Source organism: Schistocerca cancellata, chromosome 5 (assembly GCF_023864275.1).
Source record: "Schistocerca cancellata isolate TAMUIC-IGC-003103 chromosome 5, iqSchCanc2.1, whole genome shotgun sequence".
Lineage (NCBI taxonomy): Eukaryota > Metazoa > Arthropoda > Insecta > Orthoptera > Acrididae > Schistocerca > Schistocerca cancellata.
Genome location: NC_064630.1, coordinates 602838665 through 602982843, shown reverse-complemented (window position 1 = coordinate 602982843; position 144179 = coordinate 602838665).

The following is a 144179-nucleotide window of genomic DNA, read 5'->3' as shown; positions in this document are numbered from 1 at the left end:
GCGACGATCCAAGCAGCAAGCCAATCATATTTCAGTCTGAGTCACCTTTTAAAATCACGAAGTCTCCCAAGGGACTTCAAACTTCATGTGTACAAAACACTGACCCAAACAGTTGGGCTGTGTTGTTGCGGCGCATGGAGTGTCCAGAAAAAATAGTTAAATAATCTTATTGTTTTCGAGCGAAAAGTGGCAAGTAAGATCTACAGTCCGGTACAAGATAAGATCACAGGAAGGGAGGATCCTGCATAATTGTTAGCTACATGAAATCTTCAGCAGACTAAACATTGAAGGCCTGATGGATAAACTCAGAAGGCCTATGAAATTCATGCACTGAACTCCCAACGGAAGATGACCACTATGAGGACTAAAGGAGAATGGATGCCATGAGGACTTGCAGCAATCGGGATAGAGAGTGGCTGCCGATAGGTAGCAGGAAACAGAATACAGTGGAAGAGGAGCCTCACAACTGAGCGCGTTCCTCTGGGTCTGATCGTGTAAAATAAAATAAGTACATCGCAACTCAATTCTCACCAGGATAACTAGATGTAGGATCAACTGGCCACCAAAAATAGCTATGGCAGCACGGTTGGAAAGCATTACCTGCTACCCATTGTATGCTGCTTTCGATCCTTCTCATGACAATATCCGTTAATTACAGAAATTTTTTTTCTGTGGGTGCATTTCAGAAAATATTATGCATATAATTAAGAAGTCAATCGCTACATTCTCAGGAAACTGTCCGTTTATCCACACCCACGTTATCGTCAGCTAAAACAAGGGGCAGGCCTTCATTTAATTTACTTCAGCTACCTCATCCAAGTATAAAGTGTACTCAGCTATAGTAAAGCGCACAGCGATATGTAAGCCGCACACATCACAGATAGGAGGGTCTTCTCACCGGATGCTGAAGTCACATGCTACTCCAATGTATCTTATTCGGTTGCCGCTCAGAGCGGCATCATTGCCTCAGATGATCGAATGAGGTAAGGCGCTGCAAGATCGTGTTTCACCGACCACGGCTTATTCTCCCTCATGGCCAGCCACACCTCCTGGAACAGTTACATAACTCAGAAATCAGATACTAGCCTGCAGGGGAATGGCACAACGTGTCAAGTGATGTTCTCTGCAGGGTTTCTTGGCTGCTTGCCCATTTACCCAGATACCCACTAGCTCTGGCACCCGGCAGTAAGATACATGCTTCTGAGTAAGGAGCGCTATGTCAAGTAACTTGTATACTAGTTTTTCGGATTTTTTTCGTGGTGCCTCATCTGTTCCAGCACTTTCAGGATCGTATGTGGTTCTCCTCTAAGTACGGCACCATCAGAGACGTGGCCGAAAGATTGGCGTAGGAGACAGAAAGAAATTAGCCATCTGCTTCTCAGAAGAAATAATCCTGCCATTAGGCAATTTATGGGCAATGGAAAACAGAGAACCAATTACTCGGATTAAAGAGGGTGTAGCCGGGCGCAGTGACCGAGCGGTTCTAGGGGCTTCAGTCTGGAACCACGCAACCGCTACTGCCGCAGGTTCCAATCCTCCCTCGGGCATGTATGTGTGCGGTATCCTTAGGTTAGTTAGATTTAAGTAGTTCTAAGTTCTAGGGGACTGATGACCTCAGTCAAGTCCCATAGTGCTCAGAGCCATTTGAACCATTTTGAACCAAAGAGGGTGTAACACAGGAGTCTTTCTCCCATGTTGTTCACTCGGTACATCGGAGAAGAAATGGAAAAGAAAGTTATTTTTAGGAAAGGCGCTAAATTCAGGAGGAGTAACTGTCTGCGTTAGGATACTCTAATGACAGTGCTGCCGTCAATGACATTGAGAGGAGGAGTGAAGTCTGCTGAGCACAGAACATGGATTAAGTATCAACCGATAAAAGACGGAATTGTTGTGGAGTAGCAGAAATGATATTAATGATGACGCCAAAATGTGAACCACGACGTAGACGAAATGAGTGAATTCTGCCACTTTGGGAGTAAATAACTTCTAACGGACGAGGCACGAAGGACATTCAAAACAGATTGGCAGAACAAATAGAGCCTACCTGGTCATAACAAGCATCAAACATCGGCCTTAATTTGAGGAAGGAGTTTATGATTATGTTCATTGGGAGCACAGCGTTGCACAGAAGTTGTAACATAAATACGAGAGCGTGGTGGAAAATAGTGCTCCAAATTCTTTGTGTGAAAATTCATAAAGACTTTTAAGTAAAACAGACTTTATTAACATTCTATATCTTTTTGTTTACGTCTACATACGAGAAACCAGTGTGTTGATACCGTTACGGAAGAATGTTTGACTTGGTTGACGGAGCAATAAGCTCACCTCTGCTTGCACCGCCTCATCACTATCAAAGTGAAGCCCTCGAAGGTGTTCTTTAATATCTGAAACCACTGAAGCTCATTCACAGACCTAGAGCTTAGCACCACCGTTTCTTTTGCACCGCCTCATCACTATCAAAGTGAAGCCCTCGAAGGTGTTCTTCAATATCTGAAACCACTGAAGCTCATTCATAGACCTAGAGCTTAGCACCACCGTTTCTTTGATTGCGGACACGAACAACAAAAAAATGGTTCAAATGGCTCTGAGCACTATGGGACTTAACTTCTGAGGTCATCAGTCCCCTAGAACTTAGAACTACTTAAACCTAACTAACTAAGGACATCACACACATCCATGCCCGAGGCAGGATTCGATCCTGCGACCGTAGCGGTCACGCGGTTCCAGACTGAAGCGCCTAGAACCGCACGGCCACACCAGCCGACCCACGAACAACACAACACCGCACATTGCTGATGTCTATACAACCATCATCGTACACGAATTTCATTTTACTATGGCTTTCGGTTGTAGGTACGTTTTTTGCGGTTAGAAACTCGATTACAGCACGTTGTATCTCACGCACCGACACAGTTGCGTTACACACCGCCATGTTATACGCTGCAATTCGGAGCCCTCTAGCGGTAGAGGTTTGCAACATGCTCCAGCGAGACGGGAAAGTCAACCGAGTAATGTGCACCACACGTAATACTTCGATCGACACTAGGAGCAGAATGAAAGAAATTCGGAAACATTGCTTTTTAGCAAGTCCTCGTATATAAACTTCTACACACATCATACACAACAGAGTAAAGGTTTCATTTTACCTTGTTGGTAATAAAATTATTACCAAAATTTTTAATACTTGTGTAAACTGTTGGATATTGTAAAACATTACTTTGAAACATGCAATTGTGAATGTATTATTGCCACGAAACTTGAATTATGTAATTAATATAGGACAGACAGAGAAGACATGATGGGGTAGCACGTACCTCGGGGGAAGTAGACAAGGTGGGGCGAGCGCGGCGGATAACGGTGAACCAGTCGGAAGGCAGCACTTGGAACTAAACAGAAGTGAATGGCGCTCGTAAGCGCGCCCAAGTTTGTACGATGAAACTCACGGAATGTCTCATATTTAAACTTCAAAGATGAGTGTGGGTTGGAAGGATGTTGCCACTATAAAGTATAGTACATGTCGCCAGAAGTATCTGCTTGTGAGCGGGTGACAAATGCCACAAAAACACCACGGCGTCAGAGAAAAACTTACAACTACCTGTCGCACATCACTGCAGTCAAGCCGGCTGTTGTGACCGATCGGTTCTAGGCGCTTCAGTAGGGAACCGCGCTGTTGTTACGGTCGCAGTTTCGAATCCTGCCTCGGGCATGGATGTGTGTGATGTCCTTAGGTTAGTCAGCTTTTAAGTAGCTCTAAGTCTAGGGGACTGATAACCTCAGATGTCAAGTCCCTTAGTGCTTGGAGCCATTTGAACCGTTTTGAACTGCAGTCAACGGTGCTGTGAGTTGTTGTGTAAAATAACAGGACCAGTAAATCTTATTCTGTGCTAATATAATAATTAAATGAACATCTGTATTTTATTTTTGTAGCAGTAATCAAGGTTTGTTACCAGCATCTTGAAAGAACTGATGGTATGTTGGTGTTTCCTATGAAAGATACTTATTTCAAACTATTTAATAACAGTAATAGATGTTAAGGTGCAATACGGCCTTCGAGTTCAGGCAATGGACAAAAGCATGGAAACACCAAAAGCGCAATATATTACCAAACCTAAAACAGTGAAGAAATACGGTTGGCATTCAAAACAGCTTCCATTTGTCTCAGAAAGGATAAATACAGGCCCTGTATGGTTTGAACGGAATCTTACACTATTCCACTTGCGAAATAGTTGCATGTTTAGGCAACGGTGGATACCGATTACGCACTCTTCTCTCCAAAGTAGTCCAGAAAGGCTCAAGTATTGAGATCTGGTGACTTCATTGGCTGGTGAAATAAGACAATCCATCCTCGAGCTCACAAAACAAGTCCCGAACGCTTCGAGCTGTAGAAACAGGGCCGTTGTCGTCTGAGAACACAGCATCATCATGGGAACAAAAATTGTATCACGGGATACATTTTATCAGCCAAAATGGCCACTTAATCCCCGGCAATAATGCGACCTGTGGCCCAGGGAATACCACGATATATTTGCTTAAAATCAACACCGAACCCGCGCCATGCTTCACTGTTGGCACATAAACTTGGCAAGAAGTTCGGAAACGGTGTGCAACAAGACTCATGCGAGCAAATGGTTTTCTCCCATTGCTCAATAGTCCAAGTTTTACGACTTCAGAAACACATTTTTCCGTTAAGAGTATTCTCAGCACTGATAAGTGATTGAGGAATTCCAGCTCGCCCTGCAGGTATTTTGCTTATGGAGCCTCCTTCGCGGTATTTTATTGCTGAAGTTTTCTCGAGCCGGACATTCGATTCTGCAGTCACTTTTGCAGTTGTCATTCTGTTATTTTTCGTCACAATCCTCTTCAATGACCATCCTTCAGGATCACTCAACACACACTTCCGTCCGCGTACTGTCTCAACGGATGGTGTTTCTTCGCTTTCCTTGAATCCATACATACTACATACCTGTATACTCGTAGTTCAGGAGATACGACGTCATAAACACTGAGATCTGTGAAAAACTGCCGCACTATGAGTGACGTTTAAATTTATTACTTCTAAAAAATATGTAGAGCAGACAGGGAGATCGTTTTTTACGCGTTTTTGTGAGCACATGAGGGCCCACAATAAATCCGCTTTGGGTGACCATCTGCGGGATTCGAACTATAAAATTACCGATATGCAGCAAGGTATGAAAATCTTGCATAAAGCACCGAAAGGAAGCAATCTCAACGTTTTGTAAAACATCGAAATTTACAAAAAGAGAAAGAGGTTCCCGAGAAAATTGTTGAACGACCAGTTAGAAGCGGCTGATCATAATTTCTTTGACATATTTGATGCGGTGCTCTAGAGACCCTGTGCGACCTATTCACACATTGTGATGGATGATGTGTATCTATTATGCTCCTTAAAGCCACCTTTAGAATACTGCTAATGTTATTTATATGTTTTTATGAGGGCCTACCTTGGTAAAGTAAATACTTGTTATAAGGCATGAAGTGTAGTTGGCCAGCTTCGCCAGTAAAACTTTACTCGATGATTACCATTGCCCGCCAAGCGTGTCTTCGTTACGTTCTTATTTTGTTTATTTTTATATTTTACAGATATATTTGTGTATGAAGCTAGAACGCTTGTGGTTTTTGTATCATAGTAATGTAGTTCGTCATTATTCCCCATTCGGTGAGGCCCATGGACGAAACGAGTGCCATGCCGATGGGAGCGTACGTGGAGTCACGGTGCATCCTGGTCCGCATGTCATTTCCCCCCTGTTCTTGTGCCCTTCGGTTTGCTTCTGACTTGGCATTCCTTAATTGCATGTGCCTATGCAGGTTATCGTAGTTGATTCGTACCTTGCTCATAACGAATGTATAGATGGTGAGAGAATTTATAGCAAGTGAATATGTTCTTTTTTAGCGCTTACAATACCTAAGCCCATAGTGCCTAGACAGCCCAACATACAGGTTTTTATGGCTCGTCACATTTTACCTAAGTCGCGTTATGAACAGCTTTCTGTGTGCATATTCCTGACGTCCTTATATGAATAAAGGTAAATTATAATACACTCCTGGAAATGGAAAAAAGAACACATTGACACCGGTGTGTCAGACCCACCATACTTGCTCCGGACACTGCGAGAGGGCTGTACAAGCAATGATCACACGCACGGCACAGCGGACACACCAGGAACCGCGGTGTTGGCCGTCGAATGGCGCTAGCTGCGCAGCATTTGTGCACCGCCGCCGTCAGTGTCAGCCAGTTTGCCGTGGCATACGGAGCTCCATCGCAGTCTTTAAAGCTGATAGCATGCTGCGACAGCGTGGACGTGAACCGTATGTGCAGTTGACGGACTTTGAGCGAGGGCGTATAGTGGGCATGCGGGAGGCCGGGTGGACGTACCGCCGAATTGCTCAACACGTGGGGCGTGAGGTCCCCACAGTACATCGATGTTGTCGCCAGTGGTCGGCGGAAGGTGCACGTGCCCGTCGACCTGGGACCGGACCGCAGCGACGCACGGATGCACGCCAAGACCGTAGGATCCTACGCAGTGCCGTAGGGGACCGCACCGCCACTTCCCAGCAAATTAGGGACACTGTTGCTCCTGGGGTATCGGCGAGGACCATTCGCAACCGTCTCCATGAAGCTGGGTTACGGTCCCGCACACCGTTAGGCCGTCTTCCGCTCACGCCCCAACATCGTGCAGCCCGCCTCCAGTGGTGTCGCGACAGGCGTGAATGGAGGGACGAATGGAGACGTGTCGTCTTCAGCGATGAGAGTCGCTTCTGCCTTGGTGCCAATGATGGTCGTATGCGTGTTTGGCGCCGTGCAGGTGAGCGCCACAATCAGGACTGCATACGACCGAGGCACACAGGGCCAACACCCGGCATCATGGTGTGGGGAGCGATCTCCTACACTGGCCGTACACCACTGGTGATCGTCGAGGGGACACTGAATAGTGCACGGTACATCCAAACCGTCATCGAACCCATCGTTCTACCATTCCTAGACCGGCAAGGGAACTTGCTGTTCCAACAGGACAATGCACGTCCGCAAGTATCCCGTGCCACCCAACGTGCTCTAGAAGGTGTAAGTCAACTACCCTGGCCAGCAAGATCTCTGGATCTGTCCCCCATTGAGCATGTTCGGGACTGGATGAAGCGTCGTCTCACGCGGTCTGCACGTCCAGCACGAACGCTTGTCCATCTGAGGCGCCAGGTGGAAATGGCATGGCAAGCCGTTCCACAGGACTACATCCAGCATCTCTACGATCGTCTCCATGGGAGAATAGCAGCCTGCATTGCTGCGAAAGGTGGATATACACTGTACTAGTGCCGACATTGTGCATGCTCTGTTGCCTGTGTCTATGTGCCTGTGGTTCTGTCAGTGTGATCATGTGATGTATCTGACCCCAGGAATGTGTCAATAAAGTTTCCCCTTCCTGGGACAATGAATTCACGGTGTTCTTATTTCAATTTCCAGGAGTGTAGTTGCATGTTTAGGCAACGGTGGATACCGATTACGCACTCTTCTCTCCAAAGTAGTCCAGAAAGGCTCAAGTATTGAGATCTGGTGACTTCATTGGCTGGTGAAATAAGACAATCCATCCTTGAGCTCACAAAACAAGTCCCGAACACTTCGAGCTGTAGGAACAGGGCCGTTGTCGTCTGAGAACACAGCATCATCATGGGAACAAAAATTGTATCACGGGATGCATTTTATCAGCCAAAATGGCCACTTAATCCCTGGCAATAATGCGACCTGTGGCCCAGGGAATACCACGATATATTTGCCCAAAATCAACACCGAACCCGCGCCATGCTTCACTGTTGGCACATAAACTTGGCAAGAAGTTCGGAAACGGTGTGCAACAAGACTCATGCGAGCAAATGGTTTTCTCCCATTTCTCAATAGTCCAAGTTTTACGACTTCAGAAACACATTTTTCCGTTAAAAGTATTCTCAGCACTGATGAGTGAATGCGGAATTCCAGCTCGCCCTGCAGGTTTTTTGCTTATGGAGCCTCCTTCGCGGTATTTTAGTGCTGAAGTTTTCTCGAGCCGGACATTCGATTCTGCAGTCACTTTTGCAGTTGTGATTCTGCTATTTTTCGTCACAATCCTCTTCAATGACCGTCCTTCAGGATCACTCAACAAACACTTCCGTCCGCGTACTGTCTTAACGGATGGTGTTTCTTCGCTTTCCTTGAATCCATACATACTACATACCTGTATACTCGTAGTTCAGGAGATACGACGTCATAAACACTGAGATCTGTGAAAAACTGCCGCACTGTGCGTGACGTTTAAATTTATTACTTCTAAAAATATGTGGAGCAGAAAGGGAGATCGTTTTTTACGCGTTTTTGTGAGCACACGAGTGCCCACAATAAATCCGCTTTGGGTGACCATCTGCGGGATTCGAACTATAAAATTACTGATATGCAGCAAGGTATGAAAATCTTGCATAAAGCACCGAAAGGAAGCAATCTCAACGTTTTGTAAAACATCGAAATTTACAAAAAGAGAAAGAGGTTTCCGAGAAAATTGTTGAACGACCAGTTAGAATCGGCTGATCATAATTTCTTTGACATATTTGATGCGGTGCTCTAGAGACCCTGTGCGACCTATTCACACATTGTGATGGATGCTCCCTAAAGCCAACATTAGAATACTGCTAATGTTATTTATATGTTTTTTATGAGGGCCTACCTTGGTAAAGTAAATACTTGTTATAAGGCTTGAAGTGTAGTTGGCCAGCTTCGCCAGTAAAACGTTACTCGATGATTACCATTGCCCGCCAAGCGTGTCTTCGTTACGTTCTTATTTTGTTTATTTTTATATTTTACAGATATATTTGAGTATGAAGCTAGAACACTTGTGGTTTTTGTATCATAGTAATGTAGTTTGTCATTATTCCCCATTCAGTGAGGCCCATGGACAAAACGAGTGCCATGCCGATGGGAGCGTACGTGGAGTCACGGTGCATCTTGGTCCGCATGTCATTTCCCCCTGTTCTTGTGCCCTTCGGTTTGCTTCTGACCTGGCATTCCTTAATTGCATGTGCCTATGCAGGTTTTCGTAGTTGATTCGTACCTTGCTCATAACGAATGTATAGATGGTGAGAGAATTTATAGCAAGTGAATATGTTCTTTTTTAGCGCTTACAATACCTAAGCCCATAGTGCCTAGACAGCCCAACATACAGGTTTTTATGGCTCGTCACATTTTACCTAAGTCGCGTTATGAACAGCTTTCTGTGTGCATATTCCTGACGTCCTTATATGAATAAAGGTAAATTATAATACACTCCTGGAAATGGAAAAAAGAACACATTGACACCGGTGTGTCAGACCCACCATACTTGCTCCGGACACTGCGAGAGGGCTGTACAAGCAATGATCACACGCACGGCACAGCGGACACACCAGGAACCGCGGTGTTGGCCGTCGAATGGCGCTAGCTGCGCAGCATTTGTGCACCGCCGCCGTCAGTATCAGCCAGTTTGCCGTGGCATACGGAGCTCCATCGCAGTCTTTAACACTGGTAGCATGCCGCGACAGCGTGGACGTGAACCGTATGTGCAGTTGACGGACTTTGAGCGAGGGCGTATAGTGGGCATGCGGGAGGCCGGGTGGACGTACCGCCGAATTGCTCAACACGTGGGGCGTGAGGTCTCCACAGTACATCGATGTTGTCGCCAGTGGTCGGCGGAAGGTGCACGTGCCCGTCGACCTGGGACCGGACCGCAGGGACGCACGGATGCACGCCAAGACCGTAGGATCCTACGCAGTGCCGTAGGGGACCGCACCGCCACTTCCCAGCAAATTAGGGACACTGTTGCTCCTGGGATATCGGCGAGGACCATTCGCAACCGTCTCCATGAAGCTGGGCTACGGTCCCGCACACCGTTAGGCCGTCTTCCGCTCACGCCCCAACATCGTGCAGCCCGCCTCCAGTGGTGTCGCGACAGGCGTGAATGGAGGGACGAATGGAGACGTGTCGTCTTCAGCGATGAGAGTCGCTTCTGCCTTGGTGCCAATGATGGTCGTATGCGTGTTTGGGGCCGTGCAGGTGAGTGCCACAATCAGGACTGCATACGACCGAGGCACACAGGGCCAACATCCGGCATCATGGTGTGGGGAGCGATCTCCTACACTGGCCGTACACCACTGGTGATCGTCGAGGGGACACTGAATAGTGCACGGTACATCCAAACCGTCATCGAATCCAACGTTCTATCATTCCTAGACCGGCAAGGGAACTTGCTGTTCCAACAGGACAATGCACGTCCGCATGTATCCCGTGCCACCCAACGTGCTCTAGAAGGTGTAAGTCAACTACCCTGGCCAGCAAGATCTCCGGATCTGTCCCCCATTGAGCATGTTTGGGACTGGATGAAGCGTCGTCTTACGCGGTCTGCACGTCCAGCACGAACGCTGGTCCAACTGAGGCGCCAGGTGGAAATGGCATGGCAAGCCGTTCCACAGGACTACATCCAGCATCTCTACGATCGTCTCCATGGGAGAATAGCAGCCTGCATTGCTGCGAAAGGTGGATATACACTGTACTAGTGCCGACATTGTGCATGCTCTGTTGCCTGTGTCTATGTGCCTGTGGTTCTGTCAGTGTGATCATGTGATGTATCTGACCCCAGGAATGTGTCAATAAAGTTTCCCCTTCCTGGGATAATGAATTCACGGTGTTCTTATTTCAATTTCCAGGAGTGTATGTAGTTATGTAAGGTGCTAATGGATAATGTTTGTGCCTCAGATGCGTTTACTTTGTAATGACGTACTTTATAGTGATTGTAGTATGTACAGGAAATGTGTGCGCAAATGTGGGCTTTGCATGGGTATGTGACAAGCAGTTATAGTAAAGTTGTGTTTCAGTAGTAATGAGTGGTTATACCGTGGGACTGTGTACGCGCTGCTTCGACAGCGCTATCTGGTTGCCGGTTGTGACCGCTAGAATCACAGCAGGTAAGCCTGCGCGGAATAGGGCAGTGATAATGCCGACCGGTGTTAGGCGAGCAGTGGCAGGTTTATCTGGTGACTTCAGTTTTATATTTTATGGAAAGAACGACCATGAGAGCAGTTTTTTATTATTTTTTATCGGTTGTGACAATGATTTTATCAGATGGTCTGCCTCATATGCCATGATGTCTATATGGTTTTATAAATGTTAATCCACGTTTCAGGTATGTGGTTCTGTAATAATTGAAGTGTATATAGTTAACTCATGTAAGCCATCCCTCAAACCTGTTATGTTATACCTTCACAGATCTGATGATGGCACCTTCAGAGTGCTGAAACCGGTCATCTAATAAACGATTGAACCGATCGTGATTTTCAATTATTTTCAAAACAGAGTGATCGCCCCACGATACACAATGTTTTCACTGCAAATTTTATTACTTCTCTTCTACTATCTCTATTTGCAACACATTTATCATACAGTATCCACGTGTGATACTGAATGTTCTTACAAAACAATATCTTAACATGACACAGATCAGGTGATATGACGTCATAAACTCTGAGCTGTATGAAACGCTGGCGCATCATGCATGACGCTTCAATTTAGTACTTATTTGCGTTGACAGTATCCACATAAGCCACTGAATATAACTAAACAAATACATGGTGAACGTTAATAAAACCGACAAACTGCAGAGACGGATCTCTCACTGGAACTGGAGAAAAGAAGGTCCTATGAACATGTGTCTGGAAATGGACAGTGTTCGTGTAACGACAACAAATCGCCCCGGAACATAGTACAGGGCTGCTTCGCGTCTGTGACACAACTTGTAAAACTGTTATCAATATTGCCTCTAACGGCCTTATCTAACTTCTTGGCCTGATTTTACTTAATGTGATTTCTGTATAACTACACTCTTTGATGTAACATCGATGTTATTTTTTATTCGGGCATGGGTGTGTGTGTGTGTGTGTCGTCCTTAACATAAGTTAGTTTAAGTTAGATTAAGTAGTGTGTAAGCCTAGGGACCGATGATCTCAGCAGTTTGGTCCCATAGAAACGTACCACAAATTTCCAATTCATACTGTATTCATTATTTATGATAATTTATGTAATTTTAATTAATCTATGAATGTAATTTCAAAAGAAATGTGCTGTAAAAGAATTAAAATGCTATATTTTACTCGTTTAAGTATAGCGAAAGTAGGTTTGCAATCACGTAAAACGTGGAGGGAAGTCACTCCGCAAAGGAACTGGCTAGGCGGGAATAGAAAAGGTAGATCTGGCGGTAGAACTGCAAGGCTTCCATGTGGCATGAGTCAGACGGCGGCTAGCAGCCACATGGTGAGCATCTTGTGAACTGACAGAGGCGAGAAGAACTGCAAGATTATATAATACAGCCTCAGATGCGGCAGTAATTCAGCTTATGATACGTAGCATACTTGGGTTAGTTCTGTAGTATGAAAATCTTAGGTTAAGAAGAGAATTCTCAGAACTTGTTGCACAGAAAGAGCCATGGATACCTTTGCGGCCTTTCCTTCAACAGGACAGGAGATCGACACTGCCACCACCTTCATTTAAAATTATCAGCTTAGCACTATATGAATGCCTGAAGCAGTTATGTCGTTTCGTTTGCAGTAATAAGTCTGTGTTCTGTGTCCTTTGTCATTTACCTAGACAGTATCATACCCACGTCCTACGATGAATCCGAGTATCCTATTGTACTGAACTGAAAAGGAATTACCTTCTTTGAATAAAATAATAAACTTTGAGAAGTTGTGAAGTCCATAATTATTTAGTGAGCATAAGTTCTGAAACACTGTATGTAGTATTTATACACGTACAATTAAAATTTCATCAATGTACAGTTACTAAGAGAAGATTTAAAGTATTTAGTTCAAAGAATTTTTGTTATTGAAACAATAGCGTTTACAATTTCATGTTTTATGTAGTTAACAGTACTTCCCATATTGTGTTATGACTAAAGTGTTCAGCCTCGATCTGAGCCTATAGATAGATTAGTTTCTGGGTCCCCATGCTAGTAGTTGAGCCAGATTTAAATGTCACAATACAGTAACATCAATCAAGAATAAGCAACTGGCTGCAAATATTCAAACTAGTTAGATTCAGGAATACAAGGAACTGGAGGTTTCTTGAGAATGCAAGAAATAATGAGTGCAAAAGATAAAATTATTTCATAACTATTTCAATAACAATAATTTCCTATAATAAACTGATAAAAGAATCTCTTCTCCAACTCAGTAGTGCTCCACGTTAGTATTCATTCACCTATGCTGACGAATGTGTTCCAGCTGTAATGTACCCATTGTAAGTGTTATTGAAGCCTGGTGTTGCCTAAACGTATTAATACGCCTCCTGTGTAATTCAGATCACTGGTACGTTACTTGCTAAATTGTGCTATTGTCTTATATCTTACCATCTAAACGGAAGATCAGTGTGAAGTAAGTCAATTCCAGTAGTTAACTTTCTTTTTGACCCATGACAGTACTGGGTACAACATTGCCTAATTAGTGTGGTGACAGTTCTGTCGCCTAATTACAGTTTACTAGATTACTAATAGAACCTTTCTTCGATTCCCGTTAATCTTGCTACTGTTTTCTTTAAACAGAAAGCTTTATGGAAACAAAATTAGTGCTATACCTTACCACCGTCACGGTCACAAAATTAAAATCCTTTCGCAGGGGTAACATTATCTGGATATTCCTCTTTTAATAGTAACCGGTATTGTTATAAATAGATGTTCAAAGTGGCCTCCATGGGATGCAGTGGCAGTTGTGCAAAAGGTTGCTTCGTCGGTAAGAAGGGCTGATGAAAGAAATCCCATGGTCTGGTGCAGAAACCACTGACAAAATCCTTCTGGTGGAGGGAAATCCGTGGCTGCAAATCCTTGCACTCGTTGTAGGTGATAGGGATATTAGCGGTTGTCATAATCCTACTTTGGTTTACATCATGTTGACTGACCATTTTCCTGGAGCTTGTACTAGGGTTCGTCTCAATATCCTGCAGAGTCCGGTCCTCCAGATCTGATGTACGCACAGACCGCCGCCGCCCTGCACGTTGGTCTGTCTGAATGAACCCATGATCACACAAATGCCGAAAAAGAGATTCGAATGTTGTGTGATGTGGCTGGTGCCTGTGAGTGTATTTTTTTTGTTATAGCCGTACACCTCTTGACTGTTTCCAACAGCTTGACAGTACACAGACACCATCCCGGCTTGTTCCCGACATTAACACCGAACCATTCTGCTGCTTGCAGTACGCTGCGTCAGTCACATAACTTGCAACACAAAGAAACACACAGCACGTGGTCAGAGGAGCTGATTACTTTTTCCACTACATTTTTAGTCAGGAATCCGTCCCTGGAGGTTGTCGATTTTATTAATGTTTACTTTGTATATTATTGTGGGACACGTAACTTCAAGAGATACGACATCATAAACACTGAGAAAAGTGGGGAAAATGGCGCATGTGCACTGAGTTTTAATACATTTATTCTTTGCTACTAAGACACTCCTTCAGTCGAGTCAGCTTAAGAAAATCCGTGACTCGTGGCAGCGCTTATAACAGCTGTCAACTGCGAAGTGCAAACGGTTGTAGGTGCTAACGACGGCCATCTATAGAAATATAAACAGGCGTTGCCATAGAGACGTTTACAAAACCGCGTTGTAGACACGAGAAGCAGCTGCACCCAGCACATAGAAACTGACCGGTATGATGTTTCTTAATTTGGATACTGTACTCATACGTTGGTACATTAAGTATATTTCTTTGTAGGACTGTTGCATAATTTCGAATGAATTTTCAAGAACACTCGAAAATAAAATTTTTTAGATAGTTCATGACAAACGCATTTCATTTTTGTCTTCATTTCTAATAAAAAATTGGAATAACGAATACCCGAGCTAGGGTGATATAGATCTTTAATATGTTGTTTCTTGAAACACCAAACACTTCGTCACCCTTGGTTACTGAAGTACCCACCATATGTGTTGCAATAATTTTGCCAAGTTTCAATTCACTTAGCTCCGACATAATGCTCTGACAAGCACACAGATCGCTGTTGCGACGACTACAGACACCTGCAACATATTGAGGACACTGCACAGGTGCCGTTTCTGGTGAAATATAACAGCGCAACATGCAGGCGTAGCCACCATCTGCATTGCGTTCAAGCATACATTGCTCACGAAGTTTCCACACTTTTGACCAGCCCCAGTGAATATTTACACTCATGCTCATAAATTAAGGATAACTGCAGAACGTGGTGCCACACAACGTGGTACTACACAAAACTGGCGCTAATAGCATAGGCACAAAGGGAATACACACGACACAGATCTGTAAGTCCACGGTATTGGTGATAAGTTGAGAAAACCGCCCCGAAACACATGTGCTACAAAATGCCACTGTTTCTTGCACGTGTACACCTACAGCAATATGGGATACGATCACCGTGCACACACAACGGGTTGGCATACTCTGGATCAGGTGGTCGAGCAACTGTTGGGTATAGCCTCCCATTCTTCCGCCAGTGCCTGTCGGAGCTCCTGAAGTGTCGTAGGGATTTGAAGATGTGCAGCGTTACGTCGGCCGAGAGATTACCAGACGTGCTCGATGGGCTTTAGGTCAGGAGAACAGGCGGGCCATTCGCCTGATATCTTCTGTTTCAAGGTACTCCTCCACGATGGCGGCTCTGTGGGGGCGTGCGTTATCATCCATCAGGAGGAAGGTGAGACCCACTGCACCCTTGAAAAGGCGGACATACTGGTGCAAAATGGCGTCCCGATACAACTGACCTGTTACAGTTCTTCTGTCAAAGACATGTACGGGCACCAATCGTAATCCAACCCCACAGCATCAAACCACGACCTCCATACAGGTCCCTTTCAAGGACATTAAGGGGTTGGTATTTGGTTCCTGGTTCACGCCAGATGAAAACCCGGCGAGAATCACTGTTCAGACTATACCAGGACTCGTCCGTGAACATAACCACTGACCACTGTTCCAATGACCATGTACTGTGTTCTTGACACCAGGCTTTACGGGCTCTCCTGTGACCAGGGGTCAGTGGAATGCACCTTGCACCGTACTCTGACAAGCACCAACACTCCTCTGCGCATGTGGACTGCTGCCAGCGCCACCATGCGACGACCGCAGGTCAAATGCACCGCATGGTCATACCCTGAGGTGATTTAAACCCGCAAACCGCCCACCAGAGAGTTGTTTCACCATATGTCAGCATTATCCTTAATTTATGAGCATATATAAGAATTTTGGCCAGGCATTGTATCGGTGCTGTTTGTTCTTGACGTCATTAGTACAAGCTTCTCGCCAGGCCGTGAGGGCCCAAGGGATATCTACCAGCCGGCGTATTATTCTCTGCCTTGCAGCACCACACGGATGCGGTATGAAGGGGCATGTGGTAAACACACTGCTCCCCCGTTCGTTTTGCAGACTTTCAGACAGTACAACTGGTACTAGTCGGTTAGTTAACTCTTCGATTTGCATCTCGATGCTGAGTGCGTCCCCTACCAGCCCTCCCACGAAGGAGAAATACTAGGTTGTACCAGGAATCGAAACAGGGTCCTCCAATGCTGACCATTCAGCTATGGACGCGGATTCGAACGCCATTACTACCGAATGAAAATAGCTGTAGCTCAATGTGGTTCATGAAGAACAGTGGACAGGTTATCACCAAACAGTAGAGATTACTATGAGGTCTCACTGAACTGATAAGCACTTCCAGTTTAATAATAAAGTTTCAGTCATAAAATTATGCACGTGTTCCAAAGTGAGGAAAAAATATTAGGTTTCCATAAGAATTTCATTGTTTTTATGTCAGTAACGCAATACCATTGTTGGATGACGTGTCTTCACGTACATCAGAGATGGCTTTATAATATCCTATGCTTACTGCATAGCGACATAATATTTATTTAAGAATAATTATGAAATGACATAGTCAAACAGTCCATTACTTTTCACTGGATACCGATTATTCTTACGATGAGTGCGAGTGAAAGTATGTCTTAAAGTTTGTATGTTGCTTATGAGTGATTGCTGCGCTCGATCTTTATAATGGTCTGTAGCTCTGATATAGCTTAATCTTTAGATAAAATCACGGTTGAATATCAACATGTTCAGTTTACTCAAACAGTAATGTGCGGTAGAAAGTGAATTATGGCCTAAAGGGAACCGTAAATCAAGGTAATCAGAAGATGCGCCAACTGCAAGAATCACGTCAAATTTAATAAAACATTTGCAGCAGAGACCGTTTTCCATTTCTTGAATAAAAGAAGAGAATCAAAGCGGTTGAGATCCGTATATTTATATAAAAGTTAGTCGAAAATAAGGTTAACTGATAGGAAATAACTATGAAACTGCCTTACTGTTTGAGGTGCGTCCTGGACCAGAACTACGCACTAGTGTTCGAGTCACGCTCCGGCAGACTGTTTTAAACATCAGGCAGTTTAAAAATCAGTGCACACTCCACTGCAGAGTGAAAACCCTTTTTTGCAATAAATGAGCATGTTCTCCGCGTAAATGTCGAGGATAGGAAAAGCGGAAAACATTAACAGGAAGAAGGGACTGGATGATAGGACTGTGCTAACACGTAACTTCTATCACACTTGGAGGAGCAGCAGAAGGTAAAAACTTTAGGGGAATACAGAGATTCAAAAATATCCAGCCAACACTCGAGAACGTTGAGTGTAAATGCTTCTCTGAGATTGGAAGGGGGGATGTGAACCAATGGATTAACTGAAGAGGGTAACAGTCAATGCTCGCAAATACGTGTTTGTGTCGAAACCAGTGGAGCCAACATACAACCGAGTATTCATTGTTAATATGCGTGGTCATATTAAGTGTGCTCACTCACTGCTGTATGGCACGGGTAGGCAACCGGCAGTCCGCGTGCCGGATCCGGCCAGCGATTGGTACCAATTCGGCCCGCGGAAGAAATGCGTCGGAGACAGATCGAGGCGCTCGGGTTGTACTTCTCCCGGCATCATTTCCGGATAGTTCCGCCGGCGCTCAACTCGCCTTGTGTTTACATCTCATGACACAGACCAAGTTCAGCTTACTCTGCTCATTCGCAACGCCATTTCACAGCCGCTCGATTAGAACAACATAGAAAAATACGTTTCCAGTTCAAGCGCGAAGTTAAGGCCCATGAACTCATGTGTTTGCCGAGAGTTGGGGAAACAGCTCGTTGCGCTTAAGGAGTACGGGGAGAAGTATATTCACCTCTGCATCAGTGCTGACAGAACTCATTAACAAGTTATTTACATATTGCTTACAGTGCATGTCTATCCTACACACTAATAGTCAAAACCTTTGGCAGTAGGATACAATGGCCCGAAAATAACCGCCTCCCCACCCCCCACCCCTCAACACACACACACACACACATACACACACACACACACACACACACACACACACACACACACACACACATTAAAGTCATGTATGGTATAGTGTTGACTTCATGCACCAAGAGCTTGTCACGTTAATGCACCTACCTGTAGAGGTATCTGCATTCAGCAGAAGCGCACAAACGCTGCTCCACTTATGTGACAGAATTTTTTGCCCAACTAACTGAAAATTCAAAAACTTGCTTCATAGTTTTTCATGAGTTTATGTGATCGCTCTAAGCCTGTTGATACCAGTGCCTACCAATTTTAATTGTATATTACAGCACTGAGGATGGTCACTAAGTGACCGAAAATCGATTTTGCGGATAATAAAACAAAAAAAATACGACCAATGCTGTTTCTGCTTCCAATTATATCCATTATCTGGTCGTGGTGCACAGAACACTCCATGGAGTCGCCAATCAATTAAATATTTCTAACAGGTAAAGGGAACAAACGGCGGCCGCCCGTGGAGCGGACAGCGTCTGCCCGAGTGAAAGGGGGAACGACCCTGTGCTCGGCTTAAAAGCAAATTCCGCTACATTGTGTGGGAGCGGCCAGCCTATGCATTCTTTACACATAGCACGCAGTTTCTGAGATTTTCACAGGGTGACAGCAAACGCCAAACGCCGATGCTACAGATTTCCGGATTGGTCGTCTTAAACGAAACGTCATTCTCTTTTAAGAAGAGCAATGCTGATTGGCAGACGATATTTCTGACGCCTTGAGCTGAAGGAGTAATGGAAGAAACCGAAAGATATGCCCCATCTGGTGTGGAGAGGGGCCGTTCCGTTGTCGCTCTTGGAGCGAGAACACGTAATGAGAGCGTGTGCGCTCGTACGTGTACTCAAAGAGCGAGGAACAAGTCTCTCCTCAGTACTCCACTGGGAGAGCACCTCTGCCGAGAGCGAATCGGTGAACAACTCTATAGTGAGTCCTTGCGATTAGGCGTTGTTCACTGTGTTGGCCGCCACACTTATTGTGCACTGTGAACGGACAGAGTTATAGTTAAACGCCTGCAAGCGAATTTTTGAGTGGCATTGCGGTGGACTGGTTATCTGACTGGTGTACCACGCCAATAGTTAGACTAGGGGCGAACAGGAGTCCTGAACTTCATCAAGGTGGAGGGAGAGTTTGATTGGCGAAGGTCAGTCCAGATAGAACGAGAGTTATCTTATTTGTCAGCAGCGAGCAGCACAGACAGCAGTCATCGCAGCTTACAGTATTGTGCGCTACAGCTCTTGCGAGCCCCGTATTTCCTCCACAACAGTACACTTCACTGCATTTCACACGCGGCAGCCTCGACCGTACCTAGCAACATTCTAGCGGATAATTATTCAAGTTGAGTAGGCGCGGCTCTTAGCCATTCTGCCAAGTCAATAACAATCTTAAACTTTGTATAGAAATTTCATTAGCGAATCCTGTCCTTGAGAGGTAACTTCACATTCCGAAAAGAACCAGGAAATAACGTGTTCAGTTCATAACTAAAAGTGCCATCGTGATTTCTCAGAATTTTTGCAAAATAAATAATAATTTTCGTTAGTTTCATGTTTTTCTTACACTAACTAGCACTACTCCAGTACGCAAGTATCCCACTAGTTACGTAAGAAATTTTGTGAATTTTTATGTCATTTCCTTACAGCGGACGACTCCAGAAGATATTTATTGCTGAAAGTTTTTCAGGCATTTCTCTTTAGAATGTTAGGAGCGTCTGTCTGACTTGTATAGTAGTATGGGGGTGGAAATTGCATCTTGCAGGAGCCACAGGGTAAAGGGTTCATCTCAGATTTATCTGTTGCGCAGAATTACAGAATAGCACCCACACCCCCACAATAGGTCACTCTGTGAATGAAGAACGCCCTACATCGTACTACCGCTTCCTCTGTGATGGCTGTACAAGCGTCAATAGTGCATTGCTGCCTGTCCTCTGGTGTTGTTAAAAAATTTTGGTAGACAGCGTCTTTGACTGCTCCCCACAGCAAAGAATCCAGTGGTGTAAGCTCTTGAGAGCGGGCAGGCCAACTAACTAGCCCAGAACGTCCAGTTCACCTACGGGGATGTTTACAGTCCACAACTGGTCGTGCTCGTAAGCTGTTATGTGCAGGGCATCCATCATGCCGACACCATTGACCATCCTCTCATTCAGAGATACGGCGTACAAAAGCACAGGAAGAGTTTGTGTCTTAAAAATGGGGCATATTGTCTGCCGTTTTGGTTGCCATTTACATAGAAAGATCCGATAATGGTATCTCCAATAATTCCACACCAAACATTAACATTCCACGGACGTGGTGCTCTATCTGTCGGAGCCATCGTGGATTGTTGCTGGACCAATAATGCATATTTCTCATATTGACAGTTCCTTTGTCGGAGAATCACGTCTCGACGGTAAAAATAACGGCTGAGAAGAAATTAGGATTAGTCAGAAGTTGTTGCTGGTACCATGGACAAAATTGAACCTTATTGTTGAACTAATTTCCGTGAAGTTCTCGGTGTAAATGAACGTGCCAAGGATGGAATTTATGACGCTGCATAATGCTATGTACACTTGTTTTAGAGACGTTAGCTTCACGTTGAATTCGTTGTTTGCTGATTTGAAGATTCACGTCAACGGCAGCGAGCACAGCGGCCTCAGCGGCTTCGTCTGTTCATGTTCTACGATGATTTCGAGGTCTTGCCTACAAACTTCCCGTTTCACATCGACGAGAAATGAGGCGCTCAAAAATCCAGCAAGAAGACGATGCCTTGTCAGGGAATCGTCTGCTCTACAGTGGTCGTGCCAGAACAGAATGTCGCCCGCCGACATCAAATTGCAGTACAGGTATGTACAGTAGAGTACAATACAGACATAATAATATAATAATAATGTTTTCTAACACTACTGAACTTAAAAATGCAGGTTGCTAAAATATTACCTGTCACCGAACTTTCTCCTACACCAACAGTATTTGTATCTCATGGTCGTACGTGTACGTCATACACCTTTACTCAACAAAAACTGTATTTACAATGTATACTACCGATATACAGCTACTAAGTTACTCTGATACACAACTACACTGATATGCAGTGTACTGTACCCTTAAGCAACATTGAATGAGGTGCACATGGGGGGGGGGGGGGAGGAGGAGGAGGGAAGAGTACCTGTGTTTACATGACTCGAAAATAATAAACCAAACCAACACCTCTAACCAACACCTCTACTACAGCACTACACTCGGTACGCAAGGTGTAAAATCGAGGCAGTAAGAAGCTAGGTTTCTTCAGAACCTGTTCACTCTTTATCGTTTGCACAGCTACGTTTTGCTGGCAAAAATGTATACAGTGTGATACATGTTTGAATAGTTCATGGAGAGGGTAAGTGTATTTTCTTGAATAAAATGTGCATGGTTCCATTTAAAATATTTAACCTCTTCCCCATATCTCATACATCTGTGGAGCTACATAAAATATACACCCTAAGCAAGAACTATCCACTGATGTTAAAAAACGTTAGTTGAAACAATTTTTCATTTAGCGCATCAGAAAAAAGTTATTTTTGGTGAGCAAGATAAATGTGACACCACATATATACACTGGAGCACCAAAGAAAGTGGTATAGTCACGCGTATTCGAACACAGAGAAACACTGCGTGATCAAATGTATCCGGACGCCTCGCTGATAATTACTGACAAGTTCGTGGCCTCCTCCATCGGTAATGCTGGAATTCAATGCGGTGTTGGCCCAAAATTAGCCTTGATGACAGCTTCCACTCTTTCAAGCATACGTTCAATCAGGTGGTGGAAGGATTCTCGGGGAATGGCAGCCCATTCTTCACTGAGTGCTGAACTGAGAATAGGTATCGGTGTCGGGCGGTGGGGCCTGGCACGAAGACGGCGTTTTAAAACATCCCAAAGATGTTCTATACGATTCAGGTCAGGACTATGTGCAGGCCAGTCCATTAAAGGGATTTTATTGTCTTGCAACCACTCCGCCACAGCGGTGCATTATGAAGAGGTGCTCGATCGTATTGCGCCGATCGGTGTTGCCGAGCGGTTCTAGGCGCTTCAGTCTGGAACCACATGACCGTTACAGTCGAATTTTCGAAACCTGCCTCGGGCATGGATGTGTATGAGGTTAGATAGGTTTAAGTAGTTCTAAGTTCTAGGGGACTGATGACCTCAGATGTTAAGTCCCAAAGTGCTCAGAGCCATTTGAACCATTCGATCGTATTGCAAGATGCAATCGCTATCCCCGAACTGATGTGATTTCCCTAAATCGCTTCAGGCAAATGCCGGGATGGTTCCTTTGAAAGGGCACGGCCGATTTCCTTCCCCATCCTTCCCTCACCCGAGCTTGCGCTCCGTCTCTAATGACCTCGTTGTCGACGGGACGTTAAACACTAATCTCCTCCTCCTCCTGAACTGATCTTCAACAGTGGGAAGCAAGAAGTTGCTTATAACATCAATGTAGGCCTGTACTGTGCAAGTCCCCTGCATGAAAAACTCGACCACACGATATCACCACTGCCTTCGAATTCTACTGTTGGTACTACACACGCTGGCAGATGGCGTTCACCAGGCAGTCACCATACCCACACCCCGCCTTACTTTTGGGATTACCCTCGTAGTTATAAGTTCTAGGGGACAGATGACCTCTGAGCCATTTGAATCGTATGAACAGGTGCGTGAACGTGTTGAAAGATGCGATCACTATCCCCAAATTCCTCTTCAACAGTGGGAAGCAAGAAGGTGCTTTAAAAATCAACTTAGGCCTGTGTTGTATAGTGCCACGCAGAACAACAAGGGGTGAAAGCCCCCTCCATGAAAACACGACCACACTATAACACCACCGCCTCCGAATTTTACTGTTGGCGCAACTCACTATGGCAGATGACGTTCAGCGTGCATACGCCATACCCTTACCCCTGTCATCGGATCGCCACACTGTGTACCGTGATTCGTCACTCCACACAACATTTTTCTACTGTTCAGTCGTCCAATGTTTACGCTCCTTACTCGGAGCGTGGCGTCATTTGGCATTTACCGGCGTGATCTGTAGCTTATGAGAAACCGCTCTACCATGAAATTGAGGTTTTCTCACCTCCCACCTAACTGTCATAGTACTTGCACTGGATCCTGATGCCGTTTGGAACTCCTGTGTGATGGTCTGGATAAATATCTGCCTATTACACATTACGACCATTTTCAACTGTCGACCGTGTCTGTAAGTCAACAGACGAGGTCTGCCTGTACGCTTTTGTGCTGTACGTGTCTCTTCACGTTTCCACTTTACTACCACATTGGAAACAGTGGACCTACGGATTTTTAAGAGTGTGGAAATATCCCATGCTGACATATGACACGTGTGACACCCAATCACCTGACCACGTTTGAAGTACGTGAGTTCCGAGGAGCGTCCCATCCTGCTTTCTCACGATGTGTACTGACTACTGAGATCGCTGATATGGAGTACCGGGCAGTAGGTGGCAGCACAATGCACCTAATATGAAAAACGTATGTTTTTGGAGGTGTCCGGTTACTTTCCATTACATAGTGGATGTAAAAAGGCAGATTACGGCGCTGCGGTCGCCAACGTCTATATAAGAGAAAAAGTGTGTGGTGCCGTTGCTAGATCGGTTGCTGCTGCTACAATGGCAGGTTATCATCATTAAAATGAGTTTGAACGTGGTGTTATAGTCGGCGTACGAACGATGGGACACAGCATCTCCGAGGCAGCGATGAAGTGGGGATTTTCCCGTACGATCATTTCACGAGTGTACCGTGAATATCAGGAATCCGGTAAAACATTATAAATGTGGTTCAAATGGCTCTGAGCACTATGGGACGTAACATCTGAGGTCATCAGTCCCCTAGATATTAGAACTTCATAAACCTAACCATCCTAAGGACATCACAACACCCATGCCTGAGGCAGGATTCGAACCTGCGACCGTAGCAGTCAAAGGGTTCCGGGCTGAAGTGCCTAGAACCGCTCTACCACAGCTGCCGGCGTAAAACATCATATCTGCGGCCGGGAAATGCCAACGACGACTGTAGAGAATCGTTTAACGTGACAGAAATGTAACCCTTTCGAAAACTGCTGCAGATTGCAGTGCACATCAAGTGTCAGTGTGCGAAGCATTCAACGAAAGATCATCCGTATGGTCGTTCGGAGCCGAAGTCCAACTCATCTACCCTTGATGACTACACGACACACCGAGCGAGGTGGCGCAGTGGTTAGACACTGGACTCGCATTCGGGAGGTTCAAAAATGGTTCAAATGGCTCTGAGCACTATGGGACTCAACATCTTAGGTCATAAGTCCCCTAGAACTGAGAACTACTTAAACCTAACTAACCTAAGGACATCACACACACCCATGCCCGAGGCAGGATTCGAACCTGCGACCGTAGCAGTCCCGCGGTTCCGGACTGCAGCGCCAGAACCGCTAGACCACCGCGGCCGACCATTCGGGAGGACGACGGTTGAATCCCGCGTCCGGCCATCCTGATTTAGGTTTTCCGTGATTTCCCTAAATCACCCCAGGCAAATGCCGGAATGGTTCCTTTTAAAGGGCACGGCCGACTTCCTTCCCCGTCCTTGCCTAATCCGATGAGACCGATGACCTCGCTGTGTGGTCTCCTTCCCCGAAACAACCAACCAACTACACGACACAAAGCTTTATGCCTCGCCTGGGCCCGTCACCACCGTTACTGGACTGTTGACGTCTGGAAACATGTTGCCTGGTCACAGTTGTCTCGTTTCAAATTGTATCGAGCGGATGGACGTGAACGGGTATGGAGACAACCTCTTAAATCCATGGATCCTGCTTGTCAGTGGGGGACTGTTCAAGCTGGTGGAGGCTCTGTAATTGTGTGGGGCATGGACAGTTGGAATTATATTTGGAGCCATGATACGTCTGGATACGACTCTGACACGTGACACGTAAGTATGCATCCTCTCTGATCACCGGCGTCCATTCATTTCCAATGTGCATTCCAACGGACTTGGGCAATTCCAGCAGGACAATGTGATACCCCATACGTCCAAGATTTGCTACAGAGAGCCTCTCGGAACACTCTTCTGAGTTTGACTGGCTCTGAGCACTATGGAACGTAACATCTGAGGTCATCAGTCCCCTAGAACGTAGAACTACTGAAACCTAACTAACCTAAGGACATCACACACATCCATGCCCGAGGCAGGATTCGAACCTGCGACCGTAGTGGTGGCGCGGTTCGATACTGAAGAAACTTGAACCGCTCGGCCACTCCGGCCTGCACTCTCCTGAGTTTAACCGCTTGCTCTGGCCACAAAACATCGCAGACACGATTCTTATTGAGCATTGTCAATGAAATTCTTAGCCGGCCGGGATAGACAAGCTGTTGTAAGCGCTTCCGTCTGGAACCGCGCGACCGCTACGGTCGCAGGTTCGAATCCTGCCTCGGGCAGGGATGTGTGTGATGTCCTTAGGTTAGTTAGGCTTAAGTACTTCTAAGGTCTATGGGACTGATGACCTCAGATGTTAAGTCCCAAAGTATTGAGAGCCATTTGAATAAAATTCTTCTGCGTCTGGGACCGCTTTGTCAACAATAAAATTCCGACGTTTCGGCTACTATTGTAAGACGCCTTCCTCAGCGTGTATCGCTAAGTGCTGAATGGACGCTAATTTAATTTCTTATATACTATGGAGGAGTGCTGTCATTGGATATGCGGGTGAGGAGGAATGGTATGCTGGCGAGACTGGGCGTTCAATAAGCACAAGATTATCTGATCACAAGAGATATATCTATCTCAAACAATACAATAAATCAACGATGGCAGAACACGAGGAACGGTGCAGGAAGAAGATCGAGTTTCGATCCGTTTAGCCTGATGAAGAAGATCAGTCACGTTATGAAATAGCCAAGCGACCCGACTACATGAATAGAGACGACGGGTACTGACTCCCAGCGTCTAGGCTGCCAGCAGTGACAGCTTTGCGGAAGGACAGCCCTCGCAAAGCAACAAGCGCGCGGTAGGCCACAGCGGCGGAGGGTACACAGAGTGCTGTCGCGCCCCAGTCGATACTAGGCAGTTTGTAAACAGCGCTACGCTGCAGTCGTCATTCAGTTTCCTATTCGCCGATTTCCACCAATGACCAATAAAGGAAACTCCAATGGAAAACGCCTATTTGCGCCAATGACAACACGCAGTGCAAGGACCAATAAAAGTACACTTAATATCCTGCCTCCTCAGCCCCATATCCAATGACAGCACTCCTCAATACTATATAAGTTACCATATTAGTGCCATTCCCAGTTAGCAATACATCCTGAGGAAGGCTTCTTGCAATAGTCGCCGAAACGTCGGAATTTTACAGTTGACAATGCGGTCCCAAACCCAGAAGAATTTTATTGACAGTGACAACCGCCGCGGAAGCATATCATATTGAGCGTATCTGGGATGCCTTACAACTTGCTGTTAAGAAGAGATCTGCACACCCTCGTACTCTTACTGATTTATGGACTGCCCTTAAGTATTCGTGGTGTCAGTCACCTCCAGCACTACTTCGGACATCAGTCTTGTCATGACACGTCATGTTGCGGCACTTCTGCTTGCTCGCTTGGGCCCTACAGGATATTAGGCAGGTGTACCAGTTTCTTTGGCACTGCAGTATATGTATATGCCTTAACTTATATATTAGGAGTGTGGATAAGGTAGGATGGTGTGGGGAAATCCAACTTTGTCACGTGACGAGCAGGCCCGCGAGCTTAATTATTTTAATCTGGTCCGCCTGTCGCCAAAAGTTGACCATACATGCTCTATGCCAACAGTATGGCCGGTGAAACTTCCTGGCAGATTAACAGAGACTCGAACTCGGGACCTTTGCCTTTCGCGGGCAAGTGCTCTACTGCTGAGAAGACGGGGCGTGAGTCGTGCTTGTGTAGCTCAGTTGGTAGAGCAGTTACCCGCGAAAGGCAGAGGTCCCGAGTTAGAGTCTCGGTCTGGCACACAGTTTTAATCTGCCAGGAAGTTTCATATCAGCGCACACTACGCTGCAGAGTGAAAATCTCATTCTGGAAGTATGGCAGATGGTAACAGTGTATTAGGCGGTGCACCAGCTCGCCCCGTACGCGACTCCGGCCATTAGCGCCTGGAAGCACCTAACGGCGTGTAGGAACAGTAGCCGGACATGGCGGTGCGGCGGCGACCTATTTCCGCCGCGTCGCGACGACTGACGGACGCCAGCCAGTGCAGGGGGCGTCTTGCCGTGCGGACAGCCGCGTCGGGCGCCGCCGCCACCAACGTAAACATCGCGCGGCGCTCCGCGTCTGGGAAAACACGCCGCTGGATGTGAATGATGCGCGATGTGTGTGCTCAGCGCCGTCCCGAGCCAACAAATATTTTGGTACAGTGCCATCGTCCCTCCTTCCGTGCCACCAGTGTTTTCCGTAAATAAATATGAATCCTTCGCGCCATTCTGTTTGTGTTGGGAAGCTCCGCTCCGCCGCCTGCATTACCGAAGGCGAAAACAATAGGCGCTTAAGTCGACACCTGTTCGTCGGCACTCATTTCTGACAGTGCTCCTGCAGGCTCCGGCCATTGTTTGAGCAGTCCACTGACATTTGTCTGTGGAGGCAGACAAGCTGCGTACAAGGGAACTGACGAGCCATCTGGAGTGTCCCTAGGTATGTTGTCGTGGTGTAAGGTATGTTTGCGTTACGAGCCAGTGACGAAGTAATCACAACATGGGTGTATGGTATGAGATTTCTGTCTGTCACGTACTGCAGTCGGTGTTAGCATATTAGAGGCCGTAAGCGGTAAGCGTAGGACGACGGTGCTCTTTCAGCTGCATGAGAAGTGGTACTCCCGAGGCGTTGGTTTTTAATTTTTTTAATTTTTTACCTCTTCATTTATGTTAGCACTCCGAAAAGAAGAATAACACTGAAAAGACTTATACGTAGAATTCCAAGCGTCAGTTTTCTCGGCTGCAGTAGTAGTTCTACCTGTTTGTCGTCGGAGCACTCCGTAACGCTTCACTTACTTGCTGATCCACACATTTCACGACGACTTTCACCCAGAAGTAGATTAATACTCGTTAGCTGCTATGTTGGAGATAGGCTAGTGCTGTCACATTGTCGACTGTGTTATTTTGCGCACATTTTTGGTTGTCGTCCGCAGCTCGTGGTCGTGCGGTAGCGTTCTCGCTTCCCGCGCCCGGGTTCTCGGGCTCGATTCCCGGCGGGGTCAGGGATTTTCTCTGCCTTGTGATGTCTGGGTGTTGTGTGATGTCCTTAGGTTAGTTAGGTTTAAGTAGTTCTAAGTTCTAGGGCACTTATGAGCATAGATGTTAAGTCCCATAGTGCTCAGAGCCATTTGAACCATTTTTTTTAGTTGTCTTCTTGTTTTTAAGAATTCCTTATGTTAGGTTATTTCTCAAAATTTGAATTGTTTTATATTTTTTGCTGCTGAGTAAAGCGTTTATTTATTTATTCAACCTGATATGATTAGGGTCATCGTGCCCTATATTACTTCGGACCAGAGTTTCACACATATAGTACCTTTGTTACATCATAGTTACCTAAGAAACAACAATTTTAATGCAGAATAACGAGTAGTATTAAAATGATTTGAGTGGCTATAGTGACAGTGTTATTAAATAATACTACAAATTAAGAAAGTTAGTCCTGGCAGTACATTTACTACTACACTGGAAACATTTGCAGAACTAATCGTCTGCTTAAAGAGTAATTTTCTAAAATCTAACATCTATGTAAAAAAAATTCGTTTTGCATGCATTTTAATGCAAAATTACCGAGCTTTTCGGTGTTTATAAGTTGAGACCTAATACGTTCCATGACACCGTTTAAGTAAATGACCTAGATACCACATTTTGTTTGCCACCAAGATCAACTCCTTCCAGAACTGTCCATTGGAGAAATATTTCACTCGTAACAGATAGGGTTATATAGTTGTACAGTAATGGAGATAAGTGAAGAAAAACAAAATACTTACCATTACACATTGCCCTAAACACAAATTTCAGGTGGCCAATCAAATTGCTTCTGCTGTAAGACATTTTTAATAAATTTGGAGACAAAGTATCAATAAGTGAATAATCGGAGACTGAATTAAGACATTTCTTCTGACGCATTCTGTTCATAAAAAGAATTTCAGTCATGATGACTATCCTCCTTCGATTTTGTGAAACATAAAAAATTTACACGAAAATCCAGCATTATTCTTCAGTCACGAGACCAAAAAAAAAAGAAAAAAGGACAATGCTCCATCATTGAGATTAGAAAGTAAAGTCAGTGCTAAGAGAAGAATAAAGTAAAAAAACTATTGAAGTATTTTGACAACATTTAGCAGTTTTATATAGAAGTTTTTCACGCTTGCAATAACAGTGCCACTGATAACAACGAAGTCGAATATGATAAACCATTTTATACCGGGTGATCAGAAGGTCAGTATTAATTTGAAAACTTAATAAACCACGGAATAATGTAGATAGAAAGGTAAAAATTGACGCACATGCTTGGAATGACATGGGGTTTTATTAGGATAAAAACAAAGTTCACAAAATGTCCGACAGATGGCGCTTGACAGCAAAACGTCAGTGACTGCGTATAACAATCGTGTACAAAAGGAGCTGTAATGAGACAGAGAATCAGATGCGCCAGCAGTCGCAGCATTTTGACGTTACCTGAAAAGGCGCTTTTAGTGAAGCTGTGTTATCAGAATGGGGAATGTGCTAGTTCAGCGTTACGATCCTATCGCCATAGGAAGGGGATTCGAACGGTTAAAGGTCCATTGACAAATACAGCTGTGGCGAGAATGATTTCGAAGTTCGAAGCCACGGGTTGTTTAGACGATAGACCCCGTAGTGGCCTACCGAGCACAAGGCGTAATGCTGCTGAGACAGTTCAGGAAGAAAAGGAGACTGTAGCGGGTTCGTCTATGCACGGAGAAGTCAGCGCTCGTGAAGTCGCACGTCGCATCGGCATTTCATACACTACTGTTTGGTTGGCACTTAGGCGTTCTCTCCGATGCAATCCGTACAAAATCCATCGGCATCATGAACTGTTACCTGGCGATTTAGTACAGCGGAGGACATTTGCTGAGTGGGCGTTTCAAAAGATGGCAAAAGATGACGATTGGTTGAGTAACGTGTTGTGTACCGATGAAGCTCATTTCACGCTCCGAGGATCTGTCAACGCCCACAACTGCAGAATTTGGTCTACCGAAAATCCTAGAACTGTCGTGGAAACTCCATTGCACGACGAGAAAGTCACGGTATGGGTTGGATTTACCACATCTACCGTTATCGGGCCTTTTTTCTTCGAGGATAAGCGTGATTCTGGTTTTGTAACTGCTACCGTGACGGGTGAGACGTACGCCGATATGTTACAGAATCGCATTATCCCCAAACTGTCTGATAAACACCTGCTGGAACGTACGATGTTTATGCATGATGGCGCTCCACCCCATATTGTTAGACGCGTGAAAGATCTCTTGCGCGCGTCGTTTGGTGATGATCGTGTGCTCAGCCGCCACTTTCGTCATGCTTCGCCTTCCAGGTCCCCAGACCTCAGTCCGTGCGATTATTGGCTTTGGGGTTACCTGAGGTCGCAAGTGTATCGTGATCGACCGACATCTCCAGGGACGCTGAAAGACAACATCCGACGCCAGTGCCTCACCATAACTCCGGACATGCTTTACAGTGGTGTTTACAACATTATTCCTCGACTACAGCTATTTTTGAGGAATGATGGTTGACATATTGAGCATTTCCTGTAAATAGCACCATCTTTGCTTTGTCTTACTTTGTTATGCTAATTATTGCTATTCTGATCAGATGAAGCGCCATCTGTCGGACATTTTTCTAACTTCTCTATTTTTTTGGTTGTAATAAAACCCCATATCATTCCAAGCATGTGTGTCAATTTGTACCTCTCTACCTACATTATTCCGTGATTTATACAGTTTTCAAATTTATATCGACATTTTGACCACCCAATACTTAAATTAAGCTGAATGTATTCACAAATAATAGGCTACCGGTGATTTTAAAGATACTTTAGTTGTTGTGTTCCGCAAAAATTCCTATCTTTCAATCTATACTTACTTTCAACATTTACATGGAAACTGATTTGGATGTGTCAGGTTCCTTTCTTTTTTTTTCATCCCTGTAACGGGAAAAAATCAAATGTATTTTGAAGTTTCTGTTTCATGTATTTCTAAAGTTATTCAATAAAAAGTAAAAAGTGTTTCTAGTAATTTTGCTTTTTTCTGATGTTCAGCACTTCAGCAGGGTGAGGATTCACAGAAAAGTCATTGACACTATGACACGCCGCAAAACTGTTCGGGAAGTCACCGCCGAACAGTATTGTGATCAAGAATCAAGAGTGACTTCATCCCGTTCACTTGCAAGCCAAATTCAGATTTCGAAACAGCAGCACCCAATCCTGTCGAACAACTGTTCGTTAGAGGACTTTGGCTTACGTGGGATGCCAAACTGATCAAATCTTCGACAGCAACGAAGATGGCGATGCAATGAATTCACCTGCCGAAGCGTACAGGTCAACGACTGCGCGGGAGATGTTTGTCGGAACGGCATCTGAAGATTTTGTCTTTTTCCTTTAGCGAAAAAAAAAGACAGAGGATCGCTGCTCTTTTCTGACCAGCACGTCACTATCAGGTGCGTAAAATCGGCGAATAACAGCCGCTGTCAGCTGTCGTTAATTACCCCGCCTAGAGCGGCGGGCAACCAACAGGACACTCCGTAATGAGCGCGCTTGGAGTGACCATTGGTACTGCTGCGGGGCGAGGGTGCGACGAAACGCTGACTTTTACGGCGGGCGGCCGCCTGGTTAAGGGCGTCGTGGCGACCAGCGTCTTTAATAAAGAGGCGGCCACACGACGCGCGGCTCCACTGTGGACGTCCGCAGTAAACTCGAGCCGAAGGTCGGCCGTAAAAGTCTCTATCGCGTCGCATTCGTCAGCCGACCTAAGCAATTGCTGTTGTCGTTCAGCCGAGCCTGTATGTGTGTTAAGAGTGCAATTTACACACTATCACTGTTTCTTATAGCACCGGTGTATTTCAGCATGTTAACAGGCGTGTTATTTGTACCAGGCTGGTGAGGCTGGCGTTGTAATACGTGGGAGGATCTAATTCTCTGTACCTGATCTGCTTGTGTAAGCATAAAGTAATACCAGAAGAAATTATAGGTAAGAGAAATAGCTTTGTGATCAAAGGGAACACGATTAGACACAAAAGGCACCTATGCATCTAGGAACTAACAAGGCAAGTACACTATATGAGGACCGTTCAGCAAGTAATGTGCCACACACATATACACACTGAAGAGCCAAAGAAACTGGTACACGTGCCTAATGTCGTATAGGGCCCCCGCGAGCACCCTGCAGTGCCGAAACACGACATATCATGACTCGACTAATGTCTGAAGTAATGCGGGAAGGAAATGACACCATGAATGATGTAGGGCAGTCCATAAATCCGTAAGAGTACGAGCGATTGTAGATCTCTTCTGAACAGCACTTTGCAAGGCATCCTAGATATGCTCAATAATGTTCGTGTCTGGGGAGTTTGGTGGCCAGCGGAAGTATTTAAGTTCAGAAGGAGGGTTCCTGGAGCCACTCTGTAGCAAATCTGGACGTGTGGCATGTCGCATTGTCCTGCTGGAATTGCCCAAGTTGGCCGGAATGCACAGTGGACATGAAAGGATGCAGGTGATTAGACAGTATGCTTACGTACGTGTCACCTGTCACCTGCCAGACTCATGTCTAGACGTATCAAGGGTCCCAAATCACTCCAACTACACACGCCCCACATCATTATATAGCTCCATCAACTTGAACACTCCCCTGCTGACATGCAGGGTCCATGGTTCAAATGGCTTTGAGCACTATGGGACTAAACATCTATGGTCATCAGTCCCCTAGAACTTAGAACTACTTAAACCTAACTAACCTAAGGACATCACACAACACCCAGCCATCACGAGGCAGAGAAAATCCCTGACCCCGCCGGGAATCGAACCCGGTAACCCGGGCGTGGGAAGCGAGAACGCTACCGCACGACCACAAGATGCGGGCGCAGGGTCCATGGATTCACGAGATTGTCTCCATACCTCTTTAAGTCCATCCGCTCAATACAATTCGAAACGAGACTCCTCTGATCAGGCGACATGTTTCCAGTCATCAACAGTCAAATGTCGGTGTTGACAGACCCAAACGACGCGTAAAGCTTTGTGTCATGTAGTCATCAAGGGTATAGGAGAGGACCTTCGGCTCCGAAAGCCCATATCGATGATGTTTCGTTGAATGCTTTACACGCTGACACTTGTCGATGGTCCGCCTTTGAAATCTGCAGCCACTTGCGGAAAGGTAGCACTTCTATCACGATGAACAATCCTCTTCAGCCGTCGTTGGTCCTGCTCTTGCAGGTCTTATTCCGGTACAATCGTGAAGTGGTCGTACGGGAAAACCTCACTTCATCGCTACCTCGGAGATGTCGTGTCCCATTCCTCGTGCGCCGACTATACCACCACGTTCAAGCTGACTTAAATCTTGATAATCTACCACTGTAGTAGCTGTAACCGATATAATAACTGATATGACAACTGCGCCAGCCACATTTTGCCTTAAATAGGCGTTGCCGACCGCAGCGCAGTCTTCTGCCCGTTTATATATATACTCCTGGAAATGGAAAAAAGAAGGCACTGTACCTAGAAATTGTGTCTCCACAAACCACGTGTTATCAGGAATCGTGTACATGCCTCACATCCTTATCTTAGGAATAAATGATTTTATCTACAATTTTCTCTTGTGCTCCGAGATTACGTTTTTGCACCTAAGCCACTCACCTCGTAGCTTTCCCGTTAGCACATCCAATGCGTTTCCTTATGCACAGGTCCAGTGATTAGTCTCCCCTTGTATTTTATAACAAATACACTCCTGGAAATGGAAAAAAGAACACATTGACACCGGTGTGTCAGACCCACCATACTTGCTCCTGACACTGCGAGAGGGCTGTACAAGCAATGATCACACGCACGGCACAGCGGACACACCAGGATCCGCGGTGTTGGCCGTCGAATGGCGCTAGCTGCGCAGCATTTGTGCACCGCCGCCGTCAGTGTCAGCCAGTTTGCCGTGGCATACGGAGCTCCATCGCAGTCTTTAACACTGGTAGCATGCCGCGACAGCGTGGACGTGAACCGTATGTGCAGTTGACGGACTTTGAGCGAGGGCGTATAGTGGGCATGCGGGAGGCCGGGTGGACGTACCGCCGAATTGCTCAACACGTGGGGCGTGAGGTCTGCACAGTACATCGATGTTGTCGCCAGTGGTCGGCGGAAGGTGCACGTGCCCGTCGACCTGGGACCGGACCGCAGCGACGCACGGATGCACGCCAAGACCGTAGGATCCTACGCAGTGCCGTAGGGGACCGCACCGCCACTTCCCAGCAAATTAGGGACACTGTTGCTCCTGGGGTATCGGCGAGGACCATTCGCAACCGTCTCCATGAAGCTGGGCTACGGTCCCGCACACCGTTAGGCCGTCTTCCGCTCACGCCCCAACATCGTACAGCCCGCCTCCAGTGGTGTCGCGACAGGCGTGAATGGAGGGACGAATGGAGACGTGTCGTCTTCAGCGATGAGAGTCGCTTCTGCCTTGGTGCCAATGATGGTCGTATGCGTGTTTGGCGCCGTGCAAGTGAGCGCCACAATCAGGACTGCATACGACCGAGGCACACAGGGCCAACACCCGGCATCATGGTGTGGGGAGCGATCTCCTACACTGGCCGTACACCACTGGTGATCGTCGAGGGGACACTGAATAGTGCACGGTACATCCAAAGCGTCATCGAACCCATCGTTCTACCATTCCTAGACCGGCAAGGGAACTTGCTGTTCCAACAGGACAATGGACGTCCGCATGTATCCCGTGCCACCCAACGTGCTCTAGAAGGTGTAAGTCAACTACCCTGGCCTGCAAGATCTCCGGATCTGTCCCCCATTGAGCATGTTTGGGATTGGATGTATCTGACCCGAGGAATGTGTCAATAAAGTTTCCCCTTCCTGGGACAATGAATTCACGGTGTTCTTATTTCAATTTCCAGGATTGTATATATATATATATATATATATATATATATATATATATATATATATATATATATATATATATATATATATATATATCTGTATTTGAATACGCATTTCTATACCAGTATTGCCCATTCATTTAGTTACAAAATCCTATTTTTCAACACAATCTTCGTTCACTGCGACGGCCTGAAGCCACTTTACTGGGAGGGCGTGTATGCTCGCATTGTACCACTCTAGTGGTCGGCGCCGGAGCCGACGCCTTGCTGCATCAGTAACCTCCGCACCATCCAAGTACTGTTTCCCGCGAACTGCATCCCTCACTGAGCCATACAGATGGAAGGTGCGAGATCCGGGCTGTAGTGTGTACGAGGAAGAACAATCCAGTAAAGTTCTGTGAGCTCCTTTACGGAGCGCAGACTTACGTGTGGGCTTGTGTTGTCATGGAGAAGAAGACGTTCGTTTGAATTTTTGAGGCGATGAACAAAGTCGTTTCTTCAATTTCCATTAAACTTCAGATCTGATCGTTGCACAATGAAGACTGACATCAAACAGACTTCAGAGCTCCAGTACCCCGCCGCCAAGAATTTACCACTTCAGAGTGCGACTATGAACTTCTTACAAAATTGTTAAGGCTTTCGTGGCCACTTGTTGACAAACTGCCTATTGGCTTCTGTCTCGGGTTCTTCGGCCGACGTTCATCTAATGATTTTTCTGACGTTTCGCCAGCACGAGTGGCTGGCATTGTCAAAGCTTCATCCTCCATTGCCGATGGTGAACTGGAGGCGAGCTCGCGGCCGCAGGCTATATGTACCTGGCGCGCCAACGTCCGAGGGCTTCTCCGCGGTCATTTCCGGTGCGTTTCTTCTCTTGCTACCTGCGACGGTCGTTCGCTGCAGTACGGGAAGCCAGGATCCGTTTACCTTAAGGCTTTCCTCTTTCTTGTTGAAACTGTTCGCGTGTTTTTTGGATTTCTACAGCTTCTCTGAACAAGCGCGTGTGATAGTGCTTCTCTACAGACAGAACTTCCGTGTCGGCGAATTTTATTACGTGGTCGGTCTCATTCAGTGCGTGCTCTGCCACGGCCGATTTCTCCACCTGCCCCAACCTGCAATGTCGCTTATGCTCTTTGATCCTGGTGTTAATGGATCGTCCAGTCATTCCGACATAAACTTTTCCGCATGTGCAAGGTATACGGTATATTCCCGACGTTGCAAGTGGGTCTCTTTCCTCCTTCGCCGATCTAAGACACTCTTTGATCTTTCTTGTCGGTTTGAAAATCGTCTTTACGCCGTGTTTGCACAATATACGGCCGATTCTGTCCGTCACTCTGGGAATGTATGGCAGAAAGGCCGTACCCGACATTTCTTTTTCTGGTTCCTTACTTCGCCGAGTGATTGGCTCTGTTACACTTCTAATGTAATTTGTGGAGTACCCATTGCTCCTCAGAACAGTTTCCAGGTGTTGCATTTCTCGTTTGAGGTGTTGAGGCTCACATATTCGTCCTGCTCTCGTTACGAGCGTACTAATCATGCCTCTTTTCTGGCTCGGGTGGTGGTTTGACAGTTTGTGCAGGTATCGTTCCGTGTGTGTCGGTTTTCGATACACGCTGTGTCCCAGGTTTTCGATCTCCCTTGTGACCAGCACATCTAGAAATGGCAGTTTCTTGTCCTTTTCTACTTCCATGGTAAATGTTATGTTGGCATGGAGACTGTTCAAGTGTCTCAGGAATTCACCGAGCTGTTCTTCACCATGGCCCCACACCACGAAAGTATCATCGACGTACCTGTACCACACCTTAGGTTTGCAAGTCGCCGAGTCCAGTGCCTGTGCTTCGAATTGTTCCATGAAGAAGTTGGCCACCACTGGGCTGAGAGGACTACCCATGGCGACGCCTTCCAGCTGTTCGTAGAAATCGCCATTCCACGTGAAATAGCTCGTGGTGAGACATGCATGGAAGAGCTTTTTGATGTCTTGCGGGAACATGGAACCGATGTGCTCCAGAGCGTCGCTGAGTGGCGCTTTCGTAAATAACGAAACAGCATCAAAACTGACCAGGATGTCGTTTGGCGCAAGTTTCAGTTTCTTCAGCTTCTCAATGTAATGTCCTGAGTCCTTAATGTATGTGTCGGTCTTTCCCACGTGTGGCTGGAGCAGAGTGCCCAAGTGTTTCGCCAGTTTGTATGTTGGTGAGCCAGGAGCGCTAACGATCGGTCTCAGTGGAACGTTGTTCTTATGGATCTTGGGTAATCCATACAGCCGAGGTAGGGCTTCTGTGTTGCGCAGGTTTCTCTATATGTCCGCCGGCAGAGAAGATGCCTTGTTTAATCGATTCGTATTCCGAGTGATACGCTGCGTCGGATCTGCGCTTAGTTTTCGGTACGTCGTCGGATCTAATAGGTCTCGGATCTTTTGCTCCTAATCTTCGGTCTTCATTACGACGGTCGCATTCCCCTTATCGGCAGGCAGTACCAATATACTCTTGTCGGCGTTGAGAATCTTAATGGCTTGTACCTCTTCTTTCTTCAGGTTGCAAGCTGGTGGTTTTGCTCGGCGCAGTATCCTGGCTGTTTCAGTGCGTATTTCCTCTGCCCTTTCACAAGGAAGGGTCCGAATGGCTGCTTCGGTGTTGGCAATGATATCGGGTACGGCCTTTCTGCCATACATTCCCAGAGTGACGGACAGAATCGGCCGTATATTGTGCAAACACGGCGTAAAGACGATTTTCAAACCGACAAGGAAGATCAAAGAGTGTCTTAGATCGGCGAAGGAGAAAAGAGACCCACTTGCAATGTCGGGAATATACCGTATACCTTGCACATGCGGAAAAGTTTATGTCGGAGTTACTGGACGATCCATTAACACCAAGATCAAAGAGCATAAGCGACATTGCAGGTTGGGGCAGGTGGAGAAATCGGCCGTGGCAGAGCACGCACTGAATGAGACCGACCACGTAATAAAATTCGCCGACACGGAAGTTCTGTCTGTAGAGAAGCACTATCACACGCGCTTGTTCAGAGAAGCTGTAGAAATCCAAAAACACGCGAACAGTTTCAACAAGAAAGAGGAAAGCCTTAAGGTAAACGGACCTGGCTTCCCGTACTGCAGCGAACGACCGTCGCAGGTAGCAAGAGGAGAAACGCACCGGAAATGACCGCGGAGAAGCCCTCGGACGTTGGCGCGCCAGATACATATAGCCTGCGGCCGCGAGCTCGCCTCCAGTTCACCACCGGCAGTGGAGGGTGAAGCTTTGACAATGCCAGCCACTCGTGCTGGCGAAACGTCAGAAAAATCATTAGATGAACGTCGGCCGAAGAACCCGAGACAGAAGCCAATAGACAGTTTATGAACTTCTTCTTCAGAGGAGATACGGTGTGGCGCCACCGCCGCTGCAGATATATTGGGGCATCTAGGATTGCCCAGTCTGAAAATAGAAGTTCAAGCCATGAGGCTACGCCTTCAATAATAAAAATTGACATTAAAATAATAGCTTTTTGGTTGTCATTTTTTCTGCTTTTAAATGATTTAAAAGTACATTGGCTGTATGATTTTTTTTATTTTATATTATTTTTTTTCCTCCCATTCGCTCACACATTCACACGATATATACATTGTACACACTCGTACATATTACAGTTAACACATTCTCACACTCACTCATTCATCTTTGTATATATATATATATATATATATATATATATATATATATATATATATATATATATATATATATATATAATAAAATAAGAATTAAATTATAGTTAAATTAAGTTAAAATTAAAATTAAAATAAAATCAAAAAATTAAAATTATATAAAAATATATGCACAAGACGTGTAGGCTTGTTATTCGCGTAGATCATCGGGCAATCTGGTCGAGGCCAGGTAGTGCACCCTGTGTCCAAGTTCTCGTACAAGTTCCTCATCTGACAGTTGTGTGTTTTCGTAAAAGGTTTTGGCAGTGTTTCTGAATCGGTCCCTCAAATAGGGTACCCCTGCGAGTTGGTGAAGTTCATTCGTTGGGGACCGGTATGGCAGATGGAGTGCCCTTTTCAGAGTACTATTCTGAATTCTTTGTAGCCGTTGTATGTGGGTTGGAGCAGCATTGCCCCACACAACTGCGGCGTAGTCTAAGATTGGTCGCACCAGTGTAAGGTACAATATGACCCCCAGTCTTGATGGTAGTGATGACGCTGGATTTAATAATGGGTAGAGCTGTACCATTCTTCTCCTGGCTTTCTCGCGAATATTTTCTACATGAGGTTGCCATGTCAATCGCAACACCCAAGTATTTTGCTGGCGCCAGTCCATGGACTGCCGTTTTGTTCCCTGCTCGAAGTGATGAACCCATGCTTCACCGCCTGCAACGATCTTCAGAAAAAAAGTCACTCTCAGCCTCGTAAAGCACAAGCAATTCCGCACATACGGTTTTCTGTTACGCGGAGAGGTGCCCAGAGGGCACACAGCTTCGAGTACCGCAACTAGAGCACAAGTGTGCCTACTCTACTAACAGAGACACCCAGCTGGGAGGCGAGGTGTTTGACTGTGATCCGTCGATCACCTCAGAAGAGCGTGTCCGCACTGTCCAACACTGTGGGGGTCACAGCTGTGTGCGGCCGGCCGGCACGCTGGAGGTCGAACATGTTTGCGCAACATTCTTCTGTCGATGACAGACGCCTCACCCTAAGACTCACCGTGCTTTTGTTCACTGGCAGGTCTCCGTACACATTCTGTAAGCGCCTATGGATATCCACGATGCTGTGTTTTTCCGCCAAAAGAAACTCAGTGACAGCTCTATGCTTGGAACGCACCTCCGATGCGGACGCCATTTGAAAGGCTACGTGTAGGGGCGCCACATACCGAAACTTCATGCAGTTATAGCTGCTGAAGCGGGAATATTCCACGATCTCCCACAACAAAATATACATTTTTTCAAGTGAAATTGACCGAGAAAAAAGTGTTACATTAATCTCTGAGCGTCTCCCACATATCGAAAGTACATCAAATGCACTATCACAGCACTTATCGTCCGTCAAAATCTCTCTGTTTCTCTCTCTGCAACATGACACCCTGTTTCCAAAATAACAATGTGATGCCATCATCCTCCACCTCTCCTTTTCGATACAGTTACCATAGTTAGGACCCCAAATGTCTTCGATATTCTGCTTACGTATTCCAGTCACTGTCTGATCCTCTGGCTGATGTCTTTCGGTTACCAAGTCAACTATTGCTCGACTATTTAGCATTTGTCCACTCGCGAATCAACAGAATGCCTAGAATGCTTTCTGTTCTTTGTAATGGCCACGAGTACTGCTCTCGTTTCAAAGACCTGAACAACCTGGGCGACCGGGAGAAGTTCTTACATAGAATCTGTAGCTACTGGTTCTACACGAAACGAGACGAGCACAGTACAAGTTCCTGGCAGCGAGTCAGAAAAGGACAGTGTTGTGTATAGAGCACGAAAATTGACATAACGAAATTCATAGAGGAACCATGCAGTGCCGTCTAAATACGGCCTTTTGATCGAAACCATGGGAAATAAATCTTTTATTCCACGAAATTCTGCTTCATAGACGTGTTTCATTAGTGGTTGTTATTGTAAAGAGTCACACAGTTACGATTATTGCATGTATCGAAAGAGATGTCACATATTTCTGGAACTGTACTATTGAACGTTGCGGTACAGAAATACGTTAGCATACCATTATAATGCTTTGTTTGTAACGTAATTCTTCACTATGGAAGTTGTCCTGCTTGAGGGAGGCCGGGACAACAACGTACGATCAGAGACTCCATATAGCTACTCTAATGGAGTATGGAATGAGACAAGTGGACATCGCAGCGAATGTGTGCTATGACACAAAGTGATGTCTCTAGATCCTAGAACAAGTTTCTAGCGGCGGGATCACTTGATAATTGTTACAGTAGTGGCCACAGAAGAAAAACAATAGGTGTGCACGACAGATACCTGCTTATAACAGGAAGGGGAAACCGTTAACACAATGCTACACATTTACAGCAGCAATTCCAAGCAGCTACAGGAGTGCAGGTGTCAACACAAACGAAACGACATAGGGTCCATGAGCAGGGATTGTAAGGTAGAAGCCGTCTCAAGACTCCTATTATAAATTGTGTTCGGAGAGGGACTATGTGGACATGAGACTACTCTTCCTGAACCAGTCAGCAGTGGAACAGAACGCTTTTTTCTGATGAGACCTGTATCAGTCTCAGCCCTGAAAATACTGATATTCGTGCGCAGAGGCAATGAGGACAACACTTACACCCTACCCTTATCATAGGCCGGCACCCTTATCAAGGCGGCTCATTTATATTCTGGGATAGAATCATATATTGCCGCAAGATCCATTGTGCCTGTACGTGGGAGAATGACTTGTGTAAAGTATCGTGACAACATGCTTGCACGCACTGTATCACCATTTGGTGAACATATTTGACTCACGCTAATGGATGACAAAGCACGCCCCCATCGTTACTTTCATGTGAAAACCTGCCTAGTGGAGAATAGGATCACTTGGATAGAATGGCCTTCATGTTCTCCAGATATCAGCTTCGCTGAAAACGCCATACTAAAACGAGCGGTTTGCATCTTCCTGTCCAACCAGAGCCCTGACAGAGCACCGCAGAGGTCGCTGTGGAAGGGGGGATTATCTGGAAAATTTGATAAAGAATATGCCTAAGCCCTTTCTAAAGTGTCTCCAGTTACTTGGAAGGCTAAACGGTTCTTCAAAAGTGTGATAAGCAACATGATACTGAAGAGAAACTGTAGTGCTTGCAGCGGAACTTTTGTAAGGTTTGTTTCTGTTTCCTTATTTGCGTTTTCCAAATGTGAATGTGTTTATGTTCTGTGTTTTTGTTTTCTTGTAATGCACTAGGCAGAAAAATATCACTTTTGTTTCCTATAGCGCTCAGTACTGACAATAAATCAGTATGCAAAATTGATTTTCACCACTGCATAATTCAGTTCAAGTGCTGGTTCGGCTCCACCAATAACGGTTTATTCATAAACGAACACAAGGGACCAGTGCTCTTGCTTCCTCTGTAATACGTAAGTTATGAATGCCCTCTTCACATCGACAAAATAAAATCTCCGATGCTTTCAATGTACCTTGTTGTGGCCCGTTATGAAACCCCATACATCACGTTACCAGTCACCTCCACGCCCAGAGAACATCAATCTGACTTCAGTGGGTGAGGTATTTCCGACACTGTCAAAGGCCGTGCTGATTCCCGTCCGATAACCGAAGATAAGTATCTTCGAGCGCGGCCAGTATTTTGACGGTTGACCGTCCAGGTACGGCGCATGCTGTTAACAATTATTCGTTTGCTTTTACGGCGGAGTGACAGAAAGGGCTGTGGCGTAAAGTCCCTAATAACCAGTCTGTGCGTCAATGTCCTACATCGACCTCCAAAACTTTTCGCATTTTCTCGTTAAGTCACGGCATGCGAAACTGTTGATTCGTTCTTCAGATGTGGAGATTAAGCTCGGCGATCAGTGCCGGTACCGGGTTTGACCCTTTCCCTGACCATCACCAACATGAACACGACACGACACTACACGACACTACACTACACTACACGACACTACACTACACTACACCACACACATACACACACACACACACACACACACACACACACACACCAATACAGTCAGCTACGCTTACACACTCAACTCTCATACTTCGCCGGCCTGTGTGGCCGAGCGGCTCTAGGCGCTTCAGTCTGGAACCGCGCGACCGCTACGGTCGCAGGTTCGAATCCTGCCTCGGGCACGGATGTGTGTGATGTCCTTAGGTTAGTTAGGTTTAAGTAGTTCTAAGTTCTAGGGGACTGATGACCTCAGCTGTTAAGTCCCATAGTGCTCAGAGCCATCAGCGATCTCATACTTCGCGAAAGGAAGTTGCTTGCGTGCGCGCAGTTTAGGAAAGAACCTTATCCAATTAGGCGGCTGAAACTTTATTTCTGCTACTTGAAACAGTTGATGTAAGCGCTTCTGCTGTTGATAACAGTGAATTAGAGAAAGAAACCCTTGGAAGGTTTGTTCTCGATCCCGCATATCGAGTGTAACAGGTGAGGGCTTCTCACAAGATCTTGTAGTTGGTACTGATTGACAAACGATAGGCAATGCTTAAATATTTATCCCAAACGCCGATGAAAATGTTGTAGAATGTTAAGATTTCAGTTAGTGATTAGACATACGGAGTTATTTTAATGAAGTAGTACAAGGCACGAGTCTCCCAAAAGCTCATGCTTGTAATATGGAACCTCAGACTGTCGAGAGTATTCTGAGTGTCTTTAGGAAGAATTCTAGCGGCAGATCCTTCCACCACCAGGACCAAAATGAAGTTATCTCAGCCCGAACACCTAAAATCATAATTAAATTAGTTTTAATGAAGAAAGGTTACTCGTTTGCATCGGTCTGTTGCTACATCCCTCCCTTCCCCAATTATCTAATCACCTGCGGCAGGAATTTTTTCTGGTAGTGGCTGTGTTCCACTTTCTTCCTCTGCTGCTCCCTCGCTACATGTTTATCACACCAACATAACGCAATGTATTACATGCTTGGTGTTGTAAATTACTTTCTCATCTCTGGACCAGTATAAAATGGAGTAAACATCGTTTGCTGAAGACAAGTTATTTATTTACATTTACATTTTTATTCGGCGCGAATCTATCTTCAATTTCTCTCGTTTCTGCTGTTGCAGTCCAGATTCCTAAAACACAAACGCCTCGTTCATTCTGTTTCTTCCTCATTTCTAATATTCAATATTTTTGTTATTCATTTGTTTATTTTAACAGTAGTTGTATGGTATGCATCCTTTGCGTTGCGCGGAACAAACCTTCCAAGGGTTTCTTGATTTCATCTATGAATCTCAGCAATGATAATAATTCCCCATGGCTGAATTAAGCTCTGAATTTCTGTATGGCGTATAAATTTATATTTACTGACAATATGGGCGCACACGCACGTCTAAACGATTTATCAGAATGATTATACAAAGTAAGACCGTGACGAATGAATTAAAAGCTCGGTTTGAAGAAAATCGTCGCTTGTCCATCTAATTGGCAGTTCCAATAAAGCAGAAAAACATACTGTGTTTGAACCTAAACGATGCTACTATCCTCGGGAGCAAGTATGGATGGAATCGCACTTCTGTACATCTACATGCGCGGAAGTACTCACACGTAACTAGTTTTAAACTTGCGGTCGAACTCTTTCGGATGCGAGATCGCACATTCATGAAAACACGATAGAATTTAGCAGATGAAACGAGGCTATTTAACTGTTTAACAAGGTTAAGGAAGCCTGCAGTCATTAAAGAACAAAGGGTGTTTTGTCTAAGATACAGTGCGATAACTCACATTTAAAATGTGTCTCCGGCTAGATCACTCATGCCAACTGACTTGATTTTCGTTTCCAGGTCGAACACAACGGTTTGGCGCCATTTTTTTTTTGGTGAAGTCTCCTTCACAAGCGAAACTTAGTTACATGGCAAGGTTCTTCTTTTTTTTTAAGTGACTAAGTAAATAATTCCAACAAGTGTAGCCGAGTAAATAGTCTTTCCTGAGTGGAAACATATTTTCTGTTGTAAATTGTCCTTCCTCGATATTCTATTTTTCCTTCTCCACACGAAAGTACAATACATATTTTCAGCTAACTGCAGAATACTTATAATGGTTTCAGTTACTTCACGACTACACTGTCGAAGATCTCTTTTACACTTTGAGGATCACAACGCTTTTTTTCCCTCGTAATATCTTTCCTGAAATTGTCCGCCTGCTTGCTACCGTCGTTAACAATGATTACATATTGATAACTTTGTAAATTTATAATTGGTTCATGAGATCGATAAATGTTGCTGAACTTCTACGTTATATGGTTTCGCTGCTCAATTTGAAATTTTTACGCCAAGCACTAACAGATAAATCAATGTGACAATAGTTGATACCATGTATCGAACTAAATTAGTCGCAACGAGGCGTAGATATCTTCGTTCCCTGAATTTAGTGGCGCAGTGAACTGTGTTGTCCACAAATGATAGCCGCGCGGGGTAGCCATGCGGTCTATTGGGCCCTGCCACGGTTCGCGCGATTACCCGTCGGAGGTTCGAGTCCTCCCTCGGGCATGTGTGTGTATGTTGTCCTTAGCGTAAGTTAGTTTAAGTTAGTGTGTAAGCCTAGGGACCGATGACCTTAGCAGTTTGGTCCCATAGGAACTTACCACAAATTTCCAATTTCCAAAATTGATAGAGAAAAGGCCCGAACGAGGCAATCCTCTGAGAAAAGTCTTTCGTGTGCCATTATTTGTATGCTGTCATGTAAACACCAACAACGGTACTGTAATACATGTTTAATCTTTTGTGAACAATCGCACTAAATACGACTTAGATATATATTTAATAATGTCCTAGTTATTGCCATTCTCCGGTGACCAGGTCTGTCGTACTGAAAAGAGGCTAAGTTTCAAACATCTTCGCATAAAAAAGACTCATTACAATGATTTGTTGGTGTTTAAAATGCGGCGCTCCTGAATTCGATACTGAGCTACAAAGGACCTCCTCGGGAACATAGCAGAAAGCTTCAAAGCTACCTTACACACTCACAAGGGAACCTCCCCATCGCACCCCCTCAGATTTAGTTTTAAGTTGGCACAGTGGACAGGCCTTGAAAAACTGAACACAGATCAATCGAGAAAACAGGAAGACGTTTCGTGGAACTATGAAAAAAATAAGCAAAATATACAAACTGAGTAGTCCATGCACATGATAGGCAACATCAAGGAGAACGTGAGCTCAGGAGCGCCGTGGTCCCGTGTTTAGCGTGAGTAGCTGCGGAACGAGAGGTCCTTGGTTCAAGTCTTACCTCGACTGAATATTTATTTTCGCTAAGTTATGATCTGTCCCGTCCGCAGCTCGTGGTCGTGCGGTAGCGTTCTCGCTTCCCGCACCCGGGTTCCCGGGTTCGATTCCCGGCGGGGTCAGGGATTTTCTCTGCCTCGTGATGACTGGGTGTTGTGTGATGTCCTTAGGTTAGTTAGGTTTAAGTAGTTCTAAGTTCTAGGGGACTGATGACCATAGATGTTAAGTCGCATAGTGCTCAGAGCCATTTGAACCATCTGATCTGTCCGTTCGTTCAATGACGTCCCTGTTCACTTAATAAGTTTTGTGTCTGTGTTTTGCGACCGCACCGCAAAACCGTGCGATTAGTAGACGAAAGGACGTGCCTCTCCAATGGGAACCGAAAACATTTGATCGCAAGGTCATAGGTCAACCGATTCCTCCACAGGAAAACACGTCTGATATATTCTATACGACACTGGTGACGGCGTGTGCGTCATATGACAGGAATATGTTGTCGACCCACCTAACTTGTACACTTAGCGAATAGGTAAAAAGATTCTTCTACCTTGCCCGATTTAGGTTTTCTTGTGGATGTGATAATCGCTCCCAAAAAAGTGATGAAAACATAAGAGTTTGTCACATAAACTGAAAATAAAAAATAAAATTTTTCACTCGAGGGAAGACTTGAACATAGTACCTGTCGTTCCGTAGCTGCTCACGCTAACCACGGGGCCACGGTGCTCCTAAACTCCCAGTGTCCTTGATGTTGTCTATCTTCGCATGGATTACTAAGTTTGTATATTTTACTTATTTTTTTCATAGTTGCACACAACTTCTTCCTGTTTTCTCGATCGATCTGTGTTCTCGATTGATGTGTGTTCAGTTTTTCAAGGCCTATCTACTGTGCCAACTTATAACTAAATCTGTGGGGGGGTGCGATGGGGAGGTTCCCTTGTCAGTAAAATGAGCAGATCAAATGTTGTTTTCATTCCAGTAGATGCATAGAGACAAGAGCTTCCAGTATGCAGAACTTTTCAAAAGACAAGAATACACAATACATATTAAATGTAAGAACTGCTGTACTTTTCACAGATCTGAAGGAAAATGGTTCCCGTGGATGCGGGCTCAGTGTAAAAATCTTAAAAATATTTTCATTTAAATGGAAATAACAATGCTGTCTGAAAATACGTAAGTGTTTAGGGTATACTGGGGTGGAATGGAGTACAAGGGAAGAACGGCCTCGGTCGTCTAATTTCGTCTGGAGGCCCGAAGGTGCGCTCAGACTGACAAGTGTTTAACAAACAAGTATCGGTAATGGTTTAGTACAGTTGCGACTGTTGTTACGCTCAAGTTGCGTAGTCTGCCTATAAAAGTGAATGAATTCGCTGTTCTATTTTAACTTTCTGGACCATTCCCAGCTAAGGTAAGCCTGTCGTATTATTTTTTTCTCCATCAGCATTTAGTTCACCTAAATCAACATGTCTTAGCTACCTATGTATACAACGCAGTTGGAAAAAAGTTGTTTACGATGTTTACTGAATAAAATAGTTCATATGTGTGTGAATTCCTAAGGGACCACACTGCTGAGATCATCGGTCCCTAGACTTACACAATACTTAAACTAACTAATGCTAAGTACAACACATACACCCACGCCAGAGGGAGGAATCGAACCTCCGGAGGGAGGGTTTACTGAATGTTTTTCTCAATAGATATGCGTTTAGGGTGGAATTATCTACTGATTTAGTCCGTTCTTGCCCAGTCGCCTTTTGGTCTTCATCTGACGTATTATGCAGCATGGGTTTGCTTTCATATTTGCAGGTGGAACGTCATTATATACAGAAGACGGAGAGACAAGATTGGTTCACGGAAAACATGGAAAAAGCTGTTGAATCGATGATAAAAAAAGACGACGGCCATGATAGAGCAGCGAAACAGTTTGTCGTGCCTTTTGCTACTTTAAAACGATACGTAAAAATGAGAAAGGAGGATCCCCATTCAACAACACAAAATCGGCGCCGGCCGCTTTAGCCGAGCGGTTCTAGGCGATTGAGTCTGGAACCGCGCTGCTGCTACGGTCACAGGATCGAATCCTGCCTCGGGCATGGATGTGTGTGATGTCCTTAGGTTACTTAGGTTTAAGTAGTTCTAAGTCTAGGGGGATTGATGACCTCGGATGTTAAGTCCCATAGTGCTTAGACCCATTTGAGCCATTTGAACAAAATCTGCGGAAAATATCAGTGTGTTTTGAATGAAGATCAAGGCTTAGAATTTGTCAAATATCTTAAAGGATCTAGAAAAGCGACGTTTTGGTGCGACGATAAAAGAACTGGGCAGATTAGCATATCAACTTGCACAAAGGAACAGCTGGCAGCACCCTTTCCACAATGAAACGAAAATGAGCGGAGAAATTGGGCCCTTGGATGTCTGGTTCACCATACTGGCTTAAGTTTCAGGAAGCAGTGTTAACAGTGGGTCCATAAGTCGTGTGCCGACATGGATACTGAGGGCGATGGAAGTTTTTAACAGAAGAAAAAGAAAAGACGTAGTCCATTTCGCCCCGTGCATGGGGCGGAACGGACTTGAAGATCCTAGTTTAGTTTGTTGATACAACAAACGAAATATATTGTTTTATGTTATCTCCATTTCCAAATTTTATTACAATAATGTTTGAATAAACGGTTCCTAATTTTTTATAAAATTTTTTTCATCATTGAGACCTCAGAAATTTTCTCCAGACGTTAGGCAGGCCATGCCTCCCCAGTCTCCCCTAACACAGTGGGCGGTATCATCAAATACATCACTAATTTTACAATAATTATTTACATGGGGTTCATTACTGCAGTGAATTTGTGCGGAAGTCGGATTGTACGTCAAACTTGCATTATTTGATGTTATTAACGACATACACACATCAGTTGGTTCCGCTAAGAAAATTAGGGAAACCTTTAGTTTAGTCTTGAACTGAACTTAATTTGTAACTAAACTTTTCATTTCTGCTGGCAAGTTACTAAAAATGTGTGATCTTCATTAACAGACTACTTTTTGAAGAAAATAACTTACTTAAATCTTTGTGAAGATTATTCCTACTTCTAATACTGATTCCATGAACTGATCAGTTGGTTTGAAAAATAGATATATTTGAATGACAACTATCGTTAACGATTGAAGATATTGGGAAGATACAGTTAGTGCCCCTAGTACCCCACGTAAGACTCTGTAGGACATTCTTGAGTTCACAAGACAAATAATACGTATTACGAATTTCTGGACTCGGAAAACTTTAGCTTGGATTGAAGACTTACCCAAAAAAATAATCTCTTGTGACATTATGGAATGAATGCAAACAAAGTAAGCTAGAGTTTTTCTTTTTATCACGTATGTTTGACAACACTACAATGGGTATAGAAATTTGTTTAGGCGCTTCAGGAGTTCTGAGGTATGCTTCTCCGAGCTGAATTTGATACCAAACTGTAATTTAAAAAATTTAACATTGCCAGCCTCTTCCACCGGTTCGTCGTCATATTTTAGGCATATGCTGAAGTAGGGAGAAGAGGGAGGGGGGGGGGCATTTCCTAGTTCTAAACTGCATATAGTGTTTCTCCAAAATTTAGTGGCAACTGATTGGCTCGGAACCATCTATAAAGGCCAAGAAAATTTGATGAACCGATCTCTCTAAGATTATATTTGTTTTGTAGTTTATTTTCCATGTTTGCATTGTCTGCAAACAAAAGAAATTTGTCATGTAGTAATGTCACTGGTGGAAGACGATTAATATAGACTAGTACACCTGTGATTCTCCACTTACATTATTCCAGCAGTCTTTTGTAGTCACCGTAAATAACGTTTCTGTTTCTGTAGCTCATTCTCATGCCCTTGAGAATCTCGATCATCATTTTGCACTCTGTAAGGCCAGATAGAAATACTTCCTGGAGTTGCACTAGATGTGTAATTTCTTTAAAGTCAGTACCGCCCTTAGACTGTTGTTTATTTGCAGCGTTGCATTTACACTTACACGATCATGATTTCGGCTTCGAAGTTCCATTATCAAGTGTTTTAAGTGTCATACAGTGCCTAAGATGGCATACTGTCGTACTTAAAATACACTATTAGACACTGTATAACAATTAAAACACTTGATAATGGCACTTTGAAGCCGAAATCATGATTGTGTAAGTTTAAATGCAAACACTGCAAATAAACAACAGTCTAATGTCGGTACTGACTTTACAGAAATATATTATGACTGTGGCCCCGCGTTATGAAAAAATTATTAGATGTGTCATTATTTTGCAACTAATAAGCTACTTTACTACTCTAATTTCGAATGATGCTGACATGTAGCCGTTTCAATGACAAGCCGTCGGTCTGATGCATAAATTAGTAGCGTTTCTCAATAAGTTTAATAAACAGAACAGATATCATAATACAGACGTTAGTCATCAATAATATATTCTTTTTCGTTATCGACAAAAGTCTGTGAACGCTGGTATAACTTTTCGTTTCCTAGACTGTATAAAACATGTGGTTTAAGGGGAAAAACTCGTCGAGCCGTACTCTGAGCGCATTTTCATCTGGAAGGAAAGTCCCTATGAGGCTGTTCGATAGACAGCGGAAAACGTAAGAATCTGAGTGAAGAAGACCAGGTGAATATGGTGAACGTGGAATGACTTCCCAACGCAACTCCTGTGTAGTGTTCTCTGTCAGTCTAGCAGATGCGGGCTCCCGATATCGTGGAATAGCATCACTTCAAGCAGTCTTCCTGGTCGTTGTTGCTGGGGCGCATCTGCAAGACTTCTGAGTTACAACTCGGAGAAGCAAATCGTAGTACACCAGTCGTCAACGTTGCATCATAACATTTTCTCTTGTGAGTGCTTGCAGGTCTATGTACGGGGAGTTGGGCTCAACATTTTTCCCTTCCTTCCGTGATGTTAGGATAAAGACATCATTTCCATTCACAAGTAACGATACAGGAAAGGAATTGATCGGTGTTGTTCACAAGTCAACTGATGACGGTCAAGCGGAGATGCACATATGACCACCCGCTGATGATGATGTCGTGCTGCTAGGGCCTCCCGTCTGGTAGACCGTTCGCCGGGTGCCAGTCTTTCGATTTGACGCCACTTCGGCGAATTGCACGTCGATACCACCCGCAAATTTTTGCGATTTTGGCGTAGAGCTTGCGGTACACCCAATTTTTTGAACCTTCCCCACTGCATGCAAATGTCACGCGATGAAGGGATTATTATACGTAGTTCATCACATTTGTCAGTTCTAGAGTACACTAACGTGGATCATTGTGAATTAATGCATTTAAAAGATTTGCATCAAACCACGAAGGTCTGCCTGAACATTGATAGTCTATAATGTCAAAACGATCGTCCTCAAAACGAGGAATATTTTTCTTGCCACGCTCTGTGCAGTGGCATTACCCCTTACACAGTGCGAATGTTTCTGGCTGCCTACGCTACTGTCGCCCCTCAAATGAACTAAAACAGAACAATAGGTCAGAAGTGTTTGGATTTCCTCACTCTATTTTGTAGCGTCCACAGCTCCACTCACTATCTCAAAATGACAATGTGTAATTTTTTGGTAAGATCCTATGGGATCCAACTGCTGAGGTCATCGATCCCTAAGATCACGCAGTACTTAATCTGACTTAAACTAACTTACGCTAAGGACAACACACACACCCATCCCTGAGGGGAAACTAGAACCTCCGAAGGGGGAGCCGCAGAAAAATGCTTCGGAATTATGTGCTAACCTATTGCTAAGGACAAGAAGTGGGGATAGCGATTGGTATTCAAGCGTTTCGACACTGAAGCCAAACGCCGGTGAGTGGTACAGCTTGCCTCGGTAATCATAGTGGACACACGACGACTGTCAAGCGTGACACAGACGGCTGCAGGGCGCTGGGCCAGCTCTGCCTACGGAGGCTGTAGCTGTCGACTCTGCCACTGCGACGCACTGCCGACACGGGAGAACACGGACCACTGGCGCCACGCCAGCCGGCTGGCGCCACACGTCCACACACACACGCACACACACACACACACACACACCACTTCATGTTCCAGCCGACCGGTAACTGCTCGGGATATCTCCTACGGCTGTCAGGCGTAACTGACGTAGCCCACGTTGGAACTCCTACTGTAGAACAAGGCAGGCAACTTCATGTGGATTGTGAGGTACGCGACAAGATATACGATCTAGTTTTGTGACAGCAAGTAGATTATCACATACATGCGTTTTCCTTCTGTCGAAAAATGAAGTCTTACAGAGAACCTGTACTTCAGATCCCTGAAATTATTCAGGGAAACCTAGCCTGTTGTTGTTGTTGTGGTCTTCAGTCCTGAGACTGGTTTGATGCAGCTCTCCATGCTACTCTATCCTGTGCAAGCTTCTTGATCTCCCAGTACTTACTGCAACCTACATCCTTCTGAATCTGCTTAGTGTATTCATCTCTTGGTCTCCCTCTACGATTTTTACCCTCCACGCTGCCCTCCAATGATAAATTTGTGGTCTCTTGATGCCTCAGAACATGTCCTACCAACCAGTCCCTTATTCTTGTCAAGTTGTGCCACAAACTCTTCTTCTCCCCAATTCTATTCAATACCTCCTCGTTAGTTACGTGATCTACCCATCTAATCTTCAGCATTCTTCTGTAGCACCACATTTCGAAAGATTCTATTCTCTTCTTGTCCAAACTATTTATCGTCCATGTTTCACTTCTATACATGGCTACACTCCATACAAATACTTTCAGAAACGACTTCCTGACACTTAAATCTACACTCGATGTTAACAAATTTCTCTTCATCAGAAAGGCTTTCCTTGCCATTGCCAGGCTACATTTTATATCCTCTCTACTTCGACCATCATCAGTTATTTTGCTCTCCAAATAGCAAAACTCCTGTACGACTTTAAGTGCCTCATTTCCTAATTTAATTCCCTCAGCATCACCCGCCTAAATTCGACTACATTCCATTATCCTTGTTTTGCATTTGTTGATGTTCATCTTATATCCTCCTTTCAAGACACTGTCCATTCCGGTCAACTGCTCTTCCAAGTCCTTTACTGTCTCTGACGGAATTACAATGTCATCGGCGAACCTCAAAGTTTTTATTTCTTCTCCACAGATTTTAATACCTACTTCGAATTTTTCTTTTGTTCCCTTTACTGCTTGCTCAATATACAGATTGAATAACATCGGGGACAGGCTACACCCCTGTCTCACTCCCTTCCCAACCGCTGCTTCCCTTTCATGCCCTTCGACTCTTATATCTGCCATCTGGTTTCTGTACAAATTGTAAATAGCCTTACGCTCCCTGTATTTTATCACTGCAACCTTTAGAATTTGAAAGAGAGTATTCCAGTCAACATTGTCAAAAGCTTTCTGTAGGTCTACAAATGCTAGAAACGTAGTTTTGCCTTTCCTTAAGCTATTTTCTAAGATAAGTCGTAGGGTCAGTATTGCCTCACGTGTTCCAACATTTCTACGGAATCCAAACTGATCTTCCCTGAGGTCGGCTTCTACCAGTTTTTCTACTCGTCTGTAAAGAATTCGCGTTAGTATTTTGCAGCTGTGACTTATTAAAGTTATAGTTCGGTAATTTTCACATCTGTCAACACCTGCATTCTTTGGGATTGGAATTATTATATTCTTCTTGTAGTCTGAGGGTATTTCGCCTGTCTCATACATCTTGCTCACCAGATGGTAGCCTGGTAGAGGAGAAAAATTAACAGTTTTCTGTGCTAAGACCACGTTATTTCAACAATAAATATAGCAGTCGCCTCCAAATATGCTATCTGATCAAAAGTACGCTACATTTATTAGCGGACGTTAATGTGGGGTGTGCCCACTCTTCGCCTTTTTTGATGGCTTGAATGCTGGAGACACTTTCGATGAAGTATCTGAAAGTCTGCAGAAGAAGCGCAGCCCACGCTTGCTCAAGAACCAAACCCAGAGAAGCTAATGAAGTTGGATGCTTGAGATTGGAGTCAAGCCGACATTTTATCTGACCCTAAAGCTGTTCCATCGGGTTCAAGTCTGTACTCTGGGCAGGCCAGTCCATTCCAGGAATGTTATCATCCGCAAACTACTGCCTCAAAGATGCTGCTTTATGACACTGTGCGTTATGATGCTGAAACGAACTCTCATCTTCAACGAACTGTTTCTCTACTGTACGCAGTACACAATGCTTTAAATGCCTTCATATTCTTCCGTATTTAGCATTTTATTAATCGCATTAAAGGGATCTTACCCTAATCATGATAAACACCCCATACTGTAACATTCCGGCCGCGATGGCCGAGCGGTTCTAGGCGCTTCAGTCTGGAACCGCGCGACTGCTACGGTCGCAGGTTCGGATCCTGCCTCGGGCATGGATGTGTGTGATGTCGTTAGGTTAGGTTTAAGTAGTTCTAAGTTCTAGGGGACTGATGACCTCCAGTGTTAAGTCCCATAGTGGTCAGAACCATTTGAACCATTTTAACCGTAACATAACCTCCACCGCACTTCACTGTTAACACTACACATGATGACAGCTATTGTTCTCCAGGCGTTCGCCGAACCCAAACCCATTTATCCGATACCCGCAAGCTGTAGCGTGATTCCTCACTCCAAATCTGTCGTTTCAGATCACTGTCAACTGTTCAGTTGGGACGCTCTTCACACCGACTCAGCGTCGCTCAGCAATGACTATAGAGCTGTGTATCCTGCGTGGAGCTGCTCCATCAATGTAGTGCATTCTTTTTATATCTTATGCACAGTCACTATGCTAGCCGGACTTTGGAGCATTTTGGAACTCATGACTTACTACCTCCGCTGACTTAATATGATGTTTGCACCCACTCTGCGCTATGCTCGACGGTCTTAGTCCATCAGTACATAATGTCTGCCGGCTTTTGGTGTAGCTGTGCTTGTTCTTCCATTTCACAATCACATCAGCAGCTGCCAACTTGGGCAGTTGTATAAGGGTCCAAAATTCACTGATGGATTTGTTACTTAGGTAACATGCGGTGACACCTTTACAAGTTTCGCGTCTATGGTTAAACAGCAATCCCATCATATGACAAGAGGAAGCACCTATTACCACGAAGCCTTCTTTACAGAAAATCTGCTATGACGCCTACATATTATGAAATATCTGCATACTGCCTGGTTTCAGAACATACCTACGTTCCATGTCGTCTACAATGTAGAGCTTTCGTATGTTGCGTTCTAGTAATCTAATACTTTAACCATCTATCTGTAACCTTGTTGCAACTGCTATGGTAAACAAAATTGAGAATCGCATTTTTTTATAGACTAACACTTGATCAACACGTACAATATATGCCTTTGTATTGGTGTATTCAGATGAGAGGCTTATTTTTCTGCTACGCATTAGCTAAGGAGAGGCCGAATCAGGTAAAGGAATGCTCACATTAATTACATAAAGGACAGAAACATTTCTGGTGCACTGCACAACATCAGATAACTGACATCTCAATAAAAGAGGATCACATAAGAGTGCGCATATCTGTGTGCTGCTTCGTCTAGGCGTAGCTTATAGTATTACTTCAAGGGTGCGAAGCGAATGTCGAAGAAAGACTTAACGGGTAACACCAATGTAACGGCCTAGAAAAAACGGTTTCCTATACAGTTTTTGGGCGAAAGGAAAGGTGGTGGTTACTGAGTATATACAAACATTAAAAAAAAGTTTTGCATCACCTCGGTTCCGAGAGTTCCGGAACCTGTATACCAGCATACAGCGAGAAGTTTAGAGGTGGTGGGCTAGATTGGTGTACAACTGGTACGCCTAATACCCAGTAGCACGTCCTCTTGCATTGATGCGTGCCTGTATTCGTCGTGGCATACTATCCTCAGTTTCATCAAGGCACTGTTGGTCCAGATTGTCCCATTCCTCAATGGCGATTAGTCGTAGATCCCTCAGAGTGGTTGGTGGGTTCACGTCGTACATAAACAGCTCTTTTCAATCTATCCCAGGCATGTTAGATAGGGATCATGCCTGGAGAACATCCTGGACACTCATGTCAAACGTTATCGTAAAGGAAGTCATTCACAAGATGTGTACGATTGGGGCGCGAATTGTCGCCCATGAAGCTAAATGCCTCCCCAATATGCTGCCGATATGATTGCACTATCGGTCGGGGGATAGCATTCACGTATCGTACAGCCGTTACGGAGTACGTAGGCCCCACGTAATGCCATCCCAAAACAGGAAGGAACCTGCACCTTGCAGCACTCGCTGGATAGTGTGTCTAAGGCGTTCAGCCTGACCGGGTTGCCTCCAGACACGTCTCCAACAATTGTCTCGCCACGGACGTCGGGTGTGAAGTTGCGCATCATGTAGCCTATTGCGCGCAGTTTGAGTCGTAACACGACGTCCTGTGGCTGCACGAAAAGCATTATTCAACATGGTGGCTTTGCAGTCAGTCTTCCTCCGAGCCATAATCCGTAGATAGCGCTCATCCACTGCAGTCCTTGGGCGGCCTCAGAGAGGCATGTCACCGACAGTTCCTGACTCTCTGCATCTCTTCCATGTCCGAACAACATGACTTTAGTTCACTCCGAGACGCCTGGACACTACCCTTGTTGAGAGTCCTTCCTGGTACAAAGTAACATCTACATCTACATCTACATTTATACTCCGCAAGCCACCCAACGGTGTGTGGCGGAGGGCACTTTACGTGCCACTGTCATTATCTCCCTTTCCTGTTCCAGTCGCGTATGGTTCGCGGGAAGAACGACTGTCTGAAAGCCTCTGTGCGCGCTCTAATCTCTCTAATTTTACATTCGTGATCTCCTCGGGAGGTATAAGTAGGGGGAAGCAATATATTCGATACCTCATCCAGAAACGCACCCTCTCGAAACCTGGCGAGCAAGCTACACCGCGATGCAGAGCGCCTCTCTTGCAGAGTCTGCCACTTGAGTTTGTTAAACATCTCCGTAACGCTATCACGGTTACCAAATAACCCTGTGACGAAACGCGCCGCTCTTCTTTGGATCTTCTCTATCTCCTCCGTCAACCCGATCTGGTACGGATCCCACACTGATGAGCAATACTCAAGTATAGGTCGAACGAGTGTTTTGTAAGCCACCTCCTTTGTTGATGGACTACATTTTCTAAGGACTCTCCCAATGAATCTCAACCTGGTACCCGCCTTACCAACAATTAATTTTATATGATCATTCCACTTCAAATCGTTCCGCACGCATACTCCCAGATATTTTACAGAAGTAACTGCTACCAGTGTTTGTTCCGCTATCATATAATCATACAATAAAGGATCCTTCTTTCTATGTATTCGCAATACATTACATTTGTCTATGTTAAGGGTCAGTTGCCACTCCCTGCACCAAGTGCCTATCCGCTGCAGATCTTCCTGCATTTCGCTACAACAATGCGGACGCAATCGAACCGCTGTATTGACCGTCTAGGCATGGTTGAACTACAGATAACACGAGCCGTGTACCTCATTCCTTGTGGAATGACTGGATCTGGTCGGCTGTCGGACCCTCTCCGTCTAATAGGCGCTGCTCATGCATGGTTGCTTACATTTCTGAGCGGGTTTAGTGACATCTCTGAACAGTCAAGGGACTGTGTCTGTGATGCAATATCCACAGTCAACGTATGTCTGGTGGAATTCTGGGAACCGGGGTCATGCAAAAGCTTTTTTGATATGTGTATTTAAGTGTATACCAAACTTTTTTGTCGGAAAATGTGGGCAGTTTGGAGAAGCAATATTTATTGTTAAGTCTAAGCCTCGAGGACTTCGTTCTTGCAACGTGACCTCTGCATTGCACGTTTTACATTTTACGTGTTGAAAAATAACAGAGAAAACAGCAATAAAATCTATAATACTACAGCTCAGTCGTAATTCACATTAGAATCATGGTCACTGTCTTTCAATTTCGTGGCAGACGTACTGACACCTTCCGAACTGCTCTCAGGCTCATATCTATTCTTCGGACGCTTTGATTACCTACTGCTTTGACACCGCGTTGGATACGGTGTTTAATTATCTTCCCTGCCCAAGTACGCTTTCTTACCACTCATTCTTACTTGGAAGACAAAACCATATCTATAACATCACAGACTATCAAGAGTCAATACTGCACACAAAAATCAAGTTTCGATGCCAAAGAACAGACTAAGCCTGATTAATCTAGTAGCAGAGCACTATCTCTTATCCCTCTCACTCAATAGGACAGAGCGCCTAAAAAAAGAAAAAAACAATAAATAAATAAATGAAAAAAGGTCGTGGAAAAAGCACTGCCGATCACGTTACGATTGATTATCAGTGGTATAGATTTGACATCAACAGTTTTCAGTCTGTCTCAACGCTTGCCTCAAGTTCCTTGTAACGTTACTGAAGGCTAAACCATACGAATACCTTGCATGTTGTTTTCGATTACGATTCAGCGAAGTGATGGTAGTGGCTGATATTTACAGTAGAACAGGTCCTCGTCCTACACTTACGGTCGCTGCCAACTTCCAAGAAGACCTGTTGTGATTCCGGTATACTCAGGTAACCAGTTTGGTGGGTTTTAAGGTTCAAAATGGTTCAAATGGCTCTGAGCACTATGGGACTCAACATCTTAGTTCATAAGTTCCCTAGAACTTAGAACCACTTAAACCTAACTAACCTAAGGACATCACACACACCCATACCCGAGGCAGGATTCGAACCTGCGACCGTAGCAATCCCGCGGTTGCGGACTGCAGCGCCAGAACCGCTAGACCACCGCGGCCGGCTGGTGGGTTTTAAGGGTCACCGTCTTAATGAAGTAGTTGCAGGTAGGTTTGTTTCTATTTACAACATACAATGTATCCCCCCGTATTTTATCATTGCATCTAGATGTTCGCTACGATTTGGAATAGCTATATATTGCGAATATTAACTAATGGGAGAAACATGTAGTGGATATTCGAAATGTGCTGTGATTTCGCGGCACATCTGAAGTTCCATCACACTCGCCAGGTGGCGCCAAGGCAGGTGGTTTCTGCTGGCTGCTGTAGAGGGCGCACGGAGCATGAGTACTAAAGCTCACTGATCAAGGCAGCCGCGGACAGCATCACCGATGTCGTCGAGCAAACGAGCGCGAAACACTTTATGAGTTTTATTCAATGGTTGCGGGGTGGGGGGGGGGGAGGGGGGGGGGCTTGCGGTAATATGACGTTGGTTCGCTACCAAGCTACTTTGAACGCTGCATGTTTATCAGCGCATCATCTCGTTCTCTTATTGAATGATTTAAAGTCACCCATACCTGTTTTCGTGTCGTAGTAAACAGAAGCTGGTTTCATAGCTTTGCATTACTGATTACGACTTTTTGTGTGCACTGAACTCTTTGATTTGCGTTGTAATTCTGCTTAATTTTGCTCACATCCGCAACATTGGGTAGAGTAAATGATTCCTTATTTGTTTTTGTGTCATATAAAACAGAAGCTGATTTCACCGTGTGCTGTTATGTGAACTCATGTACATTTCTTCCCGCTTACGTATCACTATGTGAACTGAATGATTTAAATGTGTTTTAAGTATATTGATCGTATTATAGGCCTTTTTCACATCTGTTTTTCGTACTTTGTCGCATTTATTGGAGGGCTCCATGTTAGCAGCTTTTGACAGAATTTGTATTCAACTTTATTACGTTTTGTCACGGACTGTTTACGTAATTCTGCTTTGAACCTTGTCGGTTCCTGCCACTGAGTATATTTTGTAATATTACTGATCAGTCGTGTCAAAAGATGATGACATGGAGTTCTTCATTACATTCGAGAAATGGATGCGAACAAAAATAAACTTAAATCTAGCAGTTCGCACACAGACTCGTAGACAAGTACAAATGTACAATTGTTGACAGAACAGCATGGGACGAAACCATTTTCTGTTTTGTATCAAACAAAAACAAATATGAAATCGTTTACCGCTCCCTTTATTACGGATGTAAGTAGAAATCAATCAGAAAGCAAGCAACATATTGACAATGCAATTCAAAGAATTCAACACACACAGAAAGTCTTTTATCACGAACACAGTACAGTGAAACCAGCTTCTGTGTGATGTCATGTTAGGTGAATGTTAGGTTCTGACATGTGCTAAAGTGCACTTATTTCAACTTGATAATTGCCACGGTCAAAATTTCGGTATTGCATTTCAAAAATAAATAATTTTACGATGTAATTTACAAAATTTTACATGGCTGTGAACCCTAGCTATGAAAAGTTAATCTTCATTGGAATCTCTCGAATACATTCCTTTGCAATATCACAAGGATCTTCAGATTTCAGGGCATGCACATTTCTAGTAGACTACAAGGGCCACCCATAAAGAATAAATGACAAATAGTCTCAAAATATGCTATTTTAAATTAAAAATCGGGATTTTCGCGACATGTTTTCTCGTATTCAAAGTTCCCTGCCAGGCGACCTGGAGCGCTGTTGTCGTTCTATCTTTCCTTATCGCGACATGTGCCTTGCAGGTCTTACCTTTGGTGTTCTATGGTTTTGTGTGCGACAGAAGGTCAGCCATCACTTGGAGCTAGTGCTGGTGAAGACTATGGGCGGCTGTTCGCTGACAACACACTGAGAGTGACGGCGAACTCACTGAGAGGACTATGTATAATGATATTTTGGTTCCAAAGTCCAGTGATATTTTGGTTCCAAAATGAGTGGTTCATGAGTCTTGTGTCGGACAGTGGATTGGTGGAATCCTGAAGCCAGTGCCTGGGTAGAGGATGGGCGGCTGCTGGCCGACAACAAAACGTTGTTCCAGAACTTCTGCTGCGAACAGTGGAACAGCCAGAGCTGGGAGCTGGGACCGTGGTCGGCTGCTGGCTGAAACCAAACGGATAGCGGCGCCTAGTGCGCTGAGAACGAGCCGTGTGGTATTCTCTTGGACCCAAGAAGTCTGCATGACATTTCTGAGCAGCAGCAGACCACTTGCAGCGTGCTGCTTTCGAGGTGAGTTCCTGTAGGTGGCTGACAATACGCTAAAGGTCCCAAAGGCGAAGAGGACACGCCATCTGGCATGATCGTGGCATCCTTGAAGTCTGCTCTTAGATGTGAGGCACTGGAGCGCGTGATACCCCTTGGTGGAGGAAAGTTTCTTGTCTGCACAAACTCTCTTAGTACTCTGTATGCTATTCAGCAAATGTTCCCAGCAGATACGACATTATCGAGCACCTGAACAGGCGGAAGAAAGAAGTAGCATTCTCCTGCGTCCTTGGACACATGGGAGTCGAGAAGCGTAAGGAAACTAAAAGAGCAGCGAAAGAAGCGTGCGAGGAAAGTACCAAAGTTCACCTTCTCCCTACAGGCGATCGTGTCTTGGATGGAAAAGAGAGTGTTGGCATAGTAAGAAATACAGCGGATGGAAGTGGCCTACACCAAGCCGTGGACGATCGAACTAACTCTTCGATCACGGAGCTATTCCTTTCGATCTGTGAGTACGGAGGAAATGGTCCTCACACGCCTTCGTATCGGATACTGCCCAATGACGCATGCTTATGTCCTGCGGTATGAGGATCCTCCGGAATGCAGTATTTGTGGCGTTCCATTCACGGTGTACCGTATTTCAACACCGTGTGTTTCGTATGCTCATGGGACGGAAGCCTCTGGTCTACCGAGGGACTTGCCCCTAAGGCGAATACTCCTACTCAGTTTAACTGGACGAAGGTATTAATGTGTTTTAGTGTGACAGATTCATCCCATTAGCTTCGCGATGCACCAGCCGTCTGAATGACAACTACTGTTTTATAAATACTATTAACGTATTGTATTGTGTGTTTATATGTGTGTGTGTGTGTGTTTGTGTGTATGTGTGTGTGTGTGTGTGTGTGTGTGTGTGTGTGAGAGAGAGAGAGAGAGAGAGAGAGAGAGGGTGCATTTGTGTGTAAGATGAATCCGATGCTTACACAATGTAAAATGTGATGTACATAAGTTGATGTACTTGAAAATAACAAAAAGTTTAAATTAGTAATCGAGCAAATTAATATAGAGCCTGCAGTGGACCATGTTTCATCTGTAAAATATTTAGAGTCTGCGGAACCACACGGAAATTAAATTTTATTATTTAACTGTTTCATCTCGCGTGGGAGGTTCAAATGGTTCAAATGGCTCTGAGCACTATGGGACTCAACTGCTGTGGACATAAGTCCCCTAGAACTTAGAATTACTTAAACCTAACTAACCTAAGGACATCACACACATCCATGCCCGAGACAGGATTCGAACCTGCGACCGTAGCGGTCGTGCGGTTCCAGACTGTAGCGCCTTTAACCGCGCGGCCACTCCGGCCGGCGCGCGTGGGAGGTATTTTGAGGACATCAGACTGGAGCCCAAATTTCTGTGGATTCTGTGATCTAGAATTATTATTTTTGGCTTAGCCATGTTGGTATTATTAGATAGACCGTTTTACTCATAAACTTTCTTCGTTTAATAGTAGATTTCAATTACTGTGTGTAGGCAGTGATTAGGCCTAGAGCAATTTAATTCTGCTGTTAGATGTATCACTAGTATTGGCGGTTCACTCATGATAATTTGTTCTATTCATTGCGTGCTGTGATTTCTGTTTCGCATAGAACAACACCGACTTTTGTTACTCACAAAAATTGTTCTAATTATTGTGAATTTATTTGGCAAGCATTTATATGCTGTTCTTGAACCGTAGTCTTTTCTCTGACTAAGGCTTGTACTATACTTTATGGATTTTCTATTAAGTTTCTATCATTTCTGCGCAATTTTAAAAGGCGATTTTGTCATTTGTTTGGTACTGTGTTGGTGATTTGTTAATAGACTGAGATTCTGATACGAAACGCATAGTTCCCCACAGCTCACTTCCACTCCTCAGCCTCAGTTGCTACTAAATACGTCCTACTAAGAAAGAGAAACAAAAAAGTTTGTGTGAATGTATATCCGTAAAATCACGGTGAGTCAGCAAATACTGGTACGGTACGTGGTAATAATTTCTGGAATGTTACGGAAGATTTTTGAAAAGAGCGGCTCTGGAATGCAATGCAAGCATTCACACGTCGCGTCGTTGATGGTTTCCGTCTTTCGAATGTTTCAGTCTGTAGACGAACAGCGTTACACGTTGTTCAACGGTCTGCTATTCGCTATTGATCCAATACATACTTTTCTGAAGCCACAGAAGCAAACTTCAAGGGAGTTTTAGTCTGGTGGTCGGGATGGTAGACGCAGTGGTAATGGTCGGAAAGGGCAGAATGGTACTATGAGTTGGATGAGCCTGTCTGTGAGAGTAAGTGGCTCGGTAAATCTGTGCAGACACTCGACCGTTTACATGTGCTTTACCATAGACGAAAACCACCTCGCCTTGATCCCAGAACACAGCATGTTGTTATCAATGGAGAGACGTCTACAAACGTTAAAGTAACCTCTGGCGTGCCACAGGGGAGTGTTATGGGACCATTGCTATTCACAATATATATAAATGACCTAGTAGATAGTGTCGGAAGTTCCATGCGGCTTTTCGCGGATGATGCTGTAATATACAGAGAAGTTGCAGCATTAGAAAATTGTAGCGAAATGCAGGAAGATCTGCAGCGGATAGGCACTTGGTGCAGGGAGTGGCAACTGAGCCTTAACATAGACAAATGTAATGTATTGCGAATACATAGAAGAGGGATCCTTTATTGTATGATTATATGATAGTGGAACATACACTGGTAGCAGTTACTTCTGTAAAATATCTGGGAGTATGCGTTCGGAACGATTTGAAGTGGAATGATCATATAAAATTAATTGTAGGTAAGGCGGGTACCAGGTTGAGATTCATTGGGAGAGTCCTTAGAAAATGTAGTCCATCAACAAAGGAGGTGGCTTACAAAACACTCGTTCGACCTATACTTGAGTATTGCTCATCAGTGTGGGATCCCTACCAGATCGGGTTGACGGAGGAGATAGAGAAGATCCAAAGAAGAGCGGCGCGATTCGTTACAGGGTTATTTGGTAACCGTGATAGCGTTACGGAGATGTTTAACAAACTCAAGTGGCAGACTCTGCAAGAGAGGCGCTCTGCATCGCGGTGTAGCTTGCTCGTCAGGTTTCGAGAGGGTGCGTTTCTGGATGAGGTATCGAATTTATTGCTTCCCCCTACTTATACCTCCCGAGGAGATCACGAATGAAAAATTAGAGAGATTAGAGCGCGCACGGAGGCTTTCAGACAGTCGTTCTTCCCGCGAACCATACGCGACTGGAACAGGAAAGGGAGGTAATGACAGTGGCACGTTAAGTGCCCTCCGCCACACACCGTTGGGTGGTTTGCGGAGTATAAATGTAGATGTAGATGTAGAATGAATAGATATTCGTATTCCGACGTAACTGAAATCATACAACTTGAAACAAAGAAATTTGCGTGGATCATTAAGTGCCATCTACGTTGGTAAACATACATTCATTAAGCACCAAGTATATAGTTATCTTAGCCGGCCGTTGTGGCCGTGCGGTTGTGGTCGCTTCAGTCTGGAACCGCGTGACTGCTACGGTCGCAGGTTCGAATCCTGCCTCGGGCATGGTTGTGTGTGATGTCCTTGGGTTAGTTAGGTTTAAGTAGTTATAAGTCTAGGGGACTGATAACCTCTGATATTAAGTCCCATAGTGCTTACAAGGGAACCTCCCCATCGCACCCCTCTCAGATTTAGTTATAAGTTGGCACAGTGGATAGGCCTTGAAAAACTGAACGCACATAAAACGAGAAAACAGGAAGAAGTTGTGTGGAACTATGAAAAAAATAAACAAAATATACAAACTGAGTAGTTCATGCGCAAGATAGGCAACATGGACTACTCAGTTTGTATATTTTGCTTATTTTTTTCATAGTTCCACACAACATCTTCCTGTTTTCTCGTTTGATGTGTATTCAGTTTTTCAAGGCCTTTTCACTGTGCCAACTTATAACTAAATCTGAGGAGGGTACGATGGGGAGGTTCCCTTGTTAGAGCCATTTGAACCATTTGAATTTACCGTCAGTTACTGCGAACTGTGACCTTTCAGTCAGAAAATCACGAATCCAGTTACACAACTGAGACGGTAGTCCATAGGCACGCAATTTTATTAGAAGGCGTTTGTGATGTACGGCTTCAAGTGGAAGTATAAAAAAATGGAATCAATATGATATCCCCTGTCAATAGCAATCATTACTTGAGAATAAATGGCTGGATGTGTTCCACAAGAACGATATTTTGTGAATCAGTGTTGGCTGTTTATCAGTGAATCGTTTTCTTCACGATACCTTAGAGTGTTCAAATACAGTTACTTCTATATGTTACAAAGTTCAAATACCTCTAGGTCTATATGTTAAAATATCCTACTGCAAATCGACGTTAGAGATGTGGCTCTGTACTACAGCGGATTACTCCTATTTCCGTTCTTGGGCATCAACGTGACTTGTGTAACTTTCCAGTCTTCAGGTACGCATCTTTCAATAAGCGATCGGTTGTACATGATTGTTAAATATGGAGCTATTGCATCAGCATACTTTGAGGGGAACCTGGCTGGTATGCAAACAGGACCGCAGCCTTGCCTTTATTAAGTGATATAAGCTGCTTGGCTACTTGTAAGTTACTCATGTTGGCAGATGTTCTTGGTTCGAATTCTGGAATATTTGCTTTGTCTTCTTTGGTGAAAGAATTTCGGAAAACCATATTTAGTAATTCGTCTTTAGAGGCACTGTCGTCAGCAGTGTTACCATTGGTATCGCGGAGTGAAGGTACTAACTGTGTCTCGGTTATAGGCGCTACAGTCTGGAACCGCGTGACCGCTACGGTCGCAGGTTCGAATCCTGCCTCGGGCATGGATGTGTGTGATGTCCTTAGGTTAGTTAGGTTTAAGTAGTTCTAAGTTCTAGGGGACTGATGACCACAGCAGTTAAGTCCCATAGTGCTCAGAGCCATTTGAACCATTTTGAACTAACTGTGTAATTCCTGGTGTACTTTACATACGACCAGAATCTCTTTGGGTTTTCTGCCATATTTCGAGATAGAGTTTCGTTGTGGAAACCATTCACATCATTTCTGTGACGTCAGCGCTTTCTTTCGAACTTCTGTAATAGTTATCAGATCTTGAGGATTTTTAGTTTCTTTTAAATTTTGTGTGCTTTTCTCATTGCTATTGCCTCGGTATCCACACAAATCCTCTCAAAATATAAACTGTGGATGAAACGTGCACTCACGTTACCTAGCGTGTTTATGTTCGAATACAGAAATTATGGTCAAACAGATTACAGCTAAGAACACGAAGTGTAGAAAATAACTAATATTATACAGTTGTAGAACCACACTCTCAGTTATAATGTGTACCTTAGACTATAATACGAGGTAACAGAGATTATCGTGGCTTTTTCTTCACATTACATATGTCGTCGTTATAGGGAACGATGAACATTTTTTGTTTCGTTTCAAGGAGAGCAATGTTTGGTACATTATCTATCATGTAAAGCTAATTATTATTTCATGCGTAAATATGACAGGAGTATAAAGTAATCTTTATGCATCAGCTGAACTTCAGAAGAATTTATACAAATCAGTAAATCTGATGAAATTACCTAATATGCTAAGGTGTTTAATTATATAAAGTTTTTTATTATGTTGACAGATAATGGAAACTTCTTGACTCAGTTTAGATTACCAAAACTTCCTTCTATCGAGAGATCAATAAATAGAAAAGTCTGCTGTTTCGGTGTAAGTGTATTCCTGCACCTAACAAACCATCGGTACAATGTCGAAGTTTTACGCACGCAGCCGAAAACGCAGATGACTTTTCGGGTAGCACGATCTTCCTTTCATACCGTAGGGCGGAGGTTGCTTGTATGTTTTCAGGTCTTGATTAAAGTGTACATCAATCACAAAACTACTCTTTGATCTCATGCAGGTTTTAGTTACAAATATTATGGTTGCCAGTTGTCAAGATTAACTATTATCAGTTTTAGTTTCAGCAAGATGTTGTTCTACACTGTTTTCTATTCCATTTTGCCACGAGATGATTTTAAAGATTTTGTATCTGTAGTTCAGAAAAATTCCCATTTTTATAATGAAAACAAAAGGTCGACAGAAGATGAAACTACTGAAATTAAATATGTCTGATTAGTAAAGAAACTAAGAAGGGGGGTTTAGGTAATAACTGATGTTTTAGTTCTGAAAAACATAAACGTATAGACAAGCTGCTTACGAACACAGCACTACAGTCTGTTTCAGTTCTACATTCCCGAATAACACGGTTACGCTGAAATTCTTTTAGTGACCATTCTCGAGTCACATGGTATCACAATCGGATTCGACTCGTTAAAAAGCCAGTAAGATGATTAATTACGTGCATCTACGTGAGTGTGGCATGTCTTACGTGGACCAGATTATTAGTGCAATCGAGGAGATACGCAAAGAACATCAGTTACGTACGTGACTGAAGCAACTAAACAAATCAGCTGTAGCCGAGTACACGAAAGTAATCAAGAACTTCAATATATTAAGACGTGTATCTTTGTGCAGACATGAAGAGTCTGGTACAGTTTAATTAAGAAGTACAACCAAACAAGGCGAGAAGCGACTAAGTGAAATTTGTTTTACGGTTATAGCCACGGAAAATCCGAACAATCCCGTACTCTCCGCTGCAGAGTGAAAATCTCATTCTGGAAAAATCCCGTACTGAAAGGAGCTTCAAAATCAAACGTTGTCTGATTTCTGAGCTCCCACTTTTAGAACACTACCTTCACCAGGATTCACTAAATTGTTCTATCCGGGATTTATATCGCCAGGTTTCTTTCTGTTCTAGCAGTGACACCTATTGCAGGATATGGTTTTTTCCACTCACGGACGGTCTTCGTTGCAGCGTCATCAGAAGTAAAGATCTTGCATCCTGCGTTCAGCACTGGCAGTAGGGAGGACCAGTGTTGTCAACTCTCAAGAAAGATATTACCTCTGCTATTAACCTTGGCCCCAATCCAAAAGCAACTGAGTGAAATACAATTGCCAGAAAAGGGTTTTTTAAGGAGTGTTAAAGGAAGTAAGAGAATAGACGGGATAGAAAATGAAGAATCAAATATATAATCAGCACATAACAGAAAGCACTAGACCAATCACTTAGAATGAATGTCTAACGCAAGAAGTGAGCAAGAGGATCGAAATAAAGACAGTCGAAAAACCTAATAAACAGGGACGGTAGTTTCAGTTTAACGAAGGCTTGGCATGTCAAGCCGCACACAGGTTATTAAGACCTCGAAAGCCATCAACCATCAGAGCTGGGAAACGATGAGAGAATGTGCGTTTCAAGGAATATCAGCGCGGGCTCTGAAAAACAAGAGAGCACTGAAGAGCGTAGTGGAAGTCGGGACATCCTTGTTGGAGTCGTGACAGCGAATGCACTGACAGCACAATTTGGAGCAGAATATTGTGCGTATTATGGAAACAAAAACTCGACTGAACAACCAGAAGAGCGTTATTAATAAATCATGCCGAGAAAACTTGATTGATCGCAACCTGTCGTCAGAAGTTATTAATGCGTTCTAGTAAAATACAGTATTTTGACAAGGGTCTACGTCACGTTTCAAATCACCTGAGGATGCTATTGGAGTGCCCCGAGGGTGTGAAGTATAAGAAAAGAATTTTGTTTCCTACGTGGTCACTGTTTGCCTAATCCAGCCTGTGTACCGCTTAGTGCAAAATATGATTAGTAATCTCATTGCTGAGTGCCATGGACCACAAACCGAAGTACTAAAGTTGAGTCAACACAGTGTCTCTAGCACTGTCTACAGAAACAAGTTTTCATTCTGTTGTTTCCTTATCAGTATATTGTTTAAGCGTTTGGATGTATTCTGTGTGCAATGATCGCGCAGGTATTTTGCAGGAGAGACGGAGCTGTCTGCAGTGTTTGCCAAGTCCCCGCGTACGTCAGTATCAACATACGCCGCCGCCAACATCAGAGGCCGTATGACGGATTAGGCAGTCGCCAGAGCCGTTTCCTGCCGGCCACGTTCCCCAGACGTGTGTACAGAGCGCCTGCCCGCCGTGTTTACCCGTGCGTCGCGACGCAGCGACAGGCGACACGGACGCTGGCAGCCGTCCGTCGTCGACGAGCCGCGTCGTCATCGCCGCCGCCTCCGCCGCCGCCGCCGTCGCCGCCGCCGCTGAAATAGACGCCCGACGCGTGGCGTCTCACTCAGGAGGAGGTGATGGCTCAACGGCTGCAGTGCGCCGCGTCTCCAGCGGTACACCGACTCCATGTGACTACCAGGGCGCACTGCATATGCGAGAGTCGTTTCATATACACTGAAGAGCCAAAGGAACTGGTACACCTGCCTAACATCGCGTAGGGCCCCCACGAACACGCAGAAGTGACGCAACACAACCTGGAATGCACTCGGGGAATGTCTGATGTAGTGCTGGAGGGAACTGATAGATTAAATCCTACAGGGTTTACCATAAATCCGTAAGAGTAGAGGGGGTGGAGATCTCTTCTGAACAGCACGTTGCAAGGCATCCCAGATATTTTCTATAATTTTCGTGTCTTGGGAGTTTGGTAGCCAGCGAAAGTGTAAAAACTCAGACTAGTGCTCCTGGTGCCACTCTGTAGCAATTCTGGGCATGTGAGGTGTCGTATTGCCTCCTGGAATGCACAAGAGGAATGAATAGGTGCAAGTGATCAAACAGGATGCTTACGTAGGTGTCACCTGCCAGAGACATCTCTAGACGTATCAGGAGTCGCATATCACTAACTCTGCAGACGCCCCGTACTATTATAGAGCCTACACCAGCTTGAACAGTCTCCTGCTGACATGCAGGGCCCTTGGATTCATGAGATTTTCTCTTACTCCTACACGCCCATCTGCCCATCCGTCCAATTTGAACGAGATTCGTCCGACCAGGTAACGTATTTCCAGTCATCAACAGTTCAGTGGCGATGCTAATGGCCCCAGGCGAGGTATAAAGCTTTGTCTCCTGCAGTCATCAAGGGTACACGAGTGAGCATTCGGCTCTGAAAGGCCATATCGATGTTGTTTCGTGTAATAGTTCGCACGCTGACACTTGTTGATGACCCAGCATTGAAATCTGCACCATTTTGCTGAACGATTCTCCTCATTCGTCGTTGGTCCTGTTGTAAGTAGACTGTATAGGTTTTCTTATTGGTAAAGCCACGTAGCGCTCTGTATAAAATCACTGGCTGTGCTGTGTGCAGTCTGTGGCTAGTTTGCATTGTTGTCTGCCGTTGTACTGTTGGGCAGTTGGCTGTTAACAGCGCGTAGCGTTGCGCAGTTGGAGGTGAGCCGCCAGCAGTGGTGGATGTGGGGAGAGAAATGGCGGAGTTGTGAAATTTGTAAGACTGGATGTCATGAACTGCTATATATATTATGACTATTAAGGTAAATACACTGTTTGTTCTCTATTAAAATCTTTCATTTGCTAACTATCCCTAGTTATCCCTTCCGTAGTTTGAATCTGTTATTTAGCTGGCAGTAGTGGCGCTCGCTGTATTGCAGTAGTTCGAGTAACGAAGATTTTTGTGAGGTAAGTGATTTGTGAAACGTATAGGTTAATTTACTGAAAGTCGGATTGCGTTGCGCAAAAAAATATTGTATGTCAGTTTAAGCACAGTCATGTATAATTTTTCTAAGGGGACGTTTCTCTGTTCTTCAGTGATGTCAGAGATTTGATGTTTTACCGGATTCCTAATATTCACGGCACACTCGTGAAATGGTCGTACGGGAAAGTCTCCACTTCATCGCTACCCCGGATATGCTGTGTCCCAATGCTCGTGCACCAACGATAACATCACGTTCAAACTCACTTAAATCTTGATAACCTGCCATTGTAGCAGCAGTAACCGATCTAACAACTGCTCCAGACACTTGTTGTGTTATACAGGCGTTGCCGGCTGCAGTGCCGTATTCTGCCTGTTTACATACCTCCGTATTTGAATACGCCTGCCTATACCAGTTTCCTTGGCGCTTCAGTGCACTGTACCCGGGTTGGCAGCACTACGGAGTGAATGAGGCGTCGATATTGTTGATTATATCAGCTGTAGGATGTGAGGTCATCGTCGTTGTATCTCAGTCGATACGAGAACAAACAGAACCTCTCTGAGTTGTGACAACCTGGGGTTAAGCATCTCGGGGCACAGTAAATAGTATCAAGAGCACGCGTCAGAGTAGCATTAGTTGCAATGGAATATACAGATCCAAGCAGTCTCTATAGTCGTCCATAATTGCGGTAGCGTTGTCAGTGCAGGATTTTGAGCACGACCAGGCGTTTCGATTGTGTCCCATAAGTGTTTGATGCGTGGTCAAATCACTCGGTCGAATTTTCCAGAATGTTCTCCAAATCAATCGCGAACGATTGTGGCCGGGGGATTTGGTGCGTTGTCATCCATAAACATTCCTTCATTCTTTGGGAACATGAATGGCTGCAAGTTGTCTACAAGAAGGCGAACATAGCATCACGCAGCCAGTGAACGAGTCAGTTGATCACAGGACCCATTTCATTCCATGCAAATATAGCCCACACTGTCCGCAGCTCGTGGTCGTGCGTTAGCGTTCTCGCTTCCCACGCCCGGGTTCCCGGGTTCGATTCCCGGCTGGGTCAGGGATTTACTCTGCCTCGTGATGACTGGGTGTTGTGTGCTGTCCTTAGGTTAGTTAGGTTTAAGCAGTTCTAAGTTCTAGGGGACTGATGACCATAGATGTTAAGTCCCATAGTGCTCAGAGCCATTTATAGCCCACACTATTATGGAGCCACCACCAGCTTGCACAGTCGCTTTCTGACAAGTTAGACCTATGACTTCGTGGGGTCTGCGCCACACTCGAACCTTACCATCAGCTCTTACGAACTGAAATCCTAACTCATTTGACCAGGCCACGGTCTTCCAGTCGTCTAGGATCCAAACGATGTGGTCACGCGCCCAGGAGAGGTGCTGTACTCGGTGTCATGCTGTTGACACTGCCATTCGGACCGATAATCTGTTACCATAGCACATGAACGCCAAATTTCGCAGCACGGCCGTAACAGATACATTCGTCGTAGATCCCGCCTGATTTCTGCGGTTATTTCACTCTGTGTTGCTTGTCTGTTAGCACTGACAACTCCACGCAAACACTGCTGCTCTCGGTCATTAAGTGAAGGCTGTCGAGTACTCCGTTACTCGTGGTGGAAGGTAATGCGTGAAATTTGGTAGTCTCGGCACATTCCTGACACTGCTGATCTCGGAATACTGAGTTCCGTAACGATTTCCGAAATGGAATGTCCCGTCTGTCTAGCTCCAATTACCATCCCGCGTTAAGAGCTGTTAATTCCCTTCGTGCGGGCATAATCACGTAGGAAACATTTCCACATTAATCATTCCAGTACAAATGACGCCTCCGCCAATGCTGTACCCTTTTATACCTTGTGTATTCGATACACCTCTGCCATACACCTCACAGAGGTTTGCAAACTATGTATGTAAATGTAGATGTAGATAGCTGTAACAGAGATTGTTGCCTCCTGCTTCCTGCGCTTAGGGATGGAAGGCACCGTGATATAAATCGAGGTTATCTCCAGCAAACGCAGTAGGACATTTCGAAGAAAGTATGTCCGGAGATCCCACGTAACTGCTCGCACTACCGCAGTAAAGCCAGCTCGACCGCCTCGCTGAGCTACGAGTGGCTGTAAAGAGCGGGGCATATTCCACCTACCATATAACGAGACTCACGAGCAGCGTCTAGTATTAATTCGGACGGGTTACTGAGCGTAAAAGAATTTTTAGTCTCCAGTAAAGTGCAGTTTACGGCTGGAAATTTATACAGTCTTCGATTATTGCTTCGTTTCTCATTCCGGACGCCTGCTTCGTATTACTCTGCAGATCGCCTTGTAACTATGTCCCTCTCTTTGACTGCAGTGGTGGGTTTTACTGGAAAGCAAAAATAGTCAGCCAAGCAAGAAAAGTCTGCTGCTTTATTTCATTTCAGAAGTTTACAACCCCAATAAAGTAAACCTTCTCCGCGAGTAGATTACTAACTCCTAGCATTCAGAATTAGAGCGCTTGAACCCACAACACATTACTGCTTTATTAAATCACATTCTCGGACAGCCAGTTTTTTAAAGAAAAGGTTAAACTTCTTTTATCTAGTTGCTAAGCGTATGTCATTAAAATAGACATGCATTTGGCACTAAACGAAAACATTTAAAGTTTTATGACTCATAGTTAGAACAGTACAAGGAGTATTGACAAAATCAGTGACTAATAATGTGAGGAATATGGATGGAATGACTACAAAAGTAAATACTCTATTGCAGATGACAATACTGTATACGAAGAATTCCTTCATCAGTTATACTTTTTAATACGATATTGTAACGCCATCCCGCATTGACGTATTTTTTCCATTTCCTGCATATGCTTCCGAACAAGACAACAAACTCGCTAGTGGACCCCGATGGGCTTTTCAGCCACTTAATCAGAATGGGTTTTCGTTGTCACAGAACGATGGCCTGTTCAAGAAATGTGTGCTTGTTGAGATGTAAGGGTATCAGTTGATTGCGGGTGACTTCCAAGAGTATATATAGAGTGTGGTGTCATGCCTTTGTTACATGGGTAAGTAACACTGCGGAGACGGTTTAAGTTAAATCGACAGTCGTATGTCAACGATCTCAGCTACAGAGGTGGGTAACAATCGCTAAAACTAATCGTTTCAGCACCAAAATAAAAATTCGACGGAATGACGAAAATACACGTATCAAAAAAAAGTTTTGCATCGCCTCGGTTACGAGAGTTCCGGAACCTGTACAGAAAATTGGAATAGAGATCAACATATACATCATTTCCACCCTTTTTATGACTCATTAAACCACACTTTCCATATTGTACCATAATACAGCGAGACCTTCAGAGGTGGTGGTCCAGATTGCTGTACACACCGGTACCTCTAATACCCAGTAGCACGTCCTCTTGCATCGATGAATGCCTGTATTCGTCGTAGCATACTGTTCACAAGTTCATCAAGGCACTGTTGGCCCAGATTGTCCCACTCCTCAACGGAAATTCGGTGTAGATCCCTCAGAGTGGTTGGTGGGTGACGTCGTCCATAAACAGCCACTTTAAATGTATCCCGGGCACGTTTTATTGGGTTAAAAAAAATGGTTCAAATAGCTCTGAGCACTATGGGACTTAACAGCTGTGGTCATCAGTCCCCTAGAACTTAGAACTACTTAAACCTAACTAACCTAAGGACATCACACACAGCCATGCCCGAGGCAGGATTCGAACCTGCGACCGTAGCAGTCGCGCGGTTCCGGACTGCGCGCCTAGAACCGCGAGACCACCGCGGCCGGCTTTATTGGGTTCATGTAGGTCAGGCACATACATGGAGTTGATAACCAGGTTGCCGACCCTTTCAGCCGTGTGTTTAATCACGAGCAAGAAGAGCTACAGGGTCACGATCAGTTACTTGTAGTAAGTGTTCTTGGCGAAATCCCGGCTCATGGACTGTGCGGCTGGTCCCGGCGGAGGTTCGAGTCCTCCCTCGGGCATGGGTGTGTGTGTTTGTCCTTAGGATGATTTAGGTTAAGTAGTGTGTAAAATGCCGGCGTTGTTTGTTGACGTTGTTAGTAAACAACAAGAATATCCTAGTTGGGGTCCAATTAGGGCGGCCCTTCTCTCTGGTAAGCACATACCGCGACACAGTTTTTATCCTATGTAAGGAAGTTGGTAAGACTGGCTAGTACAAAATTTGTCTTACTCAGATGTTGGTGAACCCCGTTTTCCAGTATTTTCATAACTCTTTAATGGGGGAGGGGGGGCATTTGGGGGTGGCTAAGACTCTGGGGAAGATTAGTCGCCGGCCGGAGTGGCCGAGTGGTTCTAGGCGCTACAGTCTGGCAGTCTGGAACCGCGCGACCGCTACAGTTCCAGGTTCGAATCCTGCCTCTAGCATGGATGTGTGTGATGTCCTTAGGTTAGTTAGGTTTAAGTAGTTCCAAGTTCCAGGGGACTGATGACCACAGCAGTTAAGTCCCATAGTGCTCAGAGCCTTTTGAACCAAGATTAGTCAGCAACTTACTTGGCCTTCCATGGGGCGTCAAGTAAGGAGGCTTGTCAGTCGCTATGATTTGTGTAAGATGGGGAAACCTAATGATGGCAGACGTATGGGATTTTTACAGTCAGAGATGGAACAGAACCCTATGGATAACTTTTTTATTGATTATGTCGGTCCCATTCCTCGCACGTCATGGCAGTAAATGAATTTTCGTCGTTGCCGACGTTGTTAGTCGGTTTGTGTGGCTTTTTCCCAGTCGCGGAATCACAGCTAGCCACACTAACATCTTACTAAATATTTAGTGTCTTCGGCCCTCCCAAGACTGTGGTTAGCAATAATGCATCGGCTTTTACATACCGCCATTTCAAGCGTTTTTTTTTTTTTTTGGATGATGTTCGTCACGTGAAAACAACTCCTTATGACCCTCCACCCTCCTTTGCCGAACGTTTTAACCGTAAATTGAAGGCGGCCTTGATCAACTGTCATACTCGTTCCCCATCTAAATGAGAACAGTCTCGACCGTGGCTTAATTTTGCCTTCGATTCTGCTCGTCATGAACCATCTGGGATGACCCCTGCCTCCTTGATATTGGCATATCCGATCAGTTGCCCTTTTAGTAGCTTCTGGCGTATCAATGACCTCCTGCCACTCTCAGCTTATTAAATCCAGTTGGCATAAGGGTAGGGTTAATATTCGGCAGGCGCATCAGAGGGAAAGGGCTCACTATAATAAAGCTATACGTCCCTTTCAAGGTACAGTAGGTGACACGATGCTTCTCAAGAACCTTAATCTGGTTCACCAATCGGGGTAAGCTCACCCCACGTTTCGCAGGTCCCTATATCATACGGGAGATAGCTAGCCCTGTCAATTTATTAACTAGACACCCAGATAGCGGGAAAGTAATCCGGGTGCATGTTAGTCAAGTTAAAACCGGCGGTAGTTGAGGATTTTCTCTTCCCTTCCCTTAAACGTGAGGAGTGGGGGGCGGTGTCTGTTTTGGAGGGGGAGGTAGAACCGTGTCATTTGCCACGGTTCCTGTTTTTCCCTTGGGTTACTCCTGTTTGGAGTTCCCGCGATTTCCTAGAGGGTGTTGCGGAGCCTTCAAAGAACGCTGCTAGCGCGCCCGCTGGGAGGAGGCGCTGTGTGTCGTGCCCAGGGTGGAGTAGGCAGCTGAGACGAGTGTTTGGCCCTGGACGACCGTTCTGCAGCGGGACGCTCGGTCCCTCTATGCTAAGTCTGGATGGGCCCAAAAACCCGGGGCGTGAGGACACAAGAGGCCGTAAACATGTGTACAACGTTTGGTTTCCGTTCATGGACTGGGGAAGCTATGAACTCCGTCTGCGGCTGCTAATAACCTCCGGAAGGTGGTGTCGTCACTGAAAGTAAGATTTTTCATCTAGCTAGTGCAATGGCCATCGTCTAGCGGGGCCAATCTCCCGCTGATGTGGGAGCTATTAATAACTGTGTGGCAACGTTTCTCTGCTTTGAGTTTGTGATCGGAACTTGCGTGTGTGTTACTGCTCTCTTATACGGCCGTGCATTTGAAAACCATACTGACTTAAGGCGTGCGTCGTAAAGAAACAAAAATAAAAGAAAAATTTTTTTGGCTGTGTACCTTCTGCAAACTGTTGTTTTCCCATGGACGGCGTAGGTCACTGTTTGGATAAACTCGTTGTAAAATGTTAAATAACCTTGTACTGTCTGGCGGAGAGATAGAGCCGATTAATTTTATGGATGTCTGAAATGCGAGATTATGTTAATGTTCGCCAATATCTGTTTTGTTTCAGTAAGTAGGCATATTTAACTTTAGTCGTTATTGTGTATATATTCTTGTGTTACGGAGTTTAGTCCCCGTGGCATTTAAGTGCTATATTTAATTGTATTTAAGGTAGTGCTAGAGTTTCTATTTGGTAATCCGCCTAGCCACGACTGATGTCGGTTGCTCGGTCTATCTGAAATGTTGGGCCTATTGGGTAGAGACCATTGCTGACTTGCTCTCCTCAGCTCAGAAGTCATGTATTGATACTACGGCCGTAGATCTGCTGGAATCTCATTTGCAGAAGTTATCAATTCTTGTGAGCACAAATAAAGCTACCTTTGCTTCTGTAATTTTCGTCCGCTGGCCAGCAACCTTTGGTTAATCATTAAGAATCGCCAACCTAGGAGCTCGTGTTAGACGAGTTCCCTTTCCAGGCCGCTCAATGTTCCAGGAGAATGAAATAAGACGTTAATTATCTACTCCACCGTTATGCCCAAGAAAGGCGAATTAGGGTAGTTCTGGATAACCTAAGCATTGTACACTATTAAGATAGTTCGAGACTTGGAGAAATTGCTATTTGGTAAAATTTAGCTTTGTGTGTCGGTAATCTGGCGTATTCCATGATCATGTTATAGAACTGAAAGATTTGGTTTTGGTAACTTAGCTGAGACGTGACTTAACTGTTTGCTATTGGTGTTAATTGCTTTAATTGAATCTTTAATTTGTGGTTATAATTCCTAATGAGTGATCGTCCTTAATGGTGTAACATTTAATGTACGTCTGATTGTCCCCTATGTCACCTACTGACTTCATGCAGAGACTGAAAAAGGGATCCTTGCTCAAGTTTGTGGGACTTAATTAACCGTTGATCTCTATTGTTTATTAACTTAAAAATGTTTCTTAAAAAGAACTAATTTTTATTCCTATTGTTTATTAAGTAATTCTTAAGTTATAAAGCAAATATGATGAGTGCAATTATTCTCTCACTGTTACACTTGCTTGTTCTGTGGTTTACACATGAGGGTGTGACAATAAATGCAAAATCTAAAGTGAAGCGTTGGGCCGAATTAATCCTTTCCCTTATCATTACCGTTAAGGATAACTGATTGTTTGTCGCTTGTTACTGAAACTGGTTGGGAGAATAGTTTGAATGACCCCGTAGAAAGAGTACGGTCCTTAACACAAGAAGTATGCATTTCTGACCATTGGATCTCTATCTCACAAGGAGAAGGCCTCAAACACGGCCAACCGATTCGGCTCAGATTTGCAGCTCGCTTCTGTACAACATAAACCGAAGGACTCTAAGATATTTTGGGTCAACACCCCCGCAATTTTGAGAAAATCACCCCTTAAGGTTAGGACGAGCAATCGACAGATTATTGCAAATAGAGCATTTTTCATCATCAGGTATGGGGTCCGCAAACGCAAACTTTTCCAGAAATCGAGGAAAGAAGCTTTTACAACTGCCCCTTCTGTACCCACATGGTAAACGCATCCCGCCAACAGCGCCGATAGCGCAACGGACAAGGTAAGTGGCTGGGAAACGGAGAACCCGTGTTTGAATCTCGAAGAAACCTATCGGATGTTATTCTTTTCGTTTGTATTTTTCCACATCTCAATTGATAGGGATAGAAGGGTAAATAAGGTAAGTAAATCAATAAGGAATGATAATAATAAAGTAGACAAACTAATTTCCCAAACGCCGTGAGTTAGTAAAGTATTAAACTTTTAAGCCTTGTCACATGAAAACAACTCCGAGTAAAAGAGCTGCGAATTCCTCACGAGGAATCACAGACAGCCAACCGTGCGACGCTTGTTTACAGAGAGACACGGACAGAATGCACGCGGGGAGGGAAGTCAATCGGAAAGAGTTGTTTTCCGTCATTAGGCTGCAGCGAACCTCGCGGATACATGTAGTGATATTTCCATCGTTAATGCGCTGAATGAAATACGTTTTGTGAACGAATACAGCGTTCTTCCGTATGTAACATATGACGAGTACTGTAAGTAGTTTGTAGTAAATAGCTCGTCTGTTTATGCCGTAGTAGCTAGTTATTGTTTGTTGTGTCATATCTTTCAGGTGCATAATCTGAATAATGGAGGATGTACACCCTTCAACTAGCGCTGTAATGTATGGTTGGGAGCCTGTCACAGACGATGGCAAGCAGGAAGTTACCGACGCTGTGTTTTGGTTTGTAAAAGTGTTGCAAGACAGATGCATTATCAATGCACTACCAGAAGCAGGCAGTTCTGTTTCTTGGCGTTCCGGATTGATAGAAGCGGCTACCGTCGAGCTATTTTTGGAGCTGACGAAAGAAATGACTTTTGTTGAAACTGAAGTACTATACCATGAAGAAGAAGCAGAAGGTGATTCACTGGAAGATATCCCGACTAGTGAATCGCACAATGGTCATAACACTTTGGAAATCTCCACGTCACTGGGAGCATGTGTTTCATCTGTTCTCGATGAGTGTTATGAACCGGTTACTAAACGATTGAACTATGGCGCTATACCCCTTGAAGTAAAAGTAAAGGTGGTAGCGCTAGCCAGGAATCATCCAAATTGGATCTTACAAACACTGCAAAAGAATGAAGCAATAAAAGCCCTGAAAAGGAAGAAGGACTTGAAATTGTGGGAAAGTGATATCATTAAAGGAGGGACAAGATACGACAAATACCAGGCTATAAATAAGTGGACATACGACCGATTTGTCGAATCTAGTTGTCGTAACGAGAATGTAGAAACGTGAATACTTCGAGAGTGGTCTGCAGGTGAAGCGCTTCAATATACGGCCAACAAGGATTTTACGTTTGCTGCATCATCATCTTGGGCAAGAAATTTCAAATCGGAGTATAAAATTCGTGAAAGGCACGTCACTAAATACGTCTCTCATAAGGAGGTATAAAGTATAGAAGATATACAGAAGGTGGCGGCTCTTTTCAACACGCAAACGGCGTCTCTTATGACCGGTTTTAGTCGTGATTACGTGATCAACACCGATCAAGCAGGACGATATCGCATAAGGGAGAAAAACGAATCCTTGCCGCAGTTGATAATAAAAACAAACTAACACATTCGTACACGGCGCAATATGCCATCGCAGCCTCTGGAAAATTGTTGCCTAAGGTTTTCCTGTGTTTACAAGAAACTAATGTTACATTTGGTCCTCGGGTTGTAGAAGAGGTTAATCGTTCAACCGACTCGGTGAAAAATGTTTACTTACCTGCTCCAAATCTGGGAAACTGACGAATGCGATTTACAGAACATTTCTTGAGAATGTTGAAACCATACGTTTCTGATAACAAATTTTGTCTAATATTGAATTCCTGGAGTGGACAAATTCATACTACAATATATGACACAATGTTTATAGATGCGAGGGTCAGCCGACGTGTGCAGTAAAAGTAATACCGCCAAACTGCGCACCTGTGTGCCAGCCGTGTGATGTTTATTTCTATCACCAGGTTAAAAACATTATTTCTAGGCTTCAGAATTGCAGTGTGCTTCTGGAAACCTAGCGGGAATTGCGCAACCGCACGGACGCAATAACTATTCACAGCATAAGCCATAACCAAATTTCAGCACCGATTTTTCAGGCAATGATATCGTACGCGTGGTAAGCATCAAATTTAATTCCCGAAAAAGACATACTTTTAAATGTAAACCAAGTTTTTTTTCCGCCGACTCTTGGGAAGGAACAGTGTAGCTGTCGAAAGATTGCATTCATTAGATGTTCTTGATACCGCGAGTATATTTGGTTCGAATGTTTATGTGACAAGTACCATCCATCTAGCTGTTCGAAGATAAGTAAGGACACGTAACAGTGACTGGAAGAGCGATTGTAAAGTGACATGGAGTAACATTTCAGTTGTTTACTATCTCAAGAAGTATGAGAAATTTATTTGCCTACGTTATTATTATCATTCCTTATTGATTTACTTACTTTATGAACCCTCCTATCCCTATCAATTGAGATATGGAAAAATACAAACGAAAAGAAGAACATCCGATAGGTTTCTTCGAAATTCAAACCCGGGTTCTCGGATTCCCAGACAGTTACCTTGGCCGTTGCGCTATCGGCGCTATCGACGAAAAGCGTTTACTATGTGGGTACAGAAGGGACAGCTGTAAAAGTTTCTTACATATATTTCTGGAAAAGTATGCGTTTTTGGACCCCATACCTGATGATGAAAAATGCTCTATTTACAATTATCTGTCGATCCCGCCAATTTTGAGTCGATTGATCTTCATAACTTTTTGGGGTGATTTTCTCAAAAACGCGGGGGTGTTGACCCAAAATATCTCAGATTCGAAACTTCCTGGCAGATTAAAACTGTGTGCCCGACCGAGACTCGAACTCGAACTGGTTCGCAGGAGAGCTTCTGTAAAGTTTGGAAGGTAGGAGACGAGATACTGGCAGAAGCAAAACTGTGAGACCGGGCGTGAGTCGTGCTTCGGTAGCTCAGATGGTAGAGCACTTGCCCGCGAAAGGCAAAGGTCCCGAGTTCGAGTCTCGGTCGGGCACACAGTTTTAATCCGCCAGGAAGTTTCATATCAGCGCACACTGCGCTGCAGAGTGAAAATATCATTCTCGAAACATCCCCCAGGCTGTGGCTAAGCCATGTCTCCGCAGTATCCTTTCTTTCAGGAGTGCTAGTTCTGCAAGGTTCGCAGGAGAGCTTCTGCAAAGTTTGGAAGGTAGGAGACGAGATACTGGCAGAAGCAAAACTGTGAGACCGGGCGTGAGTCGTGATCGGTAGTTCAGATGGTAGAGCACTTGCCCGCGAAAGGCAAAGGTCCCGAGTTCGAGTCTCGGTCGGCCACACACAGTTTTAATCTGCCAGGAAGTTTCATATAAGCGCACACTCCGCTGCAGAGTGAAAATATCATTCTGGAAATATCTTAGAGTCCTTCGTTTTAGGTTGTACACAAGCGACGTGCCAAATTTGAGCCGAACCGGTTGGCCGTGTCTGAGGCCTTCCCCTTGTCAGTATAATCGATTGTGAACCCACTATCATCTGTTTCTATTTGGCCCAAAACGTTTGAGACACCCCGTATAATTGGAATGTAGCATTATGTCGGCTACACATAAACGAAACAGAAAATTGAAATGCTGTGCTATAGTAGATGCATCGTTAGGGAACTAATGAAGGGATGTGACATCTATTTGGGCAGAACAGAATTCTATTTTACAACTTGTGTAAAATATTAGTTTTATATCAAACATCCTGAAGCATCAAGTAATAGTTAATTGCTAATATAAGGAAGTATGGAGGAGATTGGTGGGGAAGGGCGGGGCGGCAGTAGAAGGAAGTGTAGCGCGAGCAAGGCATGACAGCAGAACCGGATCTATGTTTCAACAACTACGAAAAGATGATGGTGATGATGATATTTGATTTGTGGGGCACTCAACTGCGCGATTATCAGCGCCCGTACAATTTCCCAATCTTTCCACAGTCCAATCTCACCACTTTCACAAACACCCAGTCCCCGAGCGGAGAAAATCCTCGACCCAGCCAGGAATCGAACCCAGGACCTAAGGAGACATGATGAGATCTACACAATGAAAACTAGCATGGAGAGATGCATCAGACCAGTCGTCGAATAGAAGATTACAAAAATCCTCCAGGTGCCTGTGGGACTCGGGCAATGAGACTTACGTAGAAACTTAATATATTTTATAAAAAGAAATGTACAATATGCATGCCACAGAAACTCGGAAACGAGTCCCTGTGTCATCAAGGAGGCTATATGGTGTGGTACCCCTCTATCCCCCATCCATGAAGAAGGTTCCGTTCTCACCTGAAGGACACGCTTTTGAAGATGCAAGAGCTGGGAAGTTTCGTCCTCTAGCAATTTCTAGAACATTCCAGAACATTCGAGAGTACTCGAGAACGTTCTAGAGTATTCGATAACATTCCAGAACATTGGAGAGCATTTCACAACACTCCAGAATGTTCCGGAAAGCTCTACAATGATCTGGGATGTTCTTGAATTTTCGGGAGTAATCTGGAGTATTCGGGAAGATTTCAGAATGTTCGGAAACATCCCAAATCATTGTGGAATATTCCACAACACTTTCTAATGTTATGGAATGTTCTGAAACATTGTGGACCATTCGAAGCCGTTTTGGTACATTCTGTAATTCGCCACTGATGGAACTACCCATTGGCAGGGGTATATAAAGCAAGATTCGTCGTGGGTTCGAACGTCAGTTTCTTGTAGTGAGGAGGAACCGAAAAAGTAGTGCAGTGAGTAAATAAAAACAAACGGTGAACTGTGAGTACTGAAAGTGATACGGTGACTGAATACAAATCGAAAATAAAGTGCGAAAAGTGTGTGAGGTGTACTTAATGTATTTGTTAATAAACAGTTGATTTGATTTATATTTTAGACAGTGCCCAAATGTAAAATAGGAGGAGATCTTGTAGGTTCTGAAGCAAAAGGGCGGAACAAAAAGCAGCAAAAATGCTAACAGACGAAGAGCGCGAACCACGTTTTTGTTCCCAATAAGGGAGAATGAGTACCGTCAGAAGCAGAGAAACGAAAGAACAACAAAATGAACGGACTGAAGAATCAAGAATTGCTACAGTTTTACACTTAACAAAGCGCTAGGACAAACTGTAAAATATTGTGGCATTAACCTCAAAGACTCCAGTGTATCTCACGGTCAACTATACGTAACTTGACCTAAAGTAGGAGATTCGAAAAATTTATACATATACTCCCTGGATAACAGAATCGATAATTTTGTTTGTAAACAAGTATTGTAAATATTTAGGATGTGCTTACAAAAAAAAAATTTACCCTTTATATCTTGACAAGTATTGCAAATAGCTAGAATTTATTTTCAATAACATTTTTTACTTCTTATCCTTTAAACTTTATAATGTTATTCCAGCTAGTACACAGTCTTATATCACAGGAGCTAATTTTGTATGTAGGCAGTTCTTCCATTATGAGGAATTGAGAATCTCTACCATTTTCGCCTATTATCACCATTCATACTAACAATATATCGGTCCCAGAGATTCCAAGATTTTCGAGAATGTTTTAATTTCAATAATGTAAATGTGATACAAAGTCATAAAGAAGATTGGGATTATTATTAGAGTAATCAGCAGATCTCCATTCAGGCGACTGGACTGCAGTAGTAAAAATCTAACTTCAGGCAAGGAATGACTGTACTTTCCATATGCCGCGTTCCGGACCATGAGATATTCAGGAGCGATAGTCTACGATTGTTTGTTTCGCACTCAACTTGAAACACCATATCTATGTGTAGTAATCGCGCCTAGATATCTGATGATGGATACATTTCGAAAAGCGTCATAAGAGCAATAAAATCGTTCCTTGCCTGATGTTTGACTTTTCCTTTTGGGATTCAGTCAACTTGAATGCAGAATTGTGGACTGCTTTAGGCAAAAGAAAAATATTTTCTCGTGATATAATTATATATTAATAATTTTCGGATTTTTTGTCCTTTATTTGCACGCTGAAACCTTGCTGCTGAGTCGTCCGAACAAGACACAGCCAGGGCAAAAGCACCGCAGGCGCAAAGATGCGAGCTGGTGTGAGCGTCACTTGTGCGAGTTCCACCAGCGCCACGTGCGGCGCTGAGGATGAAGACATCGACTTCCCCTCGGCCAACTGCCTGCCGAGAACAGTCCGCCAATGTCCGGACAGAAGCCTACTCAGGACAGACAGAAGGGCAGCTCTCGCCGACTTGATTATAGATCATCGTCCAGGGCTGACTTGGACAGGGAACGTCGTTTAGTGAACTCTTAGAAGTGAACAGACAGTTGTAAATTGTATTTGCAATGTACTGAGAGGTTTACTTACGATCATTTGGTCTCAGCCATTGAGGGTTTTATATTACATGCAGTGTTGCAGACTTTGTTATTCAACAAGTCACAAAGGTAAGTAAACCTTTGTTACTAATTTGTTGGGGTGTTGTAGAACCTTTGGTCTCCTATCCTGTTACCTGACCCTGGGTCACAGCTGAGTTGCAGCGGGAGCGAGCAACTGTCTAGCGGTGTACTGCACCAGAAGCCGTTTCACGAACTCACAAACTCGGCCTACCGTCAGGGGCAATTCTAGAAGTTAGTCAAGGCGGGAGGAGGTGGGGGGGGGGGGGGGGGGAGTGGTTGAGGGAATGGAATATTGCTTAACAAAAGGAGATTTGGGGTCCTCCACCGACAAACTCGTAAAATTTGGTATTGCTTAAAGTAGTTTTTGGTAACTGTTTTGGAGTTCAGGATAAAAATGTATATCAATAAATAATAAGACGCCCATTTTAAGTTAAATGATATTTATTTGTTTAGATAGTAAGCTACTTGCCGCTCTTGTTCTTTTGTTAAAATGTATCCTTTAGAGTAATATATTCGCTGATTTCTGAAGTCATTTTATCCATAGTAATATGACTCTCCATTGGGTGGGGGGGTCTATAGCCCCCATAGTGTCCCCCACCCTTTGCCACAGCCTCTGCCTACCTTAATAACAGTGGCAACTCCTCCTCCACAGCAGTAGTGACGACGCCTTTACAAACCTGGCGATGAGGGTTTACAAAACTTGTTTCTTACCAAATTGTATTATTCCTGCCAAAGGAGAAGTACCCTGTAGGTTTTGATGAGTGTGTTTGCGAGTACCAGAATATGACATAAATGGCTGTATGTTTTGACTGCACTGACCCGTAAGCTTGTTTTACAGCGCCAGGGAACTGCATAAACCTCAGTATGTGACACACATTTCAGACTGCTACGTCCACCCGTACCTGAGAAAAAGGGTTTTCGGCACTCGGACAGATGGACAACAAGGCGATCCTGCAAGGGTTCCGTTTATACCGCTTGAGAAACGGAACCCTAAAAACGACAACGATCCATTTGGCAAGCGCAGTGCCTAAACTTACGGTGATGGTTTCCCGAGGAGAATGCCATATAATTCCTACTTCACCAGTGAAGTTTCTGCTATTTTTGGAGACATCCTCATTACTTGAGCATCTGACATATGGATGACGACAGCTTCCAGTCTAACGTTGACGCGTGCAACAGAAGAAGACTGTCAGCCAGACGACGGCGTCAGGCAGCGACAGCGCCCGTTCCTCCCAGGCCGCGGCCACGCGCAATGACGAGCGGAACGGCAAGCGTATAGTGTTGCAGCGAGTGACGGGGACACGCCGGGTCTCCGGCCCACGTCTGACGGCCGGCCGTCAGCAAATGTCAACAGCCGCCGCCGCCGCCGCCGACATTTGAAAGGGAGCCGGCAGCCAGCCCTAGGCTGGGCCTAACCCTCGGCCGGCTCATTGTGCCCGCGCGGCGGCTACACTGACTCACGCGGGCCCTCCCCGGCCAGCTTTTTTGATTAAATTACACGTTACAGTATTGGCTCATTGTTTGCGCAGCGCAGCAGGGCACGGCCGCCCGCCAGCTGGGGGCGGGGAGGCTGCAGCGAGAGCCCTTCAGTTATTGCCGGGGCTGCTCCTGACACTCTGCCCCAGCCCCCACCTCGTCCCGCCGCTCCACAGCCTCTTACTGCATGAACACGCCCACGTTTTCGGGCTGAAACATCCGTTCCGTATGCTGTTGCCCTGCGGTCGTCAAGTGTTATTCCTTAAAAGCCAGTGTTGAGATTGTAAGGCGACAAGGCAGAAGGGATAGATAACTTTCCATCAGAATTTCTAAAATATTTGGGGGAAGTGGCAACAAAACGACTATTCACGTTGGTGTGTAGAATATATGAGTCTAGCGATATACCGTCTGACTTTCGGAAAAGCATCGTCCACACAATTCCGAAGACGGGAAGAGCTGACAAGTGTGAGAATTATTGCACAATCAGCTTCACACCTCATGCATCGAAGCTGCTTACAAGAATAATATACAGAAGAATGGAAAAGAAAATTGAGAATGCGCTAGGTGACGATCAGTTTGGCTTTAGGAAAAGTAAAGGGACGAGAGAGGCAATTCTAACGTTACGGCTTATTATGGCAGCAAGGCTAAAGAAAAATCAAGACACTTTCATAGGATTTATCGACCTGGAAAAAGCGTTCGACAATATAAAACGGTGCAAGCTGTTCGAGATTCTGAAAAAAGTAGGGGTAAGCTATAGGGAGAGATGGGTCATATACAATATGTACAACAACCAAGAGGGAATAATAAGAGTGGACGATCAAGAACGAAGTGCTCGTATTAAGAAGGGTGTAAGACAAGGCTGTAGCCTTTCGCCCCTACTCTTCAATCTGTACATCGAGGAAGCAATGATGGAAATAAAAGAAAGGTTCAGCAGTGGAACTAAAATACAAGGTGAAAGGATATCAATGATACGATTCGCTGATGACATTGCTATCCTGAGTGAAAGTGAAGAAGAATTAAATGATGTGCTGAACGGAATGAACAAGTCTAATGAGTACATATTATGGTTTGAGAGTAAATCGGAGAAAGACGAAGGTAATGAGAAGTAGTAGAAATGACAACAGCGAGAAACTTAACATCAGGATTGATGGTCACGACGTCAATGAAGTTAAGGAATTCTGCCACCAAGGCAGTAAAATAACCAGTGACGGACGGAGCAAGGAGGACATCAAAAGCAGACTCGCTAAGGTAAAAAGGACATTTCTGGCCAAGAGAAGTCTACTAATATCAAATACCGGCCTTAATCTGAGGAAGTAATTTCTGAGGGTGTACGTCTGGAGCACAGCATTGTATGGTAGTGAAACATGGACCATGGGAAAACCGGAACAGAAGAGAATCTAAGCATTTGAGATGTGGTGCTATAGACGAATGCTGAAAATTAGGTGGACTGATAAGGTAAGGAATGAGGAGGTTCTACGCAGAATCGGAGAGGAAAGGAATATGTGGAAAACACTGATAAGGAGAAGGGACAGGATGATAGGACCTGCTAAGACATGAGGGAATGACTTCCATGGTACTAGATGGAGCTGTAGAGGGCAAAAACTGTAGAGGAAGACAGAGATTGGAATACGTCAAGCAAATAATTGAGGACGTAGGTTGCAAGTGCTACTCTGAGATAAAGAGGTTAGCACAGGAAAGGAATTCGTGGCGGGCCGCATCAAACCAGTTAGCAGACTGGCGACACCTCGGCCTGCATAGGAAGGGTGAGGACTGGCAAAGTGGCCACTCAAAAACAAATTTAATTTTCCACCAATTCATGATTACTGATAAAAGCTTACAGCTAACACACTCTGAACCTACATGTCATAAGATAGTGTACCAAATATTTTAAGCAAAGAAGAAAATACAGAATGAATCAGAAAGTATCATCCGATTTGGCATATCTTTATATTATATGATCAAAAGTATCCGGTCACCTGTCTGAAAATGACTTACAAGTTCGTGGCACCCGCCAACGCCAATGCTGGAATTCAGTATGGTGTAGGACCACCCTTAACCTTGATGACAGCTTCTACTTTCACAAGAATAAGTTCTACCAGTCGCTGGAAGGTTGCTTGAGGAAAGTCAGCCCACTCTTCACGGAGTGCCGCACTGACGAGAGGTATCGATGTCGATCGGTGAGGCCTGGCACGAAGTCGGCGTTCCAAAACATCTCAGAGGTGTTCTACAGGATTCAGGACAGGACTCTGTGCAGTCATATCCATTACAGGGATGTTGTTGTCGTGTAACCATTCCACCGCAGCCTTCGAGACCAGCGGTTGGAACAGAGTTGTTGCACAGCAGAAGTCGGCGCCTACATGATCATAACGCTGCCTGCCGTCGACCTGCTACAGGTATCAGGATAGGTAAAGTATTTTGCGGCTCCGGCATTGTAGGACGTATCAATTTTATACTCAAGTCCTCAACAGCACACGTGATCGCTTTGCAACAAGTCCACCTTGCTTGTTTCTCCATGTGATGCCGTTTGAGCTCGCACTACTAATTACGATACTGCTATAAAGACGGAAGATTAATATTTGATTCATTAGGACCTCCAGTCATTATCGGCAATCTGTTGCATCACAGAGAGTAGGAGCCCCTAGTTCTCGAGCCAACTCTTACTCTCATAATATGTCAGTATACCCTATCCTTTAACCTACGGTTTGTGTCGATAATCATGCGCCTTTATGTTCTGATGTATAATAAATTTCATTCTAATATTTAATCCGCATACCATTTCTTAGATATATGCAGAATCCCATTTCCTGTTGTTTATTGTGATAAAGTTCTCTTTTTTTCTTTGAGTAGATTACGAATTTTATTAAATTCTTGTGAGTGTGCACTCCTTATTTTACCAACTAGCAGGGTGCTCCATGATTTCCTTTCGCTACCGTTGTGCGTATAATTAATTAGGTGGTAGGAAAGGAGGGTGTCGAGTGCAGGTCTCATTCTCATGCAAAATTCATCAGAATTAAAGAGGTATAAACTCTTCTCCACCCTGCCACCTAGCAACCCCTCCAAACGAATGACACAATTTCGACATGAAGACGGTGGATATCCTTCGTATTTTTGTGCAAATAATACATTAGTAAGATAACTAATCAAAGTGTATCACGATACCATTTGACGGAAATGATCAACTCCGCCTGACAAGAAAGTGAACCACGGAAAATAGTCCAGTCAATGAAGATCCAGAAAGGTCGAAGAGGGGAAAAAAATTCTTGTAGTCCCAAATTTTTTTACAGCGATAAGAAGGACTGTTATGAACAGTATACATCTGAGAAGTGTAAACGTGGTGGGGGAGCGTGGTGAGGGAAGAGCGGGAGTCGTTTGAAGGTCAGTTTTTTAATACTTATTAAATAAGTCGAAAGCTGCGACTTACGGTGGAAATGAATCCCAGTACAAAAATAAAGTACATTATACTCGCTAAAAAGAAGACCTATGCATTTATTTTTCTAGGACTAATAGAGCGCTGCAGAGATAAAATATTCGCACATTATTATAAATAATCTTTTAGTGCTGTACATTTAATGTTTACTGTTAAATGATGTGAGTTAGGAACAAATATTAAGCGTGTGTGTCATGTCCAAGTAGTCCTTTTGGCTGGCGTAGTGCGGCGCTCGACGTGGCATGGACTCAACGAGTCGCTGGTAGACCCTTGCAGGATTACTGAGCCGTCCATAATTACGAAAGCGTTGCCGGTGCTCGATTTTATGCACAAACGGACTTCTAGATTATGTCAATTATTCCACTCCATCCTGGCGTGGTGGTAGAGCCACCTTCAATTGCTATTATTTAAAAGAACAGTCGTAGATTGTACAACGTTCTTTATTAACTTAAGGACAAAGCGTTTCGCCTTTCGCCCGGATAGGCCGTCGTCAGGTTATCTGAAAGTATAAGAGGCTGTCAACCGTGGACTACTGCACTACTGGCCATTAAAATTGCTACACCGAGAAGAAATGCAGATGATAAACAGATATTCATTAGACAAACATACTGTACTAGAACTTATATGTGATTACATTTTCATGCAGTTTGGGTGCATAGATCCTGAGAAATCAGTACCCAGAACAACCCGTAAGAACGGCCTTGATACTCCTGGGCATTGAGTCAAACAGAGCTTGGATGGCGTGTACAAGTACAGCTGCCAATGCAGCTTCAACACGATAACACAGTTCATCAAGGGTAGTGACTGGGGTATTGTGACGAGCCAGTTGCTAGGCTACCATTGACCAGACGTTTTCAATTGGTGAGAGATCTGGAGAATGTGCTGGCCAGGGCAGCAGTCGAACATTTTCTGTATCCAGAAAGGCCCGTACAGGACCTGCAACATGCGGTTGTGCTTTATCCTGCTGAAATGTAGGGTTTCGCAGTTATCGAATGATGGGTAGAGCCACGGTTCGTAATACATCTGAAATGTAACGTCCACTGTTCAAAGTGCCGTCAATGCGAACAAGAGGTGAGCGAGATGTGTGTATCACGCCAGGTGATACGCCAGAATGGCGATGACGAATACACGCTTCCAATGTGCGTTCACAGCGATGTCGCCAAACACGGATGCGACTATCATGATCCTGTAAACAGAACCTGGATTCATCCGAAAAAATTACGTTTGCCGTTCGTGCACCCAGGTTCGTCGTTGAGTACACCAACGCAGGCGCTCCTGTGTGTGATGCACCGTCAAGAGTAACCGCAACCATAGTCTCCGAGCTGAAGGTGCATGCTGCTGCAAATGTCGTCGAACTGTTCGTGCAGATGATTGTTGTCTTGCAAACGTCCCCATCTGTTGACTCAGGGATCGAGACGTGGCTGTACGATCCGTTACAGCCATGCGGGTAAGAGCCTGTCATCTCGACTGCTAGTGATACCAGGCCGTTGGGATCCAGCACAGCGTTCCGTATTACCCTCCTGAACCCACCGATTCCATATTCTGCTAACAGTCATTCGATGTCGACCAAGGGGAGCAGCAATGTCGCGATACGATAAATCGCAATCGCGATAGGCTACAATCCGACCTTAATCAAAGTCGGAAACGTGATGGTACGCATTTCTCCTCCTTACACGAGGCATCACAACAACGTTTCACCAGGCAACGACGGTCAACTGCTGTTTGTGTATGAGAAATCGATTCGAAACTTTCCTCATGTCAGCACGGATAGATGACGCCATCGGCGACAACCTGGTGGAAATGCTCTGAAAAGCTAATCATTTGCATATCACATCATGTTCTTCCTGTCGGTTAAATTTCGCGTCTGTAGTACGTCATCATCGTGGTGTAGCAATTTTAATGGCCAGTAGTGTATAAAAACAAAAAACAAGAGAAAAATATCCAAAAGCGATCGAATAAAATTGTGTAGAGTAATGTCATGTAAGTCACGTTAAACAATCAGAAATTTTCTTCAAAAAGCATCTGTCAATAAACCATTTTACCGAATAAAACGTACCTAAAAGGCAACCTGCAAAAGAAAGAAATAAAATGAAATAAAGTAATTAAAAATTAATGATAAAAAATCACGGGATCAGGCTTAAGTACAGTACGAAGAAGAAACCTAAAATGCGTATTACCTCATTCATGGAGGTGACCACAGGCATAGCAGCGCAGAACAGGACCTCACACGCAAACTGTAAACACAGCCGTACACTACAACGGCTCCAGATTCCCATCCGAAATCACAGTACATGTATATGATTGAATGATAGTAGCTCTTGTGAAATATTGCGATAGTTGCAATGACTGTCGCCATGCAGCGTTATCGTCGGATATGCGGGGTCATTAGGGCGTGCGTAAATTCAAATAGTAATGAATAAATTCAGGAGTAAATAAAAACGTAATAGTGCATATAGGCATGTATACAACACAGGACACACTAGAACGAAAGCAATGCACAGAAGCATGGAAAACCCTCATGCTCAAAAACAGGGTAAAAGGATGATGAAGTAAAATACATACAGCAATAAAATAAAGGTTAGACCCCAAATATATGGCTAAAAGTAACAAAGTAAACAAGATAAAACACAACTGAATCCACATGACAAGCGACCAAGGTCCTGGCAATAAAAAGCTGAAAATGAAGCCATTGTTAAAAATGGGAAACATGCAAATATAACAAACCTGATTTTTGACCAATAACTGATCATTGAACATCCTTCGATCTCTTCAAGCAGGTTCAGCCTATTTGCTTTGGAGCGTGGTGCAAAGACCAGAACTTCCAGAGAGTAGGTGGGTGGTGGCCATTGGATTTAAGATGCTCAGCGAAGGCGGAATTATTCTTAACTTGCCCCTTCGTAATCAGTAAATGCTGCTGAAACCTAATTTTAAAAGCCCTTCCCGTCTGACCAATACACGCTGCTTATATACGCTCGTAGTGAATGTATTGGTATTTTTTTTTAGGTTTAGTATACACTATTCTCATATTTTGACCACGAAAGAGATAAGCTATGGCGTAGGACACATCACCCAGAAATGGAAGCTTAACAAACTTGTAATTTTGAGTTGCCGGATTGAGATTGGTTTTTCAGTCCCATGACGATGTTTTTTGCTTTATAATTGTCAGTGTTCGAGAGGCTGTAGCTATTAAAGAAATCGACATATTTCAGATTTTCCATTTCCTTTGTAATAGATTCAGAGCTGAGTGGAACTTCTGTGATACGTTGTATCATAGAACCAAAGTAGCTCATCTAGTTCTTACAGGGATCACACAACGTAGCGCGTATAACTGAGTCGCTTGTAGAAGACATGCGATAATCTCAAATTTGATGACATTATTAGTGAGACAAAGCTGCAAATGAAGGAAGCTGAGAATAACATTGCTATGCATGACTTCATGCTTAAAGATCATTTTGCTATGAAGATTGTTAACAGTAATATCCGTCAGATCCTCCACCGTGAAAAAAAAAAAATATGCCATAGACATATCACCTGTAAAATCGGAATTTTTTGGAGGTTCTGGCGATATATTGACACTCCAAGTAGTTCACGGCTATATCAACAAGATACCTAGCAAGGCAATCAACCATAGCCAAGCCATTTATTATTAAAAGTGAAATAATTGTATGAAGTCAAGATCCTAAGAGATGTCTGTATATAATTTTACTCTGTCGGTTTTTGAAGGTTTTTTTCTGTTATAGTAGTCCAGGATTAAATCTCACCGGATTCATTGAAATGTCGTCGGCGTCTTTAACTATCAGTTAACACTATGATGCCCTGTCCGGGAGAAACGCGCTGTTCTGAAGTTAATGAAGAATACTGTACAACCTACGAGTGTCTTTAAATAGTAGCTCTAGATTATGTCTCATAAATATTCGATAGGATTCATTTTGGTCGATATGGGTGGCCACATCATTTGTTCGAACTGTCCACAATGTTCTACAAACCAATAGCTAAGAATTGTGGTCTAGTGATATAGCGCATTGTCAGCCATAAAAATTCCATTTTGTCTGGCTGCGAATGGTCTCCAAGTAGCCGACCATAGACATTTCCAGCCAATCACAGACCATTAACGCCCAATTTCGCCGCACTGTCCTGACGGATATGTTCGTTGTACGTCCCACACTGACTTCTGAGGTTATTTCCTGCTGCGTTCCTTGTCTGTTAGCACGCAGCTGCTCTCGGTCGTTAAGTGAAGGCCGTCGACCAATGCGTTGTCCGTGGTGAGAGGTAATGGCTGAAATGTGATATTCTCAGCACACTTCTGAGTCTATGGATCTCGGTATATTGAGTTCCTTAACGGTTTCCGAAGTATAATGTCCCATTCGTCTACCCCCAACAACCATTCCGCGTTCCAACTGAGATAATTTTCTGACTGCGCCCAAACTAATGTCGGAAACCTTTTCATACGAAACACCTGAGTACAAATGACAGCTCTGCCAAAGCACGGCCCTTTTTTTACCTTGTGTACGCGGTACGACCGCCATCGGTACACGTGCAAGTAGCTGTTCATGACTTCTACCTCAATGTAGAACAGTATTGAAGGATAAACTATTTTATGTGCGTGTAAAAAGATGGAAGGCCAGGCATGAAGGGTAAAACCGTGAGGGAAGGTAGGTAGCCGCATTGTTCATAGTTCTGCAGAGTGAAGAAAGAGAGGGTGGTTCCCCTCTCCTTGTAACCCTCTACTTCGTGAGAATCAACTACAGGGTGTTTCACAAAGTTATATCGACCCTCCTCAATGGGCGTTACGAATCACTGGAGACGCAGTACGCGGATATGACCAGGGCTTGTTTATTTTCCACAGAATGCATTAACACCTCATAGGGTGCAGTCTTGAGTTACTAATAACACTAATAAAAGAAAGACATATGTTCTAAACATCCTTCATTGACCAGTAAACATTACTTGTGTGCCATTAAAACATTATTTGAAATTATCTGCGACTTTTCTTATCCCTGCAAGGGCTTAACTATTATTTCTAGAAAAACATATAAATAGGTCATTTTTTGTAGGAAGTTGAACGTTCTTTAATTTTGTACTGGGAACATTTTCACTAGAAACCACGGTTTTCTAGTTATTTAAGAAACACTCCCTACCTCCACCCTCATGCTAACACTCCAACGAATATCATGGATTTTTGGTATGATGTTCATGACACTCTCTCCCACCAGTCTACAAAACATTGCAGCTACATGATTTTCCCCCGCTTTTTCCTTCGTTCATTGTACTGGAAGGTGGGGGAGGAGAAAACAGAAAGAATCTTCACAGATTGACAGGGAATGCGATATTACTTCGGTAATTACCAAATCGATTCAGATTTACAAAGAACTTGGCAATATGGCCCACCGATCAGAATGATATTGTGCCCCTCTTGCCTGGATGCATACGCTGATACATTTGTGAAGGGTGTTACGAACTCGTTGTGTCCTCTCCTGTGTCAAGCTGGCTCACAACTGTTGCAATGGGTCCATAATATCCTGGATACTGGCACTGGAATAGAGCTGACAGCTGGAATGATCCCACACGTACTCTAACGGGGAGAGATATGGTGATCTTATTGGCCTTGGGAGTCCCTCAGTATACCATAGATATTTCATAGAGATACGTTTTATGTGTGGGCAAGCGGGCAAGCGTTGTCCTGTTGATAAATTACTTTACGATAAAGGCACATGAGAGGTAACACAGGAGCACATAGGACATCCCTGTCATCAGAGTACCCTCAGTAGATACCACCCATTGATGAAGTCATATCTCGATGCCAGGAGTAACACGGCTGTGCATCTCCAAAACATTGGAAGAATGATGTTTCTCCCCAGTTCACCGTGATATATGCCGATAATGGCTGTCCAGAGAAATACGGGCCGTTCAACGAACTTGTGACGTTACACTAATCGGCTTGTCCGCCACACTTCGCAAAATCTCGGTTCTGTGGGTGGCCGGCACACGGGAAATCAATACCTAATTGCCTTTGGTCTTAACTTTATCGTGTACTATTGAGACCTTGAACGCTATTAAACACGCAGTCAACAATTATTAAACGCGTCTAAAAGAGTTACCCGTTCTCCGTCGGAGACAGCTGCTGGCACTCGTAAGACCTGCAGTGTCACGTGCTGTGACGTACGCGCCACGGCATGTGTTTCTCGTGAGCCTCGGGAGCTACGCTCTAACATAAGTAATATTTCGTACTATGGAAACTCTTGAAATCGTGTCTACCCCACCGTTTCTCATTCGTTGCTGTGTCAGGTAACTACTGTACTTACTAGTGATTCCGTCATGAGGTAACAACTTCGACATATAACCTCGTTCTTCGGTCGCCACCACAGTTACGAATTCATTTTGCCGAAAACGGTATCACTCTTACTATTTAATCTATTGTGTCTTGTCACAGTAGCTCTGAGAGCTGTTACTGAGAATTATAAATAATAGTAAGCAGAATTTCACTGCATGCTAAGGAGGTTTCAGGAGCCGGCGAGAGGTAGGTCGTCGTGTGAGGAACTACTAGACACTTTTATGAGATGTTGTTCTGTGTCGTCTCATTCATCTCACACTTGTACAATGTTATGTTCGAAGAGAATGAGAAATTTTAAATTATCATTCCCGTAATTTACTGCTCACTGTTTTCTAAATATATGTGTACACAAACGAGGAGATGACTCCACTGTACAACTGGATGCTACAAATGGACGGCTAACGCGTATTTAGTGTAAACTATTGCATTTATGAACCTATCCAGTGCTGGGCCACGTACACATTTAGGTATGTAGCTCTCATATGTTTGTCTTGCGCTGATTTTTTGAAACTGTGTTTTTTGTAGCCATTTCCTAACTATTTCACGAATCGGATCGCGTTACTAAATTTGTTCTGCAGGGCATTAGAAATGTACATTATGCATATCTTCAAATTATCAGGGCTTATTTGTCAGTACCTAGGAGAGTAGTATAAGTCTCTTTACACACACACACACACACACACACACACACACACACACACCTCAACTATGCAGAGGGTAAGCAACCAGCATATATTACTGCAGCTGGAATTCACATAGCTACTCCTACATGAACAATCGTTATAAAAATGTACATCCTTGTGCAGGATGTATTTCATAGCCTTCTTCATGTTGTCTGTTTTCTTGTCTTTGGCTGGAACACATTTACACTGGACACTAAGGAAATGTCAGTCGTTTCATATTAGCAAAGTTAGTCGAAAGTGTACTTTACAAGTCGGTCGATGAAATCACCACGAGGAATGAATGTGAATGTTTTGTATCTGAATAAGTGGAGGAGCTCTACGAAGAGAAGAGCTATCTTCTGATGTGTCACAAGAAGAAAAAGAGGTAAATCTGGAAGAAGTCCATTATTACAATCAGACTCTGACTGAGCTTTGGAAGGATTGAGATCGAATAAGGTAGATTGCATAGATAACATCCCTTCGCAGTTTTTAAAATCATATGGGGAAATTGCAATCCAACTATTGTTTAGTTTGATGTGTTGAATCTATGATACTCTATGATACTGGAGACATAACTTCAAACTTGAGGAAAAAGCCTCATCCACGCAATCTCGAAGATATCAAAGGCAGATCTGTAAGAGATCTATCGTACAATCAGTTTAACAGCGGATGCATCCACGTTTCTGGCAAAAATAATATTCAGGAGATTGGATAAGCAAACTGAGGGTGTTTTATATTACGATCAGTTCTGTTTTCCTAGAAGTACAGCAGAGAGGCAGTTCTGACGTTGCGATTAATAATGCAAGCAAGACCTAAGAAAAATCATGCCAAGTTCATATGATTTGTCGACCTAGCGAAGATTGGTTAAATGGTGCAAGATCTTCAAAATCTCACAAAAATAGGCAGAAGGTACAGAGAAAAATGGGTTATATATAATGAGTGTAACAACCAAGAAGACAAAGAACGTAGTGCTGGAGTTGATAAGGTTTTAATACAGGGATGCAATCTTTCTCCCCCACTGGTCAATCTGTTCATCGACGAAGCAATGAGGGAAATAAAATAAAGTTTCAAGAGTAGGATTAAAGTGGAAGATGAAAGAATGTCAGTGATAGGATTCGCGCATGACACGCCATCCCAGGTGAAGGCAATGGAAAATTACAGGACATACCGAAGGAATGAACAGCCTACGGGTACTCTTCGAAACACAAACGAACACTGTGAATTGTGTGACACATTGGATTATACTGCTGGTGGATCCCATCGTGCTAACGGAAAAAAAAACATTTATGGGTGGACATGGTCCCCAAGGATAGATACGCACTAGTCTTGACCCATTGTGCCTTCGAAAATCGCCGGCCGGTGTGGCCGTGCGGTTATAGGCGCTTCAGTCTGGAACCGCGAGACCGCTACGGTCGCAGGTTCAAATCCTGCCTCGGCCATGGATGTGTGTGATGTACTTAGGTTAGTTAGGTTTAAGTAGTTCTGTTCTAGGGGACTGGTGACCTCAGATGTGCTCAGAGCCATTTGAACCATTTTTGAACCTTCCAAAATCACGAGATCACCCAGGGAATACCACGAAAACATTCTGCAGGCCATAACGTTTGCAGGGTGTTTACTTTGAGACGTTTCACGCCATAAACGCCAACGGCCATGTCCCATGGGACATAACATGTGATTCATCTGAAAAGGCCAGCTGTCGCCACTCAATGCCGTACAAATTTCATCCTTCGTCGTCGATGAACACAAGTCAGTATTGGCTCATGAACCAGGTGCGTGCTGCCCACATGCATCAGCTTTCGCTGAACGGTCTTCGACGAGATGTTATTGGGAGCTTCTTATTATACCGGGTGTTCAAAAAAGTCAGTATAAATTTGAAAACTTAATAAACCACGGAATAATGTAGATAGAGAGGTAAAATTTGACACACATACTTGGAATGACATGAAATTTTATTAGAACCACGCTATATTGTTAAACGCTTGAAAGATCTCTTGCGTACGTCGTTTGGTGATGATCGTGTGCTGAGCCGCCACTTTCGTCATGCTTAGCCTCCCACGTCCCCCGACCTCAGCCCGTGCGATTATTGGCTTTGGGGTTACCTGAAGTCGCAAGTGTACCGTGATCGACCGACATCTCTATGGATGCTGAAGGACAACATCCGACGCCAATGCCTCACCATAACTCCGGACATGCTTTACAGTGCTGTTGACAACATTGTTCCTCGACTACAGCTATTATTGAGTTATGAGGGTTGACATATTGAGCATTTCCTGTGAAGAACATCATCTTTGCTTTGTCTTACTTTGTTATGCTAATTATTGCTATTCTGATCAGATGAAGCGCCATCTGTCGGACATTTCTTGAACTTTTGTATTTTTTTGGTTCTAATAAAACCCCATGTCATTCTAAACATATGTGTCAATTTCTACCTTTCCATCTACATTAATCCGTGATATATTCAGTTTTCAAATTTATACAGACTTCTGATCACACTGTATGTAAGCGGCCGTTGCTCAGCAGCTGCGCGTCTGTTCGCCCGTACACATCTCTACAGCCGTCGTTGACCACTTTCATCTCTGGCCTGTGGAGCGCGACCATTGCGTTGGCGCCAGTTTTATATAGCGGTCTTTTGCCATGGACGGCATACTCTAATCACGGCGGCACACGAACAGTTTACGAGCGTATTCGTTTCAGAAGTGCTACCATCCTCGGCTTGAAGGAAAATAATCATGCCCTTCTGGATGTGAGGTAAATCGCTCCGTTTCCACATCAGGACAGCGAATGCATTGTTTTCCGCGTTCACCCGACCTCGTATACAGACGAGGCAAAACATTGAGATCACCTGTTTAACAGTACAACAGAGATTCTGCTTGGCATGGAATCTAAAAGTCTTTGACAGTTTTCCAGAAGTTAGTAGCACCAAATGTCTACGTACATGTCAAATAATTCCTGCAAATCACGGGATGGCCGTTTACGGGCACGCAGCTGGTGGTCGATATGTGTTCCAGTGGTTACGAATCACGCACATTTGCTGGCCGAAACATTAATATGAGTTTCTATAGTGCCCCATAAATCACCGTAGCACGATTCTGACCTTGCAACACGGCCAGTTATCCTGCTGGAAGATGTCATCGCTCTAGGAGGTGCTCCGCAAGCATGTTCACGTAGATCACTGCTGTCGTGATGTCTTCGATTACCACCACTGATCCCACAGGGGCCCAACTCAATGTACCCCATGAGCGTGATTCTGCCCTCACCGGATTGCATCTGAGACGTGGTGCAAGTTTCGTGAAGGCGTTCGCACGACGACGGTGTGTAAGAACCCAGCCATCGACAGGGTGTAATAAGAAATGCGATTCGTCCGACATGCGACACGTTTCTAATGCTCCACGGTGAAAGCTCGGTGATGCTGTGCCCGTTGCAACCATAACTGACTATGTCGTCGACTCAGTACAGGAGCATGTAGGGGTCGTTTGATGTGAAACTGAGCGGTCTAAGGCGCTGCAGTCATGAACTGTGGGGCTGGTCCCTGCGGAGGTTCGAGTCCTCCATCGGGCATTGGTGTATGTGTTTGTCCTTAGGATAATTTAGGTTAAGTAGTGTGTAAGCTTCGGGACGGATGACCTTAGCAGTTAAGTCCCATAAGATTGCACACACATGTTTGATGTGAAACTCCATGTTCAACAATGTCCTTTGAACGGTGTACTCCGAAACACTTCTGCCTGCACCAGAATTGTATTCTGTCGTCAGATCTGCCACAGATGGCTGCCTATCCTGGATTACACAGTGTGGAATCCTCCGACCTCCACGTTTTGTGGTGAGACGTGGTCGTCCAGTAGCATATGGCCTACTCATTATTTCACCGACCTTCAACCAGTTTCCAAAGGTGCTCACGACAGCAGTAAGCCGACAGACGACCAGCTTGGCCGTTTCAGAGGTTCCCGTTCCAAGCCATAGCTCCTCAACAATGTGACCTTTGTCAAAACCGCTTATATCAGTGGATTTCCGCATTTGCGGCCCGTATCTTCGTTACCATGACGGCCTATTCGTCTCTCTTCCGCTTACATTCTTTCCTTACTGCGTCGAGTGCCCTCAACACCACCAGGAGGCATTCATCCTAGAGGTGGGCACTGGCCATAATGTTTTGGCTCATCGGTGTACCTCCACTGTTAGCGCTGCCAACGGTGATTGTTAGTGCGTAATGCACGTTGATGTCAAAGACAGAGGTTATATTAACGTGTCTGTACCGTGTACAAGTACTATCACTGATTCGCCTCCTTGATAGTACTTTGTTGTGTAGTATGTTGAGTTGCTTGGAGGGTACAGATACACTCCAAATCTTCTTGCCATCACAAAAATATACTGCAGCTTCCTTTATTTCAGTTATTTATGTGGCATTTTTCGGCTAAACATGTAAATGGCCATCTCAGTTGCTAATCTTTCGCGAATATAAACTGAGATAGAGTAAAGCTGTCAGATAAGCTCAGGTTTGTTTGAACACCACAGTGCTTTACTAAATATGGCTGTACTGGAGGTCGCATACCGTCGTGTTACTCCGACTTTTGAGCTAAGTAGGGAGGCCTACATTTTGACGTGATATTTTAACAACGGTACGATTCCGCATTATTCTCATTAATAAACGTTTCCTGAGATGAAATAAATGATAAATGATCTATTTGGATCCACCATATAGCTATTTAACACAGCCACTGAGAAGTGAAATAGTCACGAATTTTAATTCTATGGAGAAATCTTACATGTGTATCATTTGCACTGTTCCACTCAATCGTTAGGTTTCCGTTAGGCCTACTCCAGAAACACCAAGGCGAAGATCATAGCTACGAAACCTCTTCTGAAGCTCTTTCCCAGCTTGTTGACGTGTCGCTGACGTCAGGAGGGTGCTCTTTTCACAGTGTCTGGTCTGCACCGTAGGCGACGCAGGTCTACCGCTGTGATCCCAGGGGTCCCTGCTGTAATTGGACGTCGTCTTATCGGCGACCTCAGCCGTGCCAACCTGCCCCCTGGAGACACCGTCTTATTACTCCAGCAGCTGTGGCGATGTACCCGGACGCGGACTCCCGACGTCCAGGCGACGACCGCAAACACTTCGACTCCTCTTTCGCAACAGGGAGAAAAAGTAATAGCCATTTCTACTTCTTTCTCCCACTCTAATTATCCCACTTACCGCACATGCGGCTGAAAACGATGGACTTTCAATAAGCAATGCAACAAAAGTTTTCTCGGTCAGTTTAGGTTGAAGAAACGCGGAATTTTTTGCGGGGTATTGTGGAACATTCCCGCTTCAGCCACTAGATGTAGATGGCGGCGCTATACGCAGCCTTCAAAATGGCATCTGTAACTGAGGTCCGTTCCAAGCAGTGAGCTGTCTTTGAGTTTCTTTTGGCGAAAAACCATAGCATCGCAGATATTCGTAGGCGCTTGCAGAATGTCTACGACGACCTAGCAGTGAACAAAAGCACGGTGAGCCATTGGGCGAGGGGTGTATCATCATCGCAACAAGGTCGCGCGGATCTGTCCAATCTCTCACTTGCATACAGCTGTAATTCCAGTGAAAGGTCTCTGTTGGATTCCTTTCCTGTTAATTTCTTAAATCTGTTGTCATTTACGGCATAAATTCCTCTTCTAAATTTACTGTGGTGTTTCTGACTATCTGGGAGGTGACTGAGCAGTGAAACGTGTTACTTTTACACATAAATAAGAACGATCTGTCACACTACTACACTTTAAAACACAGGTTATATGTAATTCATGTCACACAGTCTCATACGGAACCTACGTCCGCTTTCTTTTATATACTGTATATGTTAAGCTACTGTCGTCCCCCTTCCCTTCTGTGTGAGAGGATGAATGAGCAAATGTATTTCTAGTTGCATGCTTGAGGGTATCAGACAAGCCTGTCTGCTAGAGAACAGTAGGACCAACGTCGGAACAGGTAGCTACGCTTTCTAAAAGCAGAGAGGTTTCTATCCTTAGTATGGTCCTGTCCATCCCTTGTCATGTTGGTATAGGAAACTGCCTCTCTGGTCACTTCCGTTTGTATCTGTTAGCACGGTCGGTAGGGGCCCAGGTCAGTCTGTCCGCGGCGACCGTCTGAAGTGGTAAGATCTCCGGCTAAGCGCGTGTCTGCTAAGTCCGTAGGACAATGGATTTCTTAAGTTCAGCCTAACTGAAAATTTAATAACCTTTATTTCAGGTTTAGCTCTAAAATATCTAATGTTATCTTAAATTGCAATGCAGTGTAATTCGCGTGTGAAGTTCAGAATATATTCGGGTAGTTGCTTTGTCACTACTTTGTGAGTAAAGTGGAACCACGTATTGATCAGTAACTCTAACTAAGATCGTCAATTTTAAATGCGAATGTGCGTGAGATTATAACGTCTTGTCTTGACAATATTTTTCAATATATCAACTTTTCTTTATGTTCAACCCACGTGGGGTGTACTTTGTGAGACCAGTACCACGTGCTTATACAATTGTTTGACCCATAAGGTTAATAGTAAGACGATAGTAACCAGTTCGAGGTTTTTCTTTTGTAAATTGCGTTTCGATGTAATTTATTTTAATTATCCAAATTAATGTGGAGTTACAATCTTTGTGTAAACCAAGTTGACCACGTGAAGCATGTGGTGTAATCATCAAAGTAGCCCTTAGCTATTCTTTTCGGGAACATTTCACAGAGAGTTAGTATGAATTTAGTTTACCAGTGTGTGGTAATTAAATGACGGACAAGATTGCGCTATGAACGTAACTTCTTTGGGTGAAAATTGAATCGGTTGGTTGTGGTTAATTACCTCTAGCATATGTTTCAACGTTCTTCGTGTGTTATTTTCTGAATGCAGTATTGTATGCAGTCTCCCAATCTTGGCTCCATATTTGATGTGTCCCGTGAGATTACGAAATCACATTTTCACAATCCTAAATAAGGCAGCAGTTTAGTTATGAATCAAGTTTAATATGCTGAAATTTCAATGATCAACGTTAAAATAAATTTCCAAATATAAACTGATTTATTTCTTTTTATTTAAATTCTCTTTATATATATATATATATATATATATATATATATATATATATATATATATATCACCGGTTGTCGTATGACTATTAAAAGATTATAGTCAATGTTAGTCTGGTTGGGAATTTGGTAAGCTAGTCTGGATACCTGGTGAAACAGTTGCTCAGTAATGCAAGGTTAACTTCCCCAGACAGCTCACAGCTTTTAACCCGCTTTTATTGTCTATCAGCACCGCTTTCAGAACAAATTAATGCAAGAACATTACACCAGCTATGTTGGAACGTGCAGGCACCCTCTTTTGAGGTGATCGAAGGATTACAGTGAAACACCTCGCTGCTCAGCTGGATGTCTATGTTGGTACAACTGCCACACTCGTCTACAAGTTGACGTACTTAAAGTGTGTGCCGGCTGGATTCATGGCCACCTGTTGTTGTTGTTGTGGTGGTCTTCAGTCCTGAGACTGGTTTAATGCAGCTCTCCATGCTACTCTATCCTGTGCAAGCTACTTCATCTCCTAGTACGTACTGCAACCTACATCTTTCTGAATCTGCTTAGTTTATTCATCTCTTGGTCTCCCTTTACAATTTTTACCCTCTACGCTGCCCTCCAATAATAAATTGGTGATCCCTTGATGCCTTAGAGCATGTCCTACCAAATGATCCCTTCTTCTAGTCAAGTTGTGCCACAAACTCCTCTTCTCCCCAATTCTGTTCAATACCTCCTCATTAGTTATGTGATCTACCCATCTAATCTTCAGCATTCTTCTGTATCACCACATTTCGAAAGCTTCTATTCTCTTCTTGTCCAAATTATTTAACGTCCACGTTTTACTTCCATACATGGCTACACTCCATACAAATATATTCAGAAACGACTTCCTGACACTTAAATGTATACTCGACGTTAACAAATTTCTCTTCTTCAGAAACGCTTGCCAGTCTATATTTTATATCCTCTCTACTTCGACCATCATCAGTTCTTTTACTCCCCAAATAGCAAAACTCCTTTACTACTTTAAGTGTCTCATTTCCTAATCTAATTCCCTCATCATCACCCGACCTAATTCGACGACATTCCATTATCCTCGTTTTGCTTTTATTGACGTTCATCTCATGTCCTCCTTTCAAGACAATGTCAATTCCTGAATGAGATTTTCACACTACAGCGGAGTGTGCGCTAATATGAAACGTCCTGGCAGATTAAAACTGTGTGCTGGACCGAGACTCGAACTCGGGACCTTTGCCTTTCGCGGGCAAGTGCTCTACCACTGAGCTACCCAAGCACGACTCACGCCCCGTCCTCACAGCTTTACTTCTGCCAGTACCTCGTCTCCTACCTTCGAAACTTTACAGAAGCTCTCCTGCGAACCTTGCAGAACTAGCACTCCTGAAAGAAAGGACATTGCGGAGCCATGGCTTAGCCATATCAGCGCACACTCCGCTGCAGAGTGAAAATCTCATTCTGGAAACATCCCCCAGGCTGTGGCTAAGCCATGTCTCCGCAATATCCTTTCTTTCATGTGTGCTAGTTCTGCAAGGTTCGCAGGAGAGCTTCTGTGAAGTTTGGAAGGTAGGAGACGAGGTACCGGCAAAAGTAAAGCTGTGAGGACGGGGCGTGAGTCGTGCCTGGGGAGCTCACTGGTAGAGCACTTGCCCGCGAAAGGCAAAGGTCCCGAGTTCGTCTCGGCCCAGCACACACTTTTAATGTGCCAGGAAGTTTCAATATCCATTCCGTTCTATTGCTCTTCCAAGTCCTTTGCTGTCTTTGACAGAATTACAATGTCATCGGCGCACCTCAAAGTTTTTATTTCTTCTCCATGGATTTTAAAACCTACTCCGAATTTTTCTTTTTTTTTCCTTACTCATCGCCACCTAACAGAAGATAAAGAACTGCAATGAAGATCCATCTGTGCGGAATTTCTTGCACGTTACGAGGCTGATCGTGATAATTTTTGTCTATCATCGTCACAGGCGATGAAATATGAGTTTATCATACCGACTTGGAAACAAAACAGCAATCCATGGAGTGGCGCTACACCATCTCTCCTGCGAAGGAAAAGTTCATAGCCGTACCCTCAGTCGGTAAAGTCGTGGCGACGGTCTTCTGAGACTCTGAAGGTGTTACTCTGTTTGATGTCCTCCCTTATGGTGCAACGATCAACGCTGAAATATACTGTGCTATGCATAAGAAACTGAGGTAACGGGTTCACCGTATTTGTCAGAATGGCAACTAAAAACTGATAACACAGGAAGACGGCAATCTTTTTGTTTCAGACACATCAGCAACTTGCCTTTGTAAATTCTCTTATATCAAAAACACTCCAGCCTCATTTTACTCTTCTGCTTATTCTCCTGTCTACCCCGTCAATCTATTTAGCTGCTACAAGTATGGTCTGTGGTTCTATAATTTCATTCTTAATTGGTAAGTTTCTTTTTGAAGCGTCTGTTACACATTTATTGAGTCCAATTATATCTGAGCTATCAGTAATACTTTTCTACTTACTCTATTAAATTCTTCCACTCCTTGTTGAATTTTATTTGCACGAGAAGTAAACCAATGGGCTTCAAATATGCTTCATTAACTTGTCTTCCAGTTTATTAACCTGATGATTTCTTGTAAGGCTGCTGAAAATGGCTGGGAATTCTTAATCATTCCCCTCTCAGTTTACTGTACTTAAGTTCAAAGATAGCTCACATGGAAGGCCTCAATTGGCATTCGTTCAGTGACCCAATAAACGAGTCATCATGCTACGTGTGAGCTATTTATGTGTCCCTGGTCGATACCACAAGATCTGAAACTCATTGCATCCTCGCTATACATTACCAAACACAAAGAATCAGGAAGATAACTTCAATATTTTACTTGCGGGTTTCTTCTTTTAAACTGCACCGAAGAATGCATAACTTCCAGACCAAGTTGCACACCAGCTTCATACGGATCATACGATATGACGTTAGAAAATAACACCGATATCAAATGGAATAAAATGGTCTAAATCTGGAAGTTGAGCGACAGACTACAAGCGTACAACATCTGAAAAACAGTGTATGAAAACACACTGATGATCCAAAACATTAATACCGCTGCCTGCCGCGGTGTTGTATGTTTCCTGAGGGCGCTCAGAGCACGGAACGCGGTAAGAGAAGCAGATAAGCGGAACAGAGACGAACGGGAAATCATATTGGCGACGAAAAGTGGAGCAAATGCGAGTTAAACGACTCTGACTAAAGTCAGAATGTTGGGGCCCAGTGGCTGAGAGCAAGCATTCGGAAACGGCGAAACAGGTCGGCTGTTTGCGGGTTACTGTCGTGAGCATATGTGGAAACTGGTTGAAGAATACTGAAACCACGAGTAGGCGTCAAGAAGTTGGACGTCACCACAGAACATAGGGATCGGAGGCTTGCCCTCTCTGTAACGCAGGATAGGCGGTGATCTGTGGCATACCTGACGACAGAGAACAGTGCAGGCTCAGGCACGAGTGCTTTGGAGCACACCTTTCAGTGCACGGTGTTGAACATGAGATTTTGCAGCAGAGGACCCCTATGTGTTCCCATGTTGATCCTACAACATCATCAATTCTGATTGCAATGGGGACGGGATTATCGAGATTGGACCAGGGATCAGTAAAATCGTGTCGCCTTGTCGGTTGAATCTCATTTATCGTTAAATCAGATCTATGATCGTGTCCAGATGTGCCGTCATCCAGGCGAACGGCTCGGGGAAACGTGCAGCGTGCCACGAACGCTGGCCAGTGCGAGCAGTATTATGTTATGGGGGAGGTTCACCTGGACTTCCAAGTGAGGTGCGGTAGTAATCTAAGGCGTCATGAAAGCTGTGGACTACGTGAACATTATTCCCTGTAACCGCTTAAACTTGATGACTTGCTCAATAGCGATGGCATCTTCCAGCAAGATAACTGTCCATGTCACAAGGCCAGAATCGTGCTGCAGTTGGCTTGAGGAACATGACAGTGAACTCACGTTGATGTCATGGCCATCAAATTCGACGTACAAAATCCAAGTGGCCAACTGGGGCGCTATAGGATGCCAGCTCCGCCCCCGAACCAACCGTCTGTAAATTACGGGAAGTGTGTGACACGCCACAAATCTCTGGGAACTTTTAGAATCCATGGCATTCAGAATCACTCCTTAATTGCATTCCAGAAGTGGACCCACACGGTTTTAAGTTGGTGATCTTAATGTTTTGGCTCATCAGTGTACAGCTATATGTAATATCAAGAAAAAATAGTGTTCAACTACTTTTGAGAACTGTAACCATGTTTATCTTGAGTGTCAAAGTCAGACCGAGGAGGAGGAGAGAGTTTACACGAGGAATCAAGCAGGGCAAACATTCACTAATGACAAATGCTGTAGAGGAAATGGCACTTACGCCCCCAGTCAAATTAGCATTCGAATTATTAACGTGAGAATAAGGTCACCAATTTTCAAGTGTCTATAGTAAACTATACAGCTGTTATAATATCTGGTTCGCATTTCGAGAGTACATTTCATAATTTTTGAGTAAGTTGGAATATACAAATTAGAATTGTCAGGGACACTAATTTACCATGTTGTTAGTACAATGAAATGTTGTGCGTACGTGTTGAAAGTACACCGAATACATTCTAATCATGTAACGGATGAAGTGTACTGAAGTGATCCGAATGGATGCGGGGGTATCCAGTGAGTGAAGATGCGCAAACAATAAATGGCATTAGAGGAAATCGTTAAGTGCAGTTAAGTCAATTCATGTACCTTGTAGTTACACAATCCTTCCGTCCAGCTATTAAAATAAATTAAAGGAGTGACGCACTTGGGTTCTGTGGGTTGGGTGTTCGGTGCGGGGCAGGCCGGGGACTAGTTATGCTACTTGCAGATCGAAGGCCCGACAGATTCTCGGAAGTTATCGTCCTGAAGGTCACAACATTGGCATGGGAAAGTTTCCGCGGGTAGCAAGAACTACTAACGGTCTTCCAGGGAGTGGTTAGCGTAGTCTGCGTGCCAAATTACATAACCTACATTATTAGAGAATTACAGCAATAATGAAAACTAGCATTAGAAGAATGAAATATAGTTTTCGACAGAGACAAATCTGACCGTGACTTGTAAAATAGACTTTAATACAAGCAAATAGTAAGAAGTGATAGAAAAAGTAGACAGAGTGGAAGGGTGGCTGCCCAGTATTGGATGGTGTTTCTTAACGAAATGATGACCTATGTCTACTCAGGATTTTCTCTCACTTCCCCGGGAGACTTGGTATGGTTCACAGTTAGTGGAGATTTGGTGGCGCTGACTTGTCATGTAGGCTTGGTGGACTGAGAATGACGGAGTAAAATGTCGTCTTGGTACTCGGAAGCGGCGTTGAACCTCGTTGCCGCCCACAAAACTTAAGACACATTTATGTTTCTGTTATTACTGTGAAGTATTTGGGCATAGAATTAGTACAGGTCATGAACGTATTCGTTATGAGCGTATTAGACTTGATGAGGTTGGTAATGTTCGTCTCGTGTTTTTCGACAGACGTTAGCAATATTAATACATTAAGCCTTAATGAATGTAATCCCATGTTTTATTACACTCTGGGCGACTCAGTCGGAATGCGCATTTGAATGTAATTTTGCGTATTTTCAGCCAGCTTCCGCTCGTTGCGTGTTAGTCGTTGTGTACAGGGCCATCCTAGATATAGGCACATATACTAGGGCCTAAGCCTTTTCTCATCCTAGTCACGTTTATTTATGACAAGACTTGTGGTTGGAAAATCGACAATCCTCCACTGCCTCCTTTGTCCCAGTGCTATTCCACATATTCATTGGTAGAAAATGTGGTAATAATGTTCGGAATCGCCTGTGGAAACATCAGTTGCTATGAAAGCGTGAGTCAGCCTGCAGGCGTGCTCAGAAAGTCTAATGCTGAAGCAGGAAATCTTGGTCAGAGTACTGATCAGACACAGATTTATCCTTTATTACACCGACTCGTAGCTATAGTGGTCTAACGGGTAAAGTGCTAGACTCCAGATGTGAAGGTCCCAGGTTCAAATGGTTCAAATGGCTCCGAGCACTATGCGACTTAACTTCTGAGGTCATCAGTCGCCTAGATCTTACAACTAATTAAACCTAACTAACCCAAGGACATAACACACATCCATGCCCGAGGCAGGATTGGAACCTGCGACGACCGTAGCGATCGCTCGGTTCCAGACTGTAGCGCCTACAACCGCACGGCCACTCCGGCCGGCAAGGTCCCAGGATCAGTCCCAATTAGGAGTGGGTATTTTCTTCGTTCCCCTCCAGGATGACGACAGGTTCATTCAGCCTGGTATCAAATCAGTGCCGAGGGCGAAACAAAGTAAAGATATCAAGTTACCTTCCATTAGGAATGTGGGTGCACTCAGAGACTGTGATTTTATTTTCAAATAATAGAGCACAGCAATCAGTCGTCCTTTTCTTTCAAGTTTTGTTGGGAAAATCTAGGCAGACGAAGCTACAACTCGTGGCATAACTTATATGGCTAATAGATTAGATTACATACCACTATTTCATAGTATCAATGCATGTCCTAGTTGTTCAGGCTTTGGTCAGAGTACGTTCAAGACTACCGTGTAATGAAGGCAGGCCTTACGAACAACACGTTGGTTGACTGTATGGCGACCTCTGTATGAACTACCTAACATATAACACTCAAAGAAAAGCAACTACGCTCTCTAATAAAAAGAACTTGAAATTTGAATAGCAATAACATAAAATAAAACAGCAGTAACATTATTTACCTTCCTATCTGACTTATTAGCACATTTAACAGTAAACATACAAAACTTAAATAAATCCAGATTCACGTCGTGTAAGCCAACTTTCTTGTTACTCTTTAGAACACATATGCAACGTCAGATTGGTAACAATCTCTTAAAAAAAATTTACATAATACAAAGAAGCACATGTGGTGTGCTGCGACTATTAGAATTGATTTGATTTAAATGTTTTTATCTTTTGTACTATTTTTCACTTTATTTAATAATCGTGACAGGTATCTGGTTCGTCCTATTTACTGAATAGTACACAGATGGCGTCAAATGTCAGCAAGATGGATAGCTTGTGTGATTTGCCGTTCTGTGCCACTTCAAACTAATTATAACTATAAATACAATAAAAATAACATGGCGAATAGCTGTTATTAACCATGTACATGCATCTAAAGTGGCACGCCAAGGAGAAAGTTCTGTAAGTTCAATGTTATAACCATCATACTTGTACAGTATTATGTTAATGGATGCTACATATTGGCAATAGAGCAGGCACCACCACCACCACCACCACCACCACCACCTTTGTTTTCTTTCCACACTTTGGTGACACCTGTCGCTGGTACACAGCACAGTCCACCATGAACACCCCCACTATCACTGTAAAGTACACTTCACCAACTGCTGCATCCAACATTACCTCCTGGTCTGCCTCCTCCATTATTACCCCATCTGTATGCTCCTGCTCCTGCTTCTGCACCTGCTCCCTCACCCCCACCCCTCTCAGCGCTACTACCTGTAGGGAAGACTTCCCCCCACTCCCCTCTCACATTCCTACAGCCTCTTCTTCTTGCCCCGCTAGACACACTGCCCAATGCACCACAGTCGTGCCCAATCTCCATTCAAAGTGCCTCCACCTCACACTAGGGGGCCTGCCTCCCACCACCTCCCAATCCAACCAGTCCCTCACCGCTCCTCCCAGGCCATCCTCACCAAAAAGCCTTCTAAATGCCACAGTGGCAACCACGCCTCAAAAATCCACCACCTGCCTCTCTTCCTTCTGACATCCCCATGGGCACCACCCCATCTCCCGCATCTCCAGCCCCTGTCCTGTATCCCTCTGCCTTTGCGAACCCCAAACCTAAATTCCTGGATGCTCGCAACCTCACCCTTGAAATCTGTGAGTACATCACCAGTGCTCCCATTGCCCAACTCATCTCTCACTGAGACTGTCCTCATCAAATACCGCTATGCCTCTTTCCACACTGATCTCCTCTGGAAACTTCCCCACATCACCTTCAGCCAACATGCATCCCTCACCTCTTTCCTTACCTCCTCCTCTACCCATCGGGCCCAACATCCTCTTCTTCTGCCAACACTCATCGCTGTGATGACAAAACTCAGCCCTGTTGTCATGGAGGTGGAGCTGCTGACAGAACTGAACGCCCAACCTGCCCTTGAAATCTGCTCAGCCTATCATATCTACAACAACTCTGGCCCTACCTTCCTCGTATTTACAGAGTCCACCTCCTCCATAGATCACCTCCTCACTCAGTGAACCCTGATTTTCAACCATCACAACACTGTTGGCCCATCCTGTTCCTCTCCTCAATCCTACCACTGCCAATGCTGTCTCCTCTACAATGACCACCTGACCTAAAACTGCAAGAATCTCCCTCCCCCACCTACCCCCACAGTAAAGCCTCCCACTTCCTCAAACAGTGCCCTAATCTCGCCTCTCCTCCTTCCTGTAACACCTCCACTTGACCCCACCCCACCTACTCTTCCAAATGCTAAGCCAAACCTCTTCCCACCAATCCTGAGTTCAATCACCCCATTCGCCCATTGACCAGCCCATCCACCCCAGCAGTTCCCTCTGCCCTCCTCCTATGGCTGAAGACATTGTCTGGTTCCTGACCATCATCCTGTAGAATATCCACCCCTTCCAATGCCCCCACACCCTCCAGCAGATCTCCCTTGCCGTCTGCCCCATCTTTCATTTGAATACCTATGCCACCTACTCCCACAACTAGGCCCACTTTACTTTCATCTGCCTAGAAACCCTCGTTTAAGCCCCTCTATCCTCCCCCATCCTCTCCCTCACCCCTTCCACCTTCTTGCACATCAATAGTATTGTCTCCCATGCCTAAACATTCCCTCCCTACCTGCTCTTCATGCATAACCTGTCCCAGCACCAGATCGACTCCTTCTTCCTTCCTCCAACCTCACCATGTTGTCTGAACTTCTCCCTATCTCCTTCACTACATTGACAACCCTCTTCCCCTCGTATGAAGCAGGGTTTGTATTGGCCACCTCAAGCATATCCCTGTGCAGCCACAATCCTTCAGCAATGACCTGACCAAACACCTTCTCCTCAGCATCTTTTTTCCCTCGCTCACCACCACCTGTGCCACTATGTATGTTCGTCCCACAGCTCCTCTCTCCTACGACTTTATTTCCTATGTTGACCACACCGTCTCCACCTATGTGACTGCTGCCAACCTCAACATCCACAGCCATGACCCTGCCACTATTCAGCAATGGCATCAGTTCCTTGCCTCTCTCTATGGTGACCTCATTCCTCTCCCACAGCACACCTATCCTGAACGTAACTCCACCCCAGATGTTGTCTTTGCTTCCCCCAGCCTCACTGCTCTTATCGCCATGGACCTCCTCGACCCCACTGGTAGTGACCACCGCCCAGTCCTTCACACCATCACCTCTGACCATCGCCCACTTCCTGCCTCTGCCCTACTGCCCTTCCAAAGTCTATCCATGACTACCTCTGTACTGACTGGGATGCCTACTGGGAATCCATAGCCTCACAGGTCGAAAGCCTCCCCCTTACCTTCCTTACGTTTCACCATCTCACTGTGTCACCCATGCGTCTTCCTTCCTCCAGAAGACCGTTACTGATGCTGTGGAGGCCCACACTCATATAAAACTCACCGACTTTAACTACCTTACACTTCCTCCACAGGCCATCCTTCTTCCCCATGAATCCCATAGGCTCTACTCTCTTTCCTCTGCACCCTTGACCAGGATACACTCCGCCACCGCCAGCAATTACAACAACCCGTCTGAAACCACCTCATGGCAAAGAAACACTGGGACTTGTGCCAGACATGCTCACACCACAAATTCACCCTCCCTGTCAACCCCTCCAACTACCGATCTGCCTTCCACCACATTACTGGTATCCATCCTGCCCTGCACTACCATCTTCTCCATGACAACCACCCCTTCCCTGATATCCTCAGTGAGACTAACCATGTTGCTTTCCACATCTCCAAGGTCTTTTCCATTCCTGATGATTCCCACATCGATTACACCCTCCTCCACATCATCCTTGAACACACTGATACTTCAGTCCTGCCACTTGCCCCTTGGAACATCAAACTAGTCCTCCACTCTGAAACCCAAACTGCCCCTGGTCATCGCAGTGTCACCTACCATCACTTCAACGAATACCCCCCTCCTTCCTGGCTGCCCTTGCTATCCTGTATAATGTCCTCCTCTCCACTGGCTTTTACACTGACACATGGCAGACTTCCCATTTCCTACTGTTCCTTAAACCCAACATATTCCCCTCCCTGACACCTCTTCCTACCATCCCATCTCCCTCACCTCCATGTTCAGTAAGGCCTTCACGTCCATCCTTCCCCACCGTATTCATCACCACCTTCACCATCACCACCTCCTCCCCTTACCAGTGTGGCTTCCAGACCCCATCTTAGCCAAAACCAGCTCCTTAACCTTACCAATCATCATTCCCTCCCACTTATTTCCTGTTACTCTGCTATCTTCGTTTCCCTTGACCTCCAGAATGCTTATGACGGTATCTGGCATCCTGGGCTTCTCTTTAAACTCTAGGTCTATACTCTACCCATCAATTTTGTCTGTCTCGTTGCTTCCTTCCACTCCCATCATCCTTCCTATGTTACTATCCACAGTACCAACTTCTGCACTTTCAATCTCACCACCGGCATACATTCTTTCCCCTTTCCTCTATCTCCTGTATACTGCCGATATTTCCTAACTTCCCCCACCTTCTCCATTTGCTGATGACATTGCCTTTCTAGTCCTTATCCTACCATTCAAACCCCTCGACCAGTTCACCACCTGGTAAAACCAGGAGCTCCTTCACATCAACCCTTCCAAGACCCAGGCAATTATCATATATTATCACTCACTCCTTCCAGCTCCACGATTTTTACTGCACTATTTATGGTCTTCCTATCCACCTCACTCCTATCCTGAAATACCTTGGCCTCACCCTCAACCTTCAACTCACCTGGCCTGCTCATCTCCTTATGATCCAACACAAATCCCACAATAGACTCTGCCTCCTGAAACTCTTTTCTGACTGGGCATGAGGCCTGCACCCTCTCACCATCCTGCACCCAACAAATCCTTGACTCACCCCATCCTTTGTTATGCCAATATTACTTGGATTTGCCCACCTCCCATATTCTATAAAGCCCTCCAAAACCTATAATGCCATGCATTCTGTCCATATCCGCCTTCCATCCCCCACGCAGATCCTATATGGCCTTATTCCCTTCCCACAGCTTCTTTTCTTCCCTTAAGACGTCCACACCCTGTACATCATCCACCAACTTGATATCTCCACCCCCCACTATCCTCTCTAACCCCAGCCAGTTACTGTGCCTTTACTGTTGTGACCTACCGCCTCTCCATCTCCACACCCTCCAGCTCCTTCCCCATTGCATCTTCCAGCACCTAGCCCTCCCAGATGGTGAGCTTCCCCCTGATCTCTACACCTCCTACCAGCTGTAACCCCATCTTCCCCCCTCCTACTCCTCAGAGCTCCCTTCCCCATCTTCTTCCCTTCCCTGAGTGTTTTTCCTCCCTCCTACACCTCTCTTCCCCTTCCTGTGCCCCTTCTGTGTCTCTGCACTCCCTCCTGACTTCCCTACCCTCTCCACCTCCCACCACACTCGTCTCCTGTCACTTGGCGCACCCCTCTTTTTCCTTTCACCCCACTCTGACCAGGCCCCCTTTTCCACTGCACCTTCCTCTCCCCTCTTTCTCCCTCCTCTCAGGCCTCCTCCCCTTGGGAGATCTCTCCTGGCATCATGTGTGCTCCATCTTTTACATTGGTTTTGAACTGTGTTCGTTCTGGTTTGTGGTTTGTGAAGAAGCAAGTGATCAGTGATAGGGTTATATTTTCGACTTGCCCATGTACTTTCGTCTTTAACCTCCAACACTGTGCTGAGTGGTGCGGGTGTCAGTAACATAGCAGATAACGTGGTGTGTAAATTAAAGCAAAGACACCATAATAAGATTGTGAGGTTGGAAAATAAGACAACAGTGATTAGTGATGATTGTGTATCAAAAGCCTTACTTCTTCCCAAGAGTGTTGAATTCGACAAACATTGTTTTTGATCAGAGTGAAGTGGAAATGCTTAGTAACGTTATGAAGTATAATGCAAATAGGAAAGTGGATCGCAGGGCTACAAAAGACACGGAAGTCCATACCAAGTACGCTACTGATTCAATGAAAATGCCAAAAGTGACCAGAATGAGATTTGTTTAGCGATAAATAATATTATGATGAACGAGACGAATAAACCTTTCCCCAGTACTACAATTGAGAAGAGAGTCTTTGCATTCATTAATTGTAAACTTTCTAAAGGCGAAGCCGTAGTTACTATTGCGGACTACTGTGATCGTGGCAAAAGATGCCTATACTGCTAAAACTCTAAGATTCTTTGAAGATAATAATTTTAATAAAATCTATAAAGACGTAACGTACGAAGCTGAGAAGAAATTGCTTGATCAGTCAAAAACCTGCAGTGAGGTAATATCACCAAGGACGGTGCAAAGGCTACAGGTTATGAATCCCCTGTCACCCACACTTACGGCACAAATAAAGGTACACAAAGATTGCCATCCGATAATCCCCGTGGTGGATGGTAGATGTCTTTTTTATAAAGTAGCTGGGTTTCTTAAAACCAGTTATAAGTTCTATAACCAATTTTCGATTAAAAGTAGGTTCCAACATACCAATATAATTAGAAATACACCAAAAACTGATGAAATGAAATTTGTTTCTCTGGATATCGTCAACTTATACACAAAAATACCTATTGACAAAACTGTGCAGGTAATTCTGCGTAATTTAATGCCAACAAAACAAGCTTTGTAAGAAGGAAACAGATGAAGTCATTGTGTTACTTACTGTAATTTTGAAATTTAACTACTATAAATTTAATGGAGTCTAAAAAACTGATTCTTTTCTGAAAATACATCATTGGGAGAGAAAATGGTGTACCACTTTAGGTAGGTAGACGACACGCTGCTGTTAACGATGATGTCATCAACACTGTAGTAGCCACTTTTAATAACTTGCATCAAACGATTAAATTTAAATGTGAGATTGAAAAAAACAGATCAATTACTGTTCTAGATTTATCAGGACGGAATGAGAATGCCAGCACATACTTGGTATCTATTGCAGAGTAGCTTGTCCTGATGGTATTGTCGATTTTACGTCAAACAACCCAGGTCAACATAAGAAGGCACTTTTGTATTATGCTGTCAATCGGTTGTTCAAAATTCCGTTGTTGAAAAACGAACAAGAAGATGAAATGGCAATAATAAGGCACATTACAAAAGGGAATAACTTTCCACATGACTTTGTAGGTAGTATATATAAGAACATAGCTAATAAACACAAAAATAAGATGACGCTTTAGAATAATATGGCTTCTAAAGGAAATACTAAGATTGTTAGTTTACCTTACTATCGAAAAAAGAGTACAAGGATTGCAACTGTCTTTAGAAAATACAATGAGACAGTGTCTTTCGGAACGAAAAATAACTTATGATGTATTTTACAATATATTATAGATACAAAGAACCTATTTCTTACTTCTGGAGTTTATAAAATTGATTCCCGGACTATGGGCCCTGTTATGTTAGCGAAAAGGGAAGGACGCAAGAAGTTAGGTTTGGAGAAGCGTCACGTTGGGCAGAAATGATACCATGAGGAAATCAAGTATAGCTGCTTATTTGCTTACAATGAAACATACGTTGCCGTCTTGGACATCTAATGTGAAGTTGCTGCATAAACGTGAGAAACGAAGGTTCCTTGACCTCCTAGAAGATCGGGGGATCGTTTGTCATCACAAAAATGTTAACTGCTGCTTGATTAACGATCAGAAAGCTATCAAAAAGGCACAGTTTTAGGAATTGTTTGGAAACTGCTTATCGAGAAGCAACGAAGGGTTTGACCCTGGAGGTACGAAATGGCTGCTGCCGTCTTGCCAATATGTAGCAGCCATTAACATAATACTGTACACGTACGATGGTTATAACATTGAACTTACAGAACTTTATCCATGGTACGTTACTTCAGATGCATTTACATTGTTAATAACAGCAGTTCCGTTTATTGGTTTTATGTATTTATAATTAAAATCCATTTGAAGTGGCACAGAGATTAGTACTCTCTGCATGTGTAACGGAACGGCAAGGCACACCAACTCTCCATCTTCCTGACATATGGTGACATATATGAGCTATTCAGTAAAGAAGAGTAACCACATACCTATCGCTATGATTTTTAATGAAGTGAAAAATAGTGCAAAAGATAAAAACATTTAAATCAAATCTATTCTAACAGTCGCAGCATACGGCATGTGCCTATTTGTGCTTTGTAAATATTTTTAAAAGAGTTTTTCCAATCTGAAATTACATATATGTTTAAAGAATAATAAAACTTTGGGCTCACAAGAAGTGAATCTGGAATTTTTATGTTTTGTATTTTTGCTGTTAAATGTGCCAATAAGTCAGATAGGAACGTAAATAATTTTACTGGTGTTTTATTTTGTGTCTATTGCTATGCAAATTTCAAGTTTTTTGCTAGAGAGCATAGTTGGTTTTCTTTGAAAGTTATATGTTACGTAGTTCATACAAAAGGTGCCATACAGTCAACCGACGTGTTCTTCACAAAGCCTGCCTTCATTATACATTAGTCTTGAACGAACTGTTAAAAAAGCCCGAACAACAGGGGATTGACATACTAGCTCATGTATTGATACTATGAGACAATGGTACGTAATCTAATGTATTAGTAATATAAGTTATGCCACGAGTTGTAGCTTCGCCTGCCTATGTACTTCTTGTATTTTTAGCATTGATAATGGCTAGGCACGAGCCAAAATCTAGATTTGCCTAATAAAACCTGAAAGAAAAGGACGACTGATTACTTTTGCCGGCCGCGGTGGCCGTGCGGTTCTGGCGCTGCAGTCCGGAACCGCGGGACTGCTACGGTCGCAGGTTCGAATCCTGCCTCGGGCATGGGTGTGTGTGATGTCCTTAGGTTGGTTAGGTTTAAGTAGTTCTAAGTTCTAGGGGACTTATGACCTAAGATGTTGAGTCCCATAGTGCTCAGAGCCATTTGAACCATTTTTTCAACCATTGCTGTCCTCTATCATTTGAAAGTGAAGACTTTAGGTGTTGGTAGAGGGAGTGTAGCGTAGTACCACGTCTCACTGCCTCCACACTCTTTTGTTCATTAACTTTCTTGTACATAAACAATCTCTCGCCTGGGTGGAAGACCACCTACTAACCTCTTCAACCTCCAAGTCTTAACTACTTATTTTTTGCAGTCCGTAGCAACTTGGGACAACTCAGTACTGCTTTGTAGCAGGTAATAATTTATAACTGCTGTTCCTCAAATAAAGTTCTTTTATTACATCATCAAGTGGTTCTTTGAGCTCCTCTACCATTAAGTGAACGTCTAAACTCTTTTCACTTCTGCAATCTTACCTCCAAGTATTGTGCAGTGCATTCACCTTTCATTATGAACATCATGACCTTCCGCGAACCCCAGTAAATTTATAGCCCCTTCTGAATAACTTGTACATCATGTTCGTATTGCCTACACAAGATCGATATCATTACGGGGAGAGTCCCTGAAGAACTCAGTGTTCATAGAATTACTTTACTGAAGATTCCAGTGAACTGCACATTAACTGCAGTAATCCTCTTCATATATTTTAGGATTCAGAAACGTATGCAAATATGACAGATTACATGCCTCAGAATTTGTTTGTTTCTTTCTTGGGGCCTCAGTCCCGCGTCATGCGGGGTCGGCCTTGTTATTATGGATTTGGCGGTGTTAGTTGAAGAGGGTGGCTGTATGCCCTTCCTGTCACCACACCGAAGCCCCCAGGACGGAAATAGTGTACCCCAGCTGTCTGTGTCTAGTGTAAGCCGTCGAATAGTGCCAACGTTTTCAAGTGTCTGCGAGTCGTGTAACTGAGGTGGAACCAGCCCGGCATTCACGTAGTAGGACGTAGAAAACCGCCTAAAAACCACATCCAAGCTGGCAAGCACACCGGCCCTCGTCATTAATCCGCTGGACGGATTCGATCCAGGGCCGGCGCGCCTACCCGAGTCCAGCAAACAGGGCATTAGCGCTCTCGGCTACCCTGGCGGGTCTACATGCCTCAGATTAAGGTATTCCATATAGACAATGATATTCCCGTTCATCATGCGGAACGCCTTATTGGTTATAAGTTCAAAATTTCCTCATTAAGATCGCTCTTTACACAACACTTTTAATAGCTCCTCAATCTCAACAACATCATTCAAACGACTACTCTTTCACGGGATACTATTAGCAACTGTGCTTAAGCTATTAAGTTATCTTGTGGTACTTGTGACCTTAAAAGACGAATATTAAAATTCATGTCAGGAATTTGCCAGAGAGTTTACTGAATTAATAAAATAGACCTTTCGAGTAATTTAATCGAAGCTGGTCTTAGTGAAGCGTTCTTTCGCTTTATCACATGTAAATAGTTAGGTATGATAACTAAAAGGCACTTAATGCCCGATACACATATTTGACCCCCACTGTGCGATGGAATAATATTTTTAGAATAGTTAGAACGGAGGCTACAATTGAGATAGACAAATAATTTACAATGTATATGGGATCTTAGTGATAATAATAAAAGCAGGAAATTTTGGGTACATTCACATTAAGTGTATTTAACGTTAACATAACTGGAACTATTTCTCATACAGGCTTATAAATCTTACTGTTATTCCAGTTCACATTCACTCTGTGAGTTAAACGCTGTAAAGAGAGGCTTCCTAGGAATAGCACCAGTTTCGATCTTGCACTTCAAATTGTCGTATTTATTAATCAAGGCGTTGGTTAGTGGATAATTTACGGCATAAATATTAAAGACATCGCTGAAATTGTTATCTTTTAATAGGACAGACCTACTTTTTCTCTACCTTGAATCACACAGTGGTTGGAAACTTCCTTCTGGAAGTTACTATTTTTTTTGCATACAGCTTGTACTTACAGCTGGTCATTTCGAATTGTGTTTGCACATACAGGCGTCCTCGATCACAGAACATTCTGTGGTTGCCCACAACAAACGCTGCTACTGTTCCCACGCAGGAAAATCGTTGTTCATACATTTTTAATGTCCTTGTGACTGTGTTAGCTGTTTTGCTGCATGTATGTCCCGCAATACTAAATAAAACAAAATATACAGTTTTCCGTTTTTCCACAAACGCATGCGGATTTGGGATTTTATTTATCAAAATTTCATGCACCTTTTGACAAAGTAGACTATGGTTTAAAATTTGTGTTATTTATGCGTTAAAACGTTCTTGTAATATACGACTATGAAAAGAAATTTGCAGTTGTCCGCAGCCCACTGCTATGGTTAGAAAACTTTTACATTTTTCCTTAATATAGACGACAAATACATGTTAAATTATAACTATCAGAGTGTTTAAAATCTGGTAAATAAGTTCACAAATCAATTCTTGGCGTAAAATAATAACTGTTATTGTAGATTTTTGTGACTGCCTTTGTTTCTCTCCCACTGGTGTCTGAGTCGGTCGTTAATCGACCCTTAGAGTCCCCATCCCCTACTAATATCGATTCTACGGTAATATACTTACGAAAATAAAAGTAAGAGATGATTTTCAGGATACAAAAACCATGTTTTAACACCACATGCCTGTGGAATCCGAAATGTTGAAGAAAAATAAATGCGACACTTCAGATACATACGTGTACTCATCTTGGTGCAGGATGGTCTGGACCTGGTTCGTTTCGCCCAGTAACTCGGCACGATTTGCTTCACACTTTTCGTTTTATTTTCTTAAGCCGCAAAACAGACACAAAGTCAGAGCACACAGTCACCTAGACTAAGCCAAAACTGAAAGATTACTGAGACTTAACTGAGTCTTGCAGCCACTGTTGCAATATAATTTATAATTTTTCTACAATCGACTCATTTATATATTTTGTTGTAGTTTCATTTACGGCTGATTTTTACAACAGAACTCGTGAGTCAATATTTTCATCTAAAATTATTATCATAATTGTGTTGCATGAAGTGTCTTTGTTACATACATAAACATATTTTTTTTATTTCCTGCCTCTCGTTACACAATAATTTTTACACTTTTGGAAGGTTTTACCACTTGAACACATCTATCCATGAGGACACCTAATGATGGAAGGTACTAATTTTACTATATTCTAAAAGTCACCTTCTTTTTGCAAAATGTTATATCGTATCGTACAGAACAACGAAGAACCTAGTATCTGTTTATTTTAATGTCATATTATTAATTTTTGTAAATAGGAAAAGTAACTTCAGAGAAAAACAGAAAGCTCTTATTACCATAAAAATGTTAACTATCTACTGAAATGTTTATTAGAATGCTGAACAGCTGAAAAGTCAAGCTTTAGAAAGATAGGTGTGTACCAAGTACTTATCAACACCTCTGTACCATGTTCGACAATACTATTTACCAGCTCCTAAAGTTAAGATTCATTTTTGTGGTTATCCATGAGACTGGGTCCTTCTGATCTCGTAAGTGTAAGTATGAGTCTCGTAGGCAGGTCCTGTATGCGCCTGCACCGTGTGAGTGGCTGTCACTGTGAACTGTTGTGTCACCCTTTTGTTGAGATGGATAGATAAGAAACGCAAGGAAAGGAGAGTGTCAAATCTAGTGTCTTTACAAAGAATACTGTTGTTGAATGCCACAAGGAGCGTGCCCGATGTAAATATTTCCATCATATGGACAGGTCACATCAGTAGTCTGATATCGCTTCACTTCTTGACACTCAACGCAGATCTTGGGTTTTAAACAACTGCTCGTAATTATAAAATGCATGCCCTCGTCTCTCCTAATCTTGTTGACAAATATTTGGGTCCACAGTTTTATTCACCACCGAGATTCGAATTGTTACCTATGGAGAGAAAGCCAGTGAATTAGTCTGCGATATCTGTCTTCCCCACGAAACAGGTTTGCGTTAGGTAATCTAGTGAGTGCAATAAAATAAAAAATAGTTCTTTAAGTGTGACACGGCTGCAGTGTCGCAATGGAAATTGGTATTTTCATTCAGAGGTACGTGCGGGATTCGTTTACAACGTGTACAGTCACAGTGAAATTACCCTGAACACTATGATGTTTTATTATACACGATCTAGTTGTATGAAGAACATTTTTGCCTATTCAAGGGAGTCCGGCGAAGTGATCATTGCTGTCAGATATTTACGTGGGATCTTCAGTAGGTCACAGAACCACCACCACAGTGCAGCAAAATATTTTACACAAACACAGAACATGCCCAGGTCTGAAAGTCAGATGAAATGCTAGAGGATAGGTGATACTAAAGTATCCGCGACACGTTCCTCACTTTTCTTCTCTAACGATGGATTCAGTTTGTTAATGTAGCATATGCCACTCTAAGAGCAAAGCACTGAATTATTTCAGTGGCTTAACATAAGAGATACAAAGTCAAAATTTCTCTGGGGTACTGACCGATTGGAGCGTCATTTTCGGATTGGTCACTGGTCATTGATACTGCTGAAGTAAGTTGTAGCGATACCATTATCATGGTCGTTAAGGTCAGCAAATCCGTAGCTGCTGCCCCTCTAACTGTTCAAAGCTTTGTTCTCACGAAATTGAAAGCGTTGCTATGCTGTCTCCCCCGGAAGATGTCTTCAATGGTGGTAGTAGCTTTCTCAATCGGATAATCGGAGTGGTGGTTAAAAATGTCAATGGCTCAGCCAAGCTGTCGGATCCGTCGTCAACTAACAGCGTCTCCCTTTTCTTAGATCTGTTTACAGAGAGATGAATTCAACACAAAGTTATACTTCATCGACTGGCAATGGTTAAGCGTCATTCCCTGAGTCATTCTGGAAGACGCAATAGTTCAATACAAGTATACATTTATTCCTGGGGATCATGCCAAAAAAGAACCTATATGTAGTTTATTTTTCCTCAGCACTATGTCATCTGCTGGGAGGGCAGTGCAACCGTGGTCTAGGGTTAGCGTATTTGATTAGTAATCAAAACGTCCTCGGTTCGGGTTCGAATCCCGCCACTGCTTAACTTTCGATTAATAATCAGCATTGACGGCCGAAGACTTCTGGCATAAGAAGTCATCCTCAGTCTGCCAACAGTCATGTCAAAGAGGGCTGAGAAGAGGACAGGTTCAGGGCACTCTCTTGTCCTTGGGGTGGGAAACTGCCCCTAAGGGAGAGAAATCAGCAATGATCAACGTCATGGAGATGTAATAGACAATGGATACCACGTGCATCCACACGAAATGTGGCCTGAAATTGAAAAAGGCTAATGATGATCTCTCCACTGGCAAAAGATTCCGGAATAGTCCCCCATTGGGATCTCTGTGAGTGATCTGCCAAGGGGGAGGTGACCGTGGGAAAAATATTGAATAATCGATGAAAGAATAACGTTCTACGAGTCGAGGCGTGGAACGTCAGAAGCTTGAACGTGGTAGGGAAACCAGAAAATCTGAAAAGGAAAGTGCAAAAACTCAATCTAGATATAGTAGCGGTCAGTGAAGTGAAACGGAAAGAAGACAAGCACTTCTTGTCAGATGAGTATAGGGTAAAGCAGGTAATAGTATACTCCCGGAGTAGGATTTGTTATGAATAGGGAAGTAGGGCAGAGAGTGTTTAACTATGAACAACTCAGTGACAGGGTTGGTCTTATCAGAATCGGCAGCAAACCAACACCGGCAACGATAGTTCACGTATACCTGCCGACGTCGTAAGCTGAAGATGAACAGATACTGAAGGTATATGAGGATATTGGAAGGATAATACAATATGAAAATCTAACAGTCATGGGGAACTGGAATGCAGTCGTAGGGGAGGGAGCAGAAGAAAAGGTTACAGGAGAATATGGGCTAGGGTCAAGGAATGAGAGAGGAGGAAGACTAATTAAGTTCTGTAACAAGTTTCAGCTATTATTAGCGAATACTCTGTTCAAGAATCACAAGAGGAGGTATACTTCGAAAAGGCCGGGGGATACTGGAATATTTCTGTTAGATTACATCATGGCCAGACAGAGATTCCGAAATCAGATACTGGATTGTAAGGCGTGCCTAGGAGCAGACATAGATCACAATATAGAAGTGACGAAGAGTAGGCTGAAGTTTAAGACATTAGTCAGTAAGAATCAATACGCAGAAAAGCGGGATACGGAAGTACTAAGGAATGACGAGATACGCTTCAAGTCCTCTAAGGCTATAGATACAACAATAAAGAATAGCTCAGTAGGGAGTACAGTTGAAGAGAAATGGACACCCCTAAAAAGGACCACACAGTAGTTGGGAAGGAACACATAGTTACAAAGGAGGTAACTGCGACGAAACAATGGGTGACAGAAGAAATACTTCAATTGATCGATAACAGGAGAAAGTAGAAAAATGCTCCGAGAAACGCAGGAATACAGTAATACAAGTCGCTGAGGAACAGGAATGAAATAAATAGGATGTGCAGGGAAGCTAAGACGAAATTGCGGCATGAAAAATGTGAAGAAATCGAAAAAGCAATGATTGTCGGAAGGAATGGCTTAGGATACAGGAAAGTGAAAACAACCTCTGATGACATTAAATGCAAGGGTGGTGACATTAAGAGTACTACAGGTTTGTTTATAAATAACTCTTATGCTATCAGTCACGATTTTCTTTATTTTACATTTCACACGACGCGTTTCGGGAAATGATTCCAATTGCGTTTTTTGTGTCTGTTATCCCTTTGCTAGGTGATGTCGATGTGTGAGAGTCTGCTTCTTTCGTTGACTTTACTACAACACATAAGAAACACGTGATTTTTAGTTAGTTGTCGGTCTTTTGGTGAAGTTAGTAGCGTAATTTAGAAGAAACTGTGATACAGTTTTCTTATGGTCCATTTGTGCAGATTCTCTCACACACTAAACATCAAACACAACTTGCCGTACACTTTCAATATCGAAAACATCTTACATAATAAACAGTTACAAAGATGTTACTTTAAGTAGTCAACAGAGATAACATTATTGGTCTTCCACAGAGTATGATATGCTTTTGTACATAGGTTATTTATGTTAACAATTTGGATCATAATTTACTTATATAGATTTTACAGTTGTGCTTATTTCTATGTGTTACTATTTTTATTTAAGTATGCTGTCGAAACATCTGAAGAAATTCACTGATTCACTTTCAAGTTCTTCGTTCAAAAATTGGTCTTCATATTTTCTGCAATGTGAATATATCTCCAGTTCATCGAGCAAATCCATTTTGTGTCTTTTATTTAGTCAGTGCAGTACTTTGATATTTTGTTCCATTTTTCCAGATGGTTGTCTTGTATTATATACGTGTTGCTAAGGCTGATGTAGTGTGTCTGTTGCGTGTGTAGGCTTTAATGTGCTCTGTGTACCTGGTGTTGAAATTTCGGCCTGTTTGTCCTAGGTAGATCATGGTGCATTCCTGGCATGTTACCTTGTATATTTTAGAGCCTGAATATGGATCATTATTACACGTTATATTATGTATTAGTTTTTGTTCTAGTTTATTAGATGTAGAAAGCTCAATTTTTACTTTGTGATTTTTGAAAATTTTGCAATCTTCATCCGAGGCATATGTGAGATATTCGTAATATTATATCCAATAGCTGGGTTAATGGCCCTGCATATAACCCCCAACCTGGAGCACTGGGACTTTTTCTGTAGGGGTGTTCTTCCCCTAGCCTTTGTAGATTCCTCTACCTACTACAAGGCAGCAGTGCTTATTTTGGACCACCCCGAGTATTTTATTTCCTCGGTACGCAACATATCTGACGATCTTTCCCCTATCCGCTACATGGGTAGGCGCCCGATGGGAGACCAGCAAACTCCACAAACTCCACTCCATCGCCAACTGCCATTACTAATTTTAGACCCTACGAGGGTCAATTCATAAATAATCTAGGATACTGTGATTGATGAGGATCAACAACTGTACATTCAAGTGCAAAAATCCGTTTTAATTCAGTGGTATGAGTAACTTTTATGGTCCACTTTCTCAATTAACTAAACTTTTGGTGAAGGTCGTGCGAGTGTTGAAAATGAACCAAGACCATTAATGCCTACCCATCAACAGGGTAATGGAATGTGAAACTTGACTGAATATGCGAGAGATTGGGAATAAATAACTGGCAAGAGGGAGCACAAGACAGGAGCATCTGGAGGAATCACGTGAGATTGGCACGGGAGCTTCGAGTCCCTTAGAGGCCTACTACCACTACTACTACTACTACTACTACTACTACTTTTCAATCTTCTGTGATACATTGCCAGTGTATGCGATACTTGACGTACATTCGTTTTTCTCTTTTTCTTCTGTGGTGCAGTTTGCACATGGATCTTCCTTCATTTTGTCTAGGACTGCGTAAACCATGGAAGTATTGTGGCCATTGGCAACTGCAATCTTTTTCAATGTGTTTATTTCTTGTTGCATGTTTTCTTGGTTCAATGTTATTTTAATTGCCCTATGTTGCACTTACCTGTATCCTGCCTGTTGATGGATATTTGGATGACATGAGATTGCAGGGATTGTGATGTTGGTCACTGGATTTTTCCTATGGCTTTCGAATGTGCTTGTGCTGTTGTGTCTTGTAATATTTAGGTCTGGAAAGTTGATGCTTTTGTTTTGTTCATGTTCCACTGCAAATCGGATTTTATCGTGTAGATTACTGACGTAATTTAGGATGTCTGTGGTGTCTTTGGTCCCGTCTCACTAACAGTAGTGTGTCATCTACATATCTCCCATTAAATTCAATTTCCTTTAGTCAAGCTTCTTGGCTGTTAAATATTTTTTGTTCTACTTGATTTATGTATATGTCAGCTATGGTATCAGATAAACATGATCCCATTGCTAGACCATCTGGTTGTTTATAAGTGTTGCCATTAAATGTAAAGTAGTTATAACTTAGGGTCAGCTGAAGGAGTTCCATAAATTCGAAAATTTCTGTGTATGAAAGTTCCTTGTGCTTCATGCAGTTATTTTGTATTACTGTTACGGATTCTTGTATGGTATGTTTAAGTAAAGGTTGGTAATGTCAAGTGACGTAAACTAAGCATCTTGGGGGAGCTGTTTGATTCTTAGTTCTTTAGTTAGTATCATGCTGTTTCTTATGGAAAGTGTTGCTTCATATGTATAATTTTTTCACCAGTATGTTATTCAGTTTTTGTGGCAATTTGTATTCTGAGCTATTTATAGAGTTGACCATGGGACGCATAGGATTTCCATCCTTGTGTATTTGTCGCTGTGCTCTTAGGCGTGGTGATTTTGTATTCCTCCATGTAAGGTATCTCTTTTCACTTTCTGTCAGCAGGAAATGTGTGTTCTTTAGGTGTTCCTTAATTTTACTTTGAAATTGTTTGGTTGGTCTTTTTTCAACCTGCTGAATATAATTAACTTAAAAAAATTCATGTGTTTTGTCTATGTATTCCTTTTCTTTCATCACAACTAACGTACTGCTTTTGTATGACTTTACAACTATGGATTGGTTGTTTTTCAATTTATTATTTAATGATTTTAGAGTTTTTACCTCCTTTATTGTATATTTACATCTGCATTTATCTTTATTCATTTCCTTCTCAAGAACCTTGTTTACTTTGTGACCTATTACTGCTTTTGTATTTGAATTTAATTTTGCAGCTTCTGCTGCATTTTTAGTTGTAGCTATAATCTGTTTCAGTGTATGGTTGTTGATTTTAGGTTTTACATTGTATTCTAGTCCTTTTTGGAACAGATCATTTTCTCTTTGGTTGAATTTTATGTCTGTGTTGTTCACCACTCTACTGTAAAACGTATGTGTGCTTTTGTCAGTTATCTCGAGGTTGGATCGCTTATTTTGTTTGGACGTCTGGGTCTGCAGTTTCTTATTATGTGTGTTGCAAATGGTCAAGTACTCCTTGTCGACTATGTCTTGGATGTGCTTGCCTGAGCTGTTATAAACTGTGGGTTCCATGTTGTTTATTGCTTCTATCGGCATGGTCATTAGCTTTCTGTTTAGTAACTCGTACTTCTTGTGTAACTGCCCTGTTTCGGTCTTCAGCCACAATTTTGCTGCTTTCTGCTTTATTGCTTTTACTGTGCTACTGCTAGAACATATTTTCACTTTTATAACATTTGGAATTACGCCTAGTTGTTGACAGTTCATGTTGAATCTTACGTGTGCAACCGTTTTTGGTACTTCAATTTTGAGATTTTTCTATTTATATATAGTTTTTTGCCTGGCTTGGCACTATTAATCTGATGTGATCCATTATAAATGTTTCTGAAAGCCTGTGACTGTGAAAACAGTAAGTTATTTCATAAATAATTTTTCTGCTACCAGTCACGATTTTCTTTATTTTATATTTCACACGACGCGTTTCGGGAACTGGGTCACATTTTCAAGTGCGTTTTTTGTGTTTGTTATGTCTTTCCTATGAGATGTTGTCGATGTGCGAGAGTCTGCTTCATTACATTGACTTGCCGCAATATATAAGAAACACACGATTTTTAGTTGTTTGCCGATCTTTTTGTGCGGTTAGTGGCAAAATTTAAAAAACTTACAGTTCTCTTATGGCCCAGTGGTCCAGTGTCTCACACACTAAACATCACATACAACTTTCTGTACACTTTCAAAGATGTTCCTACAAGTGGACAACAGAGATAACATAATAGGTCTTAAACAGAGTATGATATGTTTTTGGATCATAATTTACTTATATTGATTTTACCTTTGTGCTTATTTCTTTGTGTTACAATTTTTATTTAATTATACTATCGAAACATCTGAAGAAATTCAAAGATTCACTTTTAAGTTTTTCGTTTTCACAGTCGCAGTCGTTCAGAACAAATGGATCAAATCAGATTAAGAGTATAATGGGAAATGCAGAGGGGAGAGCGGATGTGTGGAAAGCATTCTGTGAAAGCCTCTATGAGCGGGAAGACTTGTCTGATGTCATAGAAGATGATACAGAAGTCGATTAAGAAGAGGTAGGGGATCTAGTATTAAAATCAGAATTTAAAAGAGCTTTGGAGGACTTAAGAACAAATAAGGCAGAAGGAACAGATAACATTCCATCAGAATTTCTAAAATCGTTGGGGGAAGTGGCAACAAACGACTATTAACGTTGGTGTGTAGAATGTATTAGTTCTGGCGGCAGACCATCTGACTTTCGGAAAAATATCATCCACACAATTCCGAAGTCTGCAAGAGCTGATAAATGCGAGAATTATCACACAATCAGCTTGACCGCTGATGCATCCAAGTTGCTGACAAGAATAATATACAGAAGAATGGAAAAGAAAATTGAGGAAGTGTTAGATGACGATCAGTTTGGCTTTAGGAAAGGTAAAGGCACCAGAGAGGCAAGTCTGAAGTTGCTGCTGACAATGGTAGCAAGACTAAAGAAAAATCAAGACACTTTCATAGGATTTGTTGAGCTGGAAAAAGCGTTCGACAATGCAAAATGGTGCTAGATGTTCGAAATCCTGAGAAAAATAGGGGTAAGCCATAGGGAGAGACGGGTAATATACAATATGTAAGAGAGCCGAGAGGGAATAATAAGAGTGGATAACCAAGAACGAAGTGCTCGGATTAAAAATGTGTGTAAGACAGGGACGCAGTCTTTCTCCCTTACCGTTCAATCTGTACATTGTAGAAGCAATGATGGAAATAAAACAAGGTTCAGGAGTGGAATTAAAATTAAAGGTGAAAGGATATCAGTGATGCGATTCGTTGATGACATTGCTATCCTGAGTTAAAGTGAAGAAGAATTAGATGATTTGCTGAATGAAATGAACAATCTAATAAGTATAGAATATGGACTGAGAGTAAATCGAAGAACGGCGAAACTAATGAAGAGTAGCAGAAATGAGAACAGCGAGAAACTTAACATCAGGATTAATGGTCTCTAAGTAGATGAAGCTAAGTAATTCTGTTAGCAATTTAGCACAGGCAAAAATGGCTTTCCTGGCCTAGATAAGTCTACCAGTATCAAACACAGGCCAAGTCAGAAAACTAATGAGTAAAAAAAATTACTCGGCTAAAAAAGGTTTTTAGAAGCAAGAAGAAAAGCAAGAAATCTGTCGCACACGCGCTCCCGTATGAAAAGTTCGATGCAAGGTGCTACCCCTACCTACAAGTGTAACTGCTTTACTTCGTCGGTTCGACATACAGGCATTATTTGCTGACGAACTATTTAAAAGACGACGGACCCCTAAGATGTGTAGATCTTGTCCTCCCATGAAACCAGCCCCTTTCGAAAACTGGTAAGTCTTTTTTTCTTTTTTATGAAGAACTTATGTTTAAAAACGATGCTGTTTCCAGCTTTCAATTAGAAGTTGCCGTGGATGTCACTCCCCTCTGAAAACGACCCGGTTCGCACCCTGGGTCGTAATTTTGTGTTTTCTAATGTATCTTTGTACTGCACACTTTTATCATTGTTCTATTGTGAAACTTGCAGTGATATTAAATTGGCACTGTACTAACAACTGCTGGCTGTCTGCTGCACGTGTTATATTGTTTTTTTTTTCACACATAGAACTTACGTTTGTACATTGAACTATTTTATTGTTCTACTGTGGACACTGCAATTACGTTAAAATGGCACTTTTGTAGCTGCTGTTGGCTGTATGGTCTTTACTGCCAAAATTTAGAAATGAAACGAAATGAAAAAGATACCTCCTTAAATTGTACTCTGCCGAATGAAATGAGAACGTTTTCAATGCTGCAACATTATCAACCAAACTGCTCCATTTTTTTGTCATAATTTCGAGACATTTCCAAGAAAGCCTAAATGTGCTTGCGCCCTGGGTATTCCCTGCTCTCCGACGAGGATACATGCAAATGATACTCACCATTCGTAGTACTCAGAGGATTTAGTCGTTCATGTTCTCCTTTCGAAAGCTTCGTGCAAGCATTTCTCCGAATGGGACGCTAACCTTCAGAACCATTATCAACGTAGTACATGCTCTCGCGTTTGTGCATAGAGAAAATTGTCGGAGCTACCTAATCGTTGCACAGCTTCTGAGAGTGCTCTTCTGTCGGGGATAATATCAATAGCGTGTATAGAGTTCAGTGGAGAATGCGATATCCTTCACAATACCCCAGTCGGTCCTCCGAGGCCTTCCTCGGTCTTCCCGCCCTCCACGTCGGCGCCTTCAGCTGAGGAATTCTCCGAACGGGACAGTGACGCCACAATATATAAATCACGGAGCGCGTCGCACAGGGCAAATAAAGCAAGCCAGCCGGAGCCGCATGCCCGCATCATGCTCGACGGGATGGCCGAGGATTCCAAATGAGAATTAACGATCGCGCCGGCGATGATGAAGCACTTGGCGCCGCCGCCGCCGCCGCGCCTTTGAGCAGAACAAACCGCCCCGTGCTGTGCTGGGAAGTGCGTCCCAGGCGTCGACAGTCGACGGTCGGCCACGAGTGCGTCCGTCCCGCTTTGTTTCACGTAATTAATAGCCCCACCCGCCACGTCTGCCCAGGTAAATCGTTTACTCTACAACTCCTTCACAGTCAGTTTCAATATTTGGAGTATGTGCGAAGTGGGGGCTCATTATTAGGATCACGTCCTACATACAGGGTGGCGCACTAAATGTGTTACCATTTTGGTTTTGAATATAAACTTTATTGTCAATACAATCTGAAAGGAACATATACAACAATGAAGAGCCGTCCATGGAGATTTGTTCTAACTCAGCACATGCTCAATATGTCCACCATTTCTTTTCCTAACTTCCTTCAAACGACCACTGTAGTTAGTGATTACCCTACGACACATGTCTTTCGTAATTTCACTACAAGCTTGACGAAAAAGTTTTGTGAGCTCCATTAAATCACGAGGACGTCTTGGGAAAATTTTTTCCTTTAGGTACCCCCAAAGAAAAAAGTCACATGGATTGAGGTCTGGACTATTGGGGGGCCAATTTTGTCCGTCATTGAAGCGCCCTGGAACCCTGAGTGAAATGAACCGCATGTCGAAATGCTCGTGTAAAAACTCCAACACAGTGTTTGCAGCATGTGGCCTTGCTCCATCTTGGATGAACCACTGCGTGTTGAAGGGCAAGGCAGTAGCAAGAAGCTGTGGAATGAAGCTATTGCGAAGCATGCTCAAATAACGCTCTCTGTACACAGCTTCTTAAAAAAAAAAAAGCGTCCAATAAGTCCGTGACTGAAAATTGCAGCCCACGCTGTAATCCTCGGAGCATAATGTTGTCGTTCGTGAAGCACTTGTGGATTTCAGTGGGCCAATAGCGTACATTTTGTTTGTTAACCACACCGTGTAAATGAAAATGCTCCTCGCCTGAAAACCAAACGCTGTTGAGTGTTTCTTCCCTATCCTCCGCCGACTGAGCAAACAGTAGTCTCTGCTGCTTGTGTTCTTCAGTGAGCTTCTGTACACAGGTCATCTTGTATGGGTACATAAGAATGCGTTGAACGGAGCGGCTGTGTATTCCCTGTTGCACTGCTGCCTTTCTACACGATTTCCCGGGACTTCTCTGTACAGCATCTCGTACCGCTTCAATATTCTCCGGCGAACAAACAGGCTTAGGCCGAGGTCGCTTCGCTTCCAATACTGTTCCTTCCTGTACAAATTTATCGTACAACCTGTGGATGGTCTTCTTGCAAAGGGGCCCATCGTGTGTTAAACTGTTGTCGAAAACATCTCTGAGTCACAACAAGGCTTTTCGTTTCATGAAAAAGTAACACAATTGCCAATCGTTGCTGTGTCGTCAGTCTTCCATTGTCAGCCATTGCAGCTTACTAGTCTCCTAGCGGCAGTATCGTGAATTACACGTCAGTTCGTTACTCATTTGTTTTTCCAAGCTTTGCAGGTACTGCTGTAGAGATCCCAGCGGGGTATCTAATGTGCGTCGTAAATTGTGAAAGAAACAATTGGTAACACATTCGTGCACCAGCCTGTATGACCCTTCTAGCTAGGCGAGTGTAAGCTAGAAAGTAAAGTTTCTGGTTATAGATAATTTTATGAAATTAATACCGTATTACACTGAGATGACAAAATTAATGGGATAGCGATGCATACAGATGGCTACCGCCCACTGCGCATGCGCGCCGCACGTTTGCGCAAGTCGTCGGTGAAACTCGAACACTTTCGCCGTGTTCCGACTTTGGCGGCCCTAGTTGTGTGAGTTTCGAGGTTATGTGTGATCGTAGAGTGTAGGCAAACTGAAGTATGAAGTGGGGAACGGAGAATAATGTTCGCTTTTTGGATGTGTATGCTTTGCATAGGTGTTTGTGGGATTTCAGTGGTGCTGATTACAAAAATTGCAACATATTGTTGCTGCTGAGACCATCATGTGCGATCATAACATAGATGGTTTGACAATATCTGAGCTACAGGGCAAAATTTATTGAGTTAGGAGCACATATACAACTGAATTAAGAAAAATACAAACAAGTATAATACTAGCTGTGGCAATGTTCTCGTCTACGATACTAAAATCCCATCGTTCCAGTTGGCCAACTCTTTGTTAAGGAATATTATTGAAGAGGGAAGGCTATACAGATTCAAGAAGTTGCATTTTTTATTCAATATTCATCTATTTAAAACGTCGCTGCAGTGCTCCCCATTCACATGTGTTAGAATTTTGAAATATTGCCACTGTATAAAGAGTAATTTGCAAACTATTCTCTTCTTAATGCGGCCTGCTTCGAATAATTACTGTTGATTATGTCAATAATTATTACTGTTAATGGTAATAATTATTGCTGTTAGTTAAAAAAGTCATCACCAACTAAAACCGTACCTTATAGCATGCCGAGTGTTCTCGATAGTAATGCAAACAATATAGTATGTAATTTAAGTTCTGGCGACAGTGCTTCATGCGTTACAGTACCTTTATTCCCCTTCGCGTAATTAACTATATTTAGAAGAAACGAAAACAGATCTGGTGACATTCTAAGATAATTAAATGAACTTCTTGGATATTCCACTGTAAATTACTTCACCAAGGATGCTGAGTAACCGAGCTGACGTCATTTCTTCATCCAGTCTCGAATCTAAACACGTTTCTTATTTTTTTCTTACGCAGCCGTTCCACACAACAAGCTTTAGCTCCATCACAGATCGTGCGACGTGCAGCTACCAAAACTTTCATTTCAGACACGACTAAGGGACCCACAAAACGACGAAACTGTACGTTGGTGTCGCCGTGTCTACAGTCATGTATGAAACCACTTGCGTGCAACTCATTCCACGCAACGAGTGGCGCAAGCCAATGTCGTAGTGTAAACTAGGCTTAAGGTATAACAGGGCAGTGCACATGCGCAGCTGTCATTGGTTCTCAGGTGATTCATGTCACAAGATTTCATGTGATTATAGCCTCACGACGGCAATTAACAGACCTTGAACGTGGAATCGTAACTGGAGCTAGACAAAAAATCACATTCCATTTCGGCAAACGCCAGGGAAAACAATATTCCGGTATCCACAGTGTCGAGAGTGTGCCGAGAATACCAAGTTTCAGGCAGTTCTATACACTACGGTCAACACAATGGATGACGGCCTTCACTTAACGACCGAGAGCAGCGGCGATTGCGTAGCGGTATCAGTGCTGACAGACAAACAACACTGCGTGAAGTAATAGCTGAAATCAATGTGGGACGTGCAACGAACGTATCCGTAGGGAAAGTTAGATGAAATTTGGCGTTAATGGGCTGTGGCAGCAGAAAACCGACGCAAGTGCCTCTGCTAGGAGCAAGCATTTTCTGTAGCGCCTCACCTGGGCTTGTGACCATATACACTCCTGGAAATTGAAATAAGAACACCGTGAATTCATTGTCCCTGGAAGGGGAAACTTTATTGACACATTCCTGGGGTCAGATACAATCACATGATCACACTGACAGAACCACAGGCACATAGACACAGGCAACAGAGCATGCACAATGTCGGCACTAGTACAGTGTATATCCACCTGTCGCAGAAGTGCAGGCTGCTATTCTCCCATGGAGACGATCGTAGAGATCCTGGATGTAGTCCTGTGGAACAGCTTGCCATGCCATTTCCACCTGGCGCCTCAGTTGGACCAGCGTTCGTGCTGGACGTGCAGACCGCGTGAGACGACGCTTCATCCAGTCCCAAACATGCTCAATGGGGGACAGATCCGGAGATCTTGCTGGCCAGGGTAGTTGACTTACACCTTCTAGAGCACGTTGGGTGGCACGGGATACATGCGGACGTGCATTGTCCTGTTGGAACAGCAAGTTCCCTTGCCGGTCTAGGAATGGTAGAACGATGGGTTCGATGACGGTTTGGATGTACCGTGCACTATTCAGTGTCCCCTCGACGATCACCAGTGGTGTACGGCCAGTGTAGGAGATCGCTCCCCACACCGTGATGCCGGGTGTTGGCCCTGTGTGCCTCGGTCGTATGCAGTCCTGATTGTGGCGCTCACCTGCACGGCGCCAAACACGCATACGACCATCATTGGCACCAAGGCAGAAGCGACTCTCATCGCTGAAGACGACACGTCTCCATTCGCCCCTAGATTCACGCCTGTCGGGACACCACTGGAGGCGGGCTGCACGATGTTGGGGCGTGAGCGGAAGACGGCCTAACGGTGTGCGGGACCGTAGCCCAGCTTCATGGAGACGGTTGCGAATGGTCCTCGCCGATATCCGAGGAGCAACAGTGTCCCTAATTTGCTGGGAAGTGGCGGTGCGGTCCCCTACGGCACTGCGTAGGATTCTACGGTCTTGGTGTGCATCCGTGCGTCGCTGCGGTCCGGTCCCAGGTCGACGGGCACGTGCACCTTCCGCCGACCACTGGCGACAACATCGATGTACTGTGGAGACCTCACGCCCCACGTGTTGAGCAATTCGGCGGTACGTCCACCCGGCCTCCCGCATGCCCACTAAATGCCCTCGCTCAAAGTCCGTCAACTGCACATACGGTTCACGTCCACGCTGTCGCGGCATGCTACCAGTGTTAAAGACTGCGATGGAGCTCCGTATGCCACGGCAAACTGGCTGACACTGAGGGCGGCGGTGCACAAATGCTGCGCAGCTAGCGCCATTCGACGGCCAACACCGCGATTCCTGGTGTGTCCGCTGTGCCGTGTGTGTGATCATTGCTTTTACAGCCCTCTCGCAGTGTCGGGAGCAAGTATGGTGGTTCTGACACATCGGTGTCAATGTGTTCTTTTTTCCATTTCCAGGAGTATAGTTTGGGGCCTAGGCGAGTACAAAAACGTCGCCTTGTCAGCTGAGTTCCGATTTCAGTCGTTAAAAACTGATGGTAGCATTAGAATGTGCCGGCCGCTATGGCCGAGAGGTTCTAGGCGCTTCAGTCCGGAACCACGCAGCAGCTACGGTTGCAGGTTCGAATCTTGCATCGGGCATGGATGTGTATGATGTTCTTAGGTTATTTAGGTTTAAGTAGTTCTAAGTCTAGGGAACTGATGACCTCAGATGTTAAGTCCCATAGTGCTTAGACCCATTTTTGAACCATTCGAGTGTGGTCCAGACCCCACAAAGTCATGGGCCCAAGTTGTCACCGAGGCTCTGTGCAAGCTGGCGGTGAGTCCGTAATGGTATGAGCTGTGTTTACATGGAATGGGCTGGGTCCTGTGGTACAACTGAACCGATCGTTGACCGTAAATATCTATGTTCACCAACCCGGAGAACATTTGCGGCCATTCATCGATGAAATTTTTGTGGTTGACAATCCGCCATGTCACCGGGCGACATTTGTTCGCTACTGAATTGAAGAACATTCTGGACAATTCGAGCGGATTGTTCGGCCATCTATACCGCACGACATGAATCCCATCGAACATGTATGGGAAGTAATTGTCAGGTCGTGCACAAAGTTCTGCACTTTCAACACTTGGGGGGTTATGGGCTGCTGTAGAGGCAACGTGGCTCTATATTTCTGCAGAGACGTCCAGCACCTTGTTGAGTCCATACCATCGAATTTACAATGAGCTACAGCTACCACTTCTGCCGCACATGCTTGCGGCTCTGTTTCTGCGTCAGTACAAAAAATCCATCTCTTCGACAGCAGCTTGTTCTCTGACAAGTTGTCGAAGTTGATTCACTGCGATACTAAACTTATGTCAAAGTGATCCTTCTGTGGGATAACAGGGCCTGCCGCGAGCGTTACCAGTGGTAGGAGAGCGGATGCCATAACTGGGTACCCGAGTAGATATCTAGAGGAACCGTAATGCTACTATAGACAGTATCGTTCTACATCTAATGACCTCCATCGTCATAATCAGGTGGTACGCTATGTTAGCGTAGGTAGGAGGGTGTACTTCTGAAATCTCTATGATTTTTTCCTCCATTTCCAGTGGCGTGGAAGGAACGACTATCAGTAATACTACGTATGAGCTCCAATATCTGAGATTTCCCTTTATGGCCATTTTGGGGAATGAAGTTGGGAGGAAGTAATATGCAGCCAGAGCCTTCTTGAAAGGTCCGGTCTGGGAATTTTAACAGGATGCCTTTCCGTGGTGCCAAAGACTTTCTTCTTGCAGGAAAATCATCCCCCTAACTCTCTCCTGTTTACTAAACGAACTCTTTTTGAGACGCACCGCTCGTCTTAGCGTCCTGACAGATGAGCGATATTTAAAATAGGCGTGGAAGAAATATTTTGTAAGCAGCTTCTTCCGTGAACTTTCATATTGCACTGTAAGGTATTATTCAATTATCTAAAACACTGGAACGTAAACCGCATGAAATAATCTTCTTCATCGTCACGAAAATCCAATAACTGCATGCTATAAATTAAATTAGTCGCAAGTTCGGTTTATTTTCTTCTACAGGAGAGAGAAAAATGGCTGGCAGGGGCAGTGTTGGGGTGACGGAGCAAAATAACTTCTTCCATATTTGCTGCCATCAATGAACACTACATATTTGCCTGTGTTCGACACAGATGCGGGCACGAATGTTTTGTCTTGGGACAATTTTCACACTTTCGCCTGTAGCCATTCTTTTTTTAAAGGATGGCATTATTTTTTATGTGCTTCAGCTGTTTAATTAAATAACAAAAACTACTCCAAAAAATTAAGTTTTTCCCAAATGTAAAAACATGCTCCAAGATAGAAAATAGTCATGTACCTAGAAATCTAAGAGCGCTGCAGTCGACAAAATTTTGTCAACACCGTATTTAGTCGCCTATATGTTACATTGTTACTCCACTACACACCAATAATCAGTAAGTGAAATTGAATTAAGCTGTATTATTATCGGAAACGAGTTACAAGTTAGCACATTTTGAAATTGAAGCTATTAGAAATTAACAGAAACTTCCATTTTCAGCACAGGTACAACTAGTAAGACATTCAAGAAACGCATTTAATTTGTAAATATGTCTTTTTCCACTTTAAAAGCTTCTTGGTAGAAGATGTTGTATGCGTTCTAGAAGTACGAGGGCGTCTTGAAAAGTAATGCCTTCAGATTTTTTATGTGATAAGTCTTGAAGCCTCTTAAGCAAAACAAACGTTATTAACTTTACATCTTTATTCTTTGTGGTTTCATATTCATATCTCAACGTAGATCCCCTTGCGTCGAACACATTGCTCCCAACGACACACTAGTTTGTTGATACAGTCACAATAGAATGTTTAGACTTTGTTGACCTCACCTCTGCTTGCAACTGTTCATCACTACCATCGTGAAGGCCTCGAAGACGCTGTTTATGTTTTTGACACAGGTATAAATTTGATATGTCCAAGTCGGGACTGTATGAAAGATGATCAATGACAGTGAACCCAAAGTGTCGGATTGCTGAAGATGTCTCGGCGCTCCTGTGTGGTCGGACATTGTCACGCTGAAGGAGAGCGTGCTCCATGTGTGGGCAAAACTTCCGTATTCAAGACCTGATTACAGCGCTGTTACTCACCCACCCACATGGTTACGTCACACACCACTATGTTGCAACCTACGATTCGGAGGTCTCTAGGGCTGCAAATATGTAGACATGAGAATGAAGATGTCAAATGTTAATAACGCATTTATTATTTTAAAAAAAATTTTAACTTTTCAGTTAAAAATTTCAGAGGCATTACTTTTCAACATGCTCTCGTAGTTTTAAAAAAAATATGTAGGGGTTTACTTACCATAAAATTCGGTAACTGAAGAATTAACACTATATGCCATATAGTCTTGATATATGAGTAATACACAGTACTGCCTGCCGCGGACCGCGGGACTACTACGGTCGCAGTTTCGAATCCTGCCTCGGGCATGGGTGTGTGTGATGTCCTTAGATTAGTTAGGTTTAAGTAGTTCTAAGTTCTAGGGGACTTATGACCTAAGATGTTGTGTCCCATAGTGCTCCGAGGCATTTGAACCATTTGAATACACAGTACTTACGTGAATAGAGCTCTAACTATTACCAAATTCTGTACAAAACACAATTTCATATCTAGTTACAACAGAAAATGTTGAACATGGCAGAAACAGCCTATGGCTGTCTCTGGTCATTGTTGTCCTAGGTACACTTCACTCTTGATACAACGCTCCCCCCTAAAGAAGTAAAATCTTCTAAAAATTCTGAGTAGTAAAAATCTTGACTTCGCATAATAACGTGAGAAAATTTTTCTTCTAAATCATTCTCCCGTTTTAGTAAAAAATACGCTATAAGACTTCCTCTTTGCAGCTTGTAGTAGTATAGAGTACATCAGCCACTGCAGCTGAATTTCGCAGTACGGATGAATCTGATGAAGCCTGCAGCTGAGGTATTCTCTAACTACCCAGTAATAAAAACCGCCGACTTGCGATTAAAATCTGAACTGCCGACTTGCGATTAAAATCTGAACATATCTCTACAAAACACAGCGAAAAATACAATGAACATCTTTGTTAGTAGAAAAATCATGGGTCACAAGTTTCACAATGCACGGAATCTCCCGGGTTTCTCCAAGCAGCGGTGGCTTCAGCACACATCCAGCTAGCGACCAGATACTTGCGCAGCTCGTCCTACGGAGGCGTCGTGCATTCTTCCGATGGTCGCTGGTAAAATGAAAAAACAGGGAAATACAGTTTTTGTAGATACAAAGAAAAAGCTAACTCCTACTTTAACACATACATTTGGTTGGCGACTGCTGAAAAACAAATGAGCTAAGGACGCTACAATATTTTCTGAGGTGAAAACTCTCAGCACAGTCAGGAACGAAAGCGATTAAATTTAAAGTGAAACCCGCCATGTCATCTGAATTTAGTTAGTTGGAGCCTAATACCTCAGACATCGGGAGACAAAGTTTTAATGTGAGCAGGTTTTTGAATTGATATTGACTTCCTAAACGTCGTTACTTCACATATGTCTGCATAAGTTCTAGAATTTAGTTTAGGTCACTCCAGCTAATGAGCTCTTAACATTCACTGAAGTACTAGACTAGTGGAAGATCACCCAGTTCGTCTACAAAGGTGCCACCATCTGCCATCCTGTCCACCTTTTTTATTTATTTATTTAATGTTCCGTGGGACCAAATTAAGGCGAAGTCTCCATGGTCACGGAACGAGTCAATACATGAAATTATAACACGATATTAGAAACAGATAAAATAAAATATAAAAAAAACATATTCAGGTGACAAGTCGTAAGTTTAAATGAAGACAATCAACAATGTAACACTGGAATTTGCTTAATTTTTTAGCTCTTCGACAGAATAGAAGGAGTGAGCCATGAGGAAACTCTTCAGTTTAGACTTAAAAGAGTTTGGGCTACTGCTAAGATTTTTGAGTACTTGTGGTAGCTTATTGAAAATAGATGCAGCAGAATACTGCACACCTTTCTGCACAAGAGTCAAGGAAGTGCGTTCTACATGCAGATTTGATTTCTGCCTAGTATTAACTGAGTGAGAGCTGCTAACTCTTGGGAATAGGCTAATATTGCTAACAACAAACGACATTATAGAAAATATATACTGTGAGGGCAATGTCAGAATTCCCAGATTTTTGAATTGGGGTCGACAAGAGGTTCTCGAACTTACACCACATATAGCTCGAACAGCCCGTTTTTGAGCCAAAAATACCCTTTTTGAATCAGAAGAATTACCCCAAAAAATAATACCATACGACATAAGCGTATGAAAATATGTGAAGTACACTACTTTTCGTGTTGAAGTATCACTTATTTCAGATACTGTTCTAATGGTAAATAAAGCAGCATTTAGCTTCTGAACAAGATCCTGGACATGGGCTTTCCACAACAGCTTACTATCTATCCGAACGCCTAGGAATTTGAACTGTTCCGTCTCGCTTATAATATGCCCATTCTGTCTGATCAAAATATCGGTTCTTGTTGAATTGTGAGTTAGAAACTGTAAAAACTATTACTGTGATTTAGCATCAAATTATTTTCCACAAGCCACGAACTTATTTAATGAACTACATTATTTGTTGCTGTTTCAATATTACACACAAGATCCTTCACTATCAAGCTGGTGTCATCAGCAAACAGAAATATTTTTGAATCACCTGTAATACTAGAAGGCATTGTTTGTTGTTGTGGTCTTCAGTCCTGAGACTGGTTTGATGCAGCTCTCCATGCTACTCTATCCTGTGCTAGCTTCTTCATCTCCCAGTACCTACTGCAACCTACATCCTTCTGAATCTTCTTAGTGTATTCATCTCTTGGTCTCCCCCTACGATTTTTACCCTCCACGCTGCCCTTCAATACTAAATTGGTGATCCCTTGATGCCTCAGAACATGTCCTACCAACCGATCCCTTCTTCTGGTCAAGTTGTGCCACAAACTTCTCTTCTCCCCAATTCTATTCAATACTTCCTCATTAGTTATGTGATCTACCCATTTAATCTTCAGCATTCTTCTGTAGCACCACATTTCGAAAGCTTCTATTCTCTTCTTGTCCAAACTATTTACCGTCCATGTTTCACTTCCATACATGGCTACACTCCATACAAATACTTCCAGAAATGACTTCCTGACACTTAAATCTATACTCGATGTTAACAAATTTCTCTTCTTCAGAAACGCTTTTCTTGCCATTGCCAGTCTACATTTTATATCCTCTCTACTTCGACCATCATCAGTGATTTTGCTCCCCAAATAGCAAAACTCCTTTACTACTTTAAGTGTCTCATTTCCTAATGTAACACCCTCAACCTCACCCGACTTAATTCGACTACATTCCATTATCCTCGTTTTGCTTTTGTTGATGTTCATCTTATATCCTCCCTTCAAGACACCATCCATTCCGTTCAACTGCTCTTCCAAGTCCTTTGCTGTCTCTGACAGAATTACAATGTCATCGGCGAACCTCAAAGTTTTTATTTCTTCTCCATGAATTTTAATACCTACACCGAATTTTTCTTTTGTTTCCTTTACTGCTTGCTCAATATACAGATTGAATAACATCGGGGAGAGGCTACAACCCTGTCTTACTCCCTTCCCAACCGCTGCTTCCCTTTCATGCCCCTCGACTCTTATAACTGCCATCTGGTTTCTGTACAAATTGTAAATAGCCTTTCGCTCCCTGTATTTTACCCCTGCCACCTTTAGAATTTGAAAAAGAGTATTCCAGTCAACATTGTCAAAAGCTTTCTCTAAGTCTACAAATGCTAGAAACGTAGGTTTGCCTTTTCTTAATCTTTCTTCTAAGATAAGTCGTAAGGTCAGTATTGCCTCATGTGTTCCAGTATTTCTACGGAATCCAAACTGATCTTCCCCGAGGTCGGTTTCTACTAGTTTTTCCATTCGTCTGTAAAGAATTCGTGTTAGTATTTTGCAGCTGTGGCTTATTAAACTGATTGTTCGGTAATTTTCACATCTATCAACACCTGCTTTCTTTGGGATTGGAATTATTATATTCTTCTTGAAGTCTGAGGGTATTTCACCTGTTTCATACATCTTGCTCACCAGATGGTAGAGTTTTGTCAGGACTGGCTCTCCCAAGGCCGTCAGTAGTTCCAATGGAATGTTGTCTACTCCGGGGGCCTTGTTTCGACTCAGGTCTTTCAGTGCTCTGTCAAACTCTTCACGCAGTATCGTATCTCCCATTTCATCTTCATCTACATCCTCTTCCATTTCCATAATATTGTCCTCAAGTACATCGCCCTTGTATAGACCCTCTATATACTCCTTCCACCTTTCTGCTTTCCCTTCTTTGCTTAGAACTGGGTTTCCATCTGAGCTCTTGATGTTCATACA